At 51.8% G+C, this 144,179-nt stretch overlaps 1 protein-coding gene across 2 annotated transcripts; it reads right to left on the bottom strand.

The window, feature by feature from the left end:
- Window positions 1-1,046: 1,046 nt before the first annotated feature.
- Window positions 1,047-117,510, bottom strand: ATP11A (ATPase phospholipid transporting 11A; the record flags this gene model as incomplete). 2 transcript variants are annotated; one of them, XM_079721922.1, is made up of 29 exons in its annotated part: window positions 1,047-1,139; window positions 4,526-4,691; window positions 6,857-6,960; window positions 7,624-7,689; window positions 13,305-13,440; window positions 15,344-15,471; window positions 15,935-15,994; window positions 16,557-16,702; window positions 16,956-17,058; window positions 19,116-19,290; window positions 20,433-20,684; window positions 22,406-22,587; window positions 25,158-25,261; window positions 29,122-29,195; window positions 30,265-30,336; window positions 32,030-32,193; window positions 33,594-33,767; window positions 34,976-35,173; window positions 36,235-36,385; window positions 37,610-37,691; window positions 38,355-38,419; window positions 41,216-41,266; window positions 41,747-41,850; window positions 44,236-44,364; window positions 47,331-47,438; window positions 50,888-50,968; window positions 51,745-51,834; window positions 59,340-59,462; window positions 117,472-117,510. In XM_079721922.1, the coding sequence occupies 29 exons, from the start codon at window positions 117,508-117,510 to the stop codon at window positions 1,047-1,049; spliced, it is 3,420 nt and encodes a 1,139-aa protein (XP_079578048.1). The 2 variants fall into 2 exon arrangements, with proteins under 2 accessions (XP_079578048.1, XP_079578049.1); XM_079721923.1 differs by lacking the exon at window positions 1,047-1,139 and adding an exon at window positions 3,095-3,172.
- Window positions 117,511-144,179: the final 26,669 nt, after the last annotated feature.

Here is a 144,179-nt window from a genome sequence, read left to right on the forward strand (position 1 = left end):
TTCACCGTACGGCTCTTCGCGGCTGGACCCGTGATCCGTGCATCCGGTCTCCCCTCGGGCCACGGGAGCAGGGTCTGTAGCCGGGTGGGGACGCGGCGGGTGGGAGAGGCTGAGCAGGAGGGGGCCTGGAGCCCCCCGCCCTCCCAGAGCGCTGCCCAGGGCTGGGGTCTACAGAGAGGCAAGGGGGTGACTCCCGAGAGGTGGTCCTGACACCAAGCACGCGGTCTGTCGGGAACAGAAAGGACAGAGTCAGTGCCGGGACCCCCGCGAGAAGCCCATCGAGCACCCGTCATCTGACCCGACGCCCCGACGTGGCCGCCGCCCTCGCTGCCCCGGCCTGGGCTCCCCCGAACACAGCTGGACCAGACACGGAGGAGGCACGTGGACCGTCCCGGCTGCGATCGTGTCCCCTTCTCAGGCCCACCGTCCCGCATAAGACACGCGTGAAAACACGAAGCCCCTCCCTGGGCCCGGGCCGGCTGCGGTTTCTGTAATGGGGACGCTGACCTCGCCCTACCCAGCGCCCCCAGAGGCATCTCCCCGGCCCACGCGTGCATTCGGATCGAACGGTCAGGGAGGGGAGGGGCAGCCGGGCGGGAGACGCCTGCTCTGGACACTGAAGGTGCTGCTGGACACCTGCCCCGGCCAAGGCTCGGGCCGCTCACTCCAGATCCCCGTTTTTACTTCGAAAGGTGGTCTTTCCTGATGGACCTTTCAGGTGAAGCCATTCCCACCACCACGGACGAGAATGAATGAACTGTGCTCTGGACACCGAACACCGGACACGTGTGGGGCGACGTCCGCCCAGAGTGTGCGCTGCACAGGTGTGCAGGCGTGTGCGTGCGTGTGCACGGCACGCAGCCCACGCGGCCGGCCTCTTGGGCGGGCCACTTACCTGGGATGGAACCCACGTGTGTAAAAGCCTTTCTTTGTGACCACGAACCTAACAGACACAGCACAGCACGCAAAACTTTGGAGGAAGACCGCGCAGTCAGCAAGAGCACAGCACACCGGGCTGCCCGCGGGCGGCGTTACCTATCCGCCAGCTACTCGCGCCTCGGCCGCGGCTCGGGGTCCATCAGGAGAGGCCGGTCAGGGCTCGGCGCGGCGTCGGCCGGGGCTCGGCGGCTCGAGCTCCTCTGCAAGGCGAGGACAGACACTGAGCCCGCGGAGGGGAGGCCGGGCCACTGGGGAGGCTGCTGCCCAGAGTGGGGCATTGGCTAACGGCCTTGCCCGCTCCCCGAGACCACCCTGGCACGGCTGGGCTCCCCAAGAGGGCACCCGGCCCCAAGGGAGGAGCTCTCTGCCTGTCCCTGTGTCCCTGTGTCCTTCTCTGTGTGCCTGTCCCTGTGTCCCTCTCTGTGTGCCTGTCCCTCTGTCCTCTGTCCATCTGCCCGTCCCTCTATCCCTCTCTGTCCACCTGCCTGTCCCTCTCTGTGTGCCTGCCCGACCCCGTCCCTCGGCCCCGTCTCTGGTCAAACAGAGGAGTCCCGGCCTGAGACCAGAATCTGGGAGGTCCAAGGAGTCACAGGGCCTCAGGTCAGCGGGGCCACAGGCATCTGAACACTGAAATCTTCTACTCAAACTGTATGAGTTTCTCAGTAACAAGGAAGAAGAGAATTGTAGGAGTCGAAGAATCACAAGTTTGAGCTGCAGAATGTTCTCTGGCGAGGAGGGGGTGAAGCAGACAAGCGCTGGGGTGGCTGCTCTTTGCAGGGGTGGAAACGCACACGACTGTATGTGCAAATGGACGTAGAAACCAGAAATGCACACGTATATATAAATGACCTACCTGTGTACACACACGGTGCTTGCCATGTTTTTCGCTTTAATAGGACAGGTGAAAAGAAAAAGCCATCCATCTCAAACGCAGTACGTCCCCCAAAAGAGCTAGTCAGGTATTTGTTCCTCCCAAGTTTTGCAGAAATTGGACGGTTCCCCAGCAACAACACATTGACCCTGTGTGTGCCCAGAGTGCAGGCTCCAGGCACCCTGGTGTCACGGCCGCGGCTACGGACACACAGAGCTCGGGGCCCTTCTCCAAGCGGCCAGAGTCTGGCTTCTGCAAATCAACTCTAAATGAACTCCATCAATAGTCAGAGGAATTTAATTTTAGCCTGGAGTTGGCATGATTTAACCAATCTCATAAGCACCTCCTGTGACTTATTAAAATGTTCCTAACAATTTCATCCTGAATGTTTTCAAGTGTGTGAACAGCAAGATGAAATGATGTAACTTATTCTAACAAATTCTGATGGCATCAGATTAAAAAAATTTCGATCGCCAATAATTACTTGAACTTAAAAAATGTACCATCCTGCTAGTTAAAAAACAGTGCTAAAGCTGTATAACATATGAACAGTTATTAAAAGAAGAAAAAGCCTTTTTTCTTTTGCTTTAGGCATTTTCCCATTAAGCAAGCTGTCTTAGTAAAGCAGTAACACCAAACACAGATCTTCAAAGTGTGCCTGATTCGGAGCACACAGAAACGAGGCATCAGGTACACAAACAACTGAAAACAGATACGCTGTGTCCCTGAAGCCTTGGCTCTGGATGAAACGCCTTCGATCCTGGGCGGCAGCCACAGAAAACTGTGTGAATGGCTCTATGTGCCCGAGAGAGAGGCGCTACGGCCCTTTACGGCAAGGTCAGCGCCTTTTTCTAAAAATGATCAGACTTTTTAAAAAAGTTAAGAGGGACTTTGGTAAAAAAGTTGACCCCAAACACATCTGTCCTGGCTTTGTCTGCAGCCCGGTGGCACGGCCTGAGTCTGGCCTCTCCAGACACCCTCAGTGCCACCTGCAGAGCGGGCTCTGGGACTCAGGAGCGGCCCCACTGCTCCGTGCGGGGACCAGGACCAGCCTCGCGGCAGCCGCCTGCACAGAAGGGCTCTGACGCTCCCCAGGGACACGTACAGGCACCGGTCAGTGGCGCGGACGACAGGAGCCCGGCACCCTGCATCCCCGACGCCAGTGGCCCAGTGCTGCCCGGGGCGGGACTGTGAGCGCGGCTCCGAGCTTAACCGTCAGCCCTGTGCGGTCCTGCGACTAAGTCCCAAACATGCAAAAAGACAGAAAAGCGTCACCTTGTTCCGTTAGAAAGTCAGACTGCTGGAAGTCTGAGAAAGCATAAAGACGGTGGGCTGCTCGACAGAAAGGCACTGGTTCCTAGTCTGCCGGTCCCAGAGGTCAGAGGTCAGAGGTCAGGAGGCCATGCACATCGTTAAACAAGGTGGTTATTTGGGCAAAGAGGCCGGAAGACGAAAGGAACGAAGAAGGGAAGAGACAAGAAAAGGCGGTGAGTCCGGTGAGACGGCGGCAGCCTCTGGACGTCCCTGCAGCCCCTGGAAACCAGGCCACACCGGCCCCCGCGGCCCAGCCCAGCCCAGGCGGGCAGAATCCCTCCCCTCGCGCTCCCGTCTGTGTCCCGCCTACGTCCAGCCCCGGACAACTGTGAGCAACTCGGAATGAAGTTGTCAGACGTGGACCTGCACTAACCCCCCGTGCGTTTCGTCTGGGCACCGACTTTACAAACCCAGCAGAATCCCCAGAGCTGGGGCACTGCGCTCAGCACTTAAAACCAGCACCAGGGATCTGAAGGCTTGCCCACCCGACCCGTCACCTGCTGGGAGGGGAGCAGGGGCAAGTGCCGTGACTGCGGCTCCAGGCCCCGGAGGTCCACCTGCTTTCCACCCCAAAGCCGGCCAACAGCACTTGGGGACTGAGACCACGGGGCCCCCGAGCTTCCCAGAGTGACTCAGCCCCAGGACGTGCCACTTGCCCTCTCCTGTTGTCACCCTCCCTCCTGTCCCTCCCCACCTGCATGCCCCGCCCCCTTCACTGCACAAGCACCTTGCTACAGGTGAGACGAGCATCCTGCAGCATCGGGCCCTGCTGTGGCCTCTGCCCTCTCACTAGCATCCTTCCTCCTCCTCCTGAGGCCTGCACCTCCAAGGGCAAGTCACAGGGGTGAGCGGGGAGCGGGGAGTCACAGGGGTAAGGGGACGGGGGACACCCCCTCCCCAAGAACTCCGGGGAGGGCCAGCGTGCTCTTGGGAAGCTCTGAGTACCACCTCTGTGTCTGATGCCAGTCCGGGCATCCTTCGTATCGCTCATCTTTCCTGAATCCAGAATTCAGCTTGCTGGCTTCTGTTTGGGAGTGTGGAAAACAACAGCCCTACCTACTCATAACCAGAATTTCCCAAAATAAATGCTAAAGTTTGAGCCAAATTCACCATCCCTAAAAATAATGCAATTTTACCTTCAAGGTAATGATTAGTTGGAAAAACTTTTTTAAATGTACACAAAACAATTTGCCTTTTGTATTGGCTTCACCTTTTTCTCTTAATCTTTTTCTTAGTTCAGGGAGTAGCCGCTCAAGTCTAACCACTGGTCATCTAGGTTCAGGTGTAAAACCACGTGTCATCATGGAATTCGTTAGTAACGGTGGACTGACCGCACTTCCAAACCCAAACCTTTCCCGCTCCCCTTTCTAAGGACAGTCCCCACGGCGTGCGGGGCAGTACCTGGACTCTCTCGGTGGCGCTGGGCCACAGCTGCCTGCACAGCACTTTCTTGAGGACGTCGGGAAGGAGGCTGACGGCGACGAGCAGGACGATGGCCAGCCAGGCGGGGCCGCTGGACAGCATGTGTATGAACACATAGTACATCCTTTGATAACTGAGGAATGGCCTGCAGCGTCGAGGGGAAGAAGAAACATAACACGATGGCAGGAGAAACACCGAAATCCTGGTCTGTTTTCTCTACTTGCACGAAGAGCCCATTTGTTCTGGCAGTTTTCACTTTGGTCACGACAGTCACTGGACAAGCCACCTAGCCTGCCTGCTGGAACTGATGACAGAAACACTGGGGTGTGACCTTTCCCTGTAACGCTGCATGTTAACCCATGGGAAAAGGAGAGGAATTCTATGAAGTCTTCCCAAAGGGGAAAATAAGTCCCCGAAGTTCAGTTTCAGAATAGCGGGAAAGATTTTAAAAGATGAAGTAGGTGATTTTTTTTTGTACCTGAGAATCATATCTGCGCAATAGCTATTAATATGGAGGAGATATGCAAGCATGCATATCTTCATGCATTCATATCTGCACGTGTCAGCAGAACGATTAAATACTTAAAAAAATATGCCATAGGGACTTCCCTGGTGGCGCAGTGGTTGAGAGTCCGCCTGCCGATGCAGGGGACACGGGTTCGTGCCCCGGTCCAGGAAGATCCCACGTGCCACGGAGCGGCTGGGCCTGTGAGCCATGGCCGCCGAGCCTGCGCGTCCGGAGCCTGTGCTCCACAATGGGAGAGGCCACAGCAGTGAGAGGCCCGCGTACCAAAAAAAAAAAAAAAAAAAAAAATTTTGCCATAATATTTTTAATTTCCATAAAAATACAGAGAATGAAATGACTCTCCTGCCAGGTGAATCACAAAAGCCTCTGGAAAGGGGCAGTGATGATGCTAAACTTGAGTCACACAGCTTCACGGCTCCGAAGCCCCAAGGCCCAGGAGCTGGCCGGGGAGTTTTCGGGGGAGCCTCCCATTTACAAAGCCGCTCTGGAGAGCTCGCTAGAACCGCATGGATCTTTGGCCTGGGGCAGGGCTGCTGGAAACCCACCAAAAGCTGGTCTGGTCTTCCTGGATTTCCTGGTCTCCAAGAATGTGCAACGCACGGCTCTCGCCACTGGGGGGTCAGCAACAGAGCGGGTCATTGGGTGCATGTCAGCTCAGCAACCTCCACGTGGGGACCTGATGGACCGGGGAGCCACTCCCCCATTTCTGGGGCCACCTGCCCCTCCCGGGAGCTGAGGTCAGCAGGGGGGACGCCAGGTGGAGGGGACACTGCTTCTGGCCTCCCGTTCGGCCAGGTTGTGGTCCCGGGCCTCACTCGCTTCCCCCAAGTCCCAGCCCTGCTCAGGAAATTCTCCATCTTACGGGGGAGGTGGAAACGTAAACGGGAGAATTGCAGGTAAATCCGGCATGCGCTGTGACAGGGGAAGGAACGACTGCTTGGGGGACCAGGTGGAAATGCCCGCCTGGGAGGTGACTCGAGGGAAGAGTGGATGAGGCTGATGGGCCGCCGGGTTTCGAAAGACGAATAGGAGCTCACCAGGCAGGCTAGTTAGAAAGGACGTCTGGGCAGACGGAACAGCGCTGGCAAAGGCAGGCTTGTGGCAGATGCCCAATGCAGCCACTTGCTGCCCTCGTCAGGACTGACCACGGTACTGCAATGGTCTCTAGACTGCTTGTCTTGTTTGTGTTCCACTCCCAAGTTCACTTTCAACACAGCAGCCGCGGTGACCTTCCTAAACGTGCAGTCTGACTCTGATGCTCCTCTGCATGAAATCCTCGACGGCGGCAGGCTGGGGTCAAGGTCCTATGTGGCCGACAGGCTGGACCTTCCTTCCGCTGCCGGGCCCTGCCCCAAGGTGTTTGCACGTGGGGCTCCCTTCCTTAGGAAGGGCTCTGTCTGGGGTCCGACTGCCTCGGCCCAGGGCCAGCTCCCCTGGCGCACCCACCATGACGATGACAGTGCCTTTCTCCCAGGTTTCCGTTTAAATAAGCTTTTTTGCAGAGGCCTTCCCCAACCTCTGATCCGAAATAGGTCCCTTGCTGTAGCGTCTGGTCTGCTCTTCCCTTGTCATATGTATGATGCAGCGTGTCTCCCTCACTGAGAACCTGGCGGAAAGGAGCAGGGACCACACCCACCTCGTCCCCTGCGGGCCCCCTAGCCCTGGCGCCATGCCCCTCCCGCACACAGGAACGAGGTCATATGGATAATGAGTTGTCAGCCCTCTAGGAAAGACACTGCAGGACCAGTAACATAATGATGGTTCTATAATTATCAACTCCATACCAGATAATTCCTCCCCAGAGGAGGGAGAAGACGACGTAGAACAGCAGTGACCCCCAGATCACAAAGTGGTTTATCCAAGTCCAGTAGTGTGTGTCCAGCGCCAGCTGAAAGAGGGAAAAGGTGACTGATGGTGGTGTCGCCTGGGCGTGGCCCCGTGAGCCCTGACAGCTGAGGAAGGAAGCCAGAAAATAATGGAAACCACCTTAATTGTAGCCAAAATGCCTACATAGACCTGTTTGGGAAAAACACACTTTAGGTTCCAATGGGGAGAAAGGGTTCCCCACGGCCTCCGAGTCTCAACATTGCCAGTAACTCTGCCCGGATCCCGGGGAGATGCTCCCACAGGGCGACTCGGGCGACGGCTCAAGGCGCTGGTTATAGATCTACCCAGGACATTGCTTTGGGATTTTCCAAGACTCAGGTTGGTAGGATTTGGGACCTTCATAATGATATTCCAGGAAGAATCCGACTTGACTTGAAAAAGAGCTAAATTTTCCACAGTACATTAATTTGTTCCAATTAAGATGGATTTTGCTTATACGAGGGGTGGGGCCGATCGCCATTTAAAAGAAGTCCAATCCCCATCCCTTCATACAGAACAGGCTCCTTCCCTCCCTCACCTTCTGTGCAATTCTGACCTTTGCCCCTCGGGGCCAGGGCCGAGTTGGTGGCGGGGGAGAAGACCCCGGCAGGGTCAGGGTCAGGGTCACAACTCACTAGCAGGGCTGACTGTGCCCGGAGCAAGCACGTCAGGTCAGGGGATGTACCTTCAGGGTGACCGTAAACACCATCACCGTGAACACCAGCGTCCCGAAGGTCCAGTTCCCAAACATCTGTGGAGACAAGAGTCCACGTCGTCTCCCACTAGTACGGATTCTCCTCCTGCGCACCCCGCACGAGGGGCAGAGAGCACCTCCCACGGCCCCGCCTGACACTTCCAGCCCCAGAGACGCGGAGACCCCGCGATGTCGCCACAACGTGAGAGGGAGGCCGGCGAGCCCGGCTCACTGGCCCCGGATCCCGCAGCCTCGCCGGGGCGGGTGGTGGTTCCCGCTGGGCGCCCCGTCCTTCCTGCACAGCCGCCCCCGGTGTCACCCCCTCGCTGCTCCCGCAAACGGTGGCCCTGCTCACAAACCAGAGCAGGACGCGCCCGAGAGCTAGAGTCGCGGTCGGCAGGGGGCCGAGCCCGCTCTCCCCACTCGTGTTTCCTGCGGACGAGACCTTTACCCGGGGGCCCAGCCCACGCTCGGTAGAGCGCGTGTCTAGTTTCTTTTCAGCTCAAACACCTGTCGGCTCGGAAGGCAAACCACTGCTGGCATCGTCCTGGGATTGGTGAGAGCACCAGCCTTGTCCCCTGCGGGCGGCGTCACCGGGATGGGGCCCCGTGGGAGTCACGGAAACGGAGGAGGCGAGACACGACAGAGCTGCACGAGGGCCCGGGGCAGGTCCACGGCCAGAACCTCGGACACGCAGCGGCCCCCGGACGAGGCCCCGGCGGGATGTGGGCCCGGCCAGCGGGGAGCACACACGTCCGACCAGGAGACAACACGTTTCTCACCCACAGACACAGACACAAGCGAAAGGAAACACCAGCCACTTCGGAGGCTTCCTCCTGGGGACAAACCAGCCTCTTGGACATGTTATTTTACAAGAGTTATTTTCCCTGAGATTTTGACACCGCCTAAGAGCCGACCCGTTTCTGGTTTGTTGGATTCTGCGAGCTGGGCCTCTCAGAAAACGCGCCCAGTTCTTCTTTAAGAGAAAACAAGGCTTTATGTCACAGAGCATTACAAGCTGGAATAAAGACTGCTTTCCCGTATGGTTAGTTTTCAACCAGAGACATCCCTACACGCGACTCACTTCAGGCGAGCGTGTGGGCTGCAGGCCTTGTGAGGTGTTTACCGAGGCAAGAACCTACGTGCAGAATTCTAGGAGAAAAACCAAAGCGTCAGGACTCTTGTAGGAAACAGACTTAAGGACCCTCATCACTTTATTCTTCGCTTCATCAGCGTGATAAAACTGGGCTCAGATCCACAGCCACAGTGGCCCTCCCTGGAGGTGATTCTGTCCCCGAGGTGGGGGACACCTGCAGTGTCTGGGGACATTTCGGGGGAGGGGGGGCTACTGGCATCCAGCAGGCAGAGGCCAGGGGTCTGCTAACTGCACCGGGGCAGCCCGACAACCACGAACTCCTGGCCTCATCGGCAACAGTGCCCAGGCTGGGAAACCCTCAAAAACAGGGCTCTCTCTTCAATGCTTAATGTCGGGGGCAGGAAGTTTTACCTCTGAGGTGGGTTGCAGCTCGGCAGTGGCCAGCAGGTGCAGGAGGACGCAGCGCCCGCTTCCTTTTCATTGGAAGCTACCGGTTTTAGCCAAAAGCAAAAGGTGAAGGTACGGGGAGGGGGCGGCTCTGAATCCCACGGGCACCGTCAGCTCAGCTGGGCGGGCAGGAGCCCTCACAGCTCTTGTGTTTGCCACCCCTGCCTGGCGGGGATTCAGAGATCTTTTACAAAACTGTTACATAACAGCAAATGTGGGTGTGGAGTACGAGTGGCAGAGTGACAGGGCATCTCCAGCAGCATCGCATCGGGGACAAAGTTTCAATCACTCAAATGGCTTCTCATCTCTTCCCGAGAGGGGTAGGACGGTGCTTCCCAAGGCACTGCTGAGATTCCTAGGATTCGGTAGATTCTGGTGGATGTGGGATCCACGCCCAGCCCAGCAAAGCACAGGGTGTGATTTTTACAGGTGAACAGCAGTAAAGCACAAGTACCTTGAATCAGATTCGGGCATTTGGGTTGGGACCTGGGCAAGGCTGCACACCTGCCCGCCTTCACCTGTGCCCTCTGCCAGCTATCGCAGCTCACTGGGAGGTGATCACGGTAACGCCGCCGTAAGCTCCTCTGGGGTTCCTTATTTAAGGGAGCCCTCAGGTCAAGCTGATAGTCAGTGTATTATTGAATTCGTTGACCATTATTTCTATGGACTTTGGGGGTGATTCACTGGGGCTCCAATTCCCTCTCTCAAAGGGGTGTCCTGAGGGACGGCCTTTTTCCCCAGTGATATCAGTTCCCCAGCCCCCGGGAAGTCCCAGGGCTGATTTCCTAAAGTAACACGTGTCTCCGCGGAGAACGTCGTGAACTTCGGGGCCTCGCTCAGAGGACAGGAGGATGCAGTAGGCGGTCTCCAACCACCCCCGCCCCACCAGGTCCGAGTTTAATTCCTTCTCCCACTCCGCCCTCTCTCCTCGTCCTCAGGACTATCCTGTAGGAAATCTTACTGCTCATAGAAGCTCTAAAACCTAGACCAGCTTAATTTTTGCGTGTAAAAATATTCCATGACAAACATGTCTTCTGTTTTCTCAAGATCGCAGTCACAGGAACAGCTACTACATTCGCTTCATGTGCTGACTGGGAACCTCTGCTGAGTGGCTGGTGTTCTCGTCCTCAGCCCGCTGGGGACCGCTCACGTTCCAGCTCTCTAGACGTCTACTGGCTTCTATTACAACGCGCCCCAAACTTTCAAGCGTTCACCTAGGAATATCCCGCAGTTCAACAATAAAGTAATCATTGTCTTATATTCTCACTTGAGAAATAATACAGCTTTTGATGTCTGTGCAGAAAATGCTCCACAAGTGAATTTCTCTTTTTCAAAAGTTATCAATGATTCAATTGTTCTCAGTAGATCCATGAACGTGCGTACAGAATGATTTAGGGCTTTAGGGGTCACCTCCCGACCATCACTAGAACAGGGCAGCTAAAATGTCCCACCAAGAAGACACATTCGTCCTCCTTGGAAGGAAGGGGACAGCGATGACCGTGATCATCACCGAACCACCTGCTGCCCAAGACCAAGGACATCGCCAGCCACCTGAGGCTGCCCTTGACTTACAGCTTTGTTTTCAGCTTTATCTGAACCAGCCTACAATATCATTTTTGGTTTTGTAAGTGTTGCAACCCCTTTACCTGACAAACAGACAAGAATTTAAGAATCAGTGATCCAGAGCGAGAAGGCTCTGTGCGGAGCCCCCGAGGTACCGTGAGGGTCTAGAGTCAGACCATCGACGGGGTGACTTGCCACGCGTGGCCCTGGGGGCTCCCCACCACCTGGGGCTCCTGTCCTCCTGGTGACAAAGGTCTACCTGGGTCCCCGCAGGTGCCCCTCTGCCTAGTGCTGGTCTTGCTCTCACGCCTCGACGTCTCTAGGTTGTTTATCGTCCCCCGAGCATCAGTGACCCAAGGCACAGCTGTGGACAAACGCCCAGGTCCAGCACCTCACTTGGTACGACTGTCCCGCACGCTGCTTCCTGACATCACCGTGCATCTCAGGCGCTTTTCATGTGACAGGATGTGCGTGGCCTGTGCTGACTCTGTTCCCATGCGGGCCTCGGAGCTCCTGGCCCGTGAGCACAGGGCCCCAGCCAACTGGCGTCTTTTCTACCTCGCGCTCCCTTCCTGTCATCGTCCCAGATTCTAACCCACCCTTTTGTCCCATAACAGCTGAGCAAAGGCACAGAGGTGGCAGGTGGGGGAGGGGTGGTACGTAACCGTCTCATGGAAAAGACCCCTCTAGACGCTGGGATCCGGGTTCCATGGTGGCTCAGGGGGCCCTCAGGAGCGAGTAGCAGAGAAACAGGAAATGGCAGAAGCCCTTGGCTCACGGGGAGGGCCTCAAGGCACCCGGGCCTGCAGCTCCGACCACAGCAGCGGCAGGAGGAGATGCGGCCCAGCCTCGTGCCGGGAAGGCCCCCCAGGCCTGCATCTGGGGCCACTCGGGCGACCAGCACCTGTGTCCAGGATGCACGTCCCCTCCCTGCTCACGCCCGCCCTCTCGTGGGCTTGCAGAGCAGGGCCAACCATGTCACCACATGATGTGAGAGTCAAGCAGTTCAGCAGCTGCATATGGTCTAAAACACATACCCTGGGTTTGAGCTCTAATTCCCTGACCTTGTACAGTATTTATCTGTCTGAACTTCCATTTGTTCGGCTTTAACACCGTGAAACTGTCCGACCGAAGGAGCGACAGCGGTGAGCGAGGGTGACGCCTGCAGAAGCGACTCACTGCCTGGATCCTGGGACCACGGATGCTCGGGACACGAAGTCTGAGCTCTTTAAGGTACACGTGAGGTGCTCACTTAAAACTGGGCCCGCAAGGAAATCTCACTAAAGATGCATAAGAGCAAACGGTAAGACAGCTTGACTCAACTACTGATACCTTATGGCCTGGTGGCACCCGGGAACTATTCTACTAAAACTAAGACAGAGTAAATTCTTGAAAAATGTAAAGATTTCAGAAAAGTGCAATAAGACTTTGAAAAATCCTCAAAATCCATTTAGGGAAAAAGTGGTTTAAGTTATAATGAGAGATAACAGCACCTTTCAGTCACAAGAAAAAAGAAACAGACAAATCGATGGGCAAACACACAGCAAGACTCTGAACTTCAGGCCAACCACGCGGAGGGACAAACGGGCAGAGAGGTGTCCCATCGAACAGGACATGCAGTAAACCTCTGTTCACAAGCTCCCCTCTTTACGTGGACCCTGGGACATCGGGCCAGAAGCAGGATGCCGGGCCCCGGGCCTCTCGATATTCTGCAGGCGGGGCTGGAGGTCGGCCACGGTCAAAGCAGCATCCCCTCCGGCCTCGCATGCTTGTGCGTCTTCCTACTTACTTAGGTCAAGGGAAGTCCAAACAGATCAAGTCCACTTAGAAACATCACTGACCCCGCTGGTGGTCCCCAACATGGAAATACAGGGAGTCACCTCAGCAACAGTGACCCAAGTGGACACACAGGTCTCTGGGACGACCCCAGTCCTACAGACATGGGGCAGCAGCTAACAGCATTTCTACCGACAGAGCACACAGAGGGGGTCACGTTGGAAAATATTTTCGAGAAATATTTTATTTATAATGCACTCCAAAAACACAAAGGACACACCCACAGATTTCTTACCATGTGTGTGTTGGTGGTCACTATCTGGGAGTGGGAAGGAAGCCATGGCAGAAAGAAAAAAGCAAGATACAAATAAAACAACCCCTAGAAATTAGGCAAAAAACCAGAGCGCTGAACGTCTACCAGGAAACGGTAAATCTACTTGTTGCGAAGTAAACAGATACTTAAGGACGTGAACAAACACTAAAATGGGTTAAATACTGAATTATTTCCCATATTTAATAAGCCACGTCTCAATGATCAAATCGAACCACTAGATATACAGCTAACGGTGAGTAAGCTACAGAACTAAAGCCTGGAGCCCCTCAGGAAGGGTGTCCCTACAGGCGGCAGAACTCTGCCATCATGTCCCTTCCATCCAGCTCGGGGGTAGACACCCAGACATGGTCCCCACGGGCTGTGCTGAGACTGCGCTGACCCGGGATCGTGCTGGATTCAAGCTCTATCCCCAAAGAATCCCGGAGCCACAGTGACACGACCCAGTTCCGTACTAACCTGTCCGTTGCTGGTCACGCTTGTGTTTTCAAACATGAAGTAAGCACCGAAGAAAAACACCAGAGCATCGAACACGCCTAAGAACGTCCAGTAAATGAACACCCGCCAGCGGAGGAGAGCATTCTTGGCGATGTCTCTGGGGGAGGCAAAGGGTGGGAACCTGTGATCGCGTCCAGGCACACGCGCCCACTCAGCCCCCACTGTTTCCACCGGCCCTGCGGTCGCCGTCCTCGTCCGGGGGCCCCTGACTCGCGGAGAGCCCCGAGGTGGCAGAGCTGCAGGGACAAGCAGGGACGGGAGAAGGAGGGCCCTTGGAGGGGGCGGGGCCCCTACCGACACCCGCTCAGCCAAGCCCCGAAAAGCGGGTCCTGGAGAAGCCCGGCCGCGAGCACAGGGCTCCTGGTCTCCCGCCTGGGGTCACCCCTCACAGCCTGTCCACGTTGCGGCCAGGCCCTCATCTCCACCTGTCAACTGGCCAGCACACGCTCTGAATGCACGGAGCCTGTGGGATGCCAGGTGGGCCTCACGACTGACCACGCCCCCGAGCCACACTTGATGCTCTGCGGCTCCTCCGGCCACACCGCCTGTCACTTCACTCAACACCACACCTGGTCCCAGAAAGGCCCTGGGACAGCTTGTAGCACAAAGCTGTTGTAACCGAAACCATCACGGTCAAAGCACAGTAAGAAGGGAGCAAACACGCTGAGGTGTGAGGGGCGACGTCCCCAGCGGACACAGTGGGAAGGACCAACAGACATTAAGTTTGAGCTTCCTGGGAGCAAAAGCAAAATGCTCTCCAGACTTTGCATTTTACTACATACAGATATTCCTGAACAATTTCTGTTTGAATATTTTATTTCTCAAAAGTGGACTGTGATGGCACTACAGGAAGAAAGATGCCAGCGCTCACACTTCTGCTTCTGAAAGTAAAGACACAGGACACAGGGACACGCTGGCATCCACTAATGACAAGACCGCGGGCTTCCTGGACCAGGCTGCACATTTCATGACAGGACTTCCTACACCTGTTAGTTTAGTTCAATAAGACAGAGAAGCTGCAGGATTCCCTCCGGGTGTGTGTCTAAAATGGTGTGTGTTCTCCTATTTTCTTAGACTTACTCCTGTATCATTAAATGCACGTGACAAACTCAGAGCTTGCTTTTTTAATCACCTACAGGGATTATTTTGGACCCCAACACTTCAAGACCCCATTTAATGGCTAATGATTCTGATGTAGGCCGTGGGGCTGGTGAGGTGTCTTGACTGTGTGGCCACAGGACTCACACACGTGAAAAGCCTGCACAGAATTAAGTGCACACACACGTGAGTACACGTGTGCACACGAACAAGGACCAGTAAGACGGCTGGGCATGTCACGTTGTTGCCCTGCTTGTGACCTTGTCCTGTGGTTCTGCAGGATGGTCTGTCAGATGTCACCACTGGGGAAATTGGATAAAACCTCACAGAATCTCTCTACTATTTCTTACAACCACATGTGCATCTAAAATGTTCTGAAAATAACACGTTTAATTTACAAAGCCACAATAAACAGTGACACATTGAATCGGCCAAAGATCCTGGGATGCAGTTCTGAGATAGCAGAAAAATCTTTTCCTTGTTATTAAAAATACTTTTTAGCAGAAAAGAGCACCCTGAGATCAGATATGTTAACTTTTCTCTTTTCTCACTGAATGGAACCTATTTGGACCTGCAAGGATCATTTAGGCCATAAATCCACTGGGGTCACAAGGGGACAGAAACTCTCACCCCAAGTTCTTTCATAACCATTGAAAAACAGGGTAAAATACAAACTGGCCTAATGTGTACGTTTCAAACGCAACGTAAATCATCTGTCTGAATTTGGAGTATATTTACTTAAATTACATTGCTTCCTACTTGAAGAATCTCCTGTGGAAGCAAGTGTGTCAGCTGACACTGAATCGTCTGGTTTTTAAGTACTTCAACCAGGTACTATCTGGATTCGCGGCAGGGCTGCCCGGTCCTTCCCCTTGTCTACAGCGGCCGTGTGCTTGAGGTACCTGTAGAGGGCAGGGTCTCTCTTGAGCGCGTCCATGGCGACGTGCTGCTCCATCAGGCTGTACAGCAGGATGGGGAGGGAGGTGAAGCTGATGTTGTACAGCGTCAGGTAGGCAGTGTCGTACAGGGTCTGCAGGACCGAAAAGCCACGTGAAAACAGCACCCGGGCATCTTGACAAGATTTTCGGATAATTTGTTTCAATATGCATAGGTAGTTTTCATTTACAAAGGCCCACAAGCACGAGCATTCTAAAATGTACACAGAGCCATTTTTCTACAGATACAGGAGGGCAAGGATATTTTTCAAAGTGTCATGATGTCGACTAGCCTGGATTAAAATCACAGCGGACCCACCCGGTCCTGCCATCCCAAACCTGCAACAACAGAAAGTTGCATAAAAGTTTGCAATTCTGATCACCACCTCCAAGATTAGATTTTCCCCGGTCCTGGTTGCTTTAGATGAAAGCAGATCAGTGACGGAACGGGGGTCACCTGGCCTGCATGCCCGGCCGTCCACCCTCCGCCCACCACAGACACATTCGGGGAAGCGGGGTAAGGCTCAGGTGAGCTCGACCGCAGGCATCAGAACTCACCTGTTGTGAAAACCCACAGAAGAACTGGTATAAAAACTGAGGGAAAATGAAGCAGACATTCTGAAAGACAAGTCACACGCCTGTTAATCAAGGGCACATTGTAAGAGACGTCACTTTTCTATCCCGTCACAGAGCTTGGCCACGTGACACACTCTACCTGGGCAAAGTGCCCCACATTCTCCAGCAAGACGGGCAATGGCTCTAAAACTCTTTGCTCATCTCAGGGGCTCCCACAGTGCACACGGGACCATGCTGGTCACCCTGAGATCAGACAGACTCAAGGGAAACTTGTGGCAGAGAAATGAGGCGGCAACGTCGGTGTCAGTACAGACAGGAAAGAATGCAACCGCATTAAAGAAGAAGAAACTACTTCAAGGAACTATAAAAGAATGGCCCTTCCTCAAGCATTTCACAGCCCGTATCTCCCTGGTTCCACATTCAGTTTTGAGACTGTGCGAAGAGAGCGGGGCGTTTGCTCCTGTGGTCCTACGATCACCCCCTCCTTTCTGACAGTCCCTTCTATCCATGGACAAATCACCCCTGTAGCCTCGGGGCATCGGGACAGACGAGCCGTCGATCACACACTCTGAGACGGTGAGAGGGGAAAGGAAAGCCTTCCTACCTTATAAAAGAAGTACTGCACAAGCTCAGATATTCGAATATAGTAAAAGTGCCCATGAACGAGTAGCATCTTCTTTAAATGCTTAAATTTCGGTATCGCATAGTCACTGTTCCTTGCAGCCTGGCGACCTTCTTTCCCAATGATGCCTACAAGAAGGGAGCAAACGTGCTGAGTAAAGCCTTTCTTAACACCACGCAGGTGGACACGGACACAGGCAAAACGGGGTGAGGCTGAACCGTGACTGTCGGATTTCCAGTCACGAATGCTCTGTGTCACAGACAGTGTCCTGAACGTGTGTCTAAATTCTAAGGCCCTGCCTTGGCTGTGTCCTTTCTCGTCCAGCTGCGTGATAAACCCGGGTTACCAAGAGGTGCAGGGAAGCAGAACCAAGGGGCTTACCTATGCCCACGTGGGCCTCTAGGATCATGCTGACGTCATTTGCGCCGTCACCAATCGCTAAAGTGATAGGGTGCTCTTTTGAAAATTTGATTAATTTAACAATCTGGAAAAGAAGTAAGTGCAGATTTTATCGTCTCTGGTTTATTTGTGCAAAGGTCATTCACTAACTAGGCAGAAACGACAAAGATGTAAAGTTAGTCAAGGAAAAATGAAACAACTATGTGCTTAAAGTGAATTATTTATTATATGCAGTCTATTTTATCCACTTAGGATAAAATCTTTTTCAAGTCGAAAGCGAAACACACTTCAGCAAAAGCAGCTAAGAAATGACTGTAGTAAGATAAGCTGAGCAGGCTGGTGGGCAGACAGGACGGAGAGTGAAATCCAGGAAGTCATTTGCAGGGGCTGCTCTGCTCCTTATGTAAATGTGGGGGGAAACAAACTTAAATATACGGGGTGGGGGGAGTGTGAACGTTGCATTCCGTTAGAAGATACTGCTATTCAAAGCTATCTGGTTTCAAGCATCTATTTTTTAAAATAAGCTGTTCATTTACTTTTCAAATTTGTCATGTGTGCAAAACCAAATCTGACAACTCAATGCAATGAATAATTTCCAAATTTTTAGTCTGTTTCTTTACAGTCTTTTTTTCCTATTTATGTGCCTAAGTATAAGTTTCCATGATGTAAGACTGAAAAGATGAGGAAAAAATGTGTGGATTGTCTTCTTGTTTCAAGACTGAGACGCTAATTGGTATAAAAGTTTGCAGAAGTCAGTTAAGAACCTAAAAGAACTACCAAGTAACATGTGAAGACCAAACGACACCCTTAGTTCTGTTCTGGACGTCACTATACAGGGTTTACGCAGAGTCACACACTCAAGAGGGACAGTGAGGAATAAAACCATTTGTATCCCACACGGAATGTACATGAGTTCTTGAGTCTGCGTCTCTTCACTGAGAATCACCCCAGGGCGATGCTGGTGTTTTATGCTTAGTGACACTGTCACGTGGCAGGTCAGTGTAGGACGCATGCAAGGACGCTAAAAATGACCCCTTTGCATGTGGTGTTCAGTATTTTACCTTAAGCACTAGGTCAGTCTGAGAAGCTGACAGTTCCCTTCATGAGCAACTCAAGAGAAAATGGTCTCCCTTATCTAAAATGTGGTTTACAGAACTGGGACCGTTTTAGGTTTACCAACACCAGAAAGGCACACATGCTCACGTTCGTATCCCATATGCTTTAAAAAAATATTTAAAAACACACAACAGGGGGCTTCCCTGGTGGCACAGTGGTTAAGAATCCGCCTGCCAACGCAGGGGACAGGGGTTCGAGCCCTGGTCCAGGAAGATCCCACGCGCCGCGGAGCAACTAAGCCCGTGCGCCACAACTACTGAGCCTGCGCTCTAGAGCCCATGATCCACAACTACTGAGCCTGCGCTCTAGAGCCCTCGAGCCACAACTACTGAAGCCCGTGCGCCTAGAGCCCGTGCTCCACAACGAGAAGCCACCGCAATGAGAAGCCTGCGCACTGCAACGAAGACCCAACGCAGCCCCCCCCCAAAAAAAATTAAGAAAAAAACACACGTCAGGGGATGTTTCCACAAGAGTGTGGTGCAATGGGCGGGACGTGAGTTCGGAGTCCGACAGAGTGGAAGCCGGTTCGGACGGCCACTTTCCAAATCATCCCTCCAGGCAGGTTCGCCCGATTTCCTGTGTCTTAGGTACTTCATTCCTAAAATCAGCACAGCCTCCCTCGCCTCAAGGGTTACCGTGAGGGTCGGTGGGTTCGCACCTGCCTCAGCGATCGGCACACAGTAGGTGCTCGACTGCAGCTGCCTCCCTCCCAGCTTCCGTACAGACTCTTACAGACGCCTCTACCTCCTTGATACAGTTCTGTTTACGTGAGAGGTGGGACGAACATCTCCCTCGGTCCCTGTACCCGGAAGGGCCATCCATTTGATTCCATCAACACTTAATAATCACAGCGAGCAAAGTAAGTCTCACGTTTCACTTTCTATCATTTTTGTTTCCATTTTTAAAAGGAGGTGCTTTGCTAGATTTTGAAAAAAACCCCAGCGGCTGTAAGGGCTCATGAATGGCTCTCACTACGTAACCCCCTTCCCCCCAGGATCCCCAGCTGGTTCCTGGAGGGCGGCGGACCTGGGCCTTCTGCAGGGGCGCCATCCGGCAGCAGAGCACGGCGCTGCAGTTCCGGCAGATGTCCAGGAAGAGCTCTCGGTAGTGGCTGGAGCTCCCGTCCTCACGTGGCTTCATTATCAAGGACAGCGCGGCGCCATCAATAATTAAACCGTAGTCCTGCATGTCGGTTGAGAGTCTGTTAGGTCACAGAAACCAGAGAAATTACTCAGTAACTAAATCCAGAGGTTTGAGAAGACCATGTGCTTTTCTGGGATGTCTACAGATGCTGCACGTTCAGGATCAACGACTAAGAACCTGGTTTTCCTTGTTTTGTCAATAATAACACAGTGTCTAGATCAGTGGCTGTAAGGCCTTTGATTACATTTTAAAATTGTGTGTGAATTAAACGTTCTCATTTCACTGAGGCAAAGCAAACAACGGTCACAACTGTGGACTCCTGGGCGCGTTCTGGTGCTTCTTGACAACAGAAGGAGGGCATTTATCCCGCTATCGAAGAGATCGGCCTTCACTCCCGAACTGCCTGGCCACCTCAGCCAACCACAGTCTTTACTGTTACAACTAATACCTCCGTGCTCCTCTGCCCAGGTGACCTGACTTGAAAAGAACATGGTCGTAATATTTCTCTTTGCTGGGTTTCAAAATGACAAGGACTATCTCTAATCCCCAAAAGGAATTCTGCAGATAGGGCAAAGGGAAATATCGTTGTACTATTTATAAATGAATAATTTTAAATTCACATATGATTAGAGAGCTGCCTTTGCTTTACCTAAGTTAATGAAAATTTGAAATGATTCAAATGAAATCTAATCTTAGATCATGCATCTAATACCAGCAAGGACAGCACTGATAAAATGTGAATAAGCTGGTGAATATTCTTGGAAAAAACAACTGTGGGGCATACACTGTTTTGTCTTAATCGACAAACGACCATGCATGAGTCACGTCTCCCTCCTGCTCTGGCAGATGCCCAGAGGAATCCACGATACAGCCCCCAAGTGTCGTAGAAGCAGATGGGAATCAACCCATGCACGATATTTTGTAAATCCATGAATCAAGTCTCTTTGCATCCTCAGCCAGCAGTCTGCAAGTGAGCACGCACACAGACACACACACACACACACACACACACACACACACACACACCGCTCTGGTACAAAAAGGCACGTCACAGTTGCTAAAGAGAAATAGCTCTGGTCATGGTCCCGACCACGGGATGCTGTTAGAGGCCAGAGGACGGGACCACATCCGCACAAGGGAGCTGAGGCCACGGCCCTGCCCACGGAGCTTGCCCAGTCCCTCTGCAAACGCCCCGCCTACCCTGAGATGTTGTCCCGGGTCAGGCTAGCGCTGCAGTGCAGGATGGTCTTGCTCAGCTCGCAGAGCACGTCGTGCAGACTCTGCTCCTCCAGCCTCTTGGTGGTGACCTCGAGCAGCTGCGTGGTCCTGCGGAAGAGCTTGCAGGCATAGCAGGCGGCGGCCGCTGTCTCCATCTTGTCACCCGTGAGCACCCACACCTTGATGCCCGCCTTCTGCAGGGCCTCGATGGTGTCGGCCGCCTTCTCCTGCAGCCTGGGGGGCGGGGGGCAACACACACATGTCAGCGTGGACACAGCAAACCAAAGTGTCGAATTCCAAGAACTTGTGATCTACTAAGCTGTTGCAGTTTTTTGCCCCCAAGTTAAAAAGCACCGCGGTGCTGGCTTGTGATTTACTGTAAAGGACCTGAAGCTGGTTACAGCTGTGTATTAACTTTTTACAACAAAACACTTCGTAATACCAGAAAATCCACAGGGATAAAATATTAAGAAACAAAACGGCATCTTGTACAAGTAACAGTTGCCGAGCACACAGTTTTCTGCCTGGTGGGACTTACTACTTAGAGAGGATTTTACGCTATTATAAGAAGGCCCGTCATACCACCAACCAAAAAAGTCTTAACCAGGGAAAAAAGGGGCCTGGAAAAGAGGTGACACTCACCACCTTTTCTTTGGGCATAAACTGTTCTAATTTTGCCACGTATCAAATTGGAGCCCAGGTTCCCCTAAAGAACGTGAAATGCCAGTTGTGGCTCTGGGACCGGCTGATGGGCATCACAGGCTCGCCCCGCACCAGATGCTGCAGGAAGCACTTGCCTGCGACGTTTTGTCTTTGCCAAAACCTTACAGGATGAGTGAGGACTGTGTTAGGGTCCTGGTCTACGTGTAGAAAACCCAAAGCCTGCAGAGCTCACAAAACACGTCTGAGGACAAACGGCCCTCTTGATCTTGGTCAGGCTGTCTTGCCATCCGTGGAAGTCTGGCATCAAAACCATGTCTGCCTCATTTGGGGGCCTGCTGTGTTTTCTAGATTTCAGAGTCTTAGTTTTCGATAGATGTGTGTCAGTGATGTATTTCTGTCCAGTGCTGAGTGAAAGGCGAGGAAAGGATCTGGATTCTGACTGGAACCATCTGGTTAGATTCTGGGATAAACTTCCTACGTCAGGTCTGGAGATGATGTCATCGTACTATTCTAGAGACAGAAAAACCATCTCTCATTTCATCCTTTTTTGCAAAAAGGAAACCGAGGCCCAGAGTGGTCTGTAAAGATGTTGGCTAGAGATTTCAAAGAAATAATTTGTAATCAAATATCATCACTTCAACCCCTCCCCTCCACCCCACCCCCAGGGATCTACTCTCAATGTCCTGAGGTGCCAGCTCCCCCCGGGTGCATCAGCTCCCAGGACCCCTGTGAGGGTCCTCAGCTCTGCAGGCAAGGATCCCTCCACCCTTAAGAGCCTTCCCTTCTCCCCAGTTCCTCCAAGGACCCAGGAATTTTACCAGCTATTATTGTCAGTTTTTGCAATATTCTACTTCATTATTTTCAATTCCTTCAATGAGTGATGACAAAAACACTGAGAGTGTTAAGATCTAAAATGTTTACACTTGTATTTGGAAAGAACTAGTGACAAATTTAGGAACAGATTAGTTATTGATTCCATTCTAAGGAATAATTGAACAACATAGCCTTGTAGCTTGACTATTCATAATATGGTGTGAAAATGCTGACCATTTCTGGTTTCTTCTGGGGAAGGGTGACTTTCAGGCCTTTTATTCGTGGAAAGTCAAACATCACAACAGCACAGGCTGACCCCCCGTCCTATTACCCTAGGCAACCAAGCGGCCTGCCCAGTCCTGACGCGTTCACCAGTGCGGCTGACACCAGCTGTGGGGCTCCTCCCGAAGCGCCCCTGTAGCCCCTGCTGCCCCACTGCAACATTATTATTTCTGAAGACAAGCACAGCGAGCCTTTACCGATCCTCCACGGCCGTCGCACCGAGCAGGATAAGGTCTTTCTCTATTTGCTCATAGGCTTCTGCTAATTTCCTTTCCCGATCTTGAAGCGCCACTTTGGCAGCATGCAGCAGCTTATAGATGCCTTCATATTCTTCTTGGATGAGCCTTTTGTAGGCAACGCACAAGGTCCGAAGCCCCTCCTGCAGGACACAAAGCAGCACTTAACGTGAACTCGAGGGTCACTTTGCTGAATATCACTTCCCAAAGCTTTCCTGACACCCCTCCTTCTCCAGCTAGAGTGACTAACCAGAGAACGAGAAACCAACCCACCCTCAAAGGGCTGGTCATTTGCAACTGAAGCATATCCACCTTAAAACTGAATCTAACAGTATGTCCGAAGGATTATATACATGACCAAGAGGGATTTATCCTGGCGATGATGCAAGGGTGATTCAACATATGAAAACCAATCAATGTAATATATGACATAAATAGAACAAAGGAGAAAAACTCACATGATCATCTCAACAGATGCAAAAAAGCATCTGACAAAACCCGACACCTTTTCATGATAAAACCACTCAGTAAACTAGGATAGAAGGGAACTTCCTCAACCTGATAAAAGCCATATATGAAAACTCATAGCTAGCATCATACTCAACGGGGAAGGATTGAAAACTTTCTCCCTAAGATCAGGAAGAAGACAAGGATGGCTGCCTTTGCCACTTCTATTCAACATGGTACCAGAAATCTTAACCAGAGCAATCAGGCAAGAAAGAAAAAGGTATCAAGTTGGAAAGGAAGAAATAAGTTATTTCTGTTCTTAGATGATAGGATCTTATATGTAGAAAACTCTAAGGATTCCACCACCGAAAAAAAAAATTGTTGGAACTAAAAGACAAATTCAGTAAAGGTGCAGAATACAAAGTCAACACACAAAGAGCAGTTGCATTTCTATACACTAACTATGAACAATCCAAAAAGGAAATTAAGAAAACAATACCACTTTCAATAGCATCAAAAAGAATAAAATACCCAAGAATGAGTTAAACCATGGAGGTGAAAGATTCATAGACTAAAAACTACAATATGTTGCTGAAAGAAATCATAGAAGATCTAAGTAAACAGACAGGCATCCTGTGTCCATAGATTGTAAGACTTAATATCCCACGATGACAACACCACCCAAAGTGATCTACAGGTTCAGAACAACCCCTATCAAAACTCCAACGGCATTCTTGTGGGAATGGGAAAACCCACCCTAAAATTCATGTGGAATCTCAAGCGACGCAGAGTAGACCACAATCTTGTAAAAGAAGAACGAGGCTGGAGGACGGACTCACGTTTCCTGGTTTCAAAACTCACCGGAAAGGGACAAGTAACCAAAACGGTGTGGTCCCAGCGTAAAGACAGACATAGACCAATGGAACAGAACTGAGAGCTCAAAAATGAACAGTTGCACATGTGGCCCAGTGATTTTTGACAAGGATGCCAAGACCATCCAACAGGGAAAGAACAGTCTTGTTCAACCAATGGTCCTGACACAAGCGGCCATCCATATGTGAAAGAGTGAAGCTGGACCCTTATCTGTCCCCCACACACAAAATTAACTCTAAATGGATCAAAGACCTGGATATAAGTGCTACATTATAAAACTCTCAGAAAAAAGAAAAAAACATAGGGAAAAATTATGATCTTGGATTTGACAACAGTTTCTTAAATATGACACTAAAAGCACAGGCCACAACAAAAAAATAAATTGGACTTGATTAAAATTAAAAACTTTTGTGCATCAAAGGATACTATCAAGAGAGTGATAGACAACCTACAGACTGGGAGAAAATATCTGCAGTTCATACATCTGATAAGGTGTTAGTATTCTGAATATATAAAGAACTCCTACAATTCAACAAGAAAAAAAACCTGATTAAAAAATGGGCAAAAAACCTGAATAAGCATTTCTGCAAAGAAGATATACAAATGGTCAATAAGCACATAAAAAGGTGGTCAACATCTTCAGTCATTAGGGAAATGCAAATAAAAACCATAATGAGTTACCACTTCATACCTAACCAGGGTGACTATAGTTAACAAAAATGGAAAATAACAAGTGTTGACAAAGAGGTGGAGGAACTGAAACCCTCGCGCACTACTGGTGGGGATGCGAAATGGTGCAGCCTCTGGGGAACAGTCTGGCATTTCCTTAAAAAGTGAAACATATTGGAATTACCAGGTGACCCAGCCATCCCACTCCTAGGTACATAATCAAAGGAACTCAGACAGATACAAGCGCACCCATGTTCACAGCGGCATTGTTCCCAGTGGCCAAAAGGTGGAAACAACCCAAGTGCCCACCAACAGATGACGGATAAACACAGTGTGGCACATAGAGCGCATCCACACGATGGAATATTTTTCAGCCACAAAATGGAACGAAGCTCTGATGATGTAAGAACTCGGATGAGCCTAGAACAGACTGAGCACTCACTTCAGAACAAAATGTGAGAAGAAAACCAAACAGGTCACAGGGGAAAGCATTAAGCGCCAATCACTGGAAGTCCTCAGGATAAAGATCTATTTTCTTCAAGGCCATCACAATGTGCTTGCTATTCTGGACGCCCTCACCCCCAAACACCAGCAGAGGGCTGCGGAGGGTGGTGCCCGCCCAAGGGCACGTGGCCAGGCTTCCCGCGGCGTGCACACGGGGCACCCAGCAGGAACGTGCCCCCCACGAGGGAGAAGAGGCGTGAGGCCGCCGCCCGCATCTCACCACTGCGTTGCGCTCCACTCGGGATCGGATCTGGTCCACCTTGCCCTCTATCACTCGGGGAAATATTGAGGAATCTGCTCCTTTGCAAAACAGATAAATTTCTCCTAGAAAACGAGAAAAGATTTTCATTTAATCACTCTGTGGGGTAGACTAAATTATTTTTCAAATGACGCTTTTATTAAAAACAAAACCAGGGGTACCAGCGCTGAGACTGTCGTGGAGATGTCGACTGACCAGTTAACCTGTAAGATCAGGAAAACGTCAAAGCTACAGATCGCCTCACAAAGCCTCGTTTTATTCCGACAAGCCCAGAATCTCAGGAAAGTCAGGGACCAGGAACGAAACTGGCTCCTGGGCGGCCGACCTTCATGCTGTCACTTCCGCCTGCTCCCTGGCAAGGATGTGAGTGAGGGACGAATGCCCTCGGGACCAGGGAGGAGTACGGACGCAGAGGGCGTGGCCGGCCCCAAACGGGGTAACAAGATGCTGGGATACCGGGCGTGACCAAGAGTGACGAGAAGCATCTGTCGAACGATTCTCCCCACACCTACTGCCCTGGTCACTTTACACATCTCAGTGCTGGGGGTGCACGCTCCTCCCCGCTCGAGGTGAAAGGTTTTCCCTTCCAGACGGGTCGGGAAGCTCTCGGCTCGGACAAAACTGCGGGCGCCCGCGCTGACCCACAGGCTGCTGGCATCGGGGCTCCTCTTTCTCGAGGACTCTTCTGGCCTGCAAACCACGTGGCTCTCTGCTGCGGAAGCACTGAGGGGCTTGTCACAGCAGCTGCAGGGCTGGAGAGGGGGCACTGCCGCTGGGACCGGGGTCTGTTCAGCACTTGTCATCAGACAGAAATCACGAACACCGAGCCCCGGCCTGGGGTGGCTCCCTGGAAACCCAAGACGCTGACGGCCCGCGGGAAGGAAACCTGGGAGCCGAAACCTGGGAGCCATACCCAGGGCACCAGGAGGCGCCGAGAGGAGGGGGCCCAGTGCTGGGGTGGGGGCTGGGGCACCCAGAACCGGTGGTCCACACGGGGATCCGGACAAGGGCCAGTGAACTCAGGGGCAGCATCGGAGCCCACCGTGGGTGGCTCTGTCCTTGGTCCCAGAAAGAACTATCTTCTGCAAAATACAGAGCGAAACACTTAAAACACGGCCTGGTTCATGCTCACAGAAGTCCTGGAACTAAACCCAGGGCAACGTCAACCTACGGCCAGGAAGGATGGCGTCTGCAGTGTGTGTCGCAGGCATGCGGAGGCGACACGTGGGGCTGAGCTGGGAAAGAAGCGGTAGCATGGCCGCTGCCCCCAGTGGGAATCTGAGCAGTGAGTCCAATCCTCAGGAGAAGCCTGCACACCCTCAGACCGTGACCCAAGAGTCCTGGTCACGTGCCCGCCAGCCTGACGGCAGAATCCGTGCCCAGCACCAGCCATGACTTCTAGGCAATGCTTGTACGTACGGCATCAGATATAGGATAAAACAAGTTTTGTGGTCCAGACAATTCTGAGTGGTGATACCTTCTTGAACAGTAATTCTTTTTCTGGAAAAATCACAGATGACTCCAAGTAATGGCCTGTGAGTGACTTAAATTTTCTACTATCTCAATCTGTCATCCCTCTGTACCTGCCGTAGACGTGGGACATGTTCAGCCTAAAGACTTGGTCAAGCAGAGCCTCTGACGTGAAAACATCTGGAGTGGAAGGCAACATTTAACTTGCAAAGGACACGAGCAGAGAGTATTGGGCCCCAGCTGTAGACCTGCTTTTCCAGTTTGTAAACGAATAAGAAGTTAGAACTCCAGAGCAGTGCAAACACACAGGTGAGGTGACTGTGGCCCACGTCAAGCGCCGTGGGACCTGGGTGGCTCCACGGCTGCAGTGGCTTCTTGGGGATAATCCTCAGAAGCTCAAGGCTGCAGAGGCTCTGGTCTCTGTCCCGCCCACGAGGCTGTAAATCAGTGCCTTTAGGGTCATCTCCGGGGAGGTATTACTACTTAGAGAACAACTTGTTTAGTTAAATATTCAACGTCTCTGAGAATTCACTGCTGCCTTGCAGGGTTCTGATGGCCCAGCCTCCCCCTCCAGGAAGGGGTTTCTAGCGGTGCGAGCGCCGAGGATGTAAGTCCTTCGCGTGACCCAGCGGCTGCTCCAGGCCGAGCCACGCTCCTTCTGACGGGAAGTGTCGCTGTTCATGAAGATTCCACGGTCCACACCTCGGTTCCTGCGCTGTGTGGGGCGGGTCAGGAGAACGTGCAAAGGGGGAGAAGATGGTCTGTGACCAGCTGACGCATTGCTTCCCGAGGCTGTGGCCACGACTGCCGGCTCACGGACTGTCTCAAGCATGATGCACGTTTGTATCGGGGAAAGTCACAAGAGAGAAAGACTGATGGTGGGACCTTGCGTGGCTGAACGCCTTCATCCTGGATGGACCCCAGCGCTGGCCGGCGCGCAGCAGAGGGGGCACCCGCCCCGGGGACTCATCTCCAAACGTGACGGGCCGTGTGCTTCCCGTGTCCTGCTGCCCCTGTGGCCACGTATTCGGGGCAGCATTTACATAAAGACTTGATGTCCACGGCGCTCACTGGTGCAAGGCTCGTTGGTGGAGCCGCCACGTCTGACAGCCTGCTTCGGAGGCGAGGGAGCCACGCGGATCCGAGCGCCAGCTCCGAGACGCCCAAGTGCTCCAGCTTGCGGAGCGCAGTTCGCAGGGCCTGGCTCAAGGGTGGGCCTTCAGCAACCCCCCGATGTCCTCAACCGGCTTGGGAGACAAAATAAGGCATTTCCGGTCCCATCGAAGGAGGCTCAAGCAGCCCTGTTAAGGGAACTCACTTTGTGGAAATGAAATCCGCTCGACCTGAGTGCTAGGACACTGCCGACGTGGAGCTCTCCAGGTCATACTTTAGGCTGAGGCTGTTTAGGTTCAGGGCAGCAGCTTTGTTTGGTTGCTCTCCAGGCAAGTTTCCAAAGAGAAAAACATAGCCTAGTGCGGTCTAGTTTTAAGAAACGAAAAAGAGTAAGACGCCACGTCTCTTGGTAAGATGCCAGGTGACAACACGTTAGTAAACGGAACCCAGCAGTGCTCACCGAACACTCAGCAGTGCTGTGCTGGGCACACTGTCGAGAAAGTGTGGTTCTGCATTCAGGACATCTGCAGCCCCGCAAGGGCAGAAGGAAACCAGGAAGGCTTCCTACAGGTGGCTGTGGAGGTGTCCTGGGAGAGCTGCACGTGAGCAAGAGGGCCTCCAGGTGGAAAAGCCCTGCCAGGCAGAGGGCCTCCAGGTGGAAAAGCCCTGCCAGGCGGAGGGCCTCCAGGTGGAAAAGCCCTGCCAGGCAGAGGGCCTCCAGGTGGAAAAGCCCTGCCAGGCAGAGGGCCTCCAGGTGGAAAAGTCCAGACCAGGTTGAGGGCCTCCAGGTGGAAAAGTCCAGACCAGGTAGAGGGCCTCCAGGTGGAAAAGCCCTGCCAGGCGGAGGGCCTCCAGGTGGAAAAGCCCAGGTGGTGTACCCTGGGGGGTGGCCTGGGAAGGAAAGCTGAGAGGCAGCTCAGGGCCTCCATGAGAAGAGCTGGAGGGGCGGCTGCCTGTTTCCATCAAGGACACGAGCCCAGGAGGCCCGGCAAGGACTGCGAGTACACGAGGGCTCCAGAAGGACGTGGTCGCAGACGCCTGGGCGGGGTCTGCAGGTGGGGACCCAGGAGACAGGCTGTGGCGTGCGTAAACTGAGGGGAGTTCAGAGCCCCGGGGATGAGTCACAGGACTTTCCCTCGGGGGAAAAACCAAAGGTGACTAAACCTCAGCCTAAGAGGCTTGGGGACAAATGGGGCCTGAGGTTGAGGGGTTAGTGGTGGTTTATCCATGCTTTAAAAAAAGAGAACAGTTAAAACCTTAAAGCTCCTATAGAATTTAGCCATCAGAGTAAAACACAGACACACTGTATCATTTAAGAAACCAAAGGGAAAGAAATTTCTACCTGTGGCAGATTTGACAATTACACTCATTCTCCTTCTTACTGAGTCAAAGCTCAAAATTTCCAGCAATTCGAACCTGAAAAAGAGATTGAAATATTGCTTTTACTATCATCCGGCTCCACGTCTCATTACATCGGGGTGACTACTGACCCTTCCCTGCGTGCTTCTCAGTCCCTAAAAGAGCAAGGGGGTTGTCAGCCTAGGTGGCCGTGAGGCTGCGCCGGCCCCGCTGGCCCACAAGCTGGCTCCTGGGGGTCCTGGAGCACCGGGCGGCGGTTATGGCCTCAGGGGCGCTCTCACTCGCCTTTCCAGGTGGAAACCAGAAGCCGGACAGCAGTGTCCCTGCCCTCCCAGGGGTGACCCCATGGCGCCCAGAGGCCCCGAGCGCTTGCAGGAGGAGCCCCAGATGACCTGGTGGGCCTGGGGCCCAGCAGCCGTTCTGGAGTCGAGGGGCGCACCACCTCCGCAGCCTGGGAGTTTATTTTTCTTAAGAGCAAAAATGTAAAATCCAGCTCTTCTGAGACCATCACCACCTAATCTTACATTCTTTGCCACGTGTGCCATATCCGTAACTGCCCATTGATGTTTATTTAGCAAGGAGAGATGGATGACCCCATCCTCTGAGTCAAAATCAAAACATGCCATTTGTCTCTGGGAGCAGCAGTTTTAGACTAGATGGTCCCTAAGAGTCGATATGGAAAGTGAAACATCCCCCGTCCATCTAGTCCCTCCAAGGCTACGGCTCAGTGTTTCTATAGGACCCCGTGCTCCACGGACTGGGAACCTGCTCTGAGAACACAGAATTCCAGGGCCACTCCCGGGGGAAGGGCTTACATTGGCCCTCTCGTGGGGAGTCAGAGCTCGGCCTTGGGGGTGTCAGAATGTACTAGAAGCTTTGTCAACTCCTGCAGTAAAACTGACAATGTGTGGCTTAACCCCAGCCTGTCTGAAGGCACACCGCCACCCAACTTCTCCTCTAACCGTCCGACTCAACTTCTCCAGGCGTTTCGGTGACATTCTTGGGGTGGTTACGGGGAAGAGGGAAAATCAGTGATGGATGGAGTGCAGAGAACTTGGTCTTTTCTCCAGGAAAGAGCTCTGTAAAGACAGCCCTGTGCTACCGTCCCGACCAGGCAGGTTCTCACCTCTCAATGTCATTGTCCCTGTTTTGCAGCTCCATGTAATTGTCCTTCAGCCTCAGGTACGTGAAGCCCAATCTGCAGAGGAGAAGACATACCTGGGAGTTAATGTGGACCCTGATGGTCCTCCTTCATAGCATGTTTCCATTTTACACTTTGGGAAAGCTCTCCTTTTGAAAAAGAAATGCTTCCAGAAAAAGAGGCTGTAAACTGCCTTGTCAAGTCGGGAAATTATAGCACTGTCTCAGAACATGCTCCAAGAGCCCAGGGAATGTCGACTCACCCAACCGTTTGGCGCACCACACGCCAATTAGCTGCCTTCTTACTGGCGGGTATGGACGGCAGCAGGTCTGAGGATTGGTCCCTGTCTCTACTGATCAGTGGGGCTGCTTAGAGGTTGGTTACCACGTCAGAACTGGAAGGACTCTGGGAGCCCGTCAATCTCCAGGCAGACGCTCCATTTTACTGATGAGGAAACTATAGCCCCGTTCAACCAACGGGCCACGGGGCACTTCCGCTGTAACAGCCCCTCCTGCACCAGCACGTGTGAGGGCTCTGCCCACGCGGGCCCAGGCTGGGATGGGAAAGAGCCACTGGGCCTGGCTTCTGGACTCAAGGAGCTTCCGGGACGTGGAGGTGGAGACATACGCTAACACGGCAACAGCCCTGATCATATTAGGAAGACACTATGGGACCATGGGGACAGGGTCCCGCTGACCTGGCAGGAGCTGGCAGGCTGAAGGAGAGGCTGCTTGGAGGGTGATCTCTATGACTGAATGCGCCTTGATTCCTGAACACTCATTTTCCAAGGAGAGAGAAATCTCGATTCAAGAACTCTCACCTACGTATGTGTGAATTTGTACATCGAATAAAGGTCTGTGGTGACACGATGTACATACCCGATGTCACTTTCACATTGCATGGGAAAAACACATAGTTTAGCCAACAACAAAAACATGGCTCCAAGTAGAGGAGAGGTGCCTGGCGCCCACTCACTACGGCAGCAAAAGGCGAAGGTGAGCCTGGCCTTTAGCACTTTTTAAATGGAAAGATAGTTGATTTACAATATTGTTGTAGTTTCAGTTGTACAGCACTGTGATTCAGTTCTTTTTGCAGATTATATTCCATTACAAGTTACTATAAAATATTGGGTTAGTTCCCTGTGCTGTACAGTATAAATCCTGCACCTTCAGTATTAAGTCAGGGTCGTAAGCTGTGAGAATGGAAAAACATTTTCCCTGACGAAAATTATGCCATGTGTCTGGAAAAAAGTATTTTTCTAAGTGTTTGCTTACAACCCCATGTCATGAGGCAGCAAAAACTCCCAATAACAAGATCTCGAAGGAGGTGGAGTTAGCACAATAGGACACATGGGAAGTGAGCAGTGAGAGAACCCCAGCACCCAGTATCACCCTTTCCATGCTGTGTGACTTTGGGGAAGTTGCTTGATATCTCTCTGGGCATCAATTCTCTAGGATGGATGAGGAAGACCTGTCATAAAGGGATTCCAAGACTGTTGGCATCTTTAAAAGCCTGTGACTATTTGGAATGTCCTCTAAGTTACTGCAGAAGTTAGGAGGAAAAACCACCCATCTGAGACAGCAGGAGGGACCTGCGTGCACCACTGTGGGAATCAGGGGGAAGCCCTGAGCACAGAGGCAGTGACCGCCCTCTCAGCAGAACACTCCAAACACAGGATGCTTCCAGGACGAGCCTGTGGTCGGGGTGGAGAGGTCCCGCACCCCCCTCGCATCCGGGACCAGAGACGCACCTCTGGATGCCTTCGACCAGAGCCACCTCGTCAGGCGAGGACGAGATGTACGCGCAGCGCTTCCCTGAGTCTGGCGACTTCCTGGGCCCGTCCACCTCGTCGTCGTCCTTCACCTGGATGGTGTGGCACAGACAGACGGCCCGGAAAAACAGCTCTTCCCTCTCCTACAAATGCAGCACAAACCCACAACTCTATGGCACACCCGCTCAAAACAAGGAGACCAAACAGAAGACGGTAAATAACAACGCCGGGCCTGCAGCCCTGGGGGTCAGGGAGTCTTAGTTCCACCTCTGGCGGTGGCAGCGGAATCCGGCTGCCTTTCCTCCGCTCTTGCGGTCCAGACGAAGATGGACACGGACCTCAGGGAGGCAGCGGGTTCAAGGCCACAAGAAGAGACGGGCCTGCGATCCCCGGGTTCCCGGAAGCCGTCCCGCGCCCTGGGGTGTGACCGAGACTGAGGGGGTCAAGAAGGGCTGGGCTGGCCTCGCGCAGGCCAGGTGGGTAGCTGAGGCAGGTGGGACGCCCCGCAAGGCCACAGACCACCTGACCCTCCCCCGAGGCTCGGGGGTGAAGAGGCCGTTTCTGCACCACCAGAGGCACACGCACACCGGCTCTCAAAAGGCCACTGAAGCAGAGGTGACTCGGGCCACCTCAGTCCCCTGGGGCTCCATGCAGGCTCTGCAGCCACAAAAGCTTCTGGAACGGTCTCCTGGGCGACCGCCGCTGAGGGTCACGGCCCTCCTGGGGAGGGTGAGACCTGGAGCCACAGAACCAGTGTGTGTGTGTGTGTGTGTGTGTGTGTGGAGTGTATGTGAGCAAGTGTGTGCCTTGTGTGTCTGGTGTGTGTCCGTGTCTGTGTGTGTCTGCATGTGCGTGCCTTGTGTGTGTGCAGGTGTGTCCATGTCTGTGTGCAGATGTGTGTCTGTGAGCACGTGTGTGCCCGTGTCTGTGTGTGTCTGTGAGCACGTGTGTGCCCGTCTGTGAATGTGTCTGCCTGTGAGCACGCGTGTGCCTGTATCTGTGTGTCTGTGAGCACGTGTGTGCCCGTGTCTGTGAATGTGTGTCTATGAGCATGCGTGTGCCTGTATCTGTGTGTCTGTGAGCACGTGTGTGCCTGTGTCTGTGTGCCTGTGTCTGTGAGCACATGTGCCCATGTCTGTGTGTGCGCCTGTGTCTGTGTGTGTCTGTGAGCACTTGTGTGCCCGTGTCTGTGTGTGTGTGTGCCCGTGTCTGTGAGCACGTGTGCCCGTGTCTGTGTGTGCGCCTGTGTCTGTGTGCGAGTGTGTGTCCGTGTGTGAGCACTCATGGTCTGCAGGGCCCTCTACTCTCAGTCCACGGTTTCCCCACCTGGCCACGTGGTGATAGCTGCCCCAGCCCTGATGTGACGGCCAGATGCACCTGCGGACACCTGTGCAGATGGGGACACTCACAGCTCCTCTCCCCCGAGTCGCCAGAGGGCAGCATCTGTCCTGGACCCCAGGACAGGAGGCGCCCCTGGCCCCTCGCGTGACCCGCCCGTGGACAGGTGGCAGCAGCATGCACGGCCAGGAGCACGGCCACCTACCCGCCCGCTGGCGCCCGGGGAGGCGTCGATCATGTCGATGGCGGCGGCGGCGGGGAGCACCTGTCCGTTGCAGATGGCGTGCGGCACGTACACGTGGCCCTCCACGCAGCACTCTTTGAACTCCATGTTGTTCTCGGTGAGGGTGCCCGTCTTGTCCGTGAACACGTACTCCACCTGCGGACATGGCTCGGCTGGGAGCTGCTGTCCCTCGAGGGCCCTCGGACCCCCCAAGGCAGCCTCGTCCGAACGAAGCGATTTCCGAGGCTTTCACCCAACCGTGCTGCCTCCCCGGCTGGACAGTGAGCACGCTGGGCGCACCCGCCCGAAGCTCCGTACATGCGAGCGTCTGGACACAGCCTGGCTCCGGGGGCCAAGGGGGGACTTTCTACACTTTTCTCCTTCCGTCTCATGGAAAGACAGAGACGCGGTAGGGGTTGGGGGCTTGGTCCTGGATCTGATCTGACCAAAAAATCAAGGGTACGGGTGGGATGAGCTTATCCCATAGGCCTGGGAGGTCCAAGCCTGCAGCATCGTTTAAGGTTGGGAGATGACAGAATTCAAACAAGTCAAGGGACAAGAATCTCGGATAGAAAACTGTGGCAAGTGTGAAAACTACACGGAGTTTCAACCCTGGATCTCGACGAACAGAAGGCAGGTGGGGATCCCGGACCCTGTGGGCGCCTCGAGAGCTGCGGGGAACACGGGTCCCCCCCGAGCCCCCGCCGCCGGCTATCAGAGACCCGCGGGCCCGGGAGGGGAGGAGGGTCCCAGCGAGTCCACGCTCTCCCCATCCTGCTGGGCTCCCACCCACACGTTCCGTCCGCGGGACACGCCGCAGGGCAGGTACCTGTTATGACGCCCACTTTACAGGTCAAGAGCTGCCAGTGCAGAGCCCAGGCCGCGAGCCGTCAGCCTGGAGCAGGGCTTCAGGGAGGGGTTCTGAACTCTTTACCCCGCGAGACTGAGACTCAGGTCTCACTCTGACCACCCTGACAACGAGGACCGGGGCAGTGGGCCGGGAGAGCCGAGGGCAGCCCCTGTGAGCAGGCTCACCGCTAACTCTCCCTTGAAACCCAGAATCAGCACCACTTCGAAGGGCCACGGATGAGCTTACGGCAGTGAGTTACTGTGATGAATCTGCATAACTTGTAAACCCCAAAGCACCCTGCACTGTCACATCAAGTTAAAAAGCCACTTTGCCGCCGTCTTTCACTAGGTATAGGTTGTACCTCGATGCATGAGCTGAAATGGAAACGTTCCCATCTGACCCTCCTGATGGTCTGCCTGTGTGACAAGACTCACGTAGCTTCTAGAAACCTGGGACATAAAAGCGAGGGGCCCAATGGCCGGCCAGGGAGAGAAGACAACGCAGGAGACCTGACCTGTCCTAGCTCTTCGTTTAAGTCCGAGGTGTTGACCAGAGGCCCTTCCCCCGTTTCCTCGTCAAACATTTCTTCGTCCCAGGTGATGAAGTAGGAGCCGAGGAACTTCTGCATCTCCACGGTGACGTACATGGACACGGGGATGATGTAGTTGAAGAGAACCATGAAGGCCAGGAAGTCCGTGAAGGCTCTGAGAAACTGAGAGAAGGCGGTGTGATCCCCACGCCGCCCGCCAGCATCACGACGGCTCCAATCTTAGGGTCAGTCAGGCACAGCTTAACAAGTGCTGTTTTTAAACCAAGTGCTTCAAACCCAAAGGTAAAGACCACTGGGGCAGCGGGGGCCGTCGGCTTTGTCTCCTGCACCCGACTTGAGCGCCGTGGCAGGCCCGGGACAGGAGCTGCTGACATCTGCGCTGCTGGTTGTGGGGGGAGCGCATGGGGGGGGATTATGTCACTTGTGAGTCACACTCAGAGACGGCAGGGAGCGGGGGTGGGTCTCCAGCTGAGAGCCCGCAGGACGCTGTATACTGTGAGTATTGCAAGTTTCCCTCGAGAGTCTGATAAACGACCGAATTTAGGGGTCTGTACAAATGGTGTTTCTGTATAGTTTTATCTTTATTTCTGAGCCATTTGTCTCACGGGAGGCCAGACTGAACACAGGAAGGAAGTGGGGGCCAGGTTGGGATCTGCACACGGCCCTGCACTGAGCTGAGTGGATCCAGGTCTGGATTTGCGCACCGCTCAGGTGGACGCAGTAGGCCCAGCCAGAAGACTGTACTGCTTTAAGTAGAGGACATTTCATCAAATTAACACACTGGTTTGGGGGAAAACATTTTTGATGAATATGAACAAAGGAGCCGAAATCCCCCTACGTAAATAGGAAACCAATTCTTATTGTAATTTCCCATCATCGAGATGCTCCTTTCATTCACCTATTACCTAATTAGGGACCGTGTATCTCACTAATAAGCAGCTACTCAGCCCCTCTTACAATACAGGTCACCACGCTGAGTTTTAGGTGTTTAAGGTGTGTCCTTATGAATCTAGGATGGAAGACGATACCTTTTCAAACTTCACTCTTCAAATACCCAAAGAAGGAGGCTCAACCAGTGTCTACAGCTGCGGGGCCGGGGGCGAGGCAGGCAGCGGACGCCTTCACTACCGATGAGCGCGTCTACTACAAAGATTTCATCGACCTAGACCCCATCGGTCTCCCCCCATTTCCATAGCGACAGCCCGCGGAGCTGCTCTCCATACCGGGTTCCTCTGTCTTTCTGCCTCTGTCTTCTGGTTGTACCATGGCTCATCTCGGAACGGCTCGCTCTGCCACACGTACTTCATGACGGTATTAATCAGCGCTTTGCTGATTAGGATGCAGAGGTACACGATGAGGAATACATTCATTGATCTGAAACACAAGACAGCGGCGGTGACTTAGTTCCCGTTCCCCGAGGAATCCTGAGCTGTGCGTCGCCTTCCTCACAAACGTCAGCACGAACATGTTGTGAACAGACAGGGACAGCACAACAACAGGTTTTAAAGGACTCCCCCGACGACCTGTCACGGTAAAAGTGAAAATGCAAGCTCGTCTACGTCTGAGTACGCTCCGTGGGCACTGGCGTGTGTTCTGGGGCCACCAGGGAAAGTGCTGAGGGCAGGGAACTGCGACAGACAGGAGGGCACAGCCTTGCTCACAGGACTTCTGCGTGGTCTAGGACTCTTAATTCAAAGAACACCCAGAAATCAATTTCTTCTGTCATGGAGCATCAGCCAGTGAGCTCCAAACTTGGAGATTATCACCACAAAGGAAGAGGGAGGGAGGGAGGAAGCGAATGCCCTCCGCATAGGAAAAGTGCTGAATCCTTAGCGGGTATCTTAGGAGCTTATGAAGAAGGTTTGATTTTCCAATATCTATTTCTGAAACCAACTTGTCAATGCAGACATCTGGAAACTAAGCATTCTTCTTTAATAAGAAGCAACTGTCCAAGTTCACATCTGATGCAGCCACAGATGGACAGAGACCCAGGACCACATTTCAAGGTCGACTTGCCAGGAGCAGACAGACGATGCCCCAACAGTCTCCCCACAAATCACCCAGGAGCCCAGAGCTCTTTATTACACAACACGTGGACACTCAGTTGTCACTTCAAGTCAAGGACACACTTTCGCGAGAGGCAAAGAAGACATCATTCTGGGCCATGTTTTCTTACAAATTCAACTGTGTCCTTGACTTATTATCAGGATTTTACCATTTAATGAAAAGAAGACTGTTCCCTCTGCTAATGCCTTCCTCACTGAACCCGTATCAGAAAAGTGACTGAACTTTCACTTTTTCATGAAATGGTGGGAGGAGATGCTGGGCACCCACAACTGACCTTGACCCAGAACTCCCGGTGTCCACGCGCGGGCGGGAGCCTGCAGACGTGGCTGAGGATGCGTGGCCATTTATGTCCCCACAAAGTAAGACTGTCAATCTAAGGTCTAAATAACCCGCTTGACTGTCCATCAGATCCCATGAAGGAGTTGCTAGTAAGACTAAGAGGAAAATGGTTCCCCATCTGCGGGGGTTTGTGACAGCGGGAAGCCACGGATGTGTTTTTACATGTTTTGAACCATGGGGCACTAAGCTTACTTTTCGACAGCAGATCGCTTCTGGGATTTTGCCTGATAATTCAGCGCCATCTTGGTTTCCATGCCCGTGTAAATAGCAACACCTATAAAGTACAGAGCAGATGTTAGAACAACACCACAACTGTGTCTTGCTCTACATCATAAAGTATGCACAGCCACGATAAAAATGAAATTTTGGACAAAACGGACCATATTTTAAATTTTTCTAGGCAAGCTAGCTGCTCATCAAAAGTCACACAGGATTCTTTAGACCAAAGGAATGCTTTTCTTTTTCTGCATAAAGAGCAATCCGCACTTTCTTTTTAAGTTCAGATTTTAATGTATTGAGTTTTCCAACAACGGGACACATTTGTATATTTATAAGTTGTTTCAGTTAAAACATAAAAAGTAACCCACCAGACGTGGGAAATACTAGCAAAGAAATACAGCCATTAAAGGAAATTTCTTGCAGAACTACACTCTGTGAATCCTTTCATAGATATAAGTTTACGTTTGAGTCAAAAACTACAGGCACTTAATTTGCAAGCAACACTCTCCGGTGTCACGGCTCTGTGGATTGCGGTTATACATGGCAAATGGTTTTCTTAGTGAGGAAAATTACCGCGGCCATATCCACAGCCCCTCAAAGCACAAAGAGATGCTTTCATGGTACACTTTCATCCGTAGTTAAATCTACGGATTTTAACTGCTTAATGGGTCCTTGGTTTAGAAGCTATTATGAATAATTCACTAATTAAAACATTTACCGAAGATTTTCTCAGTGTTCTTTAGCGTGGCTCCTCTAAGAAGCAAGTTTTCCGATCCTAATGGCCTGCAAAGATAAGGATGACCAGAAACAGGGCAATGGAGAAAGCAGGTCGGCATGACAAGATGGAGAAGCAGCTCACTGGCTCCACACACTTTGTTCTAAGAGGAGACCGTCTCAGTGTAGACCTGCTTGTGCTTGGACTAGGAAAGCTAGCCGGGCCCGTGTAAAAGCACGTGCTGTTTCCCTGGGGGGAGGGAAGAACCTGTCTGCTGGGAGATCCCGGGACAGTCAGCTCCTCCAGGGCCCCGGCCCTGCCCCAGCCCCACTGGGCCGCACCCCAAGGCTTTAAACACGCTCCACTGGCGACAGCGAGGGTGCTGGGGCCCCCACGGGTGCCATGAGCAGCCCCTGGGCACTCGTCAGAAGGGCCACTCGAAGGACCAACCCGGAAACCCGCTCCTAACAGGCTTCACATCTGAGGCCCGAGGCACTGGGGACACCAAGTGGTGCCTGCGCCTCACTCAGCTGTTTCTACCGCCCCCTCGGGGGTTCCACGTACACAACACAGTTGTGCTTTCAGGGAAGGGGGCTATGAGGCCCTGCGTGGCATCTACAAGCACTGCAGCCAAGCCCCAAAGGCCCCTGAATGCTGGTGGCCTGGAAGTCTGGGGCGAGCCAGGGACTGCTGCTCCAGGGGCCAACGCAGCGACCGGGGAATTTAGAAACCATTCGTGTAAAAACAAGCACTCTGGACCCAACAGTGAGCAGCAGACAGACGCTCTGCCTGCAGGGGCTCGTGGTCCAGCTGTCCCCTTTGTTGACAGAGTAATAATTTCTTCTCGTTTCCCAAGAAAAGAAGGGAAATAAGCAGAATTCAGATTCACTAATTTTGCCATTTACAATATTCTCCTGATTTTCTTCGGAGGGTAAAGGGAAAGATTTGCTAAAGCTTGCTTTTCACTTTGTCGGCATTTAATTTCCCTTTACCACGGAAGGCTGAGAATCCACTGAACGTGCTAAGCTTAAATGCGTTCAGTATACTTAGCTGAACCAGCTCAGGGCCACATCAGGCTGAAGATGAGAAAGAGGGGCTGCCCAGCGGGGTGCACTGGCAGGGCCCCCCCCGACCCGACGGGCCTACCCAGCGCCGTCCCATGGCCTCAGCGTGTGCCCCCCAGCCTCACAGCCACGCGGGACAGGTGCCCGGCTGCACACGTGCTGTCTGCTTGTGTTACAAGTACTGTCAGCCTCTGTTAGCAAACACTTATGACAGCTCCTGTCCAAGGTGTTTATGGAAATAAATGGCCCTTTTATACAGTGTCTCTGGGGAGTCTAAAAATAATTTACTTCAAAAAGTACTTCACTTCTAGTTTGGACAGGAGGATGAGGAAATATCACTCCCAAAAGACCGAGAGCTTAGATATATAACCCATAACTGTCCACACCACGAGTTTATAAACATCTCTAAATACCCAAATAGTACATGTCTGCTGAATCATATAGACACTTAAAAAGCTAAACTAGAACTAGTATCAAAATACAAAATATATTGGTAATTATCTTCCCAAAGGGCTCAGCCTTCAACTTCGTCCAAATATCAAACAAGGAAAGCCTGCAGTGCTCACTTTTCTAGCCTCACTAGCTGGCAATATGGATCCGTCTAAATATATTCACTCTTGTCTAAATATATTCACTCTTGTTTAAACTCAAATTAATCCTCGCAAGACACAGAAATCCACATTATTTCTCCAAAGTAACTAGGCATTTACCTTTAGAACAATAGGTATTTAAGAAAGATCAAGGCAACGCCTCCATAGATTCTGGAAAGCAACTGCTAACCTGCTGATGAAGAATGGTGATCAAAACATGCTAAGAGGGGTGCCAACTGTTTCCTTAAAACAAGTAATTTCTGGAGCCTTTCAAGGACATAAACCCCATGATGATTTATTTTGCAGTAATTTCCCACTGTGTTCTTTTTTTCCTACTTCTGGCCCAGTATTTTCTTTAATACACAAGGTAATGCCAGGACACAGACAATCTGGTGACTGCTTAACTTGGAGGAAAAATAATTTCTCTAACTAGTGGGATTTGTGAAGAAGGAGAGCGATGTCAAAACCTACTGAAAGTCAAGTTCCCTCAGTGTAGACCTGAGGCCACGTGCAGATAAAACGTCCAAGGCCCGGAAGTGAGGCAGCACAGGCCACAGCTGCAGTGAGCAGGGCTGGCTCCGTCTGGGCACCACGACCTCAGGGCTGAGTCAGCTCCCTGCCGCCAGCGGTCCGGGGCGAGGCCACTGATGAAGCAGGTGTGGACACCCACCTGTGACCGCACTGGCCACTGCCCATCCCCTGAAGCAGATTTCCCCGTCCCCGGGGGACGTGAGCCTGGGCAAGCCCTTGGGAGACACATCCCCCAACGTCTAAGACTGAGGCTGTGTCCCAGTGATGAGTCTGGGCAGATTCATGCAGCCCAATAAAGTGGCCCCCAAGTCAGAAACCGTTCAACCTCCTAGCTGAAGACTCACGGTCTGTTCAGTTATGAAAAGTGTTTCTATTGGGGAAACGCGCCTTCCCCTTTGCCTGCTGGACCAGCTCCCACCCTTCCCGGCTGTGAGAAGACCCTCGGCAGAGTCATGGGAGAACATGCTCCCTGGGGGCGTTCGTCTGTTAACGCGTCCAGACGTGAACACAAGAGAAACCAGCAAGTGGAGTGGAACCCGGACCTCTGGTCACGCAGAATTCCCCCCTCAAACCCAGCAGGACAGCAACGATGAAAAACTCTCATCCGGAAAAGAATCCACTTTTAATTGAACGATAGAGATGAAATCGCCCAGTGTTTAGAAGAAGCAGGAATCCTCACCTCACCACGGGGTCATTCAGATCGCTGTAAACATTTATGCGGCCGACGAACCTGGGGACGGGAGAGTCAGGTCACTGCCACGGCAGCGGGGGACTGGGGAGGGGGGCAGGACCCCAGACCCCGGCTCTGGGGAAGCCCCCTCCTCACCACTGACCCGTTTCTAAGAAGGACTGGGATCCTGTACTGGAAACACAGGGGTGTGAGGCTAAACCCCTCCTCCCCTACTCCTCCCACTTTTTAATTGTTCTATTTAGCTCAGGACTTAAATGATTTCCCTTAGAGTCACTTCCTCAAAATACAGAAAATTCATTTTTCTTTGACAAATTTAATTCCATTAAGCCTTTTCAAATATTTGTATTAAGATTTATGGATTGGAATGTTGCTGGACTATGAAAATACAGAAGTAATGTATTTTTGACCAGGTCCTAATTTTTCAGCAGTGATTTACAATCTCATTCCAAACCACCACGCGGTTGGGCCGTGTGGCACGGACAGTAGGGAGGATGCCCGGGGAGGAGGAGGCCGGCTCACCTGTAGAGGTCGGGCTGGGGCTGCTCACACTCGATGGTGGCGTGGAGAGAGTCTATATCTTCCTCCGTGTGAAACCCCTTTGTGTCTTGAACTGCATAATGGGTCTGCAGATTGACAAGAAATGGGAAGTCACAGCCAAAATGATCAAGACAAACCCAGCAGCGGGGGCCTCCCGTCCTAGGGCAGCACCAATGTTTAATTTTTTAGGCATAGAAATAAGCCTGGTTACAAAGCCTGGTTACCATACGAGACAGGGTGTATAATAAAGAGTTTGCAAATGTAACAAGGTTACAGAACTGTAGGTACCACCGGGATTCCTGTACCTATTAGGTGCCAGGAAATTCTTCCATTCTTAGCCAGGGTCCTCAACTAACAGAATTCTTCTTCAAAACTGGGCACTTGGATTCATCTGTCAGAGTGGTGGCTCTGAATGAGGAAACAAATTTGGGACCTAAAATATTCTTTTTTGTTTATATGGTTCACAGACAGCTGTCGCAGGCATGGTAAGCTGCCCTCACCTGTCACTGTCCGGGGAGCACAGCTTTCTGCACGGATCCTCACCTGGCCTTGACCCCAGGGCTCCTCAAACTAAGGGGGCCACGGACCCCAGGCCCCGCCCCCAGAGCTTCTGAGGCCATGAGTCTGGGGTGGTGCCCGAGAACCGCATTTCTAACCTGATCCCTGGTGATGCTGGTGCTGGGGTCTGGGACCCCATTTTGAGAAGATGGGCCCAGACGGCACCAGGGAGCGTGGATGGGTGGACCAGCCTTGGGAAGAGAGAGGAAGGAGGGACGGGGGAGGGGACGCAGTCTCCTCCGTGTCTCCCATGAGTAAGTGTCGGGCAAAGCGTGAAAGGATTCAGAGCAACAGGGGGTGTGATCACAGCATCCCTGCAACGTTGTGGAGGCACTTGTGCATCTGGCACTTTGGGACATTTCCTAATTATAGCCTCACAAGAGCCCCTGGAACACAGGTTTGCCCCCATCCTACAGATGTGAAAACTGTAGGCGTGACCTCTGCTTTTAAGGAAAGGGTTCAGGTGACTCCGGCCCCCCCAAGCACAAACACAGAGAGGTCCAAGCGCAGCACCAGTGCTGACGTGGGCCACGTCTGGACCAGGGTGACTGCCATGAAACTTCACCCTGACAGCAGTGATGCACCCGGAGGCTCGTGGCGTCTGTTCCAGGGACGCGTCTAGGCAGTGATGTCCCTTTGTGGGTTGGGGTGCAGAGGGCAGCCCACTGCCTGCAGCTGGGTGTGCATGGCTCGCCGGGGCCGGGGAGGACGGGACACGACACCCCAAGCCCCAAAGGCCACTGGACACCCAGCACTTTCCAGCCCAGAACTGCTCTCCCTGACAGCTGACTGTGCCAGAAGGGTCCCCCCTCCTGGGATTCGTTACATAGAAAATGTGAGAGTAAACGTGGGAAACCCCACAGGGCCTCATACGATGACACCCCAAGTCACCCACAAAGGATTAGGGCACCCTTTGGTGCTTTCCCGGCATAGAATCGCCTGTGTCCACGGGCAGCATTCTAGAACTGTTAGAGCTTCATTTCCGGAGCCAGAGCCTCAGAGCAAGGCTCACTTTCATAAACTCCTTGGAAGCTTCCAGGTTTTTAAAACAATGAAATCCTTAAAATTAATAGCGATGTGTTTCTTCTTTTGTGATTGTTAATTAAAATTTTGTAGCAGTAGCTGCTGGTACAGAATTCCATATTGAGCGTAAGAAATGAATCATAATTTCAGAAAATCCTTACTAAGATATTTTAACAAAGAGACGCTCATACGGCTTCCCTAGTGGTGCAGTGGTTAAGAATCTGCCTGCCAATGCAGGAGACACGGGTTAGAGCCGTGGTCCGGGAAGATCCCACATGCTGCAGAGCAACTAAGCCCGTGCGCCACAACTACTGAAGCCTGCGCGCCTAGAGCCCGTGCTCTGCAACAAGAGAAGCCACCACAATGAGAAGCCCGCGCACCGCAACGAAGAGTAGTCCCCGCTTGCTGCAACTAGAGAAAGCCCGCGCACAGCAACGAAGACCCAACGCAGCCAAAAATAAATATAAAAAAAATAAAAATAAAAAAAGACACTCATTGATGTAACAGTCGGGCAAAATCTAGACTCATGACTCACTTTTCACACAATTCCAGTCCAGTCAAGTCACTAACTTTGACCAGTAAAATGAAAACTTCAAAATTCCAACAATCTCTTCCTTCCATCCTTAACTGGGTACCACCGCTAAACGACACAGCTAAATAAGGAACATGGAGTTGCTTCTGTTAACCTGAGAGGCTGGTCGTTAGGGGGGCTGAGGATGGAAGGAAGAAAGTGGGAAACAGGGAGAAGGAAATGAGAGGAAAACAGTCCCTGGCTTTTCCCTGAACACAGAGCCTCATGCCCGGTGTAGCTTCTGGCCACAAGAGCATAGCTGGGGTGGATGGGGAGGTCCCGACGGGTTCCGACGGGGCACAAACAACAGGCACGTTACCTTGTGGCTGGACTCTCCGTCCAGGCTGGCGGTGGTCACGTGGCAGGTCCCGTCCACGCGGCTGCTGGACAGGAAGATCAGGTCACAGGGGAAGGTCTCATCCTCCTTGACCATGACGATGTCCCCGACCTGCAGGACAGACAGACAGCACCGTGAACCGAAAACCGGGCTCTGGGAGGCGGCTCCCACAGATACCATCACAGTGTTACTTGTAGGAAGGTGTGTGGATGTTAATACAACTGAGAAAGATCGCTGCCTGGACATCTGGCTCAAACCCAGGAAAGACCTGTGAGGTCAATGCCCCAGCCTTAGACCTGGGATGCTTCACAGTGCATTATGACAGAATATTTTGCAATATTCTATTTTGCAATGATAGAAATATTTGCACCATTTGTATTCCAACCAGGCAGATGAGGTAGGCAGTCACCCTGCGGGCATGAAGCCTGTGATGTGGCCGCAGTGATCAGCACTGGATGGTCCCGAGCGGTCCCCGCAGAAGACGGGCACAGGCCATCGCGACGCAGCCGAGAGCCCAGAAACAGACCCACGAAAATACACTTAACCGACTTTGGACAAAGGTATGAAAGCCACTCGATGGAGAAGGGACAGCGTTTCCAAGAGACAAGCACTGGGTCAGTCCTGGGCAAAAAAAGGGACTTTCACCTAAACCTCACACCTGACGTGAAAAGTAACACAAAATGGATCAGGAAGTTAAATCTGAAACATAAAACTTTCCGGAAAAAAAAACCATGAGAAAACCTTTGGGCTCCAGGTTTGGCAAAGAGTTCTTAACCTTGACATGAAAGGCAGCATCCATAAAAGGAAAGATCGGTAAACTGGACTTCATCAAAATGAACAACTTCTGCTTTGCGAAATACCCCGTTAAGGTGTTTCTGACAGAGGACCAGGTTCTAGAATATATGAACCCTCAACGTTCAACAGTAAAAACCCTCAATGATCCAAGTAGGAAATGGGTAAAGGCCATGAACACATGTTTCATGAAGAGGATGCCCTGATGGCAAATAAGCCCATGGTAAGATGCTCACCAGCCTCTAAGGAAGCACACACTTTAACCGCACTGAGAATCAGAACAACCGAGAGAAGAAACAGCGAGAACACCAAACGCCGCCGGGGATGCTGAGAAACAGGCCTCTCACACGTTGCTGGTACAACAGTGCAGACACTCTGGGAGATGGTTTGGCTGTTTCTTTTACCATTATTTCAAGACAACCCAGCAACTGAACTCTTGAGTTTTTATGCCAGAGAAACGGAAACTATACTCAAACAAAAACCTGTACACAAATGTTCACAGCAGCTTTATTTGAACGTCCCCAAACTGGAGAAACATCAACATCCTTCACCTGGGCCACATCCCGCCCCCCAGACCCTGCAACGAAAGGAAGGCGTCCAGACGCCCAACCTGGGTGAGTCCTAAGGGAATTCAGCTGCATGAAAGTTACAGACTGTATGACGCCATCCACGCGAGGACAAATCCTGGAGGTGGACAAATTGAAGTTTCCTTTTCTACTAGCCACAAGCAGCCTTTGCTTCCTTCCTTGTCTCACAGACTCCATTAAAATCCTCTCGGGTAAAACAGGCTGGATACAGAGCAGACATTCCCCATAGGAGATCGATACATTAAAAATTCAATTTTCTGCTGACAGGTACTGTTTAGGTCTGTTTTTGAAGAGATGTTTATTAAAAGTACAGAAGACTTTGCAAAGGAAGTGTAGTTGTTAAAGGAAATGGTATTTGGAGCCTAGGGTCCGAAAGAGCCTGTTAACATATACATGGGGGTCCCACTGCTGTTCCCACACTGAGAGGCTGTCCTCCCAGCTCCTTACCTCCTGACTCCTTGACCACTAGGAAAATATCACCAACCTAGGCTAACGGAGGGGAATTACTGAAACACCTGGACGGTGAAATTTATAAAACAAAGAAAATGTGGTTTAGAAACTTAAAAGTACATCCAACATAGAACACATATAATAACCATTATGAGGTTAACGAAGATGGACCACACGCTGACGACACCTGAAACAGGAGTGTCCCGGCATCCCGAGCCCTGTCCTCCACCCGAGATACCCACTGACCCCCAGGCTGACCCGCTGACCCTCCCAGGGCCTGGGGATGTGCCTGGAAGCAGAGGCTCGGGTTCAAAGACGTGGAGGCCCACCTTTCTGTCCCTGTGCGCAAGGGCTGGTGACTCTCTCCCACGGCAGCTTCCTGATGGCCCTGCCACGACTTCTGGCCAGGAGAGCAGCCCCGGGGCTGACAGAGGGATGGTGGGGCTTCAGGGGAGGGGGAGGGGGGCGGCGACTAGGGGGAGGACAAGGACAAGCCCACGGAGGATCCGGAGGAGGCTGGCCAGGCTCCGTCCCAGGCTCACAGCGAGACATGACTCGGGGACAAACCGTAAAAATCATACTCATCACCTGTACACGTGTAAGCGTTTCTAAACGGCTAGCATAGGCCTGAAAATAATCCACTTAAGTAATGTAAATATGAATTTACACATAATGATGCATTATGACACCAATAATATATTGAAAAAGAAGAAATTAACATGCAGCTTTCAGGGAGGTTTCTGTCCCCATTTTCATAAATTTCCAACTAGTAGAGTTGATCATACTAATATGATTTTGCCTTACTGTAAAATAATTTTCTACAGGTGCTTAGAGCTTTCTTTCCCTGTCTTGACTGGTTACCATCATGTCATACGCTTCAGACAACAGGCCTGGGGAGAGCCTGATGGCCGAGAGGCTGTGCATGGGGGACCGGGGGCGGGGGAGACACGGGGAGGCTTTGGACCTTCCATTCAATTTGCTGTGACCCTAAACCTGCTCTAAAAATAAAGTCGATTAAAGCTTTAAAAATAAATACATAGAAGTGAGAAGTTAAAAAAAGATAGTGGTAGGAGCCTGCCCGAAGTGAGCAGTACTTGGGGAAGAGGGTGGGGCTACGTCCAATAAATGAAACAATTTCAGACGGAGATTTGGCCAAAGAACACAGCCCCGTGGCGCTGTTTTCTCATTGTAACAGGTTTGCGGCCGTCTGGGGCCGTCTGGGGCCGTCTGGGGTCGGCGGGGACTCACCCTGAGCTTCCGGCTCTGCTTCCGCACCAGCCGGCCGTGCTGGACGAAGTGCACGGGGCACTGGTTCATGGCGCTGTCGGCTTTGTGGCGCAGCCAGTCCTCGTAGCCCTGCGGTGGGGGAGAGACGCCGTGAGCCCCTCCTGGACTTGGCGGGCGCGGCCGTGGCCACGGTCAAGTGCGCGTGGACACGAGCGGGCGGGAGCCGTGTCCCTGGGCTCCCGCCACCGCCGTGCGCGAAGCCACGTCACCTTTTGTGCCCCCTTCCCTCGCACCCAGCCCCCAGCCGGGCAAGTCCTGGCGCGTCCTGCACAGGGACACGCGTCCTGAACCGACCCCGTGCCGCGGCCTCCGGCCCGCAAGGACAGGACCAACCCGACTGCGCCCCACCCGACACGGCTCCAAAGGCTCCTGTCGGGACCCACGCGGGCGGACGGCCATCCTCGGGTCAGCTGGGCTGTGCCTGGAGTCCCTCGGGGGCCGAGAGCTGCTCGAGCCCCCTGGGTCTCAGGAGCGGCCGAGGGAGGGGTGAGGGCCGCGGGCAGGCGGGCAGGGGAGCAGGCGGCACCCAGGGGCTGTGCCCACCCAGGGGAGCGCTGCAAGGGTCACGCAGAGGCGTCCGATGTCGTCAGGTGCTGCTCGGGAGCACGCGAGCTGGCCAGGCGGTGGGCTCTGTGGGAGGGGCTTTGCATGCAGAGGGAGGAGGGGGCTGGGGAGGAAGCGGGGGAGGCAGGCGAGGGCGGCAGGCGAGGGTGGCGAGCGGGTAGCCCCTGGAGCCAGGGCTCGGTCAGGAGGGCAGCGGGGGGTTGGCAGGGCTGGAGGTTAGCTTGGGGGGACGGGTGGCCCTGGAAGGTCACAGCTCTGACAAGGGACCTCCTTCGTCCTCTCCTCAGGCCCCTTGGGTCTGCTGGCCTATGTCTGAGGGTCGAGCCAGGATGGACCCGGGCTGCGCAGGGCAGTGCTCCCACCTGCCTGGCACCGTGTCCTGGCCAAGGTGGCAGGCAGGCGCTTTCTGTGCCCATGGGCGGGTCTCACCCACCAGGAGCTGCTACCACCGCCCTCACTCCGTAGCCACAGGGCGGGGAGTTCAAGGGCACACACTTAGGAGCAGGGACACTTGCTGTATCCAGAGGCCCCTCGCTGTGGTCAGGATGCTCTTGGGGCCGGCTCCGTGCTCTTTCAGCCCTGCCTGCATCACTGCCTCAGGGCAGAACCCTCTAAGATCAGGCCTGGGGTCGCCAGCCCCCTGGTGACTGGACTGTTCTAAGATGCTCACACAGTATGTGCTAAGTGCATAGACCAGGCTCCATCTGTGGGTCCCTGTATCACATCCTCAGCTTCGCCAGATATTCCAAACTGTTCCCCAGGACGGTCCCGACATGCTCCCATCAGTGTGTGTGGATGCCTGTTTGACCACATCTTAATCCCATCCGCTCTTCAGACTTTTACATTTAAAAGCCAATTTAATGCGTATAAAGTAAAATCATATCGTTGTTCAAGCCTGTATTTGCAGATGACTGGTGAGTGGAAACTAAAACCCAAACTATCACAAAGGAATCCCTGAGTGCTGCTCACGGTTCTGTATTAAATACAGACCCGTCCAGACGGCCACACTGAGGACCAGCTGGGAGAGCTGCAGGCCCCGCCCTTATGCTCACGAAGGTCACCTTGAGACTCCATTCTTCATGTTTTCTCGGTCTGGAGTCAATCACTCCTCCATGCGTCACCTCATTCCCATTGTCACCCACTGTCACTTATACCATGTCTCATGTGACATGTGTGTTCAGTTTTTTAATTTTTTATTTAGAAACTAACACAGAAAGCATGGCTTTGTCAGCAACAATGTGACCATCAAGAATTTAACTAGATGCTATCTTTCTGTAAATTATTTCAAATGCAAATGTCATCGTGTTCAAAAGTTTGCAGCAGGGACTTACTTCCCTGGTGGTCCAGGGGGTAAGACTCCGCGCTCCCAGTGCAGGGGGCTAGGGTTCCATCCCTAGTCGGGGAACTAGATCCCGCAAGCATGCCGCAACTAAGAGTTTGCATGCTGCAACTAAAAGATCCCGCAGGCCGCAACTAAGACCCGGTGCAGCCAAAACAAATGAATAAGTAAATAAATCACTAAAAAAAAAGTCTGCAGCAGATAAGGGACTTGTATCTACAACATATAAAGAATTTTCACGATTCATGGATAAAAAGACAACCCAATTTAAAAACAGGCCAATGACTTGAAGCTATTTCTCTAAAGAAGATTTACAAAAGGCCAATAAGCTCATGGAAAGATGCTCAGTATCAGGTTACCAAGGAAACGTAAAATCAAAGCCGCGGTGGGATATACCACCCCACACCCGCTGGGATAAGCGTAATAAAAAAGACGAACAAGCCTTAGCAGGAATGTGGAGAAACTGAAACCTCACACACGGCTGGCTGGAATGTAAAATGGGGCACTCACTTTGGAAAACACTTTGGCAGTTCTTTACAACATTAAAGCAACTCTGTTCCTTGGTATGTACCCAGGAGAAATGAAAACCTATGTCCACACAAAGCTTATATGTGGATGTTCATAATGGTGCTCTCCATAATACACAAAAACTAGAAGCATCCAGGGAGTTCCCTGGTGATCCAGTGGTTAGGACTCTGTGCTTTCTCTGGGTTCGACCCCTGGTCAGGGAACTAAGATTCCACAAGCCACGCCATGTGGCAAGAAGTAAATAAATCAATAAAGCCACATTTAAAAAAAAAAAGTAGAAGCACCCCAAATGTCCATCAGTGGATGATGGATAAACAAAATGTGGTCTATCCACATGATGGAATATTATTCATCTGTGAATGAAGCACTGACACATGCTACAACGTGGATAAGCCTTGAAAACATGCTCGGTGAAATAAGCCAGACACAGAAGATCACTCCTGTATGATTCTGTTCATATGAAATGTCCCGAATAGGCAAATTATAGCAACAGAACGTAGACTGGTGGCTGCCAGGAGCTGGGGAGGGGGATGGGGAGTGATGCTCATGGGTACAGGGCTTTCTTTCAAGATGTCGGGAATCTTCTGGAATGAAACAGAGGTGATGGTTGAGCATTAAACTGGCTGAACGGATGGTGGGACTAACAGACGACCTGTCCTTCCTGTTAGTCACCGGCTTTATTTATCAGGACTTCAAAGAACAGCACGATCCACACTGAGCGAGTCAGGAGTCGTGGGCTGTTCTACTTATGGAGCCATATCCCAGACCCTCTGCACGAGCAGGTCCTCGGGGTTCAGGCAGCCAGGGATGCAGCGGGCGAAGCAACTCAGGCGCTGCCTCCGGGCGATTCCACGTGAGAACGACCGTGGCCTCTTCAAACTCTCAGGGCGACAATCTAGCACTAAATTACACAGTCTCTCTTCTTTTAACTCGAGTATCTCTTAACTCAAGACTCTATCTAAACCAGTCACAAAAGTGAATTTCTAGAAGTCAGCTAAGTTTCCTACGAGCTTTGCTTTGGATGAAAGGCGATGTCCTATAACGGAGACTCTGTAGGACCTTCCTCCTTCCTGCCTGTAAAGCTCACCTGCTTGATAGCTGTGACAGTGATGACGAAGAAGAGCGGGAGGCCACTCGTCACTGGACTCGTGGGCGTATCAATAATCAGCTGTAATGAGAAGAGGACTGTTGAGTCATTTCAGAAGCGCTTCTCGGGGGCTTCAGACGGGCTGGCTGGCCCTGTAACACCTCCAACGTCTGCTCTGACGCATTTTAACTCGCTTTACTATTACCCCACTTCATCCCACCACTGGAGATAAATTCGATATGAATTTTTACTATAAAACTGAGGGCAGTTCTCCTTAATTACGGGATGTGCTTAGGAAGCCACGTCAGCAGTGGCAAAGACACCAGCTGACTCCAGTGCACGTTTTATTTCAATTTACCCGTCTGCTCCTGGTGCCACACTTTAATTACATTATTTGCATAAATTGCTGTTGGGGAAATTTTAAAAGTCCTTCAACGGTATTTTGTGTGATTGAGACAAGTTAGGTTGCTGTTCTTAAAGCACATCTGACCTGTTCCGTAATCCACACCTCACTGTGGTTTTCACTCTCTTTTTTTTTTTAACTCTCTTTCTCTTAATGTTTTTTTTTTTGAGAATCCCCCCTAAAGATCAGGAAGACCCTGCTCTCCCATCAGTACTGGAGAATGAGGACGGAAAGCGGGCGGGACCAGTTCACGTGCGCAGCGCTCACGGCTACGTTTTAGTGAACAGGTCTCTCTGAACCAACACGCTTGTCCTTGAAGAAAACAAGTGAAGTGTCTGCAGATAAAGGGGCACCAAGTCCTTGCTCCTTCTGAGGAGCGAACCAATCACCTGAGAATAAATGCCACTTATTTATATTTACATTTGAGGTGACAGAAAAAGATGACCAGACTTACCTGTACCAGAAATATGATAAGAAAATAAAAGTTGGCTATTCTTCTGAATTGTTCAAATAAGTTCTTGGGTATGAAGTTCCAAAATGTGTACTGTATAAAAGAAAAACAGAAAGGGGTCATTTTTTTTTTTTTTTTTTTTTTTTTTTTTTTTGCGGTACGCGGGCCTCTCACTGTTGTGGCCTCTCCCGTTGCAGAGAGCAGGCTCAGCGGCCATGGCTCACGGACCCAGCCGCTCCGCGGCATGTGGGATCTTCCCAGACCGGGGCACGAACCCGTGTCCCCTGCATCGGCAGGCGGACTCTCAACCACTGCGCCACCAGGGAAGCCCAGAAAGGGGTCATTTTGATCCCATTTTACACTATGTAGTATTACTCTACCACATGATAAGCAGTCCTGAATTTCAAAGTACAAAATGTCTAGCTTTAGATACAAAATTGAGAGTGTTTGTAGACATTTTATCAACTTGTTGACTGTAAAAACAACCGCTAACACAGAACATGTGCTCCAAAAGCAGCATATGTCAACTACCTAATTCCAATAATTCAAGGTAAGGCAAAGTAGCTTAAGAATAGTTTTAATAGTTTTAATAGTTTTACTATTAAAATGTCTCTTATAAAATATAAACCTCTGATTGTTAACTCAAAACACACATGGTTAGCATTTTTCTTTGATTGTAATTTTTGGTAAGCTCTCTGTTTTGTTACAGCATGGCTAGGAGCGGACAGAAAGTAAAACAGAAGTCACCATTTTCAGGTGGTCTTGACCCAGCTTGGCTATGGTTCCTGCACTGAGGAGGTGTCCTGGGCCAGCCCCTCCCCCTTACCTAGGGGGCTGGAGAGAGACACAAGGAGGGCAGTCAGGCCACTTACTCCCCAAATGTCTTGTTTTTGCCTCAGGAGACCTTCCCTAACCTTTGTGTTGAAAACAACAATGTCCCGTATGTCATTAACCTACAGTAAACACTGAGCTTGGACACTTTTTAAAATTCCATTGGATAGTTTTGCCTTTTAATGAAGATCGTCCCCTGAACAGGGAGAGCCTGCTCTGCCCGCCATCTCTCTCATCTGGACCAGTAAGCACCTTGGTTATCCCTCTGCATCTAGACCCGCAAGCACCTTGGTCAGCTCGCATCAGGGGATGGAGCTGGCACCGAGGATCTTGACGCTGGTTACCAAACTCATCCCAAGAGCTCCTTTAATGCCAGGATCTCAAACACAGGTTCTTGAAAATCATGCTGTGTTTTTAATTTCAAATTCCACTTGTTTGCTGCTGGCATATAGGGACGCAATTGACTTTTGCATCCTGCAATCTTGCTATGATAGCAAATCTGTAACTCACTTTAAGATTAAGCCATGAACAGAAAGACTAATTAAGGTTAGTTTAATTCTCATACTTCTGAGCCTCAGGACCCCTTAACACTTAAAAACTGAGGACCTCAAAGAGCTTTTGTTTATGTTGGGTATAATCCATCCATATATACTGCATGAGAAAAAATTAATATTTATGTGTTCATTTAAAAACAATAATAAACCCATTGCGTGTTTATAAATTCCAAGAGGTTCTGTTAATTCTTTGGGTTTTCTACATAGACAATCATGTCACTTGTAAACAAACACAGTTTTATTTCTTCCTTCCCACTCTGTTTATCTTTTATTCCCTTTCCTTCTCTTACTGTATTAGCTACGACTTCTAGTAAGACGTTGAGTAAGAATGGTGAGAAGGGCCTCTTTGCCTTGTTCTCAATCTTTGGGTGAAAAGCATCTAGTTTTTCACTATTAAGAATGGTTTTAGCTATGGGTTTTTTTTTTGTTTTTTTTTTTGGTAGATGTTGAGGAAATTCTCCTCCGTTCCGAGCGTTTTTATCACGATTGGGTGTTGGATTTTGTCAGATGCACACTAGGTTTTCTTCACTGGAGTACAACCAAGTTGAGAACCAAAAGGCAGGTCCGAGATTGAAATGTAGCCACAGAAATTGAGAGGACAGTACACACTGCTAGATCTTCTTTATCTCTGTTTCTCAATCAGCAAAACAAACAAAAACAAACAAAAACCCCCAACCCTGACAGCCAGTAAAAGTACAGGCACTTTCTTCCTTAAAATAAACAAACACCCCCCCAAGACCATGATCTGAATTTTTAACTTGCTCCTCCTACTCGGGACATTCAACTACTCCATGGAAATCTCAAAATATTTACTCTTTACCACACCACAAAAAACATGGACTTCGGAGTCAGACCCCATATTAAACCCTGGTCCTGACATTTAAAAATTGGGTAAGAGCAAACTATTTAATTTAAGGACTGAGTTCTACCCTTCTTGTTTATAAAATGAGTATTGAGAACAGCATGTGCCTTAAAGGAATGTAATGAGGATCGAAGTTCTGGCTCAAACTGGTCTCAAAAATAACTGAGACGATGAAATTCTACAACTTGAGAAGAAGCACAAACAAATCAATCTTTTTAAATGTTTGAGAGAGATATATTTTCTCTTAAGCAGGCCATAAAGAAATTCAGTTACTTTTCACTAACTTTCAAAAGGAGTTATTAAAAGAAATATAAGTTATGTCATCACGGCATTTATGTCCCATTTTTGTGGTTCTGTAACCAACCTAGAATGATCTTTCACTCTTTGTATGCTCATTTCTATGAGATACTGATCCCAAAATGGAATTGTCTTTAAGGCCCCAGCCCATGAAACCCACCCTGTCTCTCAGCACCGAGGCTGACAAACTCACTACCCAGCAGTTAATCAAACGCCTCCCCAAATACCTGTAACACACTACACAGTAACAAAGTCCCATTAATGGAAAAAGTTCCTGCTTAAAATCCCATCTTCTATCTGCCGAAATACTTATAGATGGAAATTATATATTGTTTAGGACTTGCTTCAAAATGATCTCGAGGAAGAAAACAAAGGCACAGAAAAACACACTGGGCCATCTGTTGATAACTGCAGACAGTGGGTGGTAAGTGCATAGACATTTGTTACCCTATTCTCTTTATTTTCCTATGTTTTTGAAAGTTTCCATATTCGAAAGCTCCATATATTTATTATAGAGCGTCATCTTCTACAATCCTACCAAACGTGCAGATCAGTTTTTATTAACCCTAGCACTCTACGTGAATATCTGGTCTTATTCTATTTTAATGCTACTGTTTCAGGACACCCTTTCAGTTTCCTAAATCCTAGTCTACCAGGGAACCAGTACAGATCTGGAATTTAAAACCATTTAAATGATGACTTTATTCCTATCAGGTGCAGGAGGCCCATGCTGCAGCTTAGACATTACGTTTTGTGATCTCCATATTTTACAGAATAAATGACTGTCATAAGTTATCACTGCTGGTTATTAGTCATACGGTCAAAATCCCTGATGATGTATGGTAAGAAAAGTGAAAACCCAATGAGATAGTTGAAACATTCATGACTGCACTGATGTATCAGTACTGTATGGATAAAGTAAAATAAAACGAACATTTTATTACATATGTAAGAGTTGGCAATTGGATAATGGTGTGCCAATTGTACATTTTAAAAATATTCCATTACCACATTAAAAAAATATTTATTTATTTACTTATTTATGTGGTTGCACCAGGTCTTAGTTGTGGCAAGTGCGCTCCTTAGTTGCGGCTTGCCTGGCTCCTTAGTTGTGGCGTGCGAATCTTTAGTTGCGGCGTGCGAATCTTTAGTTGCGGCATGCATGTGGGATCTCGTTCCCCAACCAGGGATCAAACCCAGGCCCCCTGCATTGGGAGCATGGAGTCTTATCCACTGTGCCACCAGGGAAGTCCCCCAATTGTACATTTTTGATCTCTGCTAAACTGTAAAGATCTAAATATTTGCTTAGACCTTGGGCCACAATATAATGTAATACTTTGTATTACAATGTACAGTGCAACACTCTGACCTACATCTGTCAAGTCCCACGATCAGTAGAATAGAACTTAATACTGGAATCCTTGGTATTGAGCCACAAGCGTGGAACAAAGGGTTTTTTTTTTTTTGCTATGAGGGAGCTAAGGAGTCTGAGGTCGCGGAGCATCTCTTTCCCATCAGACAACTTGAGGAGTATTGAATCCACAGGACAATTAGTAGCCTTGTGTTTCTTTCATGCCATGAAAGACTTCACACCCAAAGTGTGCATCTGCCCTGGGGGTCGTGTGTCGTCAGCGCTGAGCTGGTTTCGGCCACTCTCTTCCTTCCGTGAGAGTCACCTGTGTCCTGTACTCACTGGGAGGGTGGCTCAGACGCAGAGAAGCCGTCCCGCCTGGCCGATCTTTAGTCACATGGAGACGGGGAGACAAGAACAGCCTGGCGCCACCCTGCCTCGCCAGCCCCGGAGAGTGAAACCAGAACACCTGGAAACCGCTGAGGCTGCGGCTATTGTGTGCCTGGAGGGGGAATCCTGCACAGGTGTGCATGGGGCACCCTAAAAACACACCGGGTACGGTCACTGATCTCCAGGGAAGGCGACCCGGAAGGTCACAAGTAGTTCAGCTTTCTGTACAGGGTGGAGGGACAGCACGGCCTGAGCTGAACATTTAATTCCACAGCATCCTGAGGGCAGAGATGGGAGCCACAGGCGTTTTGTGCCCAAAGGTACAATTTTGTAACTTGATGAAGCCCCACTGTCCCCTGAGTCCAGGATCTGATGCTCGAGCAGGCCCTGGGTTGGGGGCTCGGCATGAAGTCAGAAGTCAAGGGGTTGTGCTGGGGTCATTTCTACCAGGTTCTGCCCAAAAAGGAAAACAGAACTCACTGATCACCAATAACAGCACTTCTTCGGATCAGGCCAGGTGAGCATTTTCACCCCTCGTGTAACTTTTCACATGCTAAATGCTTTCACGACCTTGGATTTAATAAAACCAAACTTACTACTTTATTGCTGGTAGTAGTATTAGTACTCCTTAAGTAATAAGTCATAAAACTTATTACTAAAGTGTGTCTGCGCACTTATGAAATCTTGGTTGACAATCTTTTCTTTTAAGGTAGAAACGAATGTTCTCTTCCCAAGAAAATATATATATATCACCACAAACATATTCTCCAAACCTGTTTGTAAACTTACGCTTTACAAATTAAGTTGTATTTTCCACATCCTGAGCTGTTTTTAAATGAAAACGATCATGTGTCCGGATGTCCACGTCACGTGGTCTAAATCCACAGCCTGTCCACCCTGCTACTGACTTGGGTTCTAGGTCCTCATCTGAGGATCTCCTCTGTACTGAGATCAATTAGCAACTGAGGTTACGTTGTCTGTAACTGTTCTTGAAATTACACATTACATTGTCTGTAACTGTTCTTGAAATTACACATTACGTTGTCTGTAACTGTTCTTGAAATTACACACCATCATCTACCTGGAACTGACTTTAAGCCACTAATCCTGCAAGTCCCCTCTCTCCTCAGAGCTGAGACTTGTTGCCTTTTCACCAAAACCCACCCCTCCTGTGTGACAGGCTGATCTGGCTCCTGGGGCAGATGCTGACTTAATTCTGTTAGTGTCTGCTCCACAGCTTCCTGGGGTGAAGGAACTTTCCTGAAAAGAAACAGTTTTGAAAAGGCGCCCAGGACCTGCACGTGTATCGAAACCCATCCTTACAGCACCCTCGCCCCGGGGGTGGGTTTCCTCTGTCAGAACCCAAGGAGCCTCGGGGCACATAGGAAGAAGCCACCGCAGGCAAGGCAGGAGAGAAAGGCGGCGCCGAGCAGACCCCGGGAGGTGACACGGGGCCCCTCAACGTCTTGCTGGCCACTGGCTGCGGGAATACTAGAAGGGAAAATCTGAAAGTGATAAATTGGCTCGAAACTGGAATCATAGCAAAAGGGGTCATAGATGGGATTTAGGAATCACTGCTCTCAATTATCTCCCCCAGAGCGCGGAGGGGGCTTCATAACAAACACGTGCCCTGCAGCCTCGGGCTCTAGTCCACCGGACGCGTCAAGAAGGGCTTTGCTGCTCCGATCCCTGAGTTTCTGAAGTTTCCTTTGAGCGGCTGCACAGAACCTTCCAGGTTTCCGGGAGGAACCGGGGCTGGGACAGCAGGGCCCAAGCTTCGTCCCTGGGGGAGAAGCCAGCTGTGCGGGACGTGACTCAGCAGCTGAGGTGGCTTTGTCAAACGTCCTGCCCAGACGAAATGCGGGGCAGCGTGGGGACTCGATGCCTAATTGAGTGGGGGCTCGAAGTTGTCCCCGCAAGTTCACACGTGCACAACATCTGAGTGTTTTCGGTGCACTTCCCCATTCCTCGATGCGTCTGCACTGCACACAAGCAGATTTCTAAGAAATACGTTTGAGATTTTGTTCCTTTGGGGGCACTAGTGGTTGGCAGAGTGCATCTTCAGTGAGCTCTATTCGAGACTAACTTATAAATGTCACTACTGGAAAGACCTATTTCTGGATACGAGGTCCTCCCGTTTATTTCTCCTTTCATTGGTCACGTCTGGGCAACCACGGACTACATTTGTTTGGCTGTGATTTTGTTTATGAGCAACTGACTTAGCCATGCTGTATTTCTGGAGACTAAAGTTAGTATTTTACATTGCAGTTTTAAAATAAAATAATTCCATTAAGAAAACTGCCTTACACAAATGAACCTATCTATGAAACAGAAACAGATTCACAGACACAGAGAACAGACTTGTGGTTGCCAAGGGGAAGGCGGATGGGGGAGGGATGGAGTGGGAGTTTGGGGTTTGTAGATGCAAACTATTACATATAGAATGGATGAACAACAAGGTCCTACTGTAGAGCACAGGGAACTGTATTCAATATCCCGGGATAAACCATAATGGAAAAGAATGTATATATATGTGTAACTGAGCCACTTTGCTGCACAGCAGAAATTAACACAACATTGCAAATCAACTGTACTTCTACTAAAAAAAAATTTTTTTTAAAAACTGCTTTAGAAAACCTTCTCGGTTGTCAAGTATTCCTAACAAGCACGGGACACTCTTGATAACTCATGAAAGAATTAAGCGGGTCCACCGCAGGTATCTGGACACGCAGCACACTGATGTGTGAATTAGGTAGGTCTGCGACATGGGTCTGAGTGTCCAGGACACCCAGGCATGTGGAAAGGTCTCTGTAGCCTGCAAAGCCACCGTTTACTGTTTTCCAGGGTCAGCAACCCCGTTCTCAAGACCCAGCTACCGGTTACTCTAAGGTGTGAAGACGGTCCTGCAACGCCACCTCCAGGCCAAGCGACGGTCACGCGCCCCGTAAACGGTGACACGCGCGCGTCCTCCTCTTTGCGTCACTGCTCCTAACTGATGGCCTCTGACACGCGTCCAGCGTGCGCGTCCGCGAGCTGGTGGCACCGGGGCACCCGCATCGTCTCCGTTTTGCAGGAGGAGACCCTGGCCTGGGGCGGCTCGGTGGTGGCACGCGGCCAGAGAGCTAATACGCGGTGCCCGCGGGATCTGAACGTCCTAGACTTCAAATCTGATCCTTAAACGTGACACAGGTCAGAGGGACGTGAAGAGAACGTGCTGTGACGTCAAGTCTTAACAGTGTTCGGGGGGCAACCGAAGGGGTGCTGAGCGTGCAGCCCAGCTGTTCAAGGCGGGAGGCCGCAGGCTGACGCTTACCTTGGAGGAGACGATTCTGTTGTCCGGGCACCTCTGTGGGATGTAGGCCTCAGCACCCGGCGGGGGCTCGCGGTGGCCCACGTACACGGTCCGGCTGTCCACCCAGTCCTCCTCCCCAGCACACTGCGGGGGAAAGAGCGGTCAGAAAGGGCCTTGGGGCGGGGGGGCAGCGTCTCCCCGGGGTTTGGCTTGGATGCAGGTCTGTGCTGGGCCCTGGGGAGGGCTGGGCGCACCTGCAAGGCCGGACCCCCCACCCCTGCCCACCCACTGGGCCCTCACGGGATAAGTGCTTCAAACCCCCGCCCAGCTCTTCAGGGAAGCGGTCTGAGCGGCCACCGGCACCCCCAGCGGGAGTCGAGGGGGGCCTTCAAAGCTGGTGGGCGGTGGAAATGCCACAGGGCGGGTCCATTCAAAAACAGAAAGTGACAGCAAAACCCTAAGCCTTCAGAAAAAAAGACGACAATCCCAGAACTTTTGGGAAAGGTCTTTAACAAAACAAGAAAGTAAAACTATGAGTTCAGAGCAGGACTGTTCACACATCGCAGCAGCTCATCAATAAGCCTCCCTGGAAACGGAGAAGACCTGGGTCTGACTCATCTTTGCATTATTCAGAGTGTTGGTTACCAGACATTAAGGAAACACCTCTGACCCGAAGAACCTTCTAGTGACACTCAACCAACTGTATGCAGTCAGCACTGCAGTGCCTGAGACATGACAGCTGCTGATGAGAGACTAACATGAAGCCTCGTATCGCGGCCCCAGCACGGGGCCCTAGACCTCCCCCCACAGACAGGCAGCCCCAGCACGGGGTCCTAGCCCCTTGCTCAGCGTTGTCAAGAACAAACAGGCAACGAAAGGAAACACCCGGCCGTGCTCCGGGTGCCCAGCCCGCCCCATCCAGCACTGTGTCTAGCCTTTGTGGCTTCAGGGAACCTTCACTTTTTTTTTTTTTTTGCGGTACGCGGGCCTCTCACTGTTGTGGCCTCTCCCGTTGCGAAGCACAGGCTCCGGACGCGCAGGCTCAGCGGCCATGGCTCACGGGCCCAGCCGCTCAGCGGCATGTGGGATCCTCCCGGACCGGGGCACGAACCCGTGTCCCCTGCATCGGCAGGCGGACTCTCAACCACTGCGCCACCAGGGAAGCCCGAACCTTCACTTTTTAAAGCCAAATAGTGGTAAACAGAGCAATCCAGCATTTCTGCTGTTTGAGATTCCTGTTAGTCGTACGTCGCCCTTTTCTTTCTCTTTTTTGCTTATACTGTCGTCTCCTCCGCTCTTCTGTCGACGTCTTGCGGAAAGCAGTCTGTTCACGTGTGTACACTCCCACTCCATTACCACCTTTCCACAGCAGCTGCCCGTCTGCACGTTTCCTTAGTAAATTCCCTACTTTCCTCTGCTTAGGGCCTAGCTGTGTGGACAAGGCCACGCGGAGGCCACCTGCCCTCCCTGGCAAGAAGCCCTCCCTCTCTGCGGCTGGCTCCCTGCCGCCTTCCCATCGGGGTGAGGCCACCAGTAAGGGATGTTGACTTCAAAACCTGCTTAGGAGCTTCATAAATAAACCTCTGGGTATGAAAGTTAAGTAAGTTGAAAAGGCCCCCAATTTTCCCTTTATTTCTCAAAACACAGCCAGACAGGTGCTTCTCATTCCCGTGGATTCAGGCAGTTATGTTGAAAAAGAATATATAATTAATGAGCCAGGGAAGGAAAGAAAGCATAAAAATATAACTTTTAACACAAACATGAAAATCCTGGAAACCTTCCGCCTAAACTTTGAAGACGGTGGTTCTGCGGCTGCCAGGCACAGGCACAGCAGGAGCCCTGTCCCCAGGGAGGCACGGCAGAAGCAGGCTCATTAAGGCCAGTTCATACCCTGGGCACAGGCTGGCTTTAGTGTCATCACTCAACACCTCAAACACCGCTCGTCAGCTCGGCGCTGTCCTAACTGTACAGGTCGGGGTGCAACACCTGCCTGTGGGACGAGGTCAGAAAACAAACCCAACACGACGTTCAGAAGGACCCACCATGTCATCGCAGCACAAACTCCTCTGGGGATGAAGCTCAGCGGACCGAGCAGGGGCCGAGCTCCGTCCCTGCAGCCGCGAGGGGTGTCGGGTCCCCTGCACCCCTTTGCTCCACACCGGCCCCCTCGACTCTGAAACCCACACTCCCTGCTGTGATGCCTTCTGCTGCCACTTCCAGGCCCCACTGGAGCAGGGACAGGGCTTTAGAGCCTGCGTGTGCCCCTAAGGCGACACAGCTCAGCCCCTAACACGTGTCACCTATGGAAGGTGACTTTGCAGGTACACCTAAGGTCCCGGCTACACCTAAGGTCCCGGGTACACCTAAGGTTGCGGGTACACCTGAGGTCGCAGGTACACCTAAGGTCCCGGGTACACCCTAAGGCTCTGGGTACACCTGAGGTCGCAGGTACACCTGAGGTTGGCAGCGGCACCCCCAGGGCTCTGTGGACATGAAAGGGAAAGTTCCCCACCTCGGGCTGAGTGCAGAGGAACACCCGCAGGGTATAACGCAGAAGGAGGACGAGGTAACCCAAAGTGCCGCCCGCCCCTCCCTGGGTCCCACGTCGACCACAGATGGAGCATCCAGCTTACCAGGAGCTGGAAGGGCACCGCTGCTTGTCTGCTCAGACGGCGCGCAGCCAGCAGGCCCCCCGGGGCTTCCGAGACAGACTTGGCGTGCAGAAGGGCACGCACTACACGAAGGGCTCCACCGAGGAGCAGCAGGGAGGGTTTCCTTGGCTGCAGACTAAGCGGTGTGCGCGTGAACAAAGGGCCGCAGGCACGACGTCCTGGGAAACTGCGAGAGACCAGCGGCTGCGGGCAGCCCGATCCTGGGGGTGGCGGGCAGGAGGCAGCTCCCCTGCATCAGAACCCCGGGCAGCCACAAGAAACTGTGCCGGACACCCTCCCGGGGGTGGCAGGAAGGTGGGTGAGACCCGGCCCCACAGATTTCCACGTTCCTGGGGAATCACAAGATGTTCCACCAAAATGCAGGTGAACTAGAGGTCAAGGCTTTGCCTGCGCAGCCCCTGAGGATGCGTGAAAGGTCCCCAGGGTTGCCCTAGAAAATACTTGCAAATCATATCTAATGAGGGATTGGTACCTGGGATAGACAGAGGCCATCACAACCAATAATGAAAAGACAAATAAGGAGATTTGACTAGACTTTCTCCAAAGATTTACAATGGGCAACATCACATGGAAAGATGCTCAAAATCAACAGCCCTCAAGGAAATGCAAATCAAACCCTGCACAGGTGGAAGGGGCCAGACACAAAGGAGCAAATGCTGGATGATCTGTTTATGTGGAACGTCCAGAACAGCCAAATCCATGGAGACGGAGAGCATGGTGGTGGTGGCTGCCAGGGGCTGGGGGAGCCGTTGCTTGGGTACTGGGTTTCTTCGGGGTGATGAAAATGTTTTAAAATTAGATCATGATGGGGACTTCCCTGGCGGTCCAGTGGTTAAGACTCCGCACTCCCAATACGGGGGACATGGGTTCAATCCCTGGTCGGGGAACTAAGATCCTGCCTGCCGCATGGTGTGGCCATAAATCAATCAATCAATCAATCAATCAAATTAGATTATGGCGATGTTCCATAACTTGGTTCAGTACTAAATTCCACTGAACTGTACTCCTTGAACAGGTGGGTTTTAGGATCTATGAATTTTACCTTTACCTGTCAGTTAGGTCTCGCCACGAATTCCTGGGTCCCGAGCATTGCCCGTCACTTGCTTCTGCGTTCGTGCTGAGACCCCACCCTGCATCAGGGCAGCGAACCTCACGTCTCTGAAGCTGAGACGGGCCCTTCCTTCCCAGACAAATCCACCCCCTCCTCTTACCACAGTGAAGCTTGGGTTTTACCAGAATGAGGGATCCTCTCCATTTTAGGGAAAACGAATAACATCTTTAAGGTTTGGTTAGATAGCATTTCCTGATGGATAAAATTGCGCTGGATGCGTTTCCAACGGAGAACGCCCAACAGCCGAGAAACTGGAAAAGAAGAGATTACACCTGGGGTAAAATGTGATGAACACAGCAAGCAGTGCGCCCTCGCTCTCTGGGCCTGAGCCAAGGAAACACCCCACTTCTAGGGGCCTCGTGGGGCCATCAGGTACCTCAGATGCAGTGGCCGCGCCTTCAACAACTTCGCTATCAGCCTTGTTAGGATATTTGGGGCACAGCAGCCTGAGCATTAAAGTCAGAAAGCACACAAGGACAAAAGAGAGTCTAAAATACACCGAAAATCAATTTCACCCAGTGTTAGTCACCTAATGGAAGTTTTGAATTTCAGCTGAAACAAACAGAACCTATTAGCTGAGTTACATGTGGGACTGGAATGTAAACATGTAATCTAGCCTCGAATTACCAGATCAATTTTTGTAGAGGTGGTTCCACCTAACGACCATCTCTTTCTTTCTTTTTTTTTTAAATAAATGTATTTATTTATTTTTGGCTGCGTTGGGTCTTTGTTGCTGCATGTGGGCTTTCTCTAGCTGTGGCGAGCAGGGGCTACTCTTTGTTGCAGTGCACGGGCTTCTCACTGCGGTGGCTTCTCTTATTGCGGAGTATGGGTTCTGGGCGCGCGGGCTTCAGTAGTTGTGGCTCGCGGGCTCTAGAGTGCAGGCTCAGTAGTTGTGGCGCATGGGCTTAGTTGCTCTGTGGCATGTGGGATCTTCCCGGACCAGGGCTCAAACCGTGTCCCTTGCATCGGCAGTCGGATTCTTAACCACTGCGCCACCAGGGAAGTCCCCTGACGACCCTTTTTCAAATTTACAGGGATCCAATGACAAAGCAATTCCTTGTTCTGGTGTCTGTTTATAGCTTTAAAAGGCAACATTTCTTGTTTGATGGGTAAGAAGATGATATAGCACTGAGGTGTTTCTAAACTTGAGGCGTTTTTCTGGCTCACTTTCCCCAGCACTTCAGCTTCCTTGTGATGAGGAGTGTGTGATGTGGCCCCTCTGTCACCCCTGTCCACACCCACGGGTGTCTGTCTGCACCCAGGGAGCCTTCACTCCTGCTTCTGCAAGCCTTACTCGGGTGCAGTGATTAAAGTGATGCTCCGTAAGTGGAACCATGGGTTTAACTGCTGATCAGATCAGAGTTCTCTGCGTGAATCACCGGCCTCTCCAGGGCCTGGACTTCCCGTGGTGAGGCAGGAGCCCAGGTGCGCGCCCTCTCTCCTGTCCCTGGACCTGTGCCCTTGGCCTCTGCCGGAGCCCCTTCCCGCTGACCACACTCAATGGGAACGACAGGCCCTTCCTTCCCAGACAAATCCGGGCCTCGGCACGGCTCTCAGTGGCATTTTTCTGCCACCGACATATTTCTCAACACAAAATTGTTTGGATCACAGAAGCACCAATGATGGTCCACTACATTTGGAAACACTGACCATCTGGAAAATGGCAGATGCCAGTTGACCTAAACCATAATTTACTGGGTCCAGAACCAAAATAAAAATAAAAACTCTAACCACAGACAACTTTTGGCCTGCTCTGGGCCCTCCTAATTCGATAGTTCACAGCAGCAGATAAAGAGTCCTGTGCTTGGGGCACCAGGGCGGGAGGCCGGGACTGGGCTGGACAGGACAGACCACTGGCCGCCACTGTCCCCCTTGTGAAACGCACAGGAGCAAAAACAACAGTGACGTTTTTGACAAAAATAAGTTTCCAGACGAGGCTGCAGATGAAGCAGATACAATCGTTCCTGCGACTTCAATGTGAAAAAAGGCAGCAGTGATCAAAGGGGGGTTTCCGTCCGGTTTCCCGCCATGACCCCCTCACGACGCACATCATCAGGGCCCGTGCAGAGATGGAGCCTTGTCTCTGGTCGTGGGTTGGGGGTGGGTGCTGGGGCTCAGACCTCCCTACGGGGGAGCAGGTTGCAGCTCAGCTCACGCAGGCGGGTTACCTGCCACCACCTGCCCCATGGGGGCCACAGAGGCCCGGCTTCCTGGGAAAGCAGGCCCGGGTGGGTCCCCCACGTGCTGCCTGGGGAGGGGCTGGGAGGGTCACGTCTCTGCCTGTTCAGGGGGCAGTCTCCGTGCTGGGGGCACGGCTTCCCCGCGTAGAAGGCAGGGAACCAGCCTATCGACGAGAAGCAACGACTCGAGGCTGAGCTGATGCAGTCAGTACGGAGGTGCGGGCGAGATGGGCCGAGTGACCAGGCGGTGAAACGAGAGAGCCCGAGGAAGGGAGGCGAGGTTTACAGCGTCGGAGAAAGAACCTCACCCGCAGGTCTTAGATGTGAGCCCAGGTCCCCTGCCCGGGCCAGAGGGGACCCAGCCTGTCAGCTCCTCCCCCAAAGAGAAGGGCAGGGAGTCCTGAGTCGCTGACCGGATAAGTGCTGCCCTGTGAGCCAGAGGCGAGGGCTCCCACGGCCCAGAGCACAGCACAGCGACCCCGTGTCCCCTGGAGCATCAGGAGGGGGACGGGGTCACAGGCCAGACGGTCCCTGTGCTGGGGGGGGTGTTGGTGCCGGCAGGGGGCATTTACGAAGAAGGCACAGAAAAGGGGACAGAGGTCCAGGTTCCGAGGAGGCGGAGGGGACGGGCTGGGCGGGCTGTCAGGGACCCGTCCAGCTCCTGCACCTGCCCCCAGCCTGCCAACCTCGCTGGGGCTGTTGGTTCCTCTCCCGACCTTCCCCCCACGAAACAGCCCCTCTTTACAACAGGTATACATCCTGATGCGTCCCCGGCTGTTCACATTGCAGTGCAACTGCAGTAGCCTCTGCAGAATGAAACGTGGATAAAGATGCCAGAACACGGACAATGCGAAGAAGAATTAGCCACGCACACGGGCCAGCAGAAACCACAGCACGAGGATGGTGGGTGGAAATCAGTTAGCCTGAGAGAGATGCTCAAATGATCAAGTATCCAACCCCAGTGCTTCATAAGGCACTAGAAGAGCTGTCACCAGGAGGCCGGCAGGAGGACCACATGATTTCTATATTTACTTCCCAGGAAAGACTGTCTCCTTCCAGAGATGAATTAGCCAGAAAACTAAGCAAACTCACCCAATTCCCACACAAAAACATGTTGGTGTACACGGAGGCTTTTCACAGCTGAAATTATATACCTTCCACTGCACTGGAGGCATATTTTCTAAACATTGAATATATATCTAATGAAGGACCCGCAGGGCTGAGTCAGGAATTACGGCAAACTGCGTGGTGAAAATACTGACTAATTGGATAACGACATTCACAGAGCCGCTTCAGAAAGCGTGGTTCAGCTGGCTGGCTTCGGCCTAAAAACGGGCTGCCTGAAACCCGCGCGAATCTCCGAAACCCCGAAGCGAAGAGTCTACTTCGGGGGAGATACCGGCCTGGGAGCCTGAGGCTGAGGCCGCCCTGACGCAGCGGTCTGTGTGTCAGGCCCGGGAAGGTGACCACCAGGGGCCACCCACAAGTCCTGAGACCTGGGCCGGGCTGGCGGGGGCAGCAGCGGGAGGGGAGAGCAGGGCGGCTGCCGTGTTGTCTGCACATGGCGCCACCTCCCCGCCCCGTGACCAGGAGCCCCTCTCCTGACGGCCCAGCTCGCCCACCGTTCCGCCCCTCCCCAGGGCGGCCCACTGTGATGCTCCTCCGAGGGGGTCAAGAGGTCTGGCCCCTCCCCTGGCTCAAGGCGCAGGCCTCTGCGTGACCGTCACACCTGCCCCGCGTGCCGCCCACTTCCCGACAGGTGCTCAGCATGAATGGTCTCACCGTCGTGACTCCCTCCCCAGGCGTGAAAGCATAACTGAGTGTTTCTCCCTGTGTGTGAAGCCCACTTAAGAAATGTCGGTATTTCCTTGTCCACTCTTGAGGCCATTTCTTAATCTTCACTGTGACACCAAGCACCCTCAGAGGAAGGAATAGTTAGATGGAGGCTGCGCGCCAGCCAGGCAGGCCCTTTCCAGGGGTGGGATGGGCCAAGGCCTGCAGCACAAGATGGAGGGCCTGAGAAAGAAGCTTCCAGAACAGGGAGCCGAAGGCCAGGACGGGACGGAGGTGAGGGCCTTCACACCAGCTGCGCCACAGGCCCAAGGTGCGCCAGGCAACTGATAGCAGGGAGGACAGGCGACACCTGCCAGCTGCAACCTTAGGGTCCCAGGGTCTCCCCGTGTAACTAAGCCACCATTTCAGACCCCAAGCCGTCCCACTTCTTGCAGCTCCAATCCTACTTCTTCACAAACAACTTATGTAACTTTGCCAGTTTTGCCTTTATGAGCCTCAAGTCAGTCCTTCTTTTTTTTTTTTTTGGCGGTACGCGGGCCTCTCACTCTCGTGGCCTCTCCCGTTGCGGAGCACAGGCTCCGGACGCGCAGGCTCAGCGGCCATGGCTCACGGGCCCAGCCGCTCCACGGCATGTGGGATCTTCCCGGACCGGGGCACGAACCCGTGTCCCCTGCGTTGGCAGGCGGATTCTTAACCACTGTGCTACCAGGGAAGCCCACAGCTGATGTTTTGAAATGTACGGGGATTTGTTTTAATCAGGTCTGGTGAGTCACACAGAACCAGAAATGACTGTCCTGGCGGAGGGAGCTGTTACATCACAGATCCCCGGAAACAGGAGCAGGCCAGGCGGGCAGGGCCACGTTGGGTGGCTGCAGGGGGGAGGGGGATGGAGGGAAACGAAGCAAGGCTGGCGCCCCACAGCTGGGCTGCACGGAGCCTCGGAGGTGCTGCCCTGTTCCCCACGCACGACTCATTCATTATTAGAAACTAGAGCGGGAGAGGCAGGCAGTGAGGAACCTCAGTGCAGGAGGCAAGTCCCAAGGAGGGGGGGCGCGGTGACCACCCCCTCTGCCGGGACCTTCAAATCCACAAAGAGACGGAAACAGGAAAAGACTCCGGGGCTTTCCCTGCATTTGATTTCTGGGGTCAAACACCTTTTCTCTTTAATGAAGAGAAGCACCAGGAGCGTGGGATGAACGCCCAGGCCTCCACCATCCAGAGCTGGCAGATATGAATATCTTGTGACGTCTGACTCGGGACCTTTTAGAGCTAACACCTCATGGACAGAGCTGCAGCCCCCAATTTCCCCCTTCAGCCCCGCCCCCCGCCACGAGGCACATCTGATGGATGGTGAACTCTGGGAGCGTCCCAAAGGTGAGGTCACACTCAGGGTCCACGTTAATCCAGCCACGAGCCATGCACACGACCTGCTGCAGTCGTGAGTCCCCAAATGTGTCTCACAATGGCAGCATGCGTGCTAATCCTCTCCAACCCGCTGTTTCACCCAGGGTCATGGGAGCGGGGCTGTAATGGTGACTCTGAGACAACGGCTTACCTATAGGGATGAACACAGACTGGGCCCAGCCTTTTAACCCACTGCAAACCCCAGAGAAGGAACTTACAAGTGACCCATGTACCCAAGAGGTTTTCCCCCAGATGTTTCATGCCGAGGCAGACATCCTCGCATGGGCATGAGCCTCTCTGGGGGTCACTCTGGAAGAGGAGGCCGGACGGTAAACCACGGGCAGGCACATTTTGGGGGAGCCGACGTGTTCTGAACGTACACCCCAGGACGCAGCCCCCAGCAGGTCTGACCCCCGGGTCCCCACCCCCGCCAGCTGTCACGGGCCTATCCATGCGGCCCAGCTGACTGTCTGAGGAAAGAGCTCGCTGCCTTCCTGGCTGCCGCGCTGGACCCTCGAGAACTGTGAGCTCTGCGTCATTTACCCGCTTTTCTCTACTGGGTTTTCTTTTTCTCACAGATTCACAGAAGCTTGTTACAGGTGACAGACACTGAAACACTGCACACCTCCTCCCTGTCGGTCACTTCTCTTTTAACTTTTATAGTCTTTCGCGTAGAGATTTACACTGTGATGCATTCAGACTTACCCATCTTCCTGCAAAACTTTGTACACATTGATATTTTTAAAGGAGATGTTATCTGACTTCCGTTCCGAGGTGATACAGATTTGATGGCTGATTGATTTATTGATCTGAAGACCCCACCACATAATCTGACAGACGAAGGAATGATAAAGTTCCAGTAAGAGGAACTGATTTGCCCAAAGCAGCAGGTCCAGGGAAAAACCCAGGAGTCTGATTCCCCACCCGTGTCCCCAGGCTGGGCTGTCAGGACCAGGATGCAGGACCAGGTGTGCTGTCCCACCTGTCAGGACCAGGAGCTGAAATAAGACTCCAAGTAGTCAAGCTTGGCTGGATAAATAATTAGGGGAGAATAAAAACCTTTCATAAGTGTTAGTTATCATGATCTTGAGTAGATTAAAGCTCCTTGACAGCAAGGATCATATTTAATGTTGTTTTCTATCTTCTATCGGGGTCAGAAACACAAGCAGCTGGCGACTTCCCTGGTGGTGCAGTGGTTAGGACTCCGCGCTCCCAATGCAGGGGGTTCAGTTTCGACCCCTGGGCAGGGAACAAGATGCCTCCTGCTGCAACTAAGACCCGGCGCAACCAAATAACTAAATAAATAAAAAGGAAACACAAACACCTGCAGGGCCGGGCAGGTAACGAAGGGAGGGAGATGGGCGTGTCCCACAGCTGGGCAGCCCTTCCTCGGGCAGCCGTGGGGCGGCAGGGACAGTTCGGGACCACTGGCTGAGCCAAGGAGTTTCAAGGCTTTGTAAAAGCACAGCCAGAACAAGCCATGACATCTGGCCTGGGGGCCATACCCAGGGGATGAGACAGTGTTTGTCCAATGTGTACAATGCATGGCACCATCCCAGCACCAGTAACTACTAAAAAGGCTTGTGGACTCGACAAATAAAACACTTACTACATAAAAAACTAACTTTCATCCTTTCTCAGCCACAGTACTTTAAATCTCAGCTTGATTTTGTCCAATTCATATCAAAGTAATAAGTATTATGGGCAGCACTGTGGACGTCATTACCATCTTAGACAAGACATGATTCGGCGTCCGGGAACTCAAGTCTGAGCGGAAGGAGGCGCCCGTCCACCTTTGAACGTGCCCTTGGTGTCCGTGTGAACTGTCTGTGTGGTTCTGAGCCTGCTGACCTCGTGGGCCTTGACCCCAGGAAACCCAGGACCTGCACAGGGCAACCAGGCTGACAGCACTCTCATGAGTTCCAGATAATGAGAAAAAAATAAGAGAGGCAACTTTTGTTCCCATCTCTGGACGGCGTGCGCGCGAGACTAAGGGACAGAAAGCTCAGCCACGCGCTGCTGTCAATACCGCGAAACCTTCCTGTTCCTCTTCCCTAAATCCCAAGCGGAGCCTGCCCTGAGGCATGTGGGCAGAGGGCCTCCTACCAGCTGAGGGGACAGGAAGTAGTGCCGCGGATCCATCTACAAGGTTCCGTTTTCCACCGTGTGCATTTTTTTTAAGCAAAAAGCAACTCACGTGAAAAACACATAACTTGTTACCAAGTCGGTTACTATGGTTTTCTAGGAGAAAAACTACACAAGGTCTTTTTTCAATTGACATGTCGTTAATTTGAGTAAGAATTTGAGATTTCAGAATCGATGTCATTCTGCCTGCTTGGCAAAATCAGAACAAAATGAAGTCGCTCTAGGGCTTCCCTGGTGGCAGAGTGGTTGAGAATCTGTCTGCCAATGCAGGGGACACGGGTTTGATCCCTAGTCCAGGAAGATCCCATATGCCGTGGAGCAACTAAGCCCGTGTGCCACAACTACTGAAGCCTGCGCGCCACAACTACTGAAGCCCGCGCGCCTAGAGCCCGTGCTCTGCAACAAGAGAAGCCACCGCAATGAGAAGCCCATGCACCACAACTACTGAGCCTGCACTCCAGAGCCCACGAGCCACAACTACTGAGCCCACGCACCACAACTACTGGAGCCTGTGCGCCTAGAGCCCGTGCTCCACAACAAGAGAAGCCACCGCAATGAGAAGCCCGTGCACTGCAACGAAGAGTAGCCCCCGCTCACCACAACTAGAGAAAGCCTGTGCGCAGCAACGAAGACCCAATGCAGCCAAAAATAAATAAATAAATTTATTTAAAAAACAATGAAATCGCTCTATAAAAAAAAAGATAAAACAAAACAAAAGCTTCCAAGGCAGGCTCCAAAATGCTCCAGATAATCTTGGAAGCATCTTTGACAAGCAAGCAGAAGATAAAGAATGCCCATCTCTGATTTTTCCATCAGTAAATGGAAGTCAATTGGCTGAGCTGAGCTTGATGTCGGGGAAATTTTACTGGCGTGCGAGTTCAATGAACTGTTAACATAGCCGAGGACTCAGAGTCAAGGCTGCCTTGAGCCCGAGCGCATGCCTCAGGTGGCCGTGACCACACGCTTTCAGGGAAGGGGCACCGAGGTCACGAGCAGCCTTACAGCGGGCCCCAGCCTGGGCCCTGAGCACAGCCCACCCAGCACACGCACAGGTGAGCCGTGAGCGTCAGGTGGGGGGCGGGAGCCCCACCCACTCCACCTGGGGGCCGTCGGCTGTTTCCTGATTCAGTCAACTCTGGGGAGGAGAGGGGAATTAAAACAGATGCAAGAGGATAGCAAAACACCCAGAAAACCAGGTGGGTTAAACTTATTCTTCCTAGAAAGGCTGCGGGCAACGACTCAGGAGTTTTCACCTTGTTGACTGAAATGAAAGGGCTTCCGGTGTTTGCTCACAGGACCTCGGCCCAGAGACCAGGAGCCACGCCACCTTTGTTGTTTGAAGGCCAGAGTCAGACGCCCCCCGCCCCACTCTCTGAAGGGTGCTGGGCGTCCCGAACCCCACAGCTTGTAGAGCTGGCCTGTAACACTCACAACAATTTCCGTAATGACTTATTTTTTGCCTGAATACATACTCATATACAGTAGGTGCTCAGGTGGTTGTGGAATAAATCTGCTGATATTTAAAGCATGATCGGGGCTTCCCTGGTGGCGCAGTGGTTGAGAGTCTGCCTGCCAATACAGGGGACACAGGTTCGTGCCCCGGTCTGGGAAGATCCCACATGCCGCGGAGTAGCTGGGCCCGTGAGCCATGGCCGCTGAGCCTGCGCGTCCGGAGCCTGTGCTCCGCAACGGGAGAGGCCACAACAGTGAGAGGCCCGCATACCGCAAAAAAAAAAAAAAAAAAAAAAAAAAAAAAAAAAAAAAAGCATGATCGTTTTATAAACAATTCGTTAATGTATAGTGACTTAAACTAGTAAGTTACTAGATGACAGAGCTGCTAAAATAAGCAATTAGTATGTATTCATTCCTATTTCCCCCCCAAAATACTCAGTTCTTATCCTTGGCCCATGTCCTCCACATGCTTGAAAATCCCTGTCTTCCAACAACTAGACCCAGGAATGGGCCACAGTCTGGCAGACATCCTCAGACTGTCACCCCTTCCCCTGTTCCATGACAGAAACTTCTGGATGAGCCTCTCGAAGAACTCAGTACTTGACAAGAGTCGATTTGGGGGCGTCCTGTGTGACCACCCCAGGGAGAAGCCAGGGGGCAGCAGCCGTGAGGACCCAGGCCAGCACGGGCACCTGGGTGACCTGGAGGGGACGCCCTCGGTGAGGCCAGAAGGAGAGGCCTGGGGTCACAGGGCCCAGCTCACCTGCGCCAGGACTCCTGGTCCAGAAACTGAGGTGATAACCAGAGCTGTTTTCAGGTTGGGGTAATTTGTTACTCAGCAAAGATGACAGATACATGGCAGATCACAGACTGCTGAACCAGGTCACTGACACACACACACACGTGAGAAGGGCACGAGGTCCGTCCCTCAGAGGAGGACGGACGAGCAGGACCCCGGTGAGAGCGCCCTCCATGTGCCCCTGGTGGACAAGTCCTGAGGTGCTAAGAGCCACACAGGTCAAAGGCTCGGCCCAGAGCACCCGGGGTTCCCGGGTGGATCCCAGAGCTCCCTCACCGCCACCTCCAGGGGAGCATCTCCCGCATCTTCAGGAGCAGCGATGCTGGCCTGACCCAAATCGCCTCTGTGCGCTGCTGACACAGGCCCCAAATGAGGGGTCCAGCAAAGAACGCAGACAGCGTGTCTGCTAACCCACAACGTGCTGGTGGCTCAGGCTGCGGCCACGGCAGAGGGTCAGCCCCACCTCCTGTTTTATGGGTTAAATTGTATTTAATTTGCATTTTGGGTTGGTTTCTATGGCGTAAGTATAACATAATGTCAAGGTATAAGTATTATCATAATAAAACTAAGTAGAGATTAGGGTTCTCAGAGACGTTTACACCGCTCTAACAATGCGTCCCTGATGGGAAATCATTCCCGGGACGCTATTATTGACGACCACCACCTTCTGTGACGGCAGACAGCATCGGCCACCTGGAAGGTGGGAGCTGCAGCTTTTCTAGTGTCTGTACATTTTTAATCCCTTGCACTTAAAATAAAAAAGAAGACACGGAGCACAGATGAGCTGAGAGGCACGGAGCCTGGCACACGGTGGGCGCCCAGCAGTTATTTTCCGAGTGAATAAATACAAGCATTCCACCTCAGTATAGTCAAACTGGGGCTTTAACTCTAGTTGGACGACACCCCACAGTGGAAATGGAGACTCTGAGAGAGTGCTGGGGTCTCACGAGTTACATGCGGGGTATTCACAGGTATGAATTATAACGATCGCACCACACGTTTACAACACGCATCCCAGCCACCAGCTCAGTCATGTGCACTGTCACACCTGAATTTTATGACAACGCTGAAAGATTCTATCTCCCTTACTGACAAAGACACTGAGAAACAGGCCAGGAAGATGAGCCAATGCCTCTGTCACCATAAACTAACTGTAAAGCTCCACGGCCTCACAAGCAAGGAATGTCCTGGTCACCCGCCGACGCTTGGTAAAGGGCTGCGTGTCCGCTGTGGGATCAATGTGTCCATTTGCAGCCCACCTTGAAAAACTCAGACTGAAATCTAGAACACAAAGAGCAACTGCCAGACACTTTAAATTCTAGCTTTTGCACCAGTCCTAAAGGGAAGGGACCTCGTGTCCCTATTACACACCGGAGCCCGAGGCCAGAGGGACGAGGAGATACCCCACAGGCCGCTAGGGAGCTGCCGACCTGTCAGTGCCAGCGGGGACAACCCCTGTAGGACGCGGAGGAAAAGGAGAAAACCCGTCCCTCGTGATGAAGATGAGGCTGGTCCAAGCTGGGGAAGAGTCTGGAAGGTCTGAGGCCAGTCTGGGCAGAGGGAGCTGAAATGCAGCGACCTCCAGGGTTGGCAAACTATGGCCCACAGCTGTGGTACAGGTTTTACATTTTCAAACGGTTGAAGAAATCAAAAGAAAAATAATTACTCACGACGTGACAACGGGAGGAATGTAGAACACCGCCATCTGTATAAAGTCTGACTGTCGGGCAGTGGCCCCCGTTCGTTACGGCTGTCACAGCTGCACTCACACCGCAGGACACATTGGCATGGACAGACCACGTGGCCTTGCAGCCCGAAGTATTTACCATCAAGGCCTTGACAGAGGGTTGCCAGCCCTGCCGACAGGACAGAAGTGGCTAGGAAGCCTGGGACTTGATCAGTGCCTCTCGAAGCTAAAATGATTACAGCTGGTCCATTCTGGAACCCCCCACCAGGCCCATGCCTCCTGGTGACCCTAGTGCCTCCCCACCACTACGCCAGAAGCTGGAGATACACACGAGATCCCCATGGAGAAAACCCTAGTCTGACAACACTGCACAGGTGCGGTGGGTGGAGAACAAGCATCATTATCACTGCAGGTGAAAATGCAAAACTGTGAATAAAAGAGGCATTTCCTCCTGCCTCAGGAATCCCACTTCTAAAAATCTATCCCAAAGACACCCTTGCAAAAATACTATCGATTCACAAGGCTAGTAACTGCGGCGTTACTGTAATAGAAGACTAGCAACCAATGTCCATAAACGGGCAGGTTGACTCACAAGGGAATATCATCCAGCTGTGTCCATGCAACAGGCTGGTGCGGAAGGACCTCTGGATGTACTGAGAGATCGAGGACGTGACAGTGTTTATGGTTTGCTGTCGTTTGTGAGAAAGAAGAAATACAGACAAACATTTGGGGGCAATCGGGAAATCTGAACGTGGACCGAATAGTAGATACTAGTCAAGAACTGCTATTGGTTTGATTTGGTGTGATGATGGGGCAACACCTATGTTTAAAAAATGTTCTCATCAGTTACAGACCATGTGAAATATGTAGGGTGAAGTGACCTGGCTGAAGTGCTGGGTCTGTACACTAGCAGGGAAAAAAGGAGCTTTTGCAGGGTAAGGAGGAAACAAGATGGATCATAACTTAGTTATGGCTGAAGCTGAGTGAGACGGGGCTCATCACACTGTTATTTCTAATTGTGTATATGTTTGAAAATGTGTACGATCAAAGGTTAAAACACAGAGGATACAATAAACGTCCATGAACCCGCCATCTAACGTAAGAAAACTGAAACCCCACAATCTGTAATGGGCTGGACTGTGTCCCCCAGAAAGACATATTGAAGCCCTAACTCCCGGGGCTTTAGGGTATGACCTTATGTGGGAACAGGGTCTTTGCCGGCGTGACTGGTGAAGACCGGCTCACACTGCTTTATGAGGGGCCCTAAGTGCAGTGCCCGGTGTCCTTCTCAGAGAAACACAGACACACAGGCGAGATGGAGACAGAGAGGGGTGATGAGCCTACAAGTCAAAGAACAAAGAGGATCCCAGCAATTCCAAAGGCGGAAAGAGGACGCTCCAGAAGGACCCTCCCCTGAAGCCTGTGGGGGGAACGCGGCCCCGTGACACCTTGATTTGGGATGGAAACCTCCAGGGTGTGACAGGACAGAGCCCTGTGTCTTCGGCCCCCGCGCTGTGGTCGTTTTTTCTGACCGCTCCAGGAAGAACACACCCCCTGTCTCTGCTGGACCCTCGCCGTGTCATTCCTTCTCCGCGTGTCCAGAGGTGACCACTGTGGTCCTTTTGCTCAACTTGATATTCAGTTTCTTCACATTGAAACTTTTATCTCTGTTTTAACTGCTGTAGGATACTCTATCATATCCCATTGGTACAATTTGCATTTTAATTCAAAAGCAGTAAAAGAAAAACCCCCACAAACATCAGAAATGACTTCAAAATCTACGATACTTTTCTGCTAAGAGCGTAACGTTCAATCAGGTATTGTCAACCTCGGGCAGGAGACCTCTGTCGTGGGGGCCGTCCTGTGCGGTGTCTGCGGCGTCCCTGCCCACTAGATGCGGGGAGCATCCCCCACTCTGACAACCAAAAATGCTTCCTGACATCACCAAGTGCCCCTCGGGTGGCAAAGTCACCCCCGCCCTCACTGAGAACTGCTGCATTAAGCATACAAATATTCTGAGAACTTTTAGACGATGGACCACGTAATCTACATGTTCACACGATCACATAATCCCAACCCTCCACTTATTTTCCAAAATTTGGTTCAAAACTTTCAGCCACACTAATAAATTAGTTATTTTTCCTAAAGCATTTTTGCCTCTGAATCCACGCAGGATGCATCCTGCGTGGAAAGTTCCATTCGCTGATTATGGTTCCCTCTGTTTCTATACTGATGATCTAGCTTCCTGAGTGTCCTGCTGCAAACTAAGGGGTTTGCTCCCTGATCTTCAATGCTATTCGCCAGCTACTGACAGCATGAACCTGTGGCTTTTACGCACCGTCCTGACGGCGAGCCCAGCCCCTTCTCATTTCCTTTCTCCAAACAAGTGTCTACAAAGCAAGGGGATTTTGAAAAAGACAAAATGTTGATGGTGCTCAAGTACCAGTTTTTGCCGAATCTTATAGACCATCTGAGGCCCAGAACAGATTTCCCACGACTGCCGTGCGAAGTCACCTGGTCCTGATGTTCTTATCTATTGTGGTCAGAAGACTCGGGTGAAAAACAAACAGCGCCTGGGCTTTTCGCGTGTGCGCGAGCAGGACGCGTGGATCGCCCGCGCGCTCCGTCCCCTTATGGCAGCAGGTGTAAATAACACCCAGTCCCTCCATCTCCTCGATTCACTCCGGAGGGCTCTCCCCCAGAGGACTCGCCCCCAGAGAGCCCCCGCGTGCAGCCGCTGGAGCCAGGAGGGGCTCCGACCTGGGACCGCTGCACCAGGCGTTCCCGGAAATCCTGGTGTTGCCTGGCGACCCCACGTCTTCTCTTCAGCAGTTTCAGGATGGCGAGAGCCCAGAGCAGTTGTCTGCGATGCAAAGTAAACTGCTGGCATCTGCAGCTCCTCCGGGTGTCAGACTACAGTACGTGCTTTGTTTGGTAGAAACGTGGGGTGTACTCCACTTAGAAGGCAATTAAGCTTGGACGATCAGAACGTCTCTGACTGAAAGTCCTCATTAGTTTTCTCACATAGAAACGCACAACCGGTCAGCAGGGACCGTCCACGTTCTGGGCTGCAGCTCTGCCCCCGACGCACAGGGGCTCCGCCCCGAGCCGCACTCGCCCAGCTTTGCAAACGGCGCGGTGCGGCCACCCAGGCCCTGGACCGTGGGCCCGGCCCGGGATGTTCGCACACTCCAACGACCCAGGTCTGTGCTCAGAGACGCCCTTTCCCCGCGGGCGCCGCATGAACAGCCCAGCGCGCCCACCGGCACCCTCCCCGCGCCTCTCTCTGCGCCCTCACATCCGACAAAGCCGCTCCTGTTTTTACACATGGACCGCCTGACTCGCCGGAACGGAGGCACGAGGGCCCCCATGACTGCCACGGAGCAGCACTCGCCAGGCAGAGCAGGCACTCAAGCAACACCCGTGGACTGAATGAAGGTGAAAGAGAAACCAAGACCATCCACAGGCAAACACCCCCTCCACATCTGGACTCTAGGTCCACACGTAACCCTCCTCCCCAGTAAACCCGTGCAGTCTGAGGCCGGGGTGCAGGGCACTGGCTCTTCCACCACATCACAGACAGTCAAGAGTCTGCAGGGACCCCAGAGAAATCAATCCCAAACTCTCCATAACACAGTGCAAATGCTGTGCATTTTTATGGCATAAAAACCAACAAAATTCCCCTTCACAGCCCACCCTACACCTGACTATCCTGGCAGAGAAAGGCCCGTACCAGCCACGCTGCCAACATGCAGGGGGTCCTGACCCCCAGCTGCCATCCATTCCACAAGCACAGTATTCCTCTGGAAGGAGACAGACCCTGCATGACATCAACAGACACCGGGCTCCAAGTTCAATGCCCCAGGAAAGGTAACACACCTTAAGTTCCTAAGGTAGAAATGACTATGCTGTGGGAAGAGAAACAGTCCCTTCAAGCACGTGGCCCCCCAGCGGGCATAAAAAGACTGACAAATTGGCCGTATAATTATTTTTAAGATCTGCACACCTACGCATATACATGTGTATATGAACAAACGCACAAGAAGTGTCCGTCGCAGTAAAAGGATGGACCCCGAGCCACAGGCCTTCCCTGAAACTCACCAGCCGCGTCACAAGGGCAACTTTCCTCCTTCTGTGCCTTGATTCCCACCAGCAAATGGAACATGATGCTGCTTCACCTCGTGGACTGTCGTGAAGAATAAGACCCAGAAATGACTTAACATGGACTTCACTGCTCTGCAAGTGTTGGCTGGTGATGATAAATAACCATAACAACAATCCTCTTTGTTACAAAGGGGAAATCTGCTCAGACTTAACCATGAAGAGGTCAGGGGTCGGCCCTGCCAGACAGACAGCCTCCATCTCCATGCCAGTCCAACCTCCAAGCCTCTCAGCATCCCCGCCCCCACCCCCCAGAGAGAGCCTGGTCCACAGGATGTCAGCGGGCAGAGAAGAGGCAGCACTGAGATGTTCGCGAGGGGCTGACGGAGGCCGGACCGCTTCCAACAGCACAGCTGGGGGCCGGTGCCACCTGCGCTGCCTCCCCCAGACCCCCGCCAGCCTCAGTGTCCCTTCTCCCTTCTCCCTTCCAAGCAAAGCGCCCACCTTCCCAGAAGCCAACTTTCCAGCTTTCTTTGATTACTATCTAGGTTCAGTATTTCCCCCAAAGCATGTCTGTATTTCCCTCTTTCTTTCTGACTTCCGTGCATCTCCTTTGCCCGTTCTTACCTAGTGGCCATAATAGTTTCTCAATGGCTTGCAATTCTTTTATAAATTTATTTTATTTATTTATTTTTGGCTGCGTTGGATCTTCGTTGTTGCACGCGGGCTTTCTCTAGTTGTGGCAAGCGGGGGCTACTCTTTGTCGCGGTGCACGGGCTTCTCATTGCGGAGCATGGGCTCTAGGCACGTGGACTTCAGTAGTTGTGGCTCGTGGGCTTAGTAGTTGTGGTTCACGGGCTCTAGAGCACAGGCTCAGTAGTTGTGGCACACGGGCTTAGTTGCTCCGTGGCATGTGGGATCTTCCTGGACCAGGGATCGAACCCATGTCCCCTGCATTGGCAGGTGGATTCTTAACCACTGCGCCACCAGGGAAGTCCAAGACTTCTTAAATAAATGTTTCTAAAAATGCTACAGAAGAACAAGGGAGGGGCACGTGATCAGGATGGACACCCCCCCCGCCCCGGGAAGTGTGCAGATATTGGTGATAACCGATTTATTTAGCTGCACGTTTGTGTTATTACTCTTAAACTGTTTGTATACATTACACACACTCTTTTGCATGTTTGATATATTTCATAAAAAACTGTTTACAATCCCTTCCTGCCAAAATGCTAAAGAAGTTTCCATATTTTAGGGAAGCGTGGCATCAGAAATAGAAGGCTGGGGCCAGGGTGACAGATTCCAACTGGCTCTCAACTCTTATCCTGCTGGGATGAAGGCCAGGCCCAGGAGGGGGCCAACTGCACATACAGCTACCTCGGGGCTGGGGACTCGGGTGTCACCTGGCCGCATCCGCCCACCCAGAAACTTGTGCAAATATTACGACTCTGTGCGCGCTCTGTGAGCTGGAAAAGGGTGGAAGGCACTGCAAAAGCGGGCAGCGGTGGCTGAATTAACAAATTTAAGGTGTTACAAAGACGCCAGCATGATCTTGAAGCCCTTGTAGCAATCAGAGCTGACCACAGACTAAAATTTTAATGGTGCAAATATTGAAGATACGGACCTACAAGCAGCATTTTCTGCCTGGTAATAGGGTTTTACAATATTTTGTATATTATATCTGCAGCTGGCTGGCTGACAACACAATTGCTTATTCAGATTAAGAAAAAATAGGCATAAATTCCCATAATTTTAAAGTTGCATTCATACTTAGGATTACTTCTCAGAATAAATACATCTACTGCATGATCATCAAAATTAAAAGGTATCAAAGGCCCATCTTGGTCTGTGTAATGGCTTCCAGCCTCTGCCCATAAATGTTTTATGAATTCATCCCATCCTTTCGATTTCGTCTTATCCTTTCTTTTTGCACACAGTCCTACATTTTTTTTTTTTTTTTTTGCAAAAAGCTACAAAGGATCTGTGAAATGTGCACATGATGCACTCTCTAAGAAAAGCATAGCTTCTTTGAAACACTGCCAAAAAAACTATTTTGCCTTTGCAGTATCTTGCACCATCGGCCCCGTGCTGAGCGGAGCGAATCCTCGCCAGTCAGGGCTCCGGGGTCCGGGAGGCGGCCCGGGGGTCGGCCAGCCTGCAGGGACGGCCTGCGCACCGTCACTCTTGCTGTCCACTCCCTGCCCGGCCCCCCATCGGGACTGGGCATCACGAGCTCTTCCCTGGCTCCCCGACTGGTCTCCCTCAAGGACCCATTTGTGCTGAAGGTTTAAGCAGCACCTGAGGTGAATCACCCCCCGTCCACAGCCAGGCCCTGACTCTGAACTGTCGCGCCCACTGTCGACACACACAGCGGGGACCCACCTCCTACGGCCAGCTTTCCAGAGGCTCCGTCCCCTCTCCCACCCTCCCGAACACACAGCAGATCTAACGGCACAAAACCAGAATTCAGATCTGTTGCTTACGGGCTGGTTTTACGTCTGATCACTGGTTCCCAGCCCCGTCAGCACATCAGTACCACTTAGGAAGCTTTGAAAAAACAATACCAATACCGCTCAACAACACAAAAATAAATAACCAATCACAAAATAGGCAAAGGCCTTGAATCTACATTTCTACAAAGAAGATATACCAGTGGTCTACAGGCACGTGAGAAGATGGTCAGCATCACTGATCACCAGGGAAATGCAAATCAGGACCACGACGAGACACGGCCCAACAGGGCGGCCACCGTCAGAACAGAAAACAGCAGGTGCGGGTGAGGACGTGCAGAGAGTGCGCTGTGGATGCACAGCGGTGCAGCCGCCGTGGAAAACAGCTTGGAGGCTCCTCACAGAATTAAACACAGAATTAGCACGTGACCCAGCAACCCCACTTCTGGGTATGCACCGAAAAGGGCTGAAAGCAGGAAGGCAAAGAGCCATTTGTGTGCCCATGTCCACGGCAGCATCATTCATAACAGACAAGATCTGAAGCCCGAATGCCTACTAATAGGTGATGGACAAGCAAAAGGCGGTCCACACATACGACGGGATATCATCCGGCCTTCAAAAGGAAAGGAATTCTGACACCTGCCACCGCGTGGATGCACCCTGAGGACACTGTGCTCGGTGACACAAACCACTTACAAAAGGACAAATAATGTATGAGATGCTTCGATTCACAGAGGCAGAAAGTACCTGGTGGACACAGGGGAGGGGAGAGGGTGGGGGTTTAATGGCATGGAGCTTCAGTTGGGAAAATGAGAAAGTTCTGGAGGTCTGTTGTGCTGCAACGTGAGTACAATTAACACTACTGCACTGTGCACGGAAGAACAGTCAAGATGGTGAATTTTATGCTATGTGTTCATTAACACCGTTAAAAAATACACAGTAAAAGGAAGAACAATGCCTGGGCCTGCCTCTCCGTGCTTCTCATTTCTTGGGGTGGGAGCTGGGTATCTTCTTTTTTAAAGCTTCTTATTATGATTTTAATATAACCATGACTAGGAACATCTATAAATTATAAACGGCAATTTAAAGATATTTGTTTATTTGTGTCTTTTTATCTTCTACATCCTGGGTACACAGTAGGTGCTCAGCACTTACAAAATATCCCCATGACCACAGACTGAGTAAAAGAACGAACAATTAGCTGGGTAGTGATGACTCTCTAAATAATCATTTTAAACCCTGGGCTAAACTCATAAAGAGCTAAATTCTGTTTTAATTGTATTGCCAATTTCCCTCAAGACTCATAAGTCTCGTCTGGATCCAGTGCCAATTTCCATCGGGAAGTTAGCAGTGCGGGTCCATGACCGCGTGCCGGGCACTGACCAGGCACCCCCATGGGCATCCTTCCCAGCTGAGGAAGCAGGGCCTGGGGACCAGCAGCCACCCGTCTGGGGGGCAGGGCTGGACCTGGAGACTGGGGGCCACAAGCGTCAACATGGGGTCATGGGACAGTGTCACACGGTAAAGAAAATGGTAACAGAAGTTAGCCAAAGCCAGTGCTATGGAGAAGCTCGTTTTTGTTTTATTTTTTTAGTTAAGGAGGAAAACACGAGCCTGCAAGAGGACAGTCTGTTCACCGTGTCCAGATGCAGGGTGGCTGCTTCCCGACGGGCAGCGGGCAGACCGGGGAGGCGGGGCGCTGGAGGGACACGGGCAGGGCTGCCCGCACCTCCGCCGCCAGGGTGAGGCCCCCTCTGACGAACAGCTCGCTGGACGCCAGACAGGAAACCCACCCGCGAGGCCACGGCCAGGCAGTGGTAGCTCCCACCTCCGCAGGGAGGAGCCTCGGCCTCACATCCCAGCAAAGGTCAAAACTCGACTCTCATCACCACGGTAACCCACCGAGCGCCATGACCACGGACAGAAGGGAGAACTGGGGGGTCAGGAGAGACCCTTCCATCACCCCCAGCACAGGCCTTCCTCCGGATTAGCGCTGCCTCCTCCTGACCGGATAAACCACCAGAGTTACAGCTTAAACCCCTCTCCTTCCACTTGGTGTGAAATACTGCAATTAAGGACGATCTCTCCAGACACAATTTCCTCATTCTGAAGAGCCTCCACTGGGGCTCTACCTTAGGCCACAGCTGACTGCACTGAAACTCATCTGAAAGTGACTCGGGTGCCTGTAAAGCTGGAAGCATGTTTGGAAAAGAACAGGGCGGCCCCTGGGTGTCCTGTGGTCACAGTTTGCAGGATTTACATTAAAATGGTTCCTACAAAGGCACATCTCGAACTACAGCTGAGTACACGAGGGACACGCCACACCGCACGCTACGCACCAGGATGACTGCGGGTCGGCCAGGTGAGGTGGGTGGAGAAACGTGCCTTCCCGGCAAAAGCCAGGAGAGGCAACTGGGGTTCAGTGAACCTCCCGAGTAGAGGTCACTGGACAGGGAGGGCTGGTGAGCAGAGGGCGGGGGGCGGTGCCATCTGTAAACTATTAACCACGGTGAAGCTCTATCACTTTCATATGATGTGTCCGGGGGTCACCAAAGGGGAGATTGAGAGGTGGACCAGCTAGCAAACTGAGAGCAACTATCCTTGAGATCACCAGAGGAAAGCATGGTAAATCACCACAGAGAAAAAACACTCAAATCACAGCCTTTTAGATCAGCCCAAATCAGGTCAGAGAACAGGGACACTTCCGGTTCTTTTATGAACTTTCTTGCCAAAGAGGAAGAAGGCATTTCTTACTCGAAAGAGGCAAGCAGCCAAATTCCCCCCAGTGGAGGTCTGGTTCAGTTTTACTTGTTATGAGTAGTATTATGACTAAAACGGCCACTTTTCACACCAGCACAAAATAGTTGCAAAATGTGAAAATTGGCTTTCCCTACAACCTGCGTTGCTGGTTCAGTCATAACCAGACACCTGATCAGGGTCCTTGGCAAATCCCCCAAATCATAGCAACCCCCCTGGATGACTCGATGGCCCTATTTTTAAACTACAGCAGGACATGCTGAGAGCAGTGCAGATAAACAACGAGTCATTTTTTTTCCCTTAAACTACATAAGTCAGCGTAAACGTATTTCCACAGACTCCTCAGCTACAATGAACCTGTAGCATCTGCGCAGAGTCGGGTCTGCAGACGCCCCAGGGCCGCCCCTGGCCCTTCCACTTTCTGACGATGCTCATCACTAGCCCTTGGTACTTATGATGCTGTAAAGGGTGAGACAGACACCCCACAAAATCCGCGCCCTTCACCGCTAGGATGAGGGCGTCACGAGCTCTGTTCTGATCCTAGGGATCTTCTCTGTAGGAGCCAGAGCCGGCTAATGACTGTGCTTCAAAAATCGTTCTGCATCTAGAAAGGCTGTCAGCATCCCCTGTGTCATAAACTATGCTACCTAAGCTTAAAAACCAAACTACATTAGCTTAGGAAGTTATCTTTATCGAACTTCTAAGCAATTCTTGAGTTTCTTTCCCCTCTTGCAGTACATGCAATAAAGGATTTGAAAAATGCATGTTCTGTAAATAGAAAACCACAACATTCTCAAGGTCAGAATCCGAGAATGTTCTTTGGAATTTTCAGGTTGAGAACACGCAGTGGAGCCCGTGAGATACAGCTACACGTGGGGCACATCGTGAAGGCTGGTCACCTTACGTGGAATATGCCACCAGAATGAACGAAAACGAGGCGAGTCCGGTGGTTCATGAGAAAGGAGGTTGTTGTTATGCACAAATAATAGGCTTCATACAAATTACTGTAATTAGCGTCATTTTTACATAGTTGAGCAAATTTTTAGTTCTTCCTTGTCTCGCTTTTGATTCTCTAGGATCTAAAATTAGTGCTGATATCAAGTTTACCCTAATACCCATCAACTGTAATCCAGACACCGGCGCTGCTGTAAACCCTGCAGGCACGGGCACCTCTGACGCGTCAGGGTGACAATCGCTCCAGGCCTGTCCCCAAAGGGGAGGCCCTTCCTTCAGCTGGTGGCGCTCAGCATCCGCTCGGTGCGAGACTGGGGTTTCAGACCCGCCGTGATCATGAGGGATGCCCTGCCCGAGGGCACTCTTTTTCGGAATGTGCCTGTCCTGGGGGTGCGCTCTGGTGTCAGAGCCACGTTGGGACAAGTGACAGCAGTCTCCAAAGGGGTCTGCACACGTTTCGGGACTCTCTCCTCGGCCCGGGCAGTCAGGACCAGGAGTGAGTGTGGTGTTTGCCCTGGGTCAGGACGGCCGGGGCTTTGCAGGGGAAGGGGTCATCGTCACCTTTTCTCCCCTGGATCCAGGACAGTCCTGGGACAAGAGGCTCGAGTATTTGTTTCAGTGTTAAAGGCAAGACACCCCCTCCAGCTCCTAATGCCTCAAGCCTCCGGGACCGGGTACCACCCAGGTGGACAGAGAAAATGTCCAACAAAGCTGCAGAGACACAGCAGCCTCGGCTGAAAATCGGCCCCCCGGGGGTCAGGTTGGACGCCGTGACACAGGAGCGCGGCTCCCACTGCCCCGGGACGGCCAGCCGCCAGCTGGAGGATCCGTGAAGGGCAAGGCCACAGCCCTCCTGCCAGCCCCTCTGCTGCCCCCACCAACAGGGTTCCTGGGCCACCGGGACAGCAAGCTCCGGACACCACCCTCTACCCTCTTGGTCGCCCCCAGAGCGCTCACCTGCCACGGAGCCTGGCGAGGCCAGCTGCCTCCCCGGCTCGCCTGTCCAGCCCCCTCCCTGGCATGGTTCCCCGTCCCCCTCCCGTGGCTCTCCGTCCCCTCCCCGTGGCTCCCCACCACCCTCCCGTGGTTCCCCTCCCCCTCCCCCGCCCCGTGGTTCCCCGCCCCCCTTCTCACAATGACCCCCTGCCCCCTCCCCCTCTACAGCCCTCAGTCCCCTCCCCAAACCCCACCCCTCAAAACTACCAGTCCCAGAGAAACTTAGCAGTTGTTTGTTTGGCTTTATATTCTTGAAAACACTGACCTAAACACAAAGACAAAATCCCATCTAGAAATCATTAAATAAGTGCCATCTTGGCCGCATTTGGTTCTCAAACAACACAACTGCAGAAAACACAAACTTAAAAGCACGTCAGAGTCCTCGTTAGATCAGCTAAATTTCACCCTTAATAATGCTCAGTGTGACAAGATGTTAGCAGCTGGGACGGGACGCCCGCCGACTGCCAGGTGACTCCAGCATCAAGTGTCTCGTTAAGAAGACATCTTAACGGCTCATCTTTCACAAAACCAGTGCTCCTGGGCATCGGAGCAGAATCTGCATGACACATGGGGACGAGGAGACAGGCAGTGACAGTATAACCCGTTACACCGAAAGTGAGGGCCCAGGGAGGCACGCCCGCCCGCTGGGATGTACAAAACCGGTTCTTCTCTGGGGAAGTCTTCTTCTGGAGCCTGGGCTACCATTCACTTTAAAGCTCCTTCCAAAGGGTTACTGAGTGCCCCAGCTGTGCAAAGATAAAATGTTCTTACCTTAACTTTACACACCTTTCTGCCAAAGGCCAGAGACAACTCAAAAAGATGTATATCAAAGGCAGTTTTATCTGATATTACTAAAGCCGAAACTTATTTCAGTGTACCTACTCACAAACTTGCACTGCCATGATAAAAAAGTAAAATTCGCTCATAAAATCCCAACAGCACTGCCTCTTGGATAACAAACAAGGGTCACATGATTAAGACAACTCAGTGCCGGCTTCCCTGGTGGTGCAGTGGTTAACAATCCTCCTGCCAATGCAGGGGACACGGGTTCGAGCCCTGGTCCGGGAAGATCCCACATGCCACAGAGCAACTAAGCCCATGCGCCACAACTACTGAGCCCGCGCACCACAACTATTGAAGCCTGTGCACCCTAGAGCCTGCACGCCGCAACTACTGAGCCCATGTGCTGTAACTACTGAAGCCTGTGCGCCGAGAGCCCATGCTCCACAAGAGAAGCACCACAATCAGAAGCCCACGCGCCCCAACGAAGAGTAGCCCCCGCTCGCTGCAACTGAGAAAGCCGGCACGCAGCAACGATGACCCAACGCAGCCAAAAATTTAATTAATTAATTAATTTTAAAAAAGACACAGCTCAATGCTTCCTAATTATAAGGTACTGTTCTGAACACTTTATTGTTCATTTAATTCTCAGAACAACGTTATAAAGTTCTCATTAATTCTTCTTACTATACTATTCTTAAAAGACAAACTCAGGCATATTAAAAATTTTAACAGCTTATTTTGTCCAAAAATCTTGCCCCACAGCCCTTATGCCAATTATGCTGCCAGAAACACAAACAATGGTATCCTTTTACCACTTAGTGTTCCAATTATTTTTATAAAGATAAAATTACAGGTCTGGACAAGAAAGGCAAATGGCCCATAATGACACACTAATATATATTTTCTTTTTTGCATACTCCCTTTGTCTTTGACCATATTCATACATAATTTAAGGCAATTTTGCATGCTAGTGTTTTACTGCTACTGTTTTAGAATAAACTTAATAGCAAATTGGGAAATAACAGCCTTTCATAGCTATTAATAGTAAATAACCTTCATACCACATTCAGTGGCTGCACATTGAAATGTGTGGCTTTTCAGCAGGTTTTATAGCTTCCGTCCCCACCTCCACTGTCACCTCCGTCCCACAGCTGCAGATTCACACATGCATGTGCTTACCTGCCAAACTGGGTCCTTACAGTTTTAACAACTGCAAAGACTTGGATTTGTAAATGCTAAAACCCAGTGGCACTGGGACTTCCCTGGTGGTCCGGTGGTTAAGGATCCGTCTTGCACTTCTGAGGACACCAGTTCGATCCCTGGCCAGGGAACTAAGAACCCACATGCCGCGGGGTGACTGAGCTGGAGCGCCACCACTAGAGAGAAGCCCGTGCACGCACCGCAACGAAGCGAAGAGCCCACACGCTGCCACGAAAGATCCCGCATGCCGCAACTAAGACCCAACGCAGCCAATAAATAAATAAATACACTTAAAAAAGAAAACGGTGGCAATGGGATAAACCCTAAGAATTCAGAAACCACCCGTGGTGAATGTGATGTGATTTTAATTCTAAAAATCCCCCTCCTTTGAATTCTCCAAAAATGAAGTATTATCTAGCAAAAAGGTCTAAAGTTAAGTACCGTTAAATTTAAAGGAAGTTAAATATAAACCACACACCCCACGGGAAATTTCCGAGGGACACAGTTCTTTTTACTTGAGATGCACACCTTATAGTTCTCCCCATGGGACGTGTGTCCCGGGGGAGAGGGGCCTTAAAGAGACGGCCGTGGAGGAGCTCGGCAGGTGTGCGGGGCCTTCCTCCAGTGGCCCGCCCCCAAGCCCTCCTCTCCCGGGCGACTCATGGGCCGCCATCCTCGCCCAGGGCCTCGGGAGGTGGCTGCAGCCAGGCGCGGCGAAGCCAGAGGCCACTGAGTTTCCTGCCACCTCCACCTGAAGCTGCCCAGGACCGAGCCGCCCTCCCTTCTCGCTGTCCAGACCTCTTACCAACAGTCCCTGCCCTGCCCGTGCATCACCCGTCGTCCATACACGTCGTAAATGTCACCCACGACTGTTCCAGGCTGAGGGAACAGGGGACAGAGGCCTTTCCAAACCGCCAGCACCTTCAGACACAGACGGACGCCGGATGGGCACCATCGCCCTCTGGAGCTCAGGGCATGGAAAGCCGGGAGCTCTGACCAGTGCGGTCCCGGGAAGAAGGCCAGATGGAGCACGGTGAGCACCTGCATGCTTGCTCCAGGGCTCGGAAGGCTCCGGAGGGCGTGCTGGAGCAGCATCTCCCGGTACCACGGGGAGCCCGCTGTGGGGAATATACTTGGGAGCACCTGGTCACTGGGACCACCCCCTACGGTTATTAGCTCAGCACCTGACTCGCAGTGATTCTCAGCACAGCCAGTGGGGCTTTTAGAAACAAGGATGCCTCCTTCCCACCTCTTCCCAAATCCTGCAAGGCTCCCATCCATCCGGAGTTAAGAGGAGAAAGTGTCTCAGCCCCCGGGCCCTCCCTGACCTCACTGCCCAAGGCTCCCCGGGTCACTCGCCACTCCTCCCTGCTCCCACCTCAGGGCCTGCAACCCCCCCCAGCCCACCACTCCCTAGCTCCTGGTCCCACTGGAGGCTTCCCCATGATACTCACCACCATATCACTTTATATTTCGATGAACATTCCCCTGAAAGGTAACCTACAAACAAAAAGTGCCCATCCAGTTGTGTAGCCCAGCCTTCACCTGGGTACCCAGACCAGGATCAAGAAACAGAACATCTCTTCTGCCCTGAGAAGCCTCTCCCACTCTTCCCAGCCACTCCTGCCAGGGCGTGTGGCATCGTGACCTCTGTGCCCGGCTTGAACTTCACTAAATGCAACTCTGTGAAAGGTGCTCTTTCCGTCTGGCTCCTTTGGGCTTAACCCTAGGTCCGTGAGAGTCACATGTGATGTTCATTCATTTTATATCATGTGTGCTGTGCCATTATATAAACATATCATGAATTATTTTGGTTTTTTTTCTACTGCTGACAAATGTTTGGGTTGCCTCCAGGTGTATATATGTAACTTGACTGGATATGGCCAAACAGTTGTCTGAAATGCTCCTTAGTTTACATTCCCACGAGTGGTATATATATGTGAGTTCTAACAGTTCCACATCCTTGCCAACATCCGGGATGTCTACTATGTAATTTAACAGGTGATTTGCTTGCTGTCAGCCTCTCCGTCCACCATGGACACTCAACTACGTGGACACCACCAGGGCACGATTCTCAAAATACTGACAGAAAACCTGCACACTCAACATTAACATGCTAGAAACTACCAAAATTTAAATTTAATTCGTGTTGCCAGGTTAATGCACTTTTTGTGTGCACACCTCAGAATAGAACTTTTTCTATTGTTTGTAGCTCCACACTGACTTTTTTTTTTTAATTCCAGTAAGCTACTTCAAGTCCTTCCTGGAAGAGGGATACTACAACTCATAAATAGCAGTTCTTTTCTCTTTCATCAGCCTGACCTTCTTTGCTGAGTGCTCTGAGTGGCTTACATATATTATTTTCTACAAACTGAGGCAAAGCTAAAATAACGCTCGACTGTCAGAGCTGCTAATCTTAGGAGGTAGCTGCGCTATCCCATAATCAAATTTTTTCCTATAAAATTAGCTAATACTTTCTGTGCTCTTACTATGTCAGATATTACTTAATCGCTTTACATATATTTTCTCATTTAATCATCATAAGATTCCCAGGAAGAAGGCATTGTTACAATTCCCACTTTACAGACAAGAAAACCGAGGCTAAGAAAAACTAAATAACTTGCCAAAGGTCAAACAACTGCTAAGTGACAGAGTCACATTCAAACCCAGGGCAGTGGGTTGGGCCCCGGGTCTCACCCTCCATCCACACTGCCCTCACAACCAGCATCCCGGTACCGTGGTCCATATACAATGCAAGGTGTGGATGGAGGGAGAGACCTCGATGCTCGCTCACACCCAGGGGCAAGCTTGGATGCTTCACCTGCCCTATATCCAGCTAGCAACCATTTTAAGATGTGCGCATATGTTCAGAAACGCAGGCAACTATTTATTAGGTGATTTCAAGCAGCTGCTAGAGAACTGAGCTCCATGTATGTCTCTCTGGAGGTTCTGGAACTGTTTGCACTGCAAAGGGAAGGGTTCCAAAACCTGCCACCTTCACGACTAGTCACATGTCAGCAAGATTTTCCCTACACGACGCAACCAAAAGAGAGCCCGGCAGTAGAGATGGACCCCAGCAGGCATCCTAACCTCTGACTGCAAATTTCCTGCTCACTAAAGTCTCACTTTCTCCGAATTTATAGTAAGTAAATGTTAAAACTTGGAACTTATACATTTATACAAATGAAATTATTTTGAGATGAGGCTCTGCTGCCGAAAACCTTAAAAATGACTGCTGTGGGTTCTCTAACTTGAGCCTTGTATGAATTCGGAAAGCAAAGTCCAGCAGTCACAGAGAGGATACCAGGCCTGTGCCATTCTCAGAGGGATCAACTTTTAAAGAAGAACACCTTAATCTAAACATTTTGGAAACAGGAGCAAAATCACAGTTTAAGGTGATCGATTTCCCCATGTCCTTTTACAATTAATTCTCCCTTGAATGGAAGAGTTTGTTTTGCCCAACAAAGGTATAGAATCCAAACCCAGATGGACATTTCCATTTTTTACTTTAACTGCAAGAAAACAAAGAGCTAATGTAAGCAGCTGTCTGCCGACACTTTTCTTCTTAAATGTCCTGCTTTTTGTTGCATTTAATTGCAAAGCTACCTCGAACCCTTCCTCAAGGAGGAAGACCAGATCTCAACAGCGGTGGGTCACAGCGCTTCTACTACATTCTGGAAGTTGAGGGACATTTAAAACAACACTCAGCTGTGGGAGTTGCCATTCCATCGACACTGGGATGACGCTCCCACAAGCAACACTGAGCAGTGGGCACCGGTGGCGGGAAACAGGAGAGCTTTTGTTTCGTCAATAAAAACAAAGCATCGCTGACAAAGAGACTGATTCGCATCGCTATCCACTGTGAAATCTGCACAGTTATGGAAGGGAAATGACACTGAAGTATTGGGTCACATTGGTCGCTAATATTTACCATACTAATAAATTTACTTTTAGTCCAATACAGCCAGGGTTCGGCTGTTCAAACAGCCTGAGGGTGGACCTGCAAAGTTTGATGGCTGAGGCTCCTAGCTTGCAAAGCTGATCTCTGCCCAGATTTTAGTTTGCAGGTTAAAAATAAAGACAAGAAGTTTTACTTTCATCTTCAACTTTCAGTTACTACAAATTCCTTGAAGACAAACCTATTTCAGTCCAGTCCCGACATACATAACATACAGCTCAGATCTTCAAAAGTGTGCTCCATGTGCACGGACTAACACATTTTTAGAAGGAAAAAGGGAAACATTCTGTGCCACACTCCTGGTCCCAGTGATGAGGTGGGACTGAGGGCTCTGGATTTCCTTAACCAACCACCCAACCCGCAAGCTTCTCAGCAAACGGCCAGGCTCCACACACAACTATGAAGAAGTGAAATGAAAATTAAAACAAAAGGCCAACGGCATATTTTTTTAATTTAATTTTATTTTTTTTGCGGTACGCGGGCCTCTCACTGTTGTGGCCTCTCCCGTTGCGGAGCACAGGCTCCGGACGCGCAGGCTCAGCGGCCATGGCTCACGGGCCCAGCTGCTCCATGGCATGTGGGATCATCCCGGACCAGGGCACGAACCTGCGTCCCCTGCATCGGCAGGTGGACTCTCAACCACTGCGCCACCAGGGAAGCCCCAAAGGCATATTTTTATATATTTAATGTTGAACACCTTCCGTCTGCTTGTGGAAGCAGTTTGGGAACCACTCTTTTGTCTCTCACAGATTAATTTTCCTTTGGAGAATCTACCTTAAAGGACAAAAACATCAGAAGTCCAGGCAAAGATTTACGCACAGAGATATATGCTGCAGCATTATCCTAAGAGAGACGGGAGCAGACCTGATGTCCAAGAACACTGTTAAGTCAACGTAACATCCAACCTGAGATGAAAAACCATGTCAAAAAATACTAGATATATACAAAACGGTGAAAGATGCTATTTGTTCCAAGCCTGTAAATTGGGAAGGCTGCCATGAAGAGTCACCCTGCGTACTGATAACCAGGATTAGTACAGGATTTTTGTGTTCATGCCTAGAGTACTTACACCCAAACAAGCTCTGTGGCCCAGTACTCATCCCACACCCAGCACGGGTCCTAGCTTCGCCCACTGACCGACCTGACTCTCCACGACCCCACCAGCTTTTCAGCGGAGGCGAGAGTCCACCCCCTGATCACCGCAGGGACGTGTGTGGACCCTGAGAGATACAAACGGGGTGTTTTGAAGGAGCGTTTGCCTGTACAATGAATTCCTTAAGGAATGTATCCTTGTGCTTCGAATGCTGAATTTTAGCAATAAAATGTATTTTTAGAAGAAAAACGTGTATAAAAATCTTTATATAAATAACCTGTTAACAAGACGTGTCAATTGCTTCAACATCCATCCCCTGAATCAAACAGGAACGCTCATCAGACTGAAGGCAGCCACGCCTGTAAACCAGACGTGGAAGTGCTGGTATTTCTCTGGCTTAACCACTGAGGGCAGAAGAGAGTGAGGAGAGAGACACAGAATGAAGACGGAGGCGGGGGTGGGGAGGGGAGGCGAGAGACCTGCCCACCGGGACTCGGGGGCCCACCACAACACACGATTTCTTTTTAATTTTGTGTTTGTTCTTATTTTATGCGACGTGTTCATGCTCCTCGACAATAAACCAGAATTTGTGGGGGGTTTTGTTTTTATTTTACTTGTTTTTGGCTGCGTAGGGTCTTCGTTGCTGCGCACGGGCTTTCTCTAGTTGCGGCGAGCGGGGGCTACTCTTCATTGCAGTGCGTGGACTTCTCATCGTGGTGGCTTCTCTTGTGGCAGAGCACGGGCTCTAGGCATGTGGGCTCAGTAGTCGTTGTGGCGCACGGGCTCTAGAGCGCAGGCTCAGTAGTTGTGGCGCCCGGGCTTAGTTGCTCCGCGGCATGTGGGATCTTCCCAGACCAGGGCTCGAACCCGTGTCCCCTGCCCTGGCAGGCGGACTCTTAACCACTGCGCCACCAGGCAAGTCCCCAGAATGCGTTTTAACTGAAACGATGTTGAAGTTAACATTCCTCCAAATACAGCCGATGCGCCAGCAGACAGGTAAGGTGGTCCTGCGGTCCCAACCACGCCCCCCACTGCCCACCACAGCACCTGCAGAACCCTGGGTAAGGGTACGTACGGCAGACGCGTCCCTGCTGACAGGTTAAGAATGGACACTCCAGGCCTACCCTCCCAACAGGAGGAAGGCTCTGCTTGAGCTTTAGTAACCCATCAGCACTTGTGACGGGCAAACACCGGTGCACCCCAGGCCCACGCCGGGCAGGCCACCCTCCCTCTAGGCACTGGGGACCCACTGTCCTCCCTGCTGTACCTGACAGTTCTCTGACAGGCTTCCCTGGACACCCAGGCACCTGAGGGCTGCTTGCTTCCTCCGACCCGGCTCAGCCCGCCTGCCCTCCCCTGGCTCCACGGTCTGGCGGGGTGGCCTCCCCTGTGTCCCCCACCCCTCACCCCTTAAGAGGACACACGAGCCAGGCCAGGTGGTCACTGAATGGGGACAAATCAGGTTCTAACACGCGGGGCCAATTCCCACCTACATCGTCACATTACCACAGACCTAATACAAAACGGAAATCCATCCGCACAGAGGAGAAGCCCGGGGAATGGGGGTCGGCGGGGGGCTGGACGAGGCGCAGGCTGGGCGTCTGCTGGGGAAACGGGACAGGCATGTCAAGTCAGGAACTGCGGTGTCATCAGAAGAGCTCTGAGTGCAGCCTCTGTCTTTGCTCTGATGGCATTTCCTCTTCATTTAGTAAGAAAGCTAATTTTACTCTTTAATATTTGATTTGATTTATTTAAGAAAGAATGTATAATGAACGGAAGTATCTTCCCACGAGGAAGTTCTGTTAAAAAGCCCACCTACTTCACCACAATAGCGGCCAAATTCGGACAAGTCCCCCTCACGCCCGCCAGCCAGCGGGGCTCAGCTGGTTCCCACCCTTCACGAGCTCCAGTCCTACTGAACCCTCACCTTTGACACGTTAGATCTTTTTCCCCAAGAGCCCTGCTCTCTGGGTGACGTGCTGAAACCCCAGTTGCCTCTGGTAACGGATAAACGGCTGCTGTGAGGTGTGTGGTGAGCAGATAATCACCCTGATGAAAGTCTGTGCAGACAAAACCAGCCAGGAAGTATTGATCACTTCTACTGGGAAGTTGGAAACGTTACAGCAATTCCCCTCCAAATACCTGAAAGCCCCCGAAAAGCTTCTCCCTTACGAAATTATTTACAAATCCATGATCTGTGCCAAGCCTGGGTTCACCTGCTGGGCCCAGTGGCCAGCTCTGCAGGTCAGGAAGGGCAATGCCCAGGCGGGGGCCTCGGCTGCTTTCTCCCCGGGAGCCCAGCTCTGCAGTAGGGGTGTGAGCCCACCTCCGTGATACCCACCCCCCGCCCGAGCCCACCTCCGTGATGATCCACCCCCGCCCGAGTCCACCTCCGTAATCCCCCCATGTGAATCCACCCCCGCAGCCCCCAACCCAAACTGGCACGGGGGTCCAGCGCCTTCACTGTGTCTATTTTCTGCGGGCCCCCCATTACTTGATCACAGACGCAGTGATGTGTGAGGAGTTAACTCCTATATCCCTTGAGGATGAGAGGGTCGACGTCACACCGAAATCGAGGGACAGGCGTGGAAGCTACTGAACACTGTGAGGTGTGACCCTGCTCCAAGGATGCTCACACATCAGGAACCTGCCATCCTTGTCTTCCCCCATCAACGCCTTTCCTCCCACGAGGCTCTGGTGGGCAGTAAACAAAGATGACAGGCAGAGCCCCGTAAAGAAACTGCTGCTGATGGGGGACAAACAGACCGGCCCTGAGGTGGCATCCGCCACTTGCCCCCGTGATACATCCGCTCAGTCCACTGTCTACATTTAGGCTGCTGAGGTTTCCCAAAGATGACCTGACTTCCCATGAAGAAACGCTCATGTCCACAGGGTCCGGAACACACTTAACCTGGAAACAGAAAATGGGGGAGGAGGTGGCGTCTGCTCCCCTCCCCGCCGAGACCAAATGTGTAAATAAGAGTCGGCACTGAATTGTCTGAAGTATAAATTCTGGCCAATGGAGTAGGGACGACCGTTCCACCTAAAGAATTCAACAAGTCATACTTATGAGCCATTTAAGAGGGATTAGTTTTCCCAATTTGCTTCAAATCAGATTCATTATTGACCAAAATAGCAGCTGGCGAGAGTTTCCAAAATAGCAGCTTCCCAGTTTCCTTTGCTGGCTTTCAAAGAGGTGGTGAGGCAGCCTCACAGTTTCCTAAAACCTCCTGTGAGGAGGTGGCCTGCTGGCCTCACGGTGGCCTGACGGCATCAGCTAAAGATAGCAGGAGACTAAGAATAGCTGGGCGCCCCGGAAGGCCCTTCTGCTCTGTTCACTGCAGACGCCGGGGCCGGTAACAGACGGCAAGCAGGCTCACGCGAGCAGAGCCCGGAGGCTGCGGGGATGAAGTGTGAACTGGGCAAACCCCAAACTGTACAAAGTGGTTTCTGATCTGTGACGGAGCAGCAGCCCCAGAAAAGTCGGCTCGGCCAGAGACAGGAGGTCCCCGTAGCCCGAGCATCCTGGGCCCAGCAAGGCTGTCCCCCAGTCCTCAAGGTTCTGTTGCTCGGGTTCTTGGGACAGCTGGGCCCTATCCTGGACTTTAGGAGGGAAGAAAGCCCTTGAGTCAAATCCATGAAAAAAGAGAGCACCCAAACGCTGCCAGTGTGGAAGCCTGCTTTACCCACCCTCCCTGTCATTCCCCGTATGTGTGCCCACTCGCCAGCCCTGTGCGTGGCGGGAAGGTGGGGGGCCCTGGGGGGGCAGGCAAGAGGGGCTTTCACCCCATGCTCTTCTTTTACGTTTGCATCTCGAGCCACATGTACGTCTATCCATCCATCAACGAAGTCATCAAGATAAAAAGATGGAGAACATGGGCTTCCCTGGTGGCTCAGTGGTTGAGAGTCCGCCTGCCGATGCAGGGGACACGGGTTCGTGCCCCGGTCCGGGAAGATCCCACATGCCACGGAGCGGCTGGGCCCGTGAGCCATGGCCGCTGAGCCTGCGCGTCCGGAGCCTGTTTTCCGCAACGGGAGAGGCCACAGCAGTGAGAGGCCCGCGTACCGCAAAAAAAGATGGAGAATGTGAACATCAGAGGCAAGCAATAAGCAATATTTTTAGTTAAAGCTACCTGGAAACTGACAAAGTGATACAGGCGCCAAGTGGCGGGGGAGGGGTAGTCACCAAGTTCATGGGCCAAGAGCCACCCCTTCAGTCCAGGACAAAGCAGGAGACTGTTTGGTAAACGCAGCTTCACTGGAGCACGGCCAGGTCGGCACCATGAATGGTCCACGGCCACCTTCCTGCCAGATGGCAGAGCTGAGTCATTGCCACAGAGCTCGAAGCCCTGAGAGCCTAAAACAGTTACTATATTGTAAATACTTAGACCCCCATAAACCCAAAAGGTCCGCCCTTTTCAAAACAAGTTTGCTACCTGCTGGCCTAGGGAAAAGGTAAGGGAAAAGGACTTTCTTCCTTTGCTCATCAGAGAAGGGCCGTCACTAGGGCCCCATGAGTAACCGTTACTCATGCATTCCCAGGTATGAGTCAAGGAGACAGGTCACTAGTGCCAAGTACAAGTGTGGCCTCACCCCTAACAAACACTCCCAGCCCTGAGGCTGGCCCCTGGGTGGGCTGCTTGGTCTAGAGTTTCCTTCCGGAAACACGAGTTGGGTGAGAGGAAGGTCCCCCGGCCAGCTGCCCTCGAGGAAGCTGACTCAGGACATCTGCACCCACGCCAGGGGCTGGGCAGGACCCTCCCACAGAAAATCCCTGCACCTCACCCTGCGAGATTCCTTCACGTGCAAGAACAAAACGGTGCCCCTTTGCCGGTTTCTCCCGCTGGATTTTAAGTTCCTACAGGGAAGAGACCAATTCTTATTTCTGTTGTGTGGTTTTTTCTGTATTCCCAGCAGCTAGCACAATACCTGGTCCACAGTGGGCGCTCCTTAACGATTGGTTGAATAAAATGAAAAATACAGGTAAACCTTCTGAACATAGAGCAGCAAGCTATTGCCAGAAACAGCATTCAGCCTCACCAACACCTAAAAAACTGAGTTATTTTAAAGAATTCACAGACAGTATGAAAGAGCCTTAAATATGTAAATTAATGAAAACTTGCAATGTCCCCAAAGTTTTCCATAAGATTTCCCAACACCAAGTCCCCATAAACACCCAAAAGGATGGGTCTGGAGACCTTCCCAGTTGGTGGTGGGTGAGCACGTGCAGGTGGGGACTGTGGTGGCCTGGACCCTCCACGCCACCTCCCCACTCCTTGTCCTGTGCGTCTCTTCCATCTGGCTGTTCCTGATGAAGCCTCGTTCCCTTACTGAGTTCTCTCCATCCAAAACTTTACTCCCTGTCTTTACTCCCTGCCCTCTGACCTCAATCCTGTGCTCTCGGAACACTAATCAACAGGGTCAGATGGCTAAGATCGCTGCTGTCGATAACACTGTTAATGGACTAAAACCGCTACCATAGACGTCATCATTACCCACAAACTCAGGTTGTCTCTCCAGGGCGAGATGAGTGAACAGACCCCCGAGCCAGGGACCACCTGGCCTGAGAATCGTAAACCCAGGGACATCCTGGCTCCCGAAATGTCACTAGATGATGGTGAATCCCAGTCTCTTTTTCTTCCCCTAAAAAACCCCCAACTCAATGCCCAAGAGAGAGCGATCTGAGGCTCGTCTCCCACCCCCTTGCTCGGCGCCTGAAATAAACCCTTATTTTGCTGCGAACACCTGCTCTCGGAGTTTGGCTTTCTGGGCTGCCGGCTCACAGCCCTTGCTCGGTTACACTGAATCGTGTACTTTTATAATAAGCTGGTGTGTTAGTACGTAAAGTGTTTCTCTGAGCTCTGTGAGCGCTCCAGCAATTTCCCCGAACCCGAGGAGGGGCCGTGGGAGCCTCTGACTGTAGCCGGTGGGTCAGAAGCACAGGTGGCAACCTGGACCCGTGATCGCGTCTGGAGCAGAGGGTGGTCTCGTGGGATCTGACGCTGCCGACGGTCATAATGGAGCTGAAGTCTGGAGCGCCCCGTGGTGCTGGAGCACTGCTTGACTGAGGTGACACGCCCCCCGGCCGCCCCCATGGAACCGGGCGCAAAAGCTAATTTCCCGTGTGTCTAAGCTCCTTCGTTACTACAGCACCACAGGCTAGCTTTATGCGGAGGGGAAAACCACCCACTGTCTGCGTCCGGGTCATGAAACACAGACTCAGCGCCAACACCACGCAGACTATGCTGAGGCGCCTGGGGGGCCTAGGCTCGTGCGGGTGCAGTTGGTCCACCAGGCGGGTGCAGGGGGGCCTGTGAGGGGCAGCGCGCGAGAAGCACAAACAGAAAGGCAGAGGCAGCAGATGGCGGGGCGGGGCGGTCAGGGCCGGCTGGTCTCAGCAGGGAGGAGGGAAGAGGCTGGTGAGGAGGGAGACGATCGGCCTTCAGCACGAGCGCCCTCGCCGGCCCCGGGTCCCCTCGTCTGCGGACACGCCCTGACACACAAGGCCACACGTCTTGGAACCATGGAGGTACCTGTCTGTCCGCGGGCCAGTTTCCCGGGGCAGGTGGGTGGCGAGGCCTCTGTGATGGCCCCTGGGTTGAAGCAGGGGTGGGGTCCAAATTATCCACCAGGAGCAGCGCGGCCTGCCTGCCGTCGGAAGGGGCAGTGGCCTTAGGAAGCAGCAGTGACTGTCAGCTGGGAACCAGGACACTGCCCAGGACGCAAGGCCCCGGGGGCAGAAGCCGCAAGTGCGGCCTGGAGAGGCGTTGGGAAACAGGAGGGCTGGGCACCAGACGGTGGGTGGGAAAGGAGAGCAAATGATTCCTGACACAAACGGGCGGATGTGGTTCCCGGCACAGAGCTTCGCAAGCCCTTAGAATTTCCTGTGAGGCAAGAGTGTCCTTGTATTTCAAAACGAGCCCCTTTCGGCCACACCTCCCCAGGTGGCTCAGGTGGGTCCCTGGATGGTTTCAGGGGAGGGGCCGGCCACACACTGATGACAGGGTTGGAACTCCCACCCCGCCGCTGACCTCTGGGGAGGGCAGGGGGCTGGAGACTGGGCTCAGCCACGTGGCCAGGGATATGCTGAGACCCCAGGGAGCAGCCTGGGGAGCTTCGCGGTGGGCGGGCACCTCAGGTGCCGGGAGAGACGCCCTGACCCCCCGGGACAGGGCAGGAAGCCTCAGCCCCGCCCTGACCCCCAGGCCCCGCTTCCACTGGGCCGGGGCAGAGTTGTGTCTTTTATAAAAATTGGAATTGTATGGACTGCACGTGTCTGGAATACGCAGCAGTGTCTGTAAGACGCAGCAGTGTTTGTGATACGCAGTAGTGTCTGGAATACGCAGTAACATTTGTATATACAGCAGTGTCTGTAACACGCAGCAGTGTCTGGTATACGCAGAAGTGTCTGGAATACACAGTAACATTTGTATATGCAGTAGTGTCTGGAATACGCAGTAGCATAAAGGCTGTACAGCCAAAATCACAAACATTTACCACAGGAGAACTCGGGGATATTTATTCTCAATCCAAGTATGTTTGGCTGTTAAAATGTTTTCTAAAACTGTGTTTTCCAAAGAAGGCTTTGGGTCCATAAAAAAATGCTGCAGGAAGCAACCCGTGTGTCTACTGACAATGGTGGATAAACAAAACGAGTGATATACATGCAACTATTCAGCTTTAAGAAGGAAGGGATTTCTACACACGTACAACGTGGATGAGCCTTTCGGACACTCTGCTGAGGGGAATCCTGTGTGACTCCACTTACAGGAGGGGCTCGTCTCGACAGGTCAAAGTCACGGAGACAGAAAGCACAACTGTGATCACCAGGGCGGGGGGGAGGGGCAGCTAGTGCTAAATGGGGACGGAGTTTCCATCTCAGACGAAGAGTCCGGGGGTGGACGGTGTGATGGTTCACAACCGTGTGAATGTACTTAGTGCCTCTGATTTTATATCATGAAATGGTTACAGTGGTAAATCACTACAATAAACAAAAGTGCTGCATAAGTATCTCATGAATCCTTTGGAAACGACAGGACGAACAGCCTTGGGTGTTTGCAGCCGTCCTGTGGTCAGGGGTATTTCACCTTCGTGTGTCTCTGTCAAAGCTTCCCCACACGGAGCACCTGTAAGAGCACAGAAACACACAGGCTACGCCCAGGCTGTGGGGCTGGAACACGGGGCACCGGATGAGCAGCCAGGCCAGCCCCCGGCTCTGTTCCTTCCTTCCTGTCGCCCCGCCCAGGGGTGGCTTAGAGCTGGGGCGGGGCAGGTGCCACCGAAGGGCAGGAAAACCACAGCGTTTCCTCTGGTCGAGAGGGGGACGTCTCCAGTCGAGCTCAGAAGACGCTCCCTGAGGCTGGGGGATGAGGGAGGGAAAGGTGAAGGGATCCGGGCTTGTCACAGAGGAAGAAAGGCAGGTGAGGGAGACGGAACAGAAGCCCGGGGCCGGAGGGACAAGAGGCAATTAAGCCACAGGGCTCCTCTGACCCGCCTCTGTCCTACACCACCTGCCTGGGCATGGCTTGCTTGCCCTCAATCAGGTACACCCAAACTGATACCTGGTTTCAATTCATCCTTATCAACAGTTAGCTACTGGCAAAAGATTAAATGGCCCGAATGTGATCTTCCCACAAACAAAATGGGAATAAAATTTCCATCCTGCCTGAAACAACTGCGGCCTTAGAAGCCACAGCTTAAACAAGAATTAAAAACCCACGAGATCTTCTAAAAGGTAGGCATGAGGACATGTAATACCATTTCAATACTGCCACTTACGCAGGACACGACTCCTTTCTGTTCGAACATGTTCAATAATATGAATTCTTACATCCACAAGGATCATGAAATTCATAAAAAATAATTTCACAAAGATCCACAGAGCTTTGTGAACTCTGTTACGTAACACTGTGCGGATGAATTTACAGCTATTCCAAGTCCACGGAAATCCAACTGAACTTGTGTTAAACGTTCACACCTCTACTCACAATAACCAAACGTGTCTCGTTCGAAGATCCAAACAAACACCAACTGTGGGTCTATTCGGGCTCTGCGTTCCAGGGGCAGCTGCCAGAAAACCACCCACCTCTGAAAGTGTCCTGACACTAAATGCACAGCCCTGCCCGGGTGTGTGTGCGGCACTGGGTCCTGGAACATGGCTCCGGAATCTTCGCCTCTTTATGGTTCTGTCCAGTGGATTTAAGAGTGGGCAGGAGCGGGCGCTGTCTGGCTGATTTCGCTGCAGCCATAGAGCTGCACGTTGGAGGTCTTAGCCTCACTGGGGCACCAGGCTGGTCTGTGGAGGGGGCTCCACAGGAACGGAGCTGGGGGCTGTGACCACCAGTTAAGCAGCAGCAGCGCTTCCAACCATAAGAACGGGCCTCTGCCCTGGGCCCACCCGAGGGTATGGCGCTCTCCCCAACCACTCTTAGCGGTCAAGCTGTGGGACCCAGCGGGCTGCCTACCGAAGGTGCAAGTGGTGGCCATACGACTCAGGGAAAGGACCCGCCCTGGGGACAGGCCAGCCTCTGCCTCCAGCCCCTGTGCGACCTGGGCTGGTGGCCTCCTCTCACTGTCTATAAGTTGGGGGCCCAAATGACACCACCTACACAGGAGGGCTGCAGGAAACCAGCCCTCATGCCCCGATCCCCAGGTAAACTGAACCACAAACAGAGCATTTCATCCGTGTCTGGGGGCAGGTGGGGGGACTTATTCAGGTTGTTCTTTACCTGTAGGGACACTGCGTTGCTTACTCCTGGGAGCTATTGGGAAGCAGAAACTGACTGCAGTATGTTTGAGGCATTTGGAAGCAAACACGGAGAAGAGGCACGTGGCGGCTCTTATCACGAAGCTCCGTCCAGCACTGTGTCCCCTACAGCTGGCCGGGCTGGGGTGAGGAACCTCAGGCTCGGGATGCTAAGTAAGCCTTCTTCCCGCCCTCTCTTCATCCTTGCGCTCCAGAACCGAGTCCGCGCCGAGGCTCCCGGGGCACATTCAGAAAGACGGCGGGGACCACGCAGCCTCCTTTCTGTCTGTCCCCATCAACGTGAAAGTTCAACCTGACCTCACACATGGGAGCAGCCTCCCAGCCCCCGGAAAACCACCCTCTAGTAAACTCAAGCCTGGAATACTGAAAAGCCGCCCCAAGATGAAAGCACGCCCGGGACCCGGGGACAGTCACGTGTCAGCAAGGCCGGTGGCCCTTCCTCCCTCCCCGGTGTCCCATCGAGCAGGGCTGAGACCTGACCTAAGGTAGCTCCGCTCCGTCCCTCTGAGCTTCTAGTTCGAACAAACAAGTAACTTCGGACAATTCTCCCCTTGACTACTTCAAGTCAATTTTTAAAACCACAAGACTTTATAGTGAACCCTAAATTCTAAATTACAACGGGACTGGAACAGAAGCTGTCTCTGCTCTAGGAGGAACGTCAGTCCCGGGCCGGCTGTAAACCTGCCTCCCCACCGCCGCCTCCTGGCTGGGGCCCCGAGGGAATGGGCGGTGGCCGAGCATCAGTCCCGCGCTGGGCACCGAGTCAACAGCACGGCCGCTCCAGGCTACCCGTCACGCGCTCGGGCAGAAGGGGCGCACGGGGCCAGTCCCCGGATGGACCCCCCGAACAGAACGTGCGGTGCAGAGCCCCCGCCCTGCCTTCATCGGCCTCAGCGACCTCTGACCTCAGCACTTTGTTTTCAACAACAAGGTGCCTCCGCGCCCTCGTGAGGGGCAGCGGCGGCCGGCGCCCCCCGTGCCCCTCGCGTCCCCCTGCCCCCCGCAATCGGTGCCCCCTGATCCGAGCTCTGCCACTCGCCGTCGCTAATCACTAACCACTGCCCGGGTTCGCAGGAACTGGGGCCAGGGCCCCCGAGCCCCTCGGGGAGCAGCCGTGACAGCGGCAAAGAGCGGACTCTGCCCGGTCCTGTCCTGGTGTGACAGTCCATCTTTATTACTGTCCGCCTCCCCACTGCCCTGCCGGCCGCCTCTGAACAACCTCCCTCCATCACCCCTTTCGTTAAATACTGAACATGTGGTACCCCTACCTGCAGCGAGATCACCGACCATAGGGCCCAGGTGTCAGAACCGCCCACGGGCCCAGGAGGCCGCCACCCCAGCCCAGACGCAGGGACAGGCCCCGCCCGTCACAACTGGAGCAGCGCACGGACGGGACCGGGCTGTCCTCTGAGGGCGCTGGGCCCACCTCCCCCTGCTACTGCACCCGCTGGAGAGCCACGGGGGCTGCTCTGCGTCAGCGGGTGGTCGTCAAGCCGTCAGGACCAAAGCGGAGAAGCAAACGTGTGCGTGTGTGTGAACCACGCTCACCGGCGAGGACACGGACTCCACAGGGTCCGTGCCGCGTGTGGACCTCATCCTCGGCTGCAGAGCCACATGTGGATTTACACGCTGGAGGCCTTGTCCTGGCCTTTAAGACAAAATCCAAAACCTACTGAGGAGGTGCCTTTCCAGAAGGGCCCACAAGGCCGGCAATGGAACTTCAGGTCTCAGGCCTGCCCGTCTGCGAAGAGAAAGTCCAGAAAATCTTCATGACACTGTCGCCGGCTACAGATCTAAAGCTGGTCAGTCTGTCTCCGGGACGAACACACTGGATGCTGAGCAAGCGGCAGGCCCGAGTCCAGGCTCCCACTCCCCAGGTCCCCCCTCGGCCCCATCCCCAGCAGGGCCAGCAAGCCCGGGGCGGGAGCGGGCAGCTCGTGGGCCCACGTGGGGCGCCGGGTGGGCCGCCTGCCATGCAGGATCCCTGATACACACCGGCTCCCTGAATCCCCCTTAGGGTCTGCTCTTCAGGCCCAGCCCACGGCCTTCGGGTCAAGACCTGAACCAAATCGCTCTCTTCCTCGACCGGGCCCATTAAAATAACAAAATCAAGGAGAATCGGATACACGTAATCTTCAATCTGGACACAAATCCCACCCTCGGTGAGTTCAGAGCACAGGCAGGAAGTCAGTCATTCACTGAGAAAATGACCAAAGGTGGGTGAACTGTCTGCCAGGGTTGGGACAAAAAAGGGAAAAAAATCAACACCGGGCACGGCGACCACAGTGACAAGTCCTCATCCCAGTGAGGGGCAGAGGTCTCCGGGGGGATGAGACGTCCTCCCTCAGACCCAAAACCTTTCTGAACCTGCAAGGGTGATGGATTGGTAGAAACCAGCATCAACCCATCTTTCAAGAAACTTAAATTGTGAGGGTGCTAAGGAGGTGCCACCAGCGCCCTTTAATTTTTACTTTTCCGTCAGCTCCAAAGATCACCTGCCAAGCTGGGCATCTCGCCAACTCCCTGTTACAGCTGCAGTGTTTTACAAGCCAAACTATTTAAGAGATATAATTATTCAACTTTTCAACTAAGTTTCTCGTTAATAAATTAAGTACTTAATAAGAATGGGACTTACTGCTTTTGAAACCATGCTGTTCTCTAAAAAGCGACAGGGCAATTTATGAAATCAAGGGATTATTTCAATTTAAGAACAGAAAAATCTCATATCCCCTTTGGAGTAGAAATAACAGGAAACTGCTTCTCACAGACCCAATAATTTTACAGAAAAAATTTAATTTTAAGTTTAATCTATTCTTAATAATTTTTTAGACAGTGAAAGAACACATGTTATAGATGAACTCAAAACAGAAAACTGATCTGAACCAGTGAATCAGCAGAATGCAGTTTCTGGAGGAAAATTTCACATAAAATGCTTTAATTCCTATTCCTTATCAACGCACTTAGGAGAAAGCCACGTGGCTTTATAATATCGTTAAACAAACACCATTATGAACTATATTATTTGAAAGTATTGCCAACTAGACATAACTTTTTTTTTTTTTTTTTTTGCGGTACGCGGGCCTCTCACTGCTGTGGCCTCTCCCGTTGTGGAGCACAGGCTCCGGACGCGCAGGCTCAGCGGCCATGGCTCACGGGCCCAGCCACTCCGTAGCATGTGGGATCCTCCCGGACCGGGGCACGAACCCGTGTCCCCTGCATTGGCAGGCGGACTCTCAACCACTGCGCCACCAGGGAATCCCTAGACATAACTTTTATGATATTCTGTTTCATTACAGAATTACTTGTTCGAAGACAAATATCAGATTTTCTTCTCTGGAGTGATAATCACCACTCTGGCCGCTCTCGACAAGCACACACTAAACAAAACATAAAGCCCAAATGAATCCTCACATTCAAGTATTTAAATTTTAATAAAACTTACCATTGCCAATTATTTAAAAGAAAAAAAACCCCTCCTGCCAAAGGTACATTTTCCATGAAAATTTAATCAGCGCTTAGGTTTCAATAAGTCTCCCATGACCCTGATAAGGTCCTTATCATTGATTTAAAAAAAACATGTTTCCAAAAAAGCAAGATATACAATATCAAATGTGGAATAAACTACTTAAAATTGCTCTTAAACCAGTTTCTGTTTGGGAAGATGAAAAAGTTCTAGAAATGGATGGTGGTGATGTGAATGTATGTAAAGCCACTGAACTATACACTTACTTCGAAATGGTCAAAATGGTAAATTTTAGGGATATTTTACCACAATAACAAAAAAACTGCCCATAAACCAACCTACCGTATATTCACTCAATAAGTCAATGCATCTTTATAATGTTAATTATTTAATTTATCTATTTACCATCTTAATTTATCTATTATGTAACATCTTAATTTATCTATTATGTAACATCTTAATTTGTCTATTATGTAACATTTTCCTCATTTGGCCATATAATTTTTTAAAGTTTTATTAGAATATATAGTTGATTTACAATGTCGTGTTAGTTTCAGAAGCACAGCACAGTGAATCAGTTATACAGATACATACGTCCGCTCTCTTTTTAGATTCTTTTCCCATATAGGGGTCATCACAGAGTATTGAGTAGAGTTCCTTGTGCTCTACAGTAGGTCCATATAATTTTAAAACAAACTGAAGCCTTTATCAAAGGCAACATATATAACACATTCCATATTTTAAGCAATGAACTTTGCAGGGCGGCCACGTGCTCCTATTAAAACGTGGGTGACACATCATCCCTGTTACATCCCCCCCCACACACCGCCCTTGGTCCTGCCGCCCTGGGCTGGCCTCTGGCCTCCATCCTGCCCAGAACCATCCTGTCTCCCCCTCCCAGAACTGGCTCCTGTCACCCCCCCCGCCCCGTGACCCCCTCCCCGGCTTATGTCTGTCCGCGGCCCTTCCCGACACCTAGCCTACTGTGTGCTTATTTATTTTGTCATATACCACCCAAATGCAGTCTCCAGGGGTGCCCGGGGTGTCTGTGTATTCTGCCCTGCCACGGAATCCCTTCAGCAAGTGTCAATAAACATTTGGTGAACGGCCGATGCTGAGCACCTAGTGTGTGTACCGAGTGCAACGCACGCCTTCCTCTGCTGGAATCTTACTAGGTTTGCCCCACACATGTTCTTCAGTGCCAAGAGTTTCCATAGCTTATTCCCATTTTACAAGAGAAAAATGGTGAAGTGAGTTGAACGTCAGAAGTGAGGGCTCAGACTCTAACCACGAGACGGTCACCCCAACTTTCTAACACACGTTGCTTTCAGATTTATATCCAACTGAAAAAAATGCACGCACGTACCTCACGGTTATCTACTATTTTAATGGTCTGCTTAAATTTATCCCAGTCAAAACAACTGTTTCCATACACTTTCTAAACAGAAAAGGTAATGTAAATTATTCCACATGCATATATCTGTCACTTTCAGATATTTTATCAGATATTTCACCTGAAAGTGACAGATAAATCTAGGTCTGCTTTACCCTCATATCACAGCTCTTCCACATCAATGATCACCCCATGATTTTGTTCCATGGAATGACTTTAAATTAATTCCATGATTTAAAAACTCATGTTTTGTGGGCAGTCCCCGAGGCCGTCCTGAAAAATCACACAGAAATCCGGATGACGTTCCAATGGCCACCCTTCACTGTCCCTAATCCTTTGCTGAAAACAGGGTGGAGGAGATCCTCTTTTCTCTGAAGGAGGGAGATTATGTAAGAGCTAGGATGGCCGACTCCTTCCCGGCAGCCAGGGGTCTGTCCGGAGAGGAGGGAGGGGCCGTCAGCCCCCTGTCTGGGAGCAGGTTCAAGAACATGCCAGGCCAGAGTCAGACTCACATGGCCCAGGTACGAACCTGATCTTCAGGAAGCAGAGCCTGTCATTCTGCAGACAGTTCAGACGGGACAGCATGGGGAGGTGGGAGAGCCCCTCAGGGTCCTGTGGCTTTAACTAGTGTCACAGCATCGGACGGGGTGAGTGACCAGCCTCGCAGCAACAGCAGAGGCCATCCAAGGTCCTAATCATATGATGAACAAAGCCTTAGGATCATTTCCGACGCGGGCTTACAACAGCGTAAGCAAAGTTTTAATAAAAGACAATGAGGCTGTGATTACAGAGAAACCTAAGAGGGAAAGGTCCACAGCAGCTGGCTTGGGAACTTAGACGCACTACCGCGAAAGCCCATGATGTGTGGGCGACAGGGTGACACCATGCTCTGGATGTGCAGAGAAGTCACGTCCCTGTCACCCTAATGACAGCTCGGGGTCACCTTCCAACCATCACTTTCCGATCTTGCCAAAGGTAAGAGGTCACCCTGTACAGAGCAGATCGACAGCGTGGAGTCCCTAAAACCCAACCCACTGGCTAGGAGAATCGGCTCGTTACGCAGCGGCCTCCCAGCTTCCGAAGCAGACACGTGCGCCCAATCCAGTTACGTGGCAGATACCGTGACATCTGCCCTGTCAACAAGCCAGACGCTGTGGATTTAGGCTATAACCCAAAACCCAGAACAACACTTTATAGTCTTGTCTCAATACCAACCACCATTCTCCTACGAAGCCTCCTACGGGGGGAAAAAAGAAGCAACAGAAAGAGAAGCAAAAGATATAAATACACACAACCTTAGATCTGATCAAACAATGGAAACTGTGCTCTGTCAGAGGTAACAACGGCCTAAATCCGCTCCACAGTTTAAAAAGTAACCCATTCCCACTACACGTTTATTTTATTTTAGTCTTCCCAGATTTTGTGGAACATTTTTTTGGGCATTTGTTTGATAAAACAGTCGGCAAACGATGCACTGTTTCAAACTGCCTCGTTTGAGGTTCTTTACCTGTGTGAATGTTTACAACCCAAACAGTGCCTCCTTTAACAGTATACAGCCTTGCACTGAACTGTGTCCCCCTGAATTCACATGTTGAAGCCCTAACCCGCAATGTGATGAGAGTTGGAGATAGGGATTTGCGGAGGTAATTCAGGTGAAATGAGGTCGTAAGGGTGGACTCGTAATCTGATAGGACTGGCGTCCTTACAGGAGGAGCGAGGAGAGATCACTTGCCGTGCTCCCCTCCCTCCTTCCCTCCCTCTCTGGGCACCAGAGGAGGCAGCTGACGGGAGGGAAGGCTGCCATCTGCAAGCCAGGAGGAGGCCCCTCACAGGAACCCACCTGCAGGCCCCAGGTCTTGCACTTCCAGCCCCGAGGCTGAGAGTCTGAGCTCTGCAGTGGGCACCAGCCCTGCCTGCGGTGAGCGGACCAGGACACGCCCAGGCCTGTCACAGCTTCGTATTTTAGATGCTGGCGCGTAAACACACCATTAAAGTTCACAGGCCCGTCATGAGCATCTCAGGGAACAGCCCCAGAAACAATGTCAGCTTTTCGCCATCAAGACCGCTCCTTCCCCAGCCACATTCTTGGCATCAACGTCCTCAATAATCAAACGTGTGTGTTGATATGATCGGCAACTCAGAGTCGTGCTGGCTGGTCTCTGACCTAAGACCCAGGAAAGAGGCGTGAGGAAGGGCGCTGAAAGGTCAAGGCAAAGGGCACAACGTCCACGCTCGCTGGGAAACCCCTCACCCAACGCAGATGAGGGGATGGAGGGGTGGTGAGCTGCCCCCGGAGAACACAGCCGGGAAGAGCAGACCGGATGAACCAGGCCCCCGTCCCCTGTGCTCACAGAAGATCCATGAGCCCCAAGGAGACTCATCAAGAGCGTTCTCGCATCTTCTCGGGCGCGTGCGCTCATGGGCGCCAGCGGGACACACGCCCACACGGGCAGCATCCCATCCACCCGCATGCCCGGCGGCGGGAGGGGCTCCTGCAACAGACACAGGTCCCCCAGCAGGTGACATGTGAAGGGAACGGTGCAGAAGATGGTAACTCTGGCCTCTACCCATCATGGAACCCATGAAACAGGCACTGGTGTGAGCACAGCAGAAACAAAGTGAGCAGAAGTTAAAAGCCTTCTTGCCCCTGGCAGCCCACCTTTGCGAGAATGTTTTATCCGCAAATCACACACAGTGGACGGGGCAAATTTCTCAAGGGCCACCAACCCTGACAGGTGCAGCCAACTAACGTGGGCTCAAGTCCGTGTCGAGCGGGGGCAGATTTTGATGCCGGGTGACGCGGGGCACGCTGCTGCCTCCCAAGAAAACCGACTTCTTCTACTGCCTACATCACTCCCGGGAGGTGCTCTGATACTGAAACCCACCAAAGATACAATCAAAACCACAGAAAAATGGGGAACATTCTGCCCACAGAAACCAGGAGGGTGGGAGGTGGTTAAACATTTCTGGACCAGGAATTTGGAAATCCATCCTAGTGACTTTTCTCCTCAGAGGATGACTAACTCCTCAAGTCAGGAGTGACGGGAACACAGAAGGGAAGGACACCTGCAAATGCGTGTAAATATGTTCCCAACAAACCCCTCGCTGAGAGCGTGGGGAAGGGAGGGCTCGGAGGAGATGACTTTCCTCCGGCTCCACTTAAAGATGGGGGGAAACAGGTAAAGGTTTGGTTTGAAGAGGCAGCCAATGATTAACTCACCCACAGAGCTCACCTGTTCTGGTCTGGCCTTCGCCCAGGTGACAAAGGTAACGTTAACAGAGGGGGGCCTAAAATCCTCTCCTGACTCTCGACCCAATGGCGGGTTTTTTCCGGGTCCACATGCAGCATGACTGAGCCCCCCACCCCTGCAGATACTGCTGGATCGCCCCCCCGGCACCGCCCCCCAGCACCCAGCACACACACCGGGGGACACGGAGCCCACCCCTCTGTTCTCGGTGGCCAGTCACACGGGTGTCTTCTAAACTACCTACAGACGCAGCCTGCTTTGGGCTCAAAGGTCCACCCAAACTGGAGGAGCCTGTGTCCTGGGGTGGTGATGACAGGGCAGCCACAGGACAGGGCGCTGACCCCTCCCTGAAGGACAGCTGCGGTCCCGGGAAGCCACCCCACGCAGCACCGCCAGACCCCACACCGTTTATGAAAAAGCGAGGAAACCTGGATACTTGCTCACACTCACCCATGTTTAAATGTTGGCCAGACACTCAAGTAGCTCTGACACAACCACATCAGAGGGACCAGAGGGCCGGTTCCCTACCTGTGTCTTCAGACAAGGTTCTCAGCCTTCACTGGGGCAGGCACTCCTTTGCAAACCTAGCAAATCTGGGAAACCCCTGCCCAGAAAACAAAAAGCATCCACGCAAAAAGTTCTGCGCTCTGTGCGACGGGGGTCCAGGCCCCACAGGGGACCAGCTAAGAATGCTCGTTCGTGACGAGGCTCCGGGAGAGGGTCCTTTCCAGGCCCGGGGTCCACAGGACGGATGCAAGAAAAGAGGAGACACATCCCGGGAGCCCAGTGTTCAGAGGACCAACCCTCGAGCCACGGACAGAGCACGGCGGAAGCTACCACCGAGTCAGGCGTCCGCACCAGAGGTGCGGGGAACGGCGGGCTGTGACCTTGGGGACTTAACTTCCTCCCCTTTAGTGTTTATTAAGTGAGGGGGTGGACCGGACGCCTTCCCAGTCTTTTCCCACATTGTTAAGACTCTGTGAAATGTACCAGGGAAAGAGAATCCAAAAGCTTGAATAGTATCATTAATCACCCAAGTCCTTGGAAGCGCCACGGTTTCCTTCGGAAGCATCCAAGGGCAGCTTCTTCAAGGCTCTTGTTAACAGCAATGATAAGAGGCGTAATCAGTCTTGGGGCAGATGTTCACGGCGCTGACTCTGTGCCAGCAGCGGTCCCAGCCTACGGGGGAGGGGGGTCGGGGGGGCGGGAGGAAGGCGGGGCTCCAGAAGGTAACGTGGGATCTGCGGACACAGAGGAGGAATTCCAGGGCTCCCCCAGGCAAGGTGTTGATGGGGAGCGAGAGGGCGCCAGCATCAGGCCCCAGGGGTGACCCCGGTGAAAGGGCAGCTGACCCGCTGGGCCCTCCTCTCTGCCTGGACGCGCCCGCCAGATGCTGCAGCTCAGCGAGCCTCGAGGCCCCAGCTCCAGCACCCACCACTGCCCAGCGCCCTGGGACAGCACTTCTGGGCCACCCCTGCCCAAGGTAAATGCCACAGGGACAGGGACGGGGGTCCGGCTGTCTGCCCCTTGTCTGGCTCAGGCTGCATCGGTGAACACACACCAAACGTGTGCCGCGCCTAACAAACCCAGCAGGACCCTGTCAGGCCCTCCGGGTACAAATCCTTTCCAGGTCCCCCCGTCTCTTGTTCATAGGAAAAACGTTTCAGTGTCCGTGACCTTCCCTGGGTTCCAAAGGGCAGACGCCAACAGCTGCTATCAGGGAAGGGGGGGGGGGGTATGCAGAGACACGGGAGGGGCGACAGTGCAGCCTGGGGCCTGCCCCCACCCAGGCACGTACATCCCCACATCTCGGACTGCAGGAACCAAGACCCCACCCACTCGCTTCAGGCTGAGCACAGATTCCTGGAGCCCCGCCCTGCTACCTCGCCACCAGCCAATCAGAAGGCAGTCACGCGCCCTGCCGTCCTCACCCCCAGTGTTGCCTTTAAACACTTCTCCCTGAAAACCGTCAGGGGGTTCAGGGATTTTGAGCACGAGCCGCCCATTCTCCTTGCTCGGCCCTGCCTGCAATAAACCTTTCTCTGCTCCGAACTCCGACACTGCGGTGCGTCGGGCACATGAACTTGCACTTGGTTACACCTGCACCAAGTACGCTGAGGTCAGCTGTGAGGGCAGAAACGTGACCCCTGGTGGGGCCACTTCGGACACGATGGAGGTGGGGACACCGAGATGCCACATTACAGAAACGTGGCTGTGAAGGAAAGGGAAGCGGGGAGATCGTGGGAGGGGAATGTGGGGTCAAGAAAGTCTGCTTTTCAAAAAAAAAAAAGGTGATTTCAAGGCATGGCTGAGTGCCACAGGGACTGGGTGACGTCACCCTAAAAGGGAGACGCTGCTGACTGAGGAGAAGGACGGGTGAGGGGCGCGGGACCCCAAGCTGCAGGACAGACCTTTACAGAGCGGGCTCACCTGCCCTGAACCAGAGGGCGGCAAGCGCACCGACAGGCGTGGGCCGGTGGCCGAGGGGCGTCCCGTCCGAGGACCGCTGTGCGGGGAAGCTTCGCCACCAAGTGCGGGGAAGCACGACCCTCCACACCCTCCGCAGCGGGAGGGGGGCCAGAGGCTCCCCGGGAAGCAGCAGACGCCGTCCCTCTGAGGAGCTGGGGCTGCCAGCAGCACCAGGCTCAACTTTCAAATAAGAGGCCCCTTGACGGAGCATCTCCCCGTGCCACAGCGCCCCATCGCGGCGGCGCCCCCCAGGGAGCCGCGGTCGGTGCCTCGTTTCAAGCAGGAAGACGCCCAAGGCCTCGCGGTCAGAGGCCGGGCCAGGTCTCAAGCTGCCTCTTAGGCTCTGACGCTGGACTTTTGATCTCCACAAACAACTATCTTGTTTCTTAGATACCAGGAGTCAAGTAAAAGCAATCCTTTGTTCAATCTTGTTGAGTTTTTATTGCTGTAAAAATGGCTTTTTATTGATTTTCCTTGCAAATAAATAGCATTTCTGCCGGCATTTAACTTGGTTAAAAAAGCATCTGTAAGTCTGGGACGTGGGGATCTAAGCATCTCTGATTAGCCCTGTTGCCAGTGGAACATGTGGTCCCAGCACCGAGGAACAGTGCGTCCCTAGGTTTCAGGGCCCAGCACAGCTGTGAACAGAGGCCTTCCTGCACACTGAGTGGCAGCTCAGTGGATTCCAGGTGGTTTTAGCTAAACTGTAAACTGAGAACAGCGAGCTCATCCCTAGAAATGCAACTGACTGCAGCAAAACCCAATCACCTAAACTCCCTTTTCCCCTCGGGTTATTAAACCTACCCTCAGGCGTGAAAGAAAAGCATGTCAAGGTCCCTTGGGCGCAACAGACATTAAACAGGGTTTGAAAGGACAATGGAAGGAACTGAACTTAACAGCCAGGACACAAAGGTTAAATTATACACCTGGCAGACTGCTTTGAAAGGCCTGTGCAAACACTGTAGCACAGCCCTCGGGCCAGCCTAAGGGGTCACCTACTTCAAATACCTGAAGGCCTCGGTGGTTCCAGGGGCTTAACTTAACTGGGGTGTAGACTCCAGGAGCAGATCCAGAGGCCCCACGTCGGAAGCGGCACTAAGAGGCAACCCCGAGTCAGGCGGCACTGAACGTTTTTAAAACTAAATCTGCGTCAGATGGAACGGTCCGCCTGTAGGGCAGCATCAGTGGGCACTGACGTCCACGGCACACACCATTTGGTGATAAAAAACAAACCAAAGCAGACCCATGTGCATGCACACAAATGGTGAATTTTTAAGAAGGTGTAAAGCATTCTAACACAGCCATGCTTGAGGTTCTCCAGCGATCAATGATGTTTACTAAAAACAAACACCAGAAACATAACAAAATTAAGCTTTACAGTCAAACCTCCTGAATGTGAGGCGTGGATGGAAAGGAGAGAAGTGTCCTGACAAGGTGGTCCTCCTGGCCTGGAAATAACTGCTGTGGCCAAATGTGGCCTGCAGGCTTTTCGTTGGGCCTGCGGCATTTTGGCACCCCTAGTTTTAAAATTTCCCGAAGCTGCTCCAGAGCAGGGCACCCAGGGCCCCTGGTGGCCGTACTGACTGGCCTGGCCGGCAACCAACAGAGGTGCTTGCCCTCCCCCGGCCAGTGACGTGGGCAAAGTTATGCTAATGGCTAGTCGTGACACGTGTGCTGAGCACTTCCGCAGAGCTGGGCAGCACTCTTAGCTCCTGGCCTGTACTAACTCATTTAATTCTCACGATAACCCTCTGCAACGGGTACTGCTCTGCATCCTCAGATGAGAGAACCGAGGCAGAGAAAAAGCGAAGCCACCTGCCCAGGGTGACACGGCCTCAAAGTGGGCGGGCCAGGTCCACATCCAGGTGGACTCCCAGGGACTCTGCAGGTTCCTCTCAGAATTTAAACTACCTGACTCTGGGTTTCCCACCTCACATCTCTTCTAAGAGGATAACACTAGTTCTCCACCCACTTCGTTAAACATTTCTTTTAAAAGCTCAAGGTACAGAAGCGTTTTGCCATTTACAAGTACAGCGCATCTCTACGTGGCTTATATGCATCCAGGCTCACAAACGACCAGTAATGCCAGCTTTGGCATATACCTGGCCTAACCCGGAAGGGAATTCTCTCATTCATTTGCCTATTCTACCTCTCTGGAATTAACCCAGAATGAAATACTCACAGCAATGGTTTCCAAGGACTCCTTTATCTTTGGCAGCCCTCAGGCATCATCATGAAAAGGTTTCTTTGTCCTAGAAATTCTGACTGTGTGAACACCAGATGGGAACAGGGTATGACTTTATCCATGCTTATGAAATACGTCATATATGGAAACCACAAGGAAATATGACTATTTAATCCCAGAGTCTTTCTTTGCCCTCTAGCAAAAGGAAGTATAATTAATTCCTAAATATTAAAACATAATCCAATTATAAGCAAACAGATTGACTGTTTCTGGAAAAAGTCAAATTAGTTTAATAACGTAGACATGAGTTTAATATCATAGAAATGAATGGTTTTGTATGTGAATATGGTGAAGTAGCCAAATGATCAGACTGTTTAAAAAAAAAAAAGATGTGGAATGAGAAACAAAGAAATAATAATAGCATCCCGTGACTGGATTCCAGGGACATGACCAAATATATATGCTGGCAAAGTTCCCTGAAGAATATTTACCAGTTAGGTTTGAGAAAAATAAGTCTAATAACACAGCACAGGGGAATTTAAAAATATAAGGTACACCAACATTTATATAGATTGATATGACATGAAACAGCTGAAGGCCTGGAGGAAGTAAGGGAGTAAAAGCACAAAACTCGGACACCTGTCTGCCCGACTCCGAGGACGAAGGGGTCAGCAACAGGAGGGAGGGGAAGACCCACCAGGTTGTGGGCCTCGGCCCGTCAGAGCAGGAGGGTGGTCCACCCACCCTTCACCTCTCATGGATAGAGACTGCGCATTACCGCTCACAATTCAACTCTCCTTCCTATCACAGAGTCTTAGAGTTGGAAGAGAATAGAAATTAACTGGAAAACTAGTGAACACATCCTAGGTAAACGCTGGCTCCGAGCTCGTGGGCCGTAAGCCTGAGAACAGAATGTCTGGGACCCGTCAAGCGTTTCTCTAAGACATCTGATTACCTACTGCCACTGTTACTTGATTTTCCAGAACTTACTACTGTAGAGAGACACCAAGGTGACCCTGATGTTTACACTCACGTTATAAGATGGACTCAAGAATCCCTGAGGGGACAGGGCCCTTCCCACGGGAAGCCTTCCCGGCCTTAACCAGAATCCCAGAGGGGTTCGCCCCACTAACTGAAAGGCAGACCGCCCTCCCCAGGGGAGCTACTGGAAGGTGCCACAAGCTCCCCTGACCCTCGAGTCCTCTGGTGAGTGAGTGGATTCGGAGGAAGGCACTGATTCAACGTTCCCCTTGGATGAACAGAAACACTCTCGTATGCGGCCAAGGTCTCCTAAGTATGAATGACTGACGAAGGGAATTCCTCAGCCAGAAAAAACCAAGTTCCCACCACCGTTCCCTCTTCTAGCGGAAACCTCGGTGCGCGCAACTTTTCCAACCTGTGACTGGCGGCGGTGCGCGGGGGGGACAGGGGGGCTTTTGTCAGAGACGCGACCAGTTTCCTTCTCCTGCGCGCACCCCCTCTACCCCCGGGGCCGGCGTCGGCGCCGCACGCGGCTCCCCTCGGGCGGATGAGAAACAAACCCAACTTGCCCCTCCGCGCCCCCCTGCCCATGCCCGGCGTCGCCACGGCCCTCCCAGAGCGAAGACTCCGTGGGGGGGGGGAACCCCGAACCGCCGGCCTCGGGTCTGACTGGTTACTTTCGGGACAAAGGTCCCAAACTTCACTTCCGAACCCCCCGGTGCTGTTACCAGACTAACGAGCAAAGCCACCGCCTTTTCCCCTGTGGGTGCCCCTCTCCCTGTCCCTTAACCCTGGGGTAGCGCCAGCAGGCGAGGCTGAGCCCGAGCATCCCTCCCCAGCCCGGCCCGCGCCGATCTAAGCAGTCTCTGCCCCGGTAGCCCCGCCCGGCTCCGGGGAGGCGCGCGGCGGGTGGGCGCCCGCGCCGTCGGGATCCAGGTGCCAGCTCCGCAGGTACCCCGCGTCCTGCCGTCCCCCGGGGCGCGGTCGGCCGCACGAGGCCGCCCAAGCCCTCAGCGCCCCCGGGCCGGCGGCCGCGGCAGGGTCGCGGGCGGAGGGCCTGTCCCGCCCGGTCCCGGCCCCGGCCCCAGTCCCGCGCCGGTCGCACTCACGTATCTGTGCACGAGCGTCCGCACGAGGGTGCAGTCCATGGCTCCTCCGGCCGCGCCCGCCCTCTCAGCGCCCCCGAGCCCGGCTCGGCGCGCCCATGAGCCCGGGCCCGAGTGCGGCCGGGCGCCCCGCCCCGGTCACGGCCTGGGCGCGCCGGGCGGTGCGGGAGGCGGCCGCGGCCCCTCCGCGCTCATGCCCGGCCCGGCCCGCGGCGGCCGGCTCAGGGGTGGCCGCTCGGCGATCGGAGCCCGCGTGCCGAGGCCCGGGCGGTGGGGCTGCGGGCTCGGGGGCGCGGCGGCCGGCGCTCCCGCCGCTGCTCTGCTGCTCGGCTCCTCCTCTCTGCTCCGCGGCTCTGCCCTGCTCTGCTCTGCTCCCGGTCTCCGCCCGCCGCCGTCTCAGCCCGGCCTCCAGCAGGCCGGTCCCCGCGCGCACGTCACGATCGCGTGTGAGCATGCGCCCCGCGGCCCGCGCCCCCGCCCCGCTCCCGCGCCCTGGCGCTGTGGTGCCCGCCCGCCCCGGCCCTGCCTCCTCCCGGCCTGCCCCCCCGGCGCAGGGCCGCCGAGGGCACCCGGGGGCGGAGGGCGGGGGCGCGGCTCCTCGTTGCTTCCGCCTCCCGGGCGGGGATGCGGGCCGCGCAGCCGGGGCCTGGACGGCGGGCCCTGGGCGCCCATCCCTGGGTCCGGCCCGAAACGTCTATCTCCCCGCGAAGGCCCGAGGGCGGGCGCGAGATCGCGGGGAGTCGGGGAGGGGGCGGGATCAGGTTGGGCCGGAGACCAGCTAAACCCGGCCTGTGTCTCCCTCGTGCTCGCCGGCCCCACGCGCGGCCCGCCTGCTTGGTAGGTGAGGGGGCGCCGAGGCGGGCCCCGCGGGGCTGCCCAGGGTCGCGCAGCTCCTCTGCGCTGGGGCGAAGGTGAGCTCAGCGTCCCCCACCTAGGATCCCCGCTTCTTTCTGAAACCCCGCCGGCTCCCTCGCCCGGGGCCCCTGGCCCAAGGACTCCAGAGCTGCGACAGTCACAGGCACTTGTAATCCGGCGGGGCTGAGGGGTTGGAATCAGCCTTGAACCTGTTCGGCCAGCCCGGCGCGGCTGGCCGGCCCCTTCGATCCTGCCGGTCCGGCTCCTGCCTCCGTCCCCGGCTGCGCCAGGCGGTCACCCGGAGGCTGAGCTGGGCCCGCGGGAAGGAGCTCTGGGCTCCGGGCCTCCAGGCCCCGGGGGGCGCGCGCTCGTGCGTTATCTGGGCACCAGACGGAGAACCCTTGCGTCTCTCAGACACCTCGATTTCAATCCCAGGGAATGCTTCTGTTTTCCCAACGTGAAACGCACCATCTCTTCTCAATCCCAGTCAGCCTTGAGCTAATGGCTGCACCTTGTTTCCAGCGTCTGTTCTCGCTGCCACGGGCCACCGCTTTTGAAACCAGAAGGGGCCTGACAACGCCCCTGGAGGAACGCCACTGACTGTCCCCCTGGCTGGTCGTGGAAGAGAAGCTGCTGGACCCTTTGGGGATTAGATACAGAAGCCTGGGATTGAGTGGGAGTGAATGGTGGTCATGGCTAAACTATCTGGATTCTGAACTGCTTTTCTTCAGTAAAATGCTCGTTTTTGGTCACCTAACTCATTGATTCTCCACTTTCCAACCAAATCTACTCTCTCCTGCTTGGCATCCAGGAGGCCCATGGCCAGCATCAGTGGATCTTCACCAACGGGGCGCCAGTTGCGAGCTGAGACCAAGCAGAGAGGCTGGGCCTTTCTTCCCTCTTCTGCACCCTGGCCTGGCAGTGTCAGTGTCCCTCGGTGACCACAGTGCTTGTCCAGCTTTCTTTTCTGTTGGATCAATTCGTGTCAGGCTCCGAATGAGTGGGTGACAGTTGTCACCCCATGCTTCCTTCCCGAATGGGTGACCATTGCCACCCCATGCTTCCTACAGCCAGGCAGCGGTGTCAGCTGGGCCCTGGGGAACAGCACCTCTGGTGGGTCGTGGAGCCATGATCACACTGCAGCAGGTGGTCCTGTCGCCATGCGGTCTTCCACATCTCCTCCCAGGAACGCCTTCTGCTTTCTGCCAGGACCCTGGCTGCTTGAGCCAGATATTGACCGGCCTCCCACCTTGCAAACGGTGACATTTGCAGGGGGCGGCTAGAAGGATGCAGGCAGAGGTCATACAAGGCCACAGGATAAAGGCTGTGTGCCTTTCAGGAACGCCTGTTTTGTCCAGTGGTCAATGCTAATTTCACCTTCTAGTAAACACTGTGGTGGCCACAGCCATGCCCTCTTTGTCCTTGCTGGCAGAAACCCACCTTGCTGCAGGTAGCCACCCTCTGCGTGGCTAGGGGTAAACTGGTCCATGTAAGCTAATCTCGGTAACTCCATGACTCTTCTTGCGATTGGTTTAAACTGAGTTTAAGCCAGTGAATCCTGCTGTTGGGAAAAGTCTCCTCACTCGTCAAAAGGCACCTAAAGAGAACATGCTCCTCATTTCCTGCTGGACGTTGTGTGTCCGGATGTGATGTCTGGCGTTTCGCAGCCTTCTTGCATCCGTGATGTGACAGGAACAGCGTCACAGTGGGTATGGCAGCGCGGAGAGATGGGAAGAGCATGGGTCCTTGGTGACACCACTGGGCCACTACCCTACTTGGATTTCACGTTTTGAGAGATAATAAATATCCTTATTGAGTTGGATTTTCTGTTGCTAGCGGCTCACAGCATCCTAATTCTAAACCTATGGAAACATGGGATTGATACATATACACTAATATGTATAAAATAGATAACTAATAAGAACCTGCTGTATAAAAAAAATAAGAATAAAAAAATGAACCTATGGAACCAAACCAGTTAGGACTCTATTAAAGTAACATTAAGTCCAACTCACGCTGTGAGTGGGTTATTTATTTCTGTGTAACAGACCACACAAACTTGGGAGCTTAAACACCAGTGAGCTATTATTTCTCAGGACTGTGTTTTGGGGGAAGTTTCCTCTGTTCCACCTGGTCTTGGCTGGGATTGTTCATGCATCTGCATTCTTTTGGGGGCTTAGCTGGGCCCTGGGGGTTTCTGATGGCTTTAGTCACATGTCTAGTGTCTCGGCTGGGTGAATGGAGAGCTGGGAGCAGGTGGCCTCTCTCTCCGTACTTGGTGGTCAGCCTGAGCTTCTTTACATGCAGCTGGATCCCAAGAGGGTCAAAGCGGACACTGCCCGGCCCCTGAAAGTCTGGGCTTGGAAGTTCCAGATCATCACCTTCCCCTCATTCTACTGGGGAAAGTAAGTCCAAGACCATCCTGGATTCAAGGGCGGGGGGCAGAGCCCTGTACGTAAAGGATGAGAGAACCTGTGAACAGTCATCTTCAGAAATAACCTACGTTACACATCCAACGATGACTGAGTATGTTGACAGTATCACAGGAAGGTCACAGTGAAACGGCTGTGGGAACTCCAGGGCCTGTGTGTTTCTTCATTCCCATCCAAGGGGAAAGAGAGTCTCCACTCTGATTGGACCGGCCACATCCTCTGCCCATTCCTGGCCAATCAGTTACTAGGATGGTGGAATGCCCTCAGATGATTGGCTTAGGCCTGGGTTAAGTGCAGACCCCTGGCTAGTAGGTGTCCGTGGGGGATGGAAGGATCCTAATGAGCTGGGAGCCATCAGGGCCTTCCCCTGACCCACACACAGCATGGCCGCTTCCCCGTGGAGGGAGGTATGAGCAAGTAGGAGGGACAGGCAGGAGGCAAACCCCAAACTGAAGCCAGATGGTGGATCTGCAGTAGCGGCACGCCCACCACACCCACGCACAGGCTCACACACACCTGCCCCGACCCTCCACCACTGTGCAGGGACCAGGGTGGGAACCAGGGCTCCTGGCTCTTGGACCCCCACGTGAAGAAGACCTTTGAGAAATAAGGGGGCAGGGGCAAAGAAGTGGGGCCTTCCCGTGGAGACGGTCGAAAGCAGTGATTGTTACTGGGACCGCAGGTAACAAACCTGAAGCCAAAACTGATAGCTGAAAACACAGAACAGGGAAGTGTGAGTTTTCCATGTTTTTTTTTTTTTAACATCTTTATTGGAGTATAATTGCTTTACAATGGTGTGTTAGTTTCTGCTTTATAACAAAGTGAATCAGTTATACATATACATATGTCCCCATATCCCCTCCCTCTTGTGTCTCCCTCCCACCCTCCCTGTCCCACCCCTCTAGGTGGTCACAAAGCACCGAGCTGATCTCCCTGTGCTATGCGGCTGCTTCCCACTAGCTATCTATTTTACATTTGGTAGTGTATATATGTCCATGCCACTCTCTCACTTCGTCCCAGCTTACCCTTCCCCCTCCCCGTGTCCTCACGTCCATTCTCTACGTCTGCGTCTTTATCCCTGTCCTGCCCCTAGGTTCTTCAGAACCTTTTTTTTTTTTTTTTTAGATTCCATATGTATGTGTTAGCATGTGGTATTTGCTTTTCTCTTTCTGACTTACTTCACTCTGTATGACAGTCTCAGTTTTCCATGTTTTGTTTTCAGGTGGGAGGAAGAGTACGTCATGCATGAGGGACATGGCCTCAGGTGAGCATCCTTGCTCTTCCAAGTGCTGGGACATCCGTGCCCCTCTCCTGGGTTGCTGTTCCCACGGGTCTGGGGTTGTTTTGGTGCCGTCCTTCCGTGGACTGGTTCTCTGGTGGCAGAAACCCTTTCCTGTGCCTCCTACAGGCTCCCACTCAGCTCCCTCGTCCCTTTTGTCTGGAATCTTCTACCCCATCCTTTGTCTGTCCCACCAAGTCCTGTTCATCCTCGCAGTCACACTTGAATGTCACCTTCCCCTACATCTTCCCACGCACTGACAATGAGTCCCTCCCTTCGCCTCTTAACGGCACTCTTAGTCAACTTACTAACGTGTCCAAGACTAATTTCTAAGCCCTAGCTGTTGATTGAAATCATCCAGGGAGTTTTAAAAAATAGCTGTTTCCCAGAACCCGTTCCCCTAGCCCAGGCATTTTGATTCAGTCTGTGTAGCATGAGACCCAGGCACCCCTGTTTTTCAAAAGCTCTCGGATACAGCAGGTTTGAGAGCTGCTCCTCTAGAAGTCTGTCCCTGCTTGAGTGGGAAGGGTGTGGAGGATGCCTCCCCGGCACAGCACGATCCCGTGTACAAGAAAGGTGCTCGATAAATGGTGAAAGAACCGGTACACCTAAACTGCTATTTCAGCCACTGAGCATTAACATAGCAAAATAAAGGGAGGGCTTTACAGTTTGTGGTCTGAGCACATGTGGGAAAATCAGTGCCCGTGACCGTGAGGAATGAGCTCGAGGTCACCCCATCCACGAGGCTCTGCTGGACCATTTCACGGAAAGTAGCTCCCCCCACACACACGGGAGGAGTGGTGGGGCAGCGACACCGAGTCACTTTCAAAAGTCTAGCTTAACGTGTTCATTACACAGTTACCAAAAAGTGGAAAGTTTCATTTCATTATCATTCTTAATCTAAAATACGTGAATAGTATGAGTGCCAGTCTCAAAGAATTAGTAGGATCGAAACGTGCCTATAGCACTGGTATGAGCTCTCCCATGAAAGCTTTTGCCAGGTCCTGAGATTCTGGGTCATACTCGGGTCTGATCGGCCCATCACGAGACACTGTGCCTTCTTGCATTTTGTGTTCTTGAGGTTTTTGTCTCCTCTGTCACTCTGAGCCCTTTTCTTCCTTAGGGTGTCAGATGCAGGTCCAGACTGAATTCCAGAATGACCACTGTCTCCGGGCCCTTCCGCTCTACAGTGAGGTATTCGTTGCCCAGACCCAGATGGGCCCCATCCCATCTCATGCCTCATGGTGGGCACTCAGGCAAAGGGGTGCTTGTCCCAAAATGAACCTAATCAGGATTAATTTTGATTCTCGGCTACCCATTTTCTCCGCATTATTTTTCAGGGAGAATACATGAAAAATTGCTAAGAATCCTTTTCTCTTTCCTTATTTATTCTTTACACCCTTCCTGCTCTTTTTCCCCCCTCTAAAGAGATTTTTTTAAATAAATTTATTTACTTTTGGCTGCATTGGGTCTTCATTGCGGTGCGCAGGCTTCTCATTGCGGTTGCTTCTCCTGTTGTGGAGAACAGGCTCTAGGTGCACGGTCTCAGTAGTTGTGGCACACGGGCTTAGTTGCTCTGTGGCATGTGGGATCTTCCCGGACCACAGCTCGAACCCATGTCCCCTCCATTGGCAGGCGGATTCTTAACCACTGTACCACCAGGAAAGACCGAGCTTGATTATTTTAATTCCAGTTTCCTTTCAGGAAAAAAAGCTACATCTGTGATGCTGAAAATTACCAATAAAGTCATGAAAGCAATTTGTTGTTCTCATTTATTTCAACAGAAACTTTAGATTTTTGCTCCTCTCCAACAAGATAAATAAAATCACAAGGTATCTGAAGTAGGAGCTGGACACTAATTAGAAATCAGCATTACTTGTGATAAATTGCACCTTCACCCCAGCAAGTCACGTTGACATCACATAACATCATTTCACTGCATCTTCTCTTTATGGACATATTTTAGAAAACTAGGAAGCTGCTTTCTTTTGTCCCTTTGTTTCTGTAAACAGGACTTCCCCAGCCTTTATGTGGATTCTCCATAGGCTTCACTTCAATGTCTTGGGAATTCACTCCTTCTCCCTCATGCTTATTTTCTAGATCCCATGATGTCTCCTTTCCTGATTTCTTTCTTTATTTTCCTGGAATATATTCTCCAGTAGCTTCCTGGGGAAGGGTGCATGGAAAGTAAATGTTACAAATGTTTTTTTCTCTGACATTATAGTTGATGGATAATTTGACTGGGTACATCATCGTAAGTAGGAATTACTTATCTTAAAATGTTGAAGGTAAAGGATGGTGGTGACATAGTTTTTAATCTTTCCAAATCCCAACATTAAAACCGAGCAACTGGATAGTCAAACCAAAACCCCATGAACCACATCTACAACAAAACAGGTGACAAGGTATCTCCAAGAACTCCAAGATACAGGTGGGTGTATGAGTAGATGTTACTATGAGAAGTTCTCATGGTCCACCTTCGGTATTGGAACTTTGCAAATTAGTTACTAAATAAACAACTAAAAAAAATCGAGTAGACAGCATGTGGGAATTTGTTGAAATGATATCTCACTCAGGCAAGCTCATTCTAACTTTAAAAACTCGTTACAAAGAGCAAGTATATTTAGTTTAAACCAGTAAGTTTTCTAAAAATTGTTTCTCGTTTTTTTAAATTTATTTATTTATTTATTTTCTTTCTTTCTTTTTTTTTTTTTTTTTTTTTGGCTGCATTGGGTCTTCGTTGCTGCCTGTGGGCTTTCTCTAGTTGCAGTGAGCGGGGGCTACTCTTCGTTGCGGTGCGCGGCCTTTTCATTGCGGTGTCTTCTCTTGTTGTGGAGCATGGGCTCTAGGCACATGGGCTTCAGTAGTTGTGGCGTGTGGGCTCAGTAGTTGTGGCTCGTGGGCTGTAAAGCGCAGGCTCAATAGTTGTGGTGCACGGGCTTAGTTGCTCCATGACATGTGGGATCTTCCCGGACCAGGGCTCGAACCCATGTACCCTGCATTGGCAGGCAGATTCTTAACCACTGCACCACCAGGGCAGCCCCATTTCTCATTTTTACATCTAAGCTGTAAATGGAAAGAGGCTTACCAATTTTGGACAAAAATGATCGATTTCTTTTCTTTAATCAGACTTTTACTATGGAGGCTATTTTTTAAATTGAAGTCTACTCATACAATATTATACAAGCTACAGGTGTACAATATAGTGATTCACAATTCTTGAAGGTTGTGCTCCATGTATAGTTAGAAAATGTTGGCTATATTCCCTGTGTTGTACAGTATGTCCTTGTAGCTTGTTTTATACCTGATAGTTTGTACCGCTTACTCCCAGCCCCATATTGCCCTTCCCCCTTCCATCTTCCCACTGGTAACCACTAGTTTGTTCTTTAAATCTCTGAGTCTGCTGCTTTTTTGCTACAGTCACTACTTTGTTGTATTCTTTAGATTCCAGAAGTGATCAGTTTCTGGGCTAACACAGAAGGAGGTGGGGACATCTCACTGAAAGGAGAGGAGTCTGAGCTCCAGGAGACAAAGGGGCGGTGGGTACTGTTTCCCGTCTACTTGTGGAAGCCTTAAGAAAGTGAGCCCGTGTGCAAACCCCGTCAGCCAGAGCTCAGGCGTACTGAGCATTGCTGTCTTGGAGCCAGACGTGACTTCAGCTCTGGGGCCAAAAATAAATTCTCTTTGCCCCTGACTGGAAAAATTAGAAACTTAATTGAAGTGTCATCAAGCACAGCCACAAATTCCAAGTAGCCAATTTGAAATGTTACTAATAATAATCTTAGCACTTGCATTAATTTCCATCTTCAAAGCCCTTTATAAACACCAGTCTTTTCCAGCTGCTGGCAGAGCAGTTGCTGAGCTGGGAGGGTAATGGGCAGAAAATGAATGTGCGGGCTGCCTTTGGATCTGGTACGAACGTTACGTCACCTGAGGGCTGACACGTGAGTCTCTACGGGAACTTTCCCGGAGATTGTATCTTCTACTATTTTAAGTGTGACAAGATTTTGAATCTGCCCTCAAGTCTGTCGGGGTGCAGAGCATGCTTCTTTGTCACCTGTTTGGGCTCTGATTTTCCATGGTTCGGAATTCCATGTAAATTAAGAATGGAAAAAGAAAAAATTTAACTTCTTGTTGTTTGTGATCTTGAGGATTTGGAAACTGTGAGGGCAGAAGAGCCAGACGAAGCCCTTGAACTGTTGGTCTGCAGAGAAGACAGCTCAGGCCCCTCAGACGTGCTGCCTTCCTGCTTGTGTTTCGTGTTTTCTCTCTCTACCCCTGGCATCGGCTTGTGAACGCCTGTGCCCCAGGCCCTCTAGGGAGCTGGGGCAGAGGGTCGGGGGGGGAGCTGGGCGAATGGACCTCATTCAACGTCATCAGACAAGTGTCTGGGGCGGGTGCTCTTCCTGAAATCTGCTGTGCAAGAATCAACACTACCAAGACTTCCTGATGACAGACAGAGGGACGCTAAGAGCATGGGGCTTTCAGGTTCAAGTGAAAGTGGACCTAAGTGGCTGCTTAGGACCTATTTTAAGCCCTATTTTTTGTTACAATACAATTACAGAATAATTTTACTCTGTGAATTTTACTATAGGGAATTTGATCCTGTTACCCAATCCACAGTTACTATATTCACAGTTAAACATTGGTGGGAGGGGGATAAATTAGGAGTTTGGGATTAACAGGTACACACTACTATATATAAAATAGATAAACAGCAAGGACCTGCTGTATAGCACAGGGAACTATACCCAATATTGATATTTTGTAATAACCTATAGGGACAAAGAATCTGAAAAATAATATATATAGAAAAGTTTTATATATATATATATTTAATATATTTATGTATATATGTATATATATTTATATATATATTTATATATATATAGCTGAATCAGTTTGCTGTACACCTGAAACTAACACAACATTGTAAATCAACCATACTTCAATAAAATTTTTTTAATTCCAAAAGAATATTAATATTAATTTTAATATTAATTAGATCTGATTGCTTTTTATTCCATGAAACCTCAACGTGTTCATCTAGCTTTCAGTGCATCTCATAGTCTGGTTGATCAGCACCTGTCTAGACAGAATCCCTTCCTTTTCCCCACATTGCTCTCCAGCCCCTGGACCACTCCTCCTCCTCTGTGTCCTGGGCAAACCTCACTGATCTTTGAGATCGGGGCTGGGGTGCCCCCTCCACTGGGCACTGGCTCCTTCCTCCGGAAAGAATTCTAAGATGCCCCCCAGCCCACCCCGGGGCACTCTCTCCCATCCCTTCCCATCCTGCCACGGTGAGCGTGTGACCACGCCAGGTGTCTCCCCTGTGACTTGCCACCTCGTGTTGAGGACAGGAAGGGACTCTGCAGATGGAACGGAGGTCCGCCATCAGCTGACTTTGAGGTCGTCAAAAGGAGACCTTCCTGGATGGGTCTGGAGAACAGGTGAGAGCGGTCAGACCCGAGCAGCAGAGACGGGACAAACTGCCATGGAGTGTGGAGGCCACGTGGCAGGGAGCAGGCACCCCACCACTGAGCCAGCCCCCGCTGTCAAGCAGCCCAAAACAGCGACCTGTGTCCCAACACAAGGAACCGAACTCCGCTGCAGCCAGCGAGTGTGGAAGGCGGCCCTGGACCTCGGATACGACCACAGCCCCAGCTGGCACCTTGATCGGCCTCCGAGCAGAGGACGCCACTAACAGTACTGTCTCCTGACCCATGGAAACTGTGAGATAATAGTTTGTGTTGCTTTTAACCCCTGAGTCTGCGATCGCGTGTCTGCAGCCACGGGAACCACTATAGGCATCTATGGCACGCAGTAGGTCTTCCAAGCACGCTGCCCCCTAAGTGGTCATCGCTTGCTTGCTGCTCTGCTGCCCTGCCCTTGCGAGTTCCTACAAGGAGGTGTCGCCGTGGGTTTTGCGGTGGCCGCACCCGCACGGTAATGACCAGGGCACATCTGAGCCACGAAGAAGGACCTGAGAGGTTGTTCCCTACCCCATGCCCGCTGCAGTGCCGGGGTGGGCGGGGACCACTTACGGGGCCCAGCATGGGGAGGGGGACTTGCCCAACCTGCTGCCGGGTCCACGTGCGCCCATCGCTCACGACTTTCATACTTGAGCCCATGAGTGGATGGCAAAGGGCACATGGCAGGGGAGCCCTCATGGCAGAAGCACCCAGCCCGGCGCCCTGTGGTGTCACCACCCGTGGTCCCCGCCCCCAGCCTGTCTCCTGCCAGGTAATGTTCTAAGCCTGGCCTTGCAGCCTCCTCCAGTTCTGGGAGACCTGTATGCTTCCTGTGAATTCCCTTTGTCCTGTAAGAGAGGGTGATTCCTACTCAGAGCCCAGGAGGAGTTACCCCCCTATTCTACCATCCAACTGCCCATCACATCTTCAGCTTCCACAGTGTAAATAGGACTGTCGGGCTCGAACACTGGGCCTGCCACCTTGGAAGGTCGCACACACTCTCTGGGTCTCGTCTGTAAAATGGGGGAAAATGACAATCCCTGCTTCATGGGTTAGTGTGGGATCCGTGAATGAACACATGTGAAGCTCTGGGAACTGTGCCGATACGTGTTTGCTATTATTCCATTCTTTTCTGTTTGACTATGGACAGTGTCATTTTATAGATTACTCTTATTTCCCAGACTAATTTGTAAGGTCCTTCAGGTAAGAGGCTATTCTTTGTTTATGTTCCGTCTGAGCGCCAAGCATGGGGATTGCATAGTACAGCAGGTGTCATGGGACCCGTGACCACAGGTACCTTTCTAACTGGAAGATCACACCTGCCCTTGGATGCCAAAGCCTGACCCGCAGTGGTCTCTGGACGATGCTGCCGACAGGACAGGGGCTCTGTACATGCCTCCGTCTTTTCAGAGAACGATCTGGATTCTGTTGATTCCAGCCTGTGCGTTTACTGAATCCCAGCAGGGAGCTGATTGAAGCCGAGTGACCCCACCCTCCTTCCTGCTGCACCCAGCAGCTGCCTCCGGCCCACGCACAGGTCACCTCTCAAAGCCTCGGGAAATAGTTTCGCTCCTCCTCACAAGCCAGAGTGGCTTGGACCCAGCCTCACAGTTTTCGTTGAAAAAGTAGGACCGTTAATCCATCAAGATTACATTTAGGGGCAACATTTGCCATTTAATGGAGTTGGAGAGAAATTCAAAATGTTTGACAAGCAGAATGGCGTCAGCACAGACACCAGCTGTAAAGACTGCATCAGGTGGACTGGCCAAACTGACTATCGGCTCCGAATACAGAACTTACAGCCAGAACAGTACAAGAAAACTAAAGAATTGTAAATGACTGATCTTTGGATCTTAAGGAAATAAATGAATGCAGTGGTGAAATAGGTACTTTGAAAAAGGGAAGATTGGCAAACATGGCCAAAGAATGGGATGAGATGGGATGGGGTGGGATGGGGGAGAAAAGGAGGCGGGGGGTGGAGATGAGGGGTCATCCACATCTGACATGCAGCTCAGACTACACAAGTGGGTTATAATTCTGGTGTCTTTTCCTGTCATGCAACTTACCGGGAATACAAACAAATCCTAATGCAGTATTAACAAACTGTCAGACCACAGAAAGCACAGATGTCTGGCTATGTTAAAAACTACATGCATTAATCATGAAGATTTTTCTTCTTCTGGTGCTCACTCACAGAATGACAGTACAAATTTTTATTTTTTCTGGTAAACTTACTGGAATACTACAAATGAAGTGAAACTTCAGTGAGGATTTGAGACAGAACTCTGAAATTCAAACCAATTTAACAAAATAAATACAACAAATGAGTATGCTTTTATTTTAAGGTTCTGTTCAATGTCCCAATAAGCTTCTTTTTGTAAGAGATCAATTAAATACATAAATAAATACAAAAATCGTACAGTGATGTAATAAAGCAACCAATGATGGTTCTGGCTGAATGGAATTCTGCTTTGATGAAATAATCAAAAGAAGCCTGAGGAGTGTACTGAATAGAGCTGAAAAGCAGACGGATCACAAACCAAAGAGGTAAGTTTAAATGTCTAAATCTGATGTACTTTATAAAGACACTGAGAAGCTGCTGAAAAAGTGTAAAATTTCAATTTTTTTGTATTATGACATCTAAGATAATGATTGACCAGGAATTGGTAAAAAACAACATAAATCACTTTATTCACCATCCATTGTCACGCTCAGCAGCCACATATGTGGCACCCACGTGTGCCGTGCTGCCCTGGGGTCTGGGGGAGCGTCCGGTGAAGACAGATACAGGCCTGTGCTCAGCGAGTCTGATGAAATAAAATTTATATTTTAAGGCAGGACAAGAAAAACTGAACATGAGATTCTCCCTGTGTCCATTTGGGCCGCCTGCCTCTGTCCCTAATGTGCCGTGTGCATCTGCCTTGTGCCTTAGCCAGAGCTTCTCAGAGGTGGGAGTGCCTGCTCAGCCATAGGATCGATTTTTTTCTTTCTCCTGACACTAGCAATGTCACTTCTTAAAAGGAGAGCGTTCTTTCCCAGCTCTGCAGGGGTCATGGTGACTTGCTGTTCCTCTGTACTTGCTCACCTGGACTCTATGTCCCTGGTGAACTTCATGTAAATATCAACATGTCATTTTGATGTACGAGCCTTTTTCTCGAAAATGTATATGAGTGTGCCTTTGACTTCTAATGGGCGGAACGGTTCTCAGAGCTTCTGCTTCCTGGGTTACAGTCCTCAGTTTGGCACGAATAAAATTCCCTTTCTTCTTCTTAACTTGATTGTTCATTGAACTTTCCATGAACACACCTCCTGTTCAAAACAAATACACAGGGCTTCCCTGGTGGTGGAGTGGTTGAGAGCCCGCCTGCCGATGCAGGGGACGCAGGTTCGTGCCCCGGTCCGGGAAGATCCCACATGTTGCGGAGCGGCTGGGCCCGTGAGCCACGGCCGCTGAGCCTGCGTGTCCGGAGCCTGTGCTCCGCAACGGGAGAGGCCACAACAGTGAGAGGCCCGCGTACTGCAAAAAAAAAAAAAAAAAAGGAAAGAAAAAGAAAAGACTGATACATTAAATTGAGTGGCCTCTGATTACGTTATCTGAGTACTTTCTGTTTTGCCCTGTGATCATACCTGAGAATTTACATTCTTAGATATGCATTATTTTATCATAAATTACACTTGGTTTCTCCTTTATATTTCTCTGAGTAGGAATTTGGGCGCTACGGAGATTTTTCTAAAGCGTTTGAGGGTGTTCACACCACGCGTGAATTAACTTCATCTAGGGCTGGTGAAGGTGTTGGTCTGAGGGGCTGAAGTCTGCTGATCCAGCCTCTGCCCCGTCTGTTTGCTCTGCGGGCTGCAGCCTCCCTGGGTGACCAGGATGGAGCAGGGGGTCCAGCAGAGGGAGGGGCGGGGCTAACAGTGGAGGGGGCGGGGCTAACAGTGGAGAGGCAGGTTACAGCACATCTCTCCAGTGTTCCCTTCCATGCCTGTCACATGTGTGTGGTCACGTTTAGACAAAATATCAGGTCAATACAATATCATGTTCTCTCTTATTTCCAAGTATAAAATATATTATCTCAAACTAGTGAATCTAGTCCCACGTGGGGTCCCAATATCTCCATATTTCTGTTATGTGCTGGGGGAATATATAGGTATATACACATAATATATAATGTGAGGGGACTTCCCTGGTGGCACGGTGGTTAAGAATCCGCCTGCCAATGCAGGGGACACGGTTCGAGCCCTGGTCCGGGAAGATCCCACATGTCATGGAGCAACTAAGCCCGTGCGCCACAACTACTGAGCCTGCGCTCTAGAGCCCGCGAGCCACCACTACTGAGCCCGAGCACCTAGAGCCCGTGCTCTGCGGTGGGCGGGACCCCGGCAATGAGAAGCCCGCGCACCGCAAGGAAGAGTAGCTCCCACTCGCCGCAACTAGAGAAAAGCCCGCGCGCATCAACAAAGACCCAAAATATATAACGCAGCCAAAAATAAATAGAGCAAAAAAAAAATTAGTCAACAAACGCTGCCCCCAAACCTCACAGCTGAGCCCAGGAGGGGCCTCATGCCCCTCTGTCAGTGGAAACACACGTGCTGTCCTGACCTTGACGTAAACCATCAGACGGAAGAGAGCGCCTTCCCCTGGAGGGACCCGGAGCTTCAGAGAGGGGCCCCATGCCCCGTCCAGGGCCTGGAGAGAGTCCCTGCTCGCTGCACTCCCCACCGATCACGACTGAACAGCAGACCGCCCCCCAGCTGTCGTCTCTCCTCAGGGCTGAGCTGATAGAAGCGGAGAGCCTAAGTCTCTGCATCACTTCAGCTCCAGTAAATCAACGCCGACCACTGTTCTCTACTGAATCGACAAGTAGAAGGGTTCACAGACACAGCGTCGTCCCGAATACAGGGCTTTGTGGGGCAGCGAAGACGTTACCTGATGCCCCCCTAACGCTCTGCCCAGACATTGATTCTTGGGTCTTTTTGAGGATAATTCACTATAACTACTGTAGAAAACCTCTGATTTCAGGAGAGTGATTAAATAAATCTATGACTCTTTCTTTTTCCAGGAGTTGAAACAGCACAGGGATATTATTACCCTGTATGTTCAAGGTCAAACCTCGAGAGCAATAAAATGTGCCTTGTGTTTACAGGATGCTTAAGTTCCTTCATGCTAAGTTTATTATCGTTAAGTTCTTTCGTGTGAATGATCTCAAACACCCTGCGGTTCTTCATGACACACAGACCTACTAGAGAATGGACTTGAGGACACGGGGAGGGGGAAGGGTAAGCTGTGACAAAGTGAGAGAGTGGCTTGGACATATATACACTACCAAACGTAAACTAGATAGCTAGTGGGAAGCAGCCGCATAGCACAGGGAGATCAGCTCGGTGCTTTGTGACCACCTAGAGGGGTGGGATAGGGAGGGTGGGAGGGAGGGAGACGCAAGAGGGAGGGGATGTGGGAACATATGTATATGTACAGCTGATTCACTTTGTTATACAGCAGAAAATAACACACCATTGTAAAGCAATTATACTCCAATAAAGATGTAAAAAAAAAAACACCCTGCTGGGCTCTCCATTCTGCTGTGGGAGAAACGAGGCTCAGAGAGGTCACGGGACAGGCCAGGGCCCACCCAGTCGGGGCGGAGCCTGGCTGGCTGAGTCTGGCTGTGTCCCCTCCGTCCCCACCTCCTCCCAACGTGGGGTGGCGCGCAGCTTCCCACGGTCGCCCGAGAAGGATCTGGAGGAATCTTCTCTACCATGCGATGCCAGGCAGACGGCAGCCGCTGAGGGACGGGTCTGAAAGGTTCACATCTTCTCCTAGACTGCTGAACTGATTTTGGCAAAACTACTTACAATCTTGAGTTTTTCCACATCAGTATAAGGATATTGATTACTGTGAGGAATGTCTAAGGAGATAGATTAGAAAATATTCCCTGACACACATGAAGGGCTTAAACATGGCATCTGAGAATAGAGTTTTGTTCTGTGCACAGAGAAAGGTAATAAATCTCTGTAAGCCGTTCTAGTCAATAACACACTGGGATCACTTCAAGTCTAAGCTGCTAGCGATCCACAGGTAATGCTTCGAAAATGAAAAGGAGAGAAATAGGAATCAGACATTCCCATTCTGCTCTCAGTCTCCTATTTTCACTAATTGGCTATCCAAGTTTAAAATATTTTCTCACAGAAATTCAAGATGGGAAACTATTCAGTTGCATTTGGTCACCACTTATAAAACAACTGATTCAGTTTGGCTGTATTCTTCTTGATATTAATGAAAAGATCCTTTTCATCCTGGTAAGCTCGGAAGTAAATCATATAGCGTGAATTCCTGAGCTGACTTATTCAGAGCACAACCAACCCTGGACGCTTGACATGGCATCAGACCAAACTGGCAAAGCCCCTGGAGGGGACTCAGGTCCGTGCCTTAGCAGAGGCAGTTTATTTTTAGGCCTTTAGGGCTCTTTCTCCCCCTCCTTCCTCTTATAGAAATGGTGTACATTCCCCTGAGACTACAAGATCTTTCAAGAGCAGGAAGATAGGAAACAACGAAACAATTTATCCTGTCAGGTAAAAGGAAAGACGCCGCCAAAAAAGCATTCATGGTATTTAAGAGGTGGGGCTTGGCAGAGGCCTGAGCCGCGCCTTCCATCCTAAAGGCCCAGGAGTGCCACGGCAGAGGGACGGACGTCCTCATCGGGACACGCCACAGCGGCCAGGGTTGTGATGAAGCATCAGCTCGCTGCTCTGCGTGTCTCTGTGCGCCGGTTCACTGCATGTGTATCACTGCTGTCGTCTTGCTGGTCCGGGGGGACAGCCTAAGGTGCACGAGGGCCGGGCCAGTTCCCAAGAGGTCCTGGGTCCTCAGAGAGACTCACTGCAGAGTGATCTTCCAGTTGTCCCCCGGGGTCCCGAGACCACACCGGCTTCAAGATCTGCCCCGGGAAACAGCAGGACGGTCCCCACCCCCCACCCCCCAGTCACTCTACGTGCGTTTTCTGTGCATCGGCCGAGTGCCAGGTACCGATCTCGGGTCCTCCTGAGATGGACTCTGCCCCCGTGGACTCACACACAGCATCTCTTGGTTTGGACAGAGACCAAGACGGAGGCCTTGGAAATAAGTAAAACAAATGGGAACCCCTTCCAGAAAGCCTGCCCAACACTGAATTTGGCAGTCAGGCTCCTGTCTGCCCTGTGCTCTCCTGCCTGAGGCTGTAGAGCCTCAAAGAGAAGGTCCACCCTCCCCTCCTTTTACAGAGGTGCGGGGACCTGCCTCGGGGCAGCTGGTGGTGGAGAGAAGCAGGCTGGTTGCCCTTCCCACGGAGCAGTGATGCTCTGAGCCCCCGAGAGCCCGGGGGAGGGCCAAGCCTCGTCCCTTTCAAGGGGCCCAGAGAACAGTGTTCACGGGACTGAATGCACTGAAACCGAGACTGAGGTGATTAAAGGTCGAGAAGGGGGTCGATTCTGCGCCTCCAGGCAGCCCAGGTCCCTCCTTCGCTCCAGGCACCTGCTGAAGCAGGTGGCTCAGGCTCCCAGGACAGCCGGCCCAGTGCCCCCTCCCCCGGGTGTGCCAGCTGGGATGGGCAGGGACCCGCCACGCCTCTGCGGGGACGCGGCAGCCTCAGACTCAGCCCCGCCAGCAGCTCCATCCCCCCCGAAGTCACTCCCTCCACGTCCTCATCTTGGCAAATGGGGCCCGGAAGCAGGACGTGCGGGCGGGCTTGTTGTCATGGGAAAGAGACTGAAAAATATTTATAACTGCTTTTTCATTATAAGACACGTTCATGTTTTTGGTTTCTTTTGTTTTTTCTTGCGGTGCCCGGGCCTCTCACTGCTGTGGCCTCTCGCATTGCGGAGCACAGGCTCCGGATGCGCAGGCTCAGCGGCCATGGCTCACGGGCCCAGCAGCTCCGCGGCATGTGGGATCTTCCCGGACCAGGGCATGAACCCATGTCCCCTGAATCGGCAGGTGGACTCTCAACCACTGCGCCACCAGGGAAGCCCAGGAGGACTTCTTAATTCAGCCAAACGGTCCTGTAAAACCATAAAACACTTTATCATACGTATAGCCTCCCTTCTAAGTGGTATGTTCCTTATCTTATAGGCTGAGTATAATCAGGAGGCCTGTCTATACTGCGTTTCTCAACATTTATAAGCCAGGCACAATTCTGATAAGTGACTCAGGATCACCTTCCTAGTGATTTAACAGAAACTACCAGTGAGATGATCTAGTTGAACTTTATTTTCTGCACTTTACTTGACGAAATGATGGGTTCTTTTTTCTTTCCCCAAATATAAACTTTCGTATTGTGTATCTTTATAGAAAACATTTTTATTGAGATATAATTCACATACCACAAGATTCACTCCTTTAAAGTATACAATTCCTTGGTTTTAATATATTCACAGAGTTGTGCGACCGTCACCACGAAGTTTAGAACTTTCCATCACCCCCAGTGAAAATTCCTCCCCATTAGCGCTCACTCTCCCCCGACCTCCACCAGACCTAGGCAGCCACTCATCTACTTTCTGTCTCCGGGATTTGCCGATTCTGGACATTTCATATCAACGGGATCATGCAATACGTGGTCTTTTGTGACTGGCTCTTTCATGTGTTTTCACAATTCATCCACCGTGTGGTATGTGTCACTGCTTCCTTCCTTCTGATGGCTGAATAATGTTCCATGGTTTGAATACACCACATTTCATTTGTCCATTGGTCAGTGGATGGAGATTTGGGCTCTTTCCACTTGTTGGCTATTGTGAATGATGCTTTTACAAACATTAATATACAAGTCTTTGTGTGGACGTATGCTTCCATTGCTCTGGGGCCTATACCTGTGAGTGGAATTGCTGGGTCACATTGTAACTCTGTGTGTAACCTTTTGAGGAACCGCCAGACTGTTTTCCAAAGAGGCTGCACCATTTTACATCCAGCCAGTAATGTATGGGGCTCCAGTGTCCCCACGTCCCTCCTAGCATTTGTCATTATGTGTCTTTTTATTATCGCCATCCTAGTGGGTATGAAGTGGTTTCTCATTGTGGTGTGGATTTGCATTTCCCAATGACTAAAGATGTTGAGCGTCTTTGCGTCTGCTTATGGGATCCTTGTATGTCTCCTTGGGAGAAATGTCTGTGCAAGTCCATTTCCTTTTAAGATATGGATTGTGTTTTTATTGTTGAATTGTAAGGCCTCTTTATATATTCCAGATGCAATTTTCTCATCAGATACATGATTTGCAGATATTTCTCCCACTCTAGGGGCTTTCTGCTTTCTTAATGGTATTTTCAATACAAAGTTTTAAATTCCGATGAAGTGCAGTTTATTTTTCATGGGTTCGCTTTTGGTGTCATATCTGAGAAACCGTGGCCTCATTTTACATTTTAGGTCACGAAAGGTCAGAGGGCAGGGATGATGTCTGTCTTGTTCACTATCCCCAAACTTTGCAGTGCACACAGTAGGTTCCCAAACAATACTTGTCGAATGAATACACTGCAGCGGAGTCCACGTGCCGGGCGGCCTCTGGAAGTGGACGCTCACCCTGACGACCCCTCACCCACTGCTCTGCGTCAGGTTGGAGAGACTTCGCTCCGGGGCGCCTGCCCCTCTTCACACCATCGAGCTTCTGGCAAAAATGACATTGGGTAGCAAACCCCATCCTGACAAGAGGCAAGCAGTGAGTTAGGATGTTAGACCCCCGGCCCCTGACCGGGAAGGTGTAGCATGTGTGGGCCTGAGCCCGAGTGACCCCCACGAACAACATATGAGGTTGAACTATGTGATCTTACCCCTATATGACCCACTTTACCTAGAAAAATTGCAGCTGCATTTGGTTCAACATAAAAAATTTGAATTAGTTTCCACCAAAGAAAATGAAAATGAATTTAATTAAAAATCTTTGTTTGAAACCTACAGAACTCCCTCCCTCATCCGGGGGTTTTCTCTTTCTCTCTCTCCCTGCCCAGCTCCCGTTCCAGTGGAAGGATGCCGGGACAGGTCCGCCCTCTCCCCTGATGGCGCAAAGTGGGCGCCCCCCCGCACATGACATGGTGGTGTCTGAAGCAGGACTTCTTGGGCCTCAGACTTAAGTTCCCTGACTATTTCTTACAGGGGAACTTATAGACAGCTGGTACCAGGCAGGGGCCAAGGACAGAGGACATTCTGTATGCGGCAAACCAATGCCATTAAATGAAGTTCTACACAAGTGATAATTTGTTTTTCTGCATCTACCTGGTGACTAAGGAGAGGAATTTCACTTGGTTGGTTTTTTTTTTAAGTGTTTGTCATATTTTGTTGTTACTTGAATGATTTGGAGTTTTTCCTTTCCTTTTTACTTCACTAAATTTACTTTCCCATTTTCTAAGTCAAACTTGACAAGCATCTTGGGTAATACATGATACATTATTCATAAAGAGCTGCTTGAAGTGAGGAAGTTTAAGTTATAGCCACTTCCCTGAGGAATTCTGCTTATAGCACAAAGTTTGTGGTCTAAGTGTTGATGAAGTCCATTCATGAATAAAACATGAATATCAAGGAGGGCATTTTACAGCTGTTTTATATTCCTTTTTGCTTTTCTGACTTTTCTTTTACAATAGCTGTGCTTTTCCTGTGCACCAGGCACAGCCCAAGATTTCAGTAGGACGGGGAAGCTTTACAATCAAGGAGGCTGCATGATAATAAACTTCAAAGGCTGGTGTCTTAAAATTGGAGGTCATGTGAGGTTTTGAACGGCAAAATGCCAGTCATTGTTCTAAATGCTCTACAGGCCTTATCTGCGTGACAAGCGTTAAAATCAAGATTGGCCAGAGTGCTGTGTGGCAGGTGACATGGGACCCTGGAAAGTTCAGGAACATTTCAGGACCCAGGGCCTCACAGTGGATGGAGCACAGGGTTTCTTTTTTCTTTGTTATTTATTTATTCATTTATTTATTTATTTATTTATTTATTTATTTTTATTTTTGGCTGCTTTGGGTCTTCATTGCCGTGCGTGGGCTTTCTCTAGTTGCAGCGAGCGGGGGCTACTCTTCGTTGCGGTGCGTGGGCTTCTCATGGCGGCAGCTTCTCTTGTTGTGGAGCACGGGTTCTAGACACGTGTGCTTCAGTAGTTGTGGCGTGCAGGCTCAGTAGTTGTGGCTCTCAGGCTCTAGAGCATAGGCTCAGTAGTTGTGGCGCACGGGCTTAGTTGCCCCGCAGCATGTGGGATCTTCCTGGACCAGGGCTCGAACCCGTGTCCCCTGCATTGGCAGGCAGATTCTTATCCACTGCGCTGCCAGGGAAGTCCCACAGGGTTTCTAACACAGCTGGGTGGTGGTCCAACCCGCCATCTCCCAGATCTCGGTCACAGGGTGTGCCTGTGCACATCACTCCATCTTACTGGGTTCCCACTTTTCTTGCTGTAAAATGGGAAATTTTGCACCACCTCTCCTTCGAGGGAAACTTGTTCCTTTCTCGTGCTTACAGGGTCCGTGTGGTCACTCTGAGCTGCTTTACATGCTTAGCAATGGTGCCTTTGGGTGTTATTGTTATTATCTTGGAGTTCTACCTTGAATTGTTCTTTGAATTTCAAAGCTTTTGAAGAAACACCCTCTGATTTATTTGCCTGGCATAAGGCTCTGCTTGGCCCGGAGAAGGTCCGAGGTAGATGATTCACAGGATGAACAGAGAGGTGGGGACTTCAGATAAGACTTTGCCTGGGATGAGCAAAGGCAGAGGGGAACTTAGGGAGGAGCATGGCTGGCCAAGAGAAGGTGTGTGGAATGTCTGCTTCATGGGGAGAAGTGTGAATTCCCACCCGTCGAATTTTCTGTAAAAATGTTTCTCATTAATGAGCTGGATATTGGCTCTGTCTGTGGAGGAGGGGTGTGGAGGGGGCTGGGAGTGGGCTCAGGGCACGGCAGGATGAGAGCTAGGAGCTCTGTTCAGCCGCAGGGTAGGAGAACACAGCCCCACCGCTGGTTCTCGCTGGGGAGGCTCAGGAGGGGCCCAAGAAGCGGCAGTGGGGATGGGACCACCGTGGCCACGGGATCCCATCCCGAGGGAAGTGCGCATTTCCAGACCCTGATGGATGGAGAGGAGGCTGCCTACTCAGAGAGCCCCCTACACCCTCGTCCATGTGGACCCCTCACGTTTGCAACAGATGGAGAAACCCTGAGGCTTCATGATGTTTCTCTAATTTTAGACCACACAGTGCTGACAGCGAGCATCGTGTTATCCTCCACTTGCAGACGGTGGGACCGGCCCCACTCGTCCCCTCCCAGCACAAAACTGAGGGTCCAGCGCGTCTACAAGGAGCACGGACTGGCCTGGCTCAGAACAGGAGGCAGCTCTTGCTTTGGTCGATGCTTGAGAAAGATTTGTGGAGCAGAGGAATGAGTGAACGAATGAAGGTGTGAATGGATGCATGAATGGAGGTGTGAATGGATGCATGAATGGAGGTGTGAATGGATGCATGAATGAAGGTGTGAATGGATGCATGAATGAAGGTGTGAATGGATGCATGAATGGAGGTGTGAATGGATGCATGAATGAAGGTGTGAAGCTGTGAAGCGAGCTTTCCCGGGCCTGCTGGCCCGACGTTTACCAAATTCTGTGCTCCACTTGCTTAAACTCCAAGTCCCAGGCGATGCGGTGAAGACGCAGTTGAATATCTGTGCTTCTTAGGTCCTGAAACTCACACACTTAGAGAATCAGATCAAGACCCAAGGGCAGAGGGCCTGTGGTCCTTCTCCTCGCCTGACTGGGCCCCTGTCAGCACCCGCATGCCTTGCCTATGCTCCTTTCAGGCCCTGATGGCCACGTCCACCCACGGTCACCCCTCACCTCGTGGGCCCGGATCCGTCACCCTTTCCCACACCACTGGATTGTCTAAATCGTCTGACATAAGCTTGGAGGGCAGCACCCTCAGCTCCACCCAGGCCCCAGAACCTTTGTTGGAAGTTCTGAATCCCCGTGGGATCCGAGCTGGGTGCCGGCCCCTCTCCCCTCCAGGTGGGAGTTGGCCCTGGCGGGTGGGTGGGGGGTCCGTGTCTGCACTGAGACCTGACACCCATCGGTCTCCCGGAATGAAGAAGTCCACCATCTCATTGTACTTGTTGAGAAAAGAAACACAAAAACACTGACCGATAATCTAGGGAACTTCCTGTTGGCAAATCCTTGGAGCAAGATTATTTTCACCTATTCAGCTGTTAAATTCGTAACTTGATCAGGCCTTTTAAGAATTAGGTAAGACCCCCGGAACCGGAGCCTCCCAGAGCCCCGTTCGGAAGCTCAGCGCCGAGGACCAGCAGGGATACGCACATGTGCTGCTTTGATCCTGAATTCAGAGCGCCCTGTGATGCTCCTGTGGACGCCAAACACAGGTGTCTCCTGCAAAGAGGCGGAGACACAGACGCGAGACCGGTATTTCTGGTTCTTATCTCCCATGGGGCCATGTAAACTAGCCATGGGGACCCAGCTTTATGACAGATACGGCCTCAGAGCTGAGCTCACTTACTTCTAACTGTGTTCAAAACACTGATCAGGTTGATGCAAGGACACAGAAGCAGCATCACCAAAAATCCACTAGGGTCCCTTCAGGGGTTCATCCAATGCTCCTACCAGGTTCCTACGAGGCTTGAACTTAGAAGGGCCGAGCTGAAGAGCCCTTGCCTGGGTCAGCAGGATGTAGGGACACGAGGTCAGCCCTCTCATTCCCACACTCTGCTCAGAACTTGAGACACCAGGTGAGGCTCTGAGCTGCAGACCCTCACCCAGTATTTTGTCTGTGATGCTGAGGCACAAACAGAAAGACATTCAAACCCTGAGGTGAGTGAATTAATTATTAAGCAGTCTAGCACAATCGATACAATATTGCTGCTGTGTTTCCTTGTAGATATTTCTGGAGTTTGCTTCAATATTTAATTCAACCTCAAACTGTAGGTCGTTAGAAATTGTATACTGCAGGCTTCCACAGGGTACAGCTTGTGTTATGTGGTCACCCCACAGAAGGCCTGGAATCCTGGATGAAGATCTGGGGTCTGGTTTTCAAGACTCCCTCCCCCTTAAAGGAAAAGTCAGGAGACACTTCTCCAGACTCTTTTCTTCTCCACCTTTTTTAAAAAATAATTTTTAAAATTGAAATATACTTGATTTACAATGTTGTGTTAGATTCAGGTGTACAGCAAAGTGATTCAGTTATACATATACATGTATCTATTCCTTTTCAGATTCTTTCCCCTTATAGGTTATAACAAAGTATTGAGTAGAGTTCCCTGTGCTGTACAGTAGGTCCATGTTGGCTATCTATTTTATATTTAGTAGTGTGTACCTGTTAATCCCAAACTCCTAATTTATCTCCTCTCTATCCCCTTTGGTAACCATAAGTTGGTTTTCTATGTCTGTGGGTCTATTTGTGTTTTGTATGTAAGTTCATTGGTATCACTTTTTTTAGATTCCACATATAAGTGATATCAGATGATATTTGTCTTTCTCTGTCTCTTGTCCGCATATTTAAAAACACAGGTGGGGTTACTTCATTTACCAATTCTTGAATCAATGAGTTGCCAAAGAGTGTGGCATGGTGGGGTCTTTGTTGAAAAGAGGAAGGAATGGTGTGATTATACCGAAGTGCTGTGTCCTGTGTTTCTCCTTATTAGTGTGTAAACAATGAGATCAAAGTGGGGGAAAAACTTTTGTGTTTTTGGTGTCATTGAGGATGTGGAGAATCCTGCCCAGGGCACATGACTGGACTTGGCTGCATTTTCTATTTGACCTAGAAAAACAACGACCCAGAAACCCCACACAGGACCTTTCATCCTTTTAAAAGTGACTGAATTGTTCCACTGGATGGTGGGGTGAGCTGCCCCCTCCCAGGCCAAGCGTCTCCTCAGCGGGGAGCGGGGGGCATGTCAGGCACGTCTGCCTAAACTTTACTTGGAAAGAAAGATGTGTGATTCCTCGGGTTGACCTGGCTGTTCTGACACAGTTGCTTAGAAGAATGACGTAAAGCAGCTTCCTCCGACTCCTGTTGAAGCCCAGGTGTGGCCGGGGCCCCCGGAGGCCCTCCTCCCACATCCTCCCCTCCCTGGCCTGTGGCTGATTCTACACTGTCACCATTTGGGATGTCCCCTTCGGGGCTGAGCCATGATCCCCCTGTTAGAAAGGGCAGCCTTTACCAGCCATGAACACCTACCGTGGTGGCTGCCAAGGCCAACAAAGCACCACGGCCGGGCAGCTAGCACAATAGAAAGTCTGGAGGCCAGAGTCAGGAAGCCAGGTGTCGGGGGGCCGGGCTCCCTCCTTGGCTTGCCAGCTCCCGGTGATGGCGGCTGGCTGGCAGTGCTTGGCTTGCAGGTGCATCACTCCAATCTCGGCCTCCGTCTTCACGGGGCTTCTCCGTGTCTGTGTCCAAGTTTCCCTCTTCCTATAAGGACTCCAGTCCTGTTGGACTAGGACTGGCCCTACCCCGGGATGACCTCAGCTAACTCGATGACGTCTGCAAAGACCATATTTCCAGTGAGGCCGCATTCACAGGCTCCTGCTGGGTGTGACTTTGGGGGTACACTGTCCATCCCTGAGCACCTGCCACTGTCCTCCGGTCTGACCACCGAGGACCATGATGGGATTCCTGAGGCAGGCTGTGAGGTCAGGGCCTGGACACTGCTTAGGGCAGAACAGGATGGCCGAGGCCTTCTATGTGTGGGGGAGGGGTGGCCGGGTGTCCAGGGTTTAGGAGAGGATGACAGGGAGGCAAGAGCCCAGAGAAGAAGCAGCACCCACTTCGCTTCTGTCCTGGGTGATGCTCTCCAGCCGCCTCCCGCACCTGCCGTGTCCCAGCCCTGCACCCCACGCCGACCGGGCCGGGTAGGGGGCTGAGGATGTTACTGCCCCAGCCAGGGTCGGGGGGGCCGGGTCTGCATCTTCTTCTGGAGCAGGTGGGCCAGAGCCACTGCCAGGCGGCACAAAATACTTTTCTAGGAGTTCAATAAATGCTGCAGATGGGTCGATGTGGACACCCAGCAAAGTTCAGGGAGGCCTAGAGTGGGAACTTGAAGAATGTCTTTGGCCTCCACAGTATAAGATGTTGATACCATTGGTGTTTGCGTAAAAATAATTCTGCAGTGGCGCCAGTTCTCAGTTCTTTTCAATCGATGTCCCCCGTAATGTTTTCTCATTTCATCTTCCAGATACCACCTCAGTAAGGAAGATTTTGGGGGGCTCAAGCTTTATTCCATTATTTATTATCCATCCATCCATCCATCTACCCATCCATTTATTAATTTAATTAATGTATTATCTATCCCTATCTAACCAGACTCAGGTGTACAAGCCGGATTAGCATGTTTCATCATTGGCCAATGGATGGTGGGTGAGTTACTCGTTAGATATCTTTGATAATGTAATAAGCATCTATAAGCCCACACCTCAAACAAAGCTAGAACTTCTACCATAACCTACCTTGAACTGTGCAATTCCACCTCAACCCTGCCCCACGCCGGCCCCTTCGCTTCCCATCCCAGGCAACAACCGTCCTAAATCTCATGTTTGTTGTTGCCTTGCTTTCATTTTTCTGTGGTTTTGCATTCGTATGTATTTCTAAAAAGTATGTGTGTGAGTGTGATTGTTTTTAACTTTGTAAAAAGGGTCTTGCCCTTTCCGTAGTGTTTCTGGACTTACTTTTTCACTTATTAAAT

Source organism: Hyperoodon ampullatus (assembly GCF_949752795.1).
Source record: "Hyperoodon ampullatus genome assembly, chromosome: 16".
Taxonomy (NCBI): Eukaryota; Metazoa; Chordata; class Mammalia; order Artiodactyla; family Ziphiidae; genus Hyperoodon; species Hyperoodon ampullatus.